This window comes from Schistocerca piceifrons, chromosome 2 (genome assembly GCF_021461385.2).
Source record: "Schistocerca piceifrons isolate TAMUIC-IGC-003096 chromosome 2, iqSchPice1.1, whole genome shotgun sequence".
Taxonomy (NCBI): Eukaryota; Metazoa; Arthropoda; class Insecta; order Orthoptera; family Acrididae; genus Schistocerca; species Schistocerca piceifrons.
Window position 1 is genome coordinate 545378316 of NC_060139.1, and position 144179 is coordinate 545522494.

Consider the following 144179-nt stretch of genomic DNA (forward strand, 5'->3'; position numbering starts at 1 on the left):
GTACCCGAACTATTACTGTTGGTGTTGGTTTCCTGTCGATTCTGATGAGAGCAACCCCATCACTGTAATGTTCACAGTAACTCACTCTCTGCCCTACCTTCCCGTTCGTAACGAATCCTACTCCCGATGTACCATTTTCTGCTGCTGTTGGTATTATCCTATACGCTTCTGACCAGAACTCTTTGTCTTCTTTCCATTTCGCTTCAGTGATCCCCACTACATCCAGACTGAGCCATACCATCCCCATTTTCAGATTTTTAGCTTCCCTAACACGTTGAAACTTCTGACATTTGCGGTGTAACGACGTATTAGGTTTTTCGTTTGATATATGTATGACCATGTGCAGACTTCGTCACCTACGTCAGTTACAACCCACTTCAAAAATGATTCATATTCTTTTTAAATTGTCATAGAATGGTTCTTGAACGAAACTGTAAAACATCAGTTGAGTCGTGTGCAGAGAATTACATCACTTGGGCCAATTGGTTTTCGTAACTTTTTCGAATTTAAATTTCGTTTGTTTCTCCTCAGAAAATTATATCGACACACGTTATCTTGATCTAATCGATATCAGAATCACACATTAAATAAACTTTTTAGATTCAAAGTTTCGGCCAACGCTGTCTGAATCAATAATCTTGTCAAATATATTATTAATCCGTTCACATAACTCTTCATAAATAAATCTTCAAGACACGTGTTTCAACTTTAGTAGCATACACTATTTTATTAGCTTCCTACACATACAGATGTGAACTTGAGCGTTGACAGACGGTGACTAACTTTTCAATAAGGTTAAGATCATTATGACGTCATTGTTGTACAAAAAGAGTATAAAAATTCATTTTTAATTTTTTAGAAACACGACGCAACAACTCGGTTCCAGGATCTTCTGTTGCTCCTTGGCTGTCGACCCGCGACGTATAGCGGCCAGCAATTTCCTCTCTGGTCGCGGCAACGAAGATGCTGTCCCCGTTCGTTGCGCCGATCTCTCCGTACATGAAACACATAAAAAAAATACAAAACTTTTAGATAATTCACATTTATTACAAATAATAAGAAAACACATAAACAAAAACTAAATTAAACTTATAGTCACCTGCAAACTGGGCTGACTTGGTGGATGGGTGACGTTTAATTTCGTCCCACTACATACCCCACCCACAAGCTCAGTTTGTCAGGTTTTAACCGGAATTAAAAGTGTTCAATATACAATATTTAACTGTTAATACATTTTCCTCACATTTTACGTAACCTCAAGTCCTTGCTATTAGATAGATTTAATCCTTTTAACACGATACCGTTGTGACTATTTGTCATTTACTCTTAATTGTGCTCTTATGGTAATTCGTAACCGAATATAGGGAGATTGCTCCTCTTCAGTTAATAGTTGCTAATAAATACTAATTTAGTACGTTCTTTAACGTTGTACATTAGGACAGAGCGTTCAAATTGTGATAGATTAATTTCAGTTTCATTTATTTACTAGAGTTATTCTTTTCAAGAATGTATATTACTAATAAGTTTCTCACAATAACTAACAGTACTATTTGCTTTACGTCATTCTCTTCCCTAAGGCCTTATTTATGCCTGAGGTCAAGAAGAAATCAAGCAAAACTTTCTTTAGAATCTCGGCACGGCTTTCTTTACCTTCGGACACCTTGTTGGGTAATGGCCATTTATTTAGGAGAAACAAGCGAGAGAGCCCCGTTTGGTGTGTTCTATATTAACACTATTGCAAACCTCTATTAAAGGCACTCTGCTATGTTCTCGTGAGCCATATAGCTCTGGACGCCCATGGTCCCTAAAACTATTAACCATCCCCTTTGGTTCCTACTATCCGAGTAAATTTGAAATATGCAAAATTCCTTTTGACCTAAGAGCAAAATTTCCTCCATATAAATCCCCCTTTTGGTTATCTTTCTCTTTTTGAAGTACCAGTAGATTATTGTAGAACACATGTTTAAGCTTTCTGTCATTTATTTAAAATAACACGTAACTATCACGAAAAACTTCACATGAATAAACTATGAACGCTCTTCCGTGTGTAACATATACTAAATATTAACTTATTTAGGAATGAAGAGTTTCATTTGATCAACACTATATAATCCTTTAATTACACCTGATGAAGGTTCCATAAGAAGTAATGCTTTGGGATGTACAATCTTATGTACAACATATGGACCTTCAAAGATAAAGAAGAATTTTCTACATTCCTTATCGATCTTAGAACTTTTAGGATGAGATCGTACTAACACAAGATCTCCTACCTGAAATGAGGGTTCTACAGCCTGTTGATTATAACTTTTAATTCTCCGTTCGGCATTTTTTACAATCTGTTCGCAAACTTTTTCGTCTGGAATGCAGTGTTGGATCTCATTTACTGGTGGCCAAGGTAAAGCAGCTAGTAAAGGCTCACCTATAATTCGTTTGCCTAAAATTTCTATAGGTGATAATCCCGTCGTTAGGTGAGGCAATTCATTTAATATCTTTTCGAATTCAGGCATTAGTTTGGCCCACCGAGTATGTTTATGTGCACAATAAGTTCTACATAATCGTCCTAGTTCTTTCATGACTCTTTCTACTAAATTACTTTGAGGGTGATATTTCGAAATTAAGATATGTTTGATTCCATATTGTCTTATCATATCTTGAAATCTTTGACTAATAAAGGCACTACCGTTGTCAGACATAAGTCGTTTAGGAATGCCCCAGTTAACAAAGTAATTTCGGGTGAGGCAGCGTATAACGCTTGCTGTATTCGCTCGTTTCAAAGTATACAGTTTCACATGTTTGGACCAACATTCCATTACAACAAACACATATGTTAATCCTCCTGAACTCCGAGGCAGAGGGCCGAAAAAATCTAATGACAGTAGATCCCACAAACCTCGAGGAATTACAGCATATAATTTATAACGCTTGGATTTGTTATTAACTTTAACCTTTTGACAGGTTTCACAAGCCCTAATAATACTTCTCACAATACGGGACATATTTTTGAAATAATAATACTTCATTAGATGTTTAATACATTTATGAATTCCGAAATGCCCGTAACCTTCATGAATATAAGTAATTAACTCGTCCACAACAGTTTCCGGAATGCAGATTTTCCATCTCTGGTGTTCCCTCTGTGCTTTCCAATACAACAAGTCGTTAAAATATAACCACACACCCCGGGTGTTAACTGTTTCGTCCCCATTATTAAGGTTTTGTATAAGGTCCCTATATTGATCGTCATTTCTTTGATTGCATCTAACAGCAGTTACTATCCGTTTAACCTTACGTTCGTTCTCCTTAGTCAAAAGGAAGTAAACATGATAATTTGTTCCTGGTTCTTCTGCAATATTAATATTCTCCATTCCTACGGGAAGCCTTGACAAAGCATCTGAAACTACATTCTGAGATCCTTTTATATACCTAATTTCGTACTGAAATTCTTGCAAGTATAATACCCAACGTAATAGCCTACGGTGAAGTAACCGGCAATTGTTCAAAAAGATTAAAGCCTGATGATCAGTATATACAATTGTTTTTCTTCCCATTAATAATCCTCTAAATCGTTGAAAACCCCATACCACTGCGAGAGCTTCCTTCTCGGATACAAAATAATTTCTTTCATGTTTATTTAAAGTTCGACTAGCGAATCCAATAGGCCGATATAATCCCTCTTCATTGGTCAGATCACCTTGGAATATTACACAAGACACACCATAATCAGAGGCATCCGTACACATACCAAAGTCCTGATCGAAATCTGGGTGGTATAACATTTTGGCTTTGGTTAACGCTCCTTTTATCTTATTAAAAACTTCCTCTTCCTTTTGTCCCCAGAGCCATACTGACTTCTCTTTCAATAAATCTAGTAATGTAGGATTAACAATATCCTGCCCTGGAAGAAATCTTCTCAGAAATCCTACCATTCCTAGGAATGATTTCAATTGTTTCCGATTTCTAGGACTCGGGCATCGAGCAATAGCTTCAATACGTGCCGGGTCTGGCCTAATACCTTTACTGTCCACTATATGCCCCAAAAATCTCACTTCCTCCTTTCCGAAGTAAGACTTAGATAATTTTAAAGTAATTCCTCTGTCAATTAAACGGTTAAACAATTCCCGTAATATCGTTACGTGTTCTTCCCACGTTTTAGTAGCTACTAAAATATCATCTACATATAAAATAATCTTTTGTAACAATTGCTGACCCAAAGCAGAATCTAATGCCCTAATGAAAGTTGACACTGATATATTAAGTCCAAAAGGTAAAACTTGGAACTGATATGATCTGCCTTCAAAAAGAAAAGCTGTATATTGCCGTGAATCCGGGTGTAATGTTACTTGATGATAGCCAGAGGTTAGATCCATTGTACTCATATAACGAGAACCAGCGATCTTAAGAAGTACGTCCTCCATAGGAATAGGTCTGTCTCTTTCCATCTCTATAATTTTATTTAATTCACGGGCATCCAGAACCAGTCGTACCCCACCAGTAGCTTTCTTAACTACCCACAACGGACTGTTAAAAGCGCTACATGATCGTTCGATAATGTTTTGTTCCAGCATCTTACTTATTTCTCTACTAGCCGCTTCTTTGAATTGTACTGGAATAGGATAAGGTTTCTTAAAGAATGGTTTCTTATCTTTAATCTTAAGTTTACAAACGTAATCTTTAATTCTCCCCGGTTCATCTGAGAAGACGGCTCTAAATTCTAACATCAAAGATTCCAACTCTTCCTTTTCTTGCTCGGATAGACAATTCGTAGATAAACATTTTTCTTTCACTTCGGTTTCGATACTATTACTAGCCTGACATTGGTATACTGCATACCCAAGATCACTAAAATCTGTTAATAGATTCATGGTCGGTGCGTACTTAATCTGTAAGGATTCGTAGCAATTTTCAGGTACTTGACTGTTAGAAAACCTCACTTTAAAAGTACATGCCTCCTTATGGATGGTTAAGGAAGAGTCTTTAAAATCTAATATAGCTTTATATTTACACAGCCAATCTATACCTAAAATTATGGCCACATTTAAGTTGGCTACGACGAGTACAGAGTGAGCAATTAATTGTTCAGCAATTTCAAAAGTTACATAAACTTCTTCAGTAATATTTTGACTTCTTTTACCAGTAACTCCTATAATTTTCACCCCAGTTACAGGTAAAGTCGGGAAATTCCAATATTTTCTTTTAAGCTGAAATAATTCTTTGGATAAAATACTTACTTCGCTACCCGAATCAACTATAATATTTACTTCGGTGTCTTTAATATAACCTTTAATAACGGGTTTATATGTTACATTCTCCCTTATCTGATTGTCTTCCTGAAGTAAATCTTGTTGCCAGTCATCGTCCTTTTGGCAGCTTAATGATAAATTGCAATTGGGTCTTGGGTAATCTTGACCAATAGTTCCCTTTAGTTGACCCGTACTAAAGGACTTTACTAGTTTTCCGAACGTTCTATGATGACGTCACCTACCACTTGACCTTCATTAATTACTTGAGGATGATTTATCTCCTGATCGTTATTGTGTAATTTCCGCACTTTAGAGTTATTACCACGATTTTGTTGGCTCTCTTTATCTTTAGATTGACGTTTTATATAACAGAACCGACTATGATTGTTGTTATTAGCTTTTCGTGGTTCTGAATCATTATTATTATTTCGAGGATTGTCATTTCTACCAAATCTAAACTTCTCGTCTTCCCTTTCTCTATTAAGTATATCTAACTGCTCTAAATATCCTAACAATTCGCACGGCTGTGACCATTCTCTTTCTATCATTCTTTCCTTTACGTAATACGGTAACCTACTAATTAGGACTCGTATTAAATGACTTTCAATAATTGGTTCTTCAATTAATTTAGCACGGTTTAAATGCCATTCAAAATAATTCCTATAACCTCCCCACCGTTTAGAATATGGAGGAGGGTCTAACAACTCTAAAGTTAAGTGTTGTTGTTTTCCTCTTGACCAATAATTTTGTTTAAACTGCTTAACAAAATCATCCCAATCCCTGAATTCATTTCTATGCAGTACTGCCCATTCCGCAGCTTCTGCTTCTAAATGTCCTATTACAAATTGAATGCGTTTTTCATTACTCCATTTAGGAGATAATGATGTTTCAAAAGCTTTTATAAAGATTATAGGGTGCAGTTCGCCTCCTGGTTTGAATACAGGAAATCGACTTGCTACATTTGAATTTGTTGTTATGTCATCCAGACATTCTGCGAGAGAAATAGTCGGATTCTGTTTAGCTGGCAGAGACGGAGTTGCATCGGATTGGCTTGCCGTGACTGCCTTATTCATATTGTTGCCATCCGTGCTAGCAAATTCGATGCGACTGTTGTCTCTGATTATGTTATTACCTCTGCTACCTGAAATGTTCTCGTTATTATCTAATTCCGATAACCGTTTCGTAATTTCCTGTATCCGCATTTCTGTATTGGATACGCGATTAGCTAATATCGATTCTTCACTGTGTTCACGATGTGAACGCTCTGTACCTTCGTCAATATTATTATCTTTGGCAGTCTCAAGATTACTGCATATCTCAGTAATTAAAAATTTCATGTTTTCGATTTCGGTATGGTCCTTTTCTACTTGATGAGTTAATGTTTCTAATTCTACATTATCTATTGAAGAAATCTCTACAGGTTTGGTAGAGACCTCTTTAATAGATTTCAATAATTCTCTGCGAACAGTTTCTGTTTGCATAGAAAATTCATCTCGTAACATATCGTTATTTTTCTGTATTTCATTTACAACTAAGATATTGACACTATCTAGTCTCTCGGTTAAGTCAGTGATATCGTTTCGCATGCGAGCTTTTTCCTCGCGCGATTCCTGGATATGTTCTTCTAACCTTTTACAATTATCGGCAATCTTATTACTAAGTCCTACTAATTTTTCTTGCATTTCAACTTTAGAAGACTCTATTTTATCACTTAATTCTCGACTGGTTTCATTAAGATATTCCTGCAACCTGTCTGTTGATTTTGTTAGCTCCCCTTTAAGTCTAGCAGTAGATTCCTCGTTAGACTGTTTTAATTCCTGTTTTAGTTCCTGTTTCAATCTAGCAGTAGATTCCTCATTAGACTGTTTTAATCTAGCCATAGATTCTTCGTTAGACTGTTTTAATCTAGCAGTAGAATCTTCGTTAGAATGCTTTAATTCCTGTTTTAGTTCCTCTTTTAATCTAACAGTAGATTCCTCGTTAGACTGTTTTAATCTAGCCATAGATTCTTCGTTAGACTGTTTTAATTCCTCTTTTAATCTAGCAGTAGATTCCTCGTTAGACTGTTTTAATTCCTGTTTTAGTTCCTCTTTTAATCTAGCAGTAGATTCCTCGTTAGACTGTTTTAATTTAGCGATCGCCCTAAAAAGGGCTCTCATGCTCCTATCGGACATAGATTGCTCTTCGTCTGACATTTCACTTCCCGACATTATTGTAAAATATTAACTATTTACACACGCAGATTTGCAATCAACAATCCTATAAAAGCACACTCCCTATGTACAACACTCCACTTCCAACTTGAAACAAACTCACCGGACACTAATATTGTAATTTGTAGTTCTCGATGATCAGGGTGCTGCTATGGGCTGCAGATGTAACAGCCGTCGATGCAGCCGCTGAGATGCTGCGACCCCGCTTCCGCAACCGGCCGGACGCTGAGTCGAACACCGGAAACATCGCTGGCTGCAACCACGCCCGGCACCGCCGTAGACAGGCGAAGCCCTCAGCAACACCTCTAATACCAGCCGGAGGAACGCCCCGCAGCTGACGTACTGGGCCTATTAGTTTAGGGAGAAAAAAGGTTGTCGGGGTTTGCAGCGTTCAGCTGCTGCCCAACAGATGCGCCTTCTCGTGGAACAACTGCGTGACCGTACTGCTTGGCTGCGGCTCCGTCAGATGCCCACACCCACGAAGTCGCCGCTGGCTGGTGAAGGCTCCACGAAAACTCGCGTTGACTTCGGAAGGACTCTTGATGTTTCGTTTCGTACCTGTGTGCCTTAGTTGCACACAAGTCCTGTCTCTAAGGTCGCCACGGTGCGGTGTAACGACGTATTAGGTTTTTCGTTTGATATATGTATGACCATGTGCAGACTTCGTCACCTACGTCAGTTACAACCCACTTCAAAAATGATTCATATTCTTTTTAAATTGTCATAGAATGGTTCTTGAACGAAACTGTAAAACATCAGTTGAGTCGTGTGCAGAGAATTACATCACTTGGGCCAATTGGTTTTCGTAACTTTTTCGAATTTAAATTTCGTTTGTTTCTCCTCAGAAAATTATATCGACACACGTTATCTTGATCTAATCGATATCAGAATCACACATTAAATAAACTTTTTAGATTCAAAGTTTCGGCCAACGCTGTCTGAATCAATAATCTTGTCAAATATATTATTAATCCGTTCACATAACTCTTCATAAATAAATCTTCAAGACACGTGTTTCAACTTTAGTAGCATACACTATTTTATTAGCTTCCTACACATACAGATGTGAACTTGAGCGTTGACAGACGGTGACTAACTTTTCAATAAGGTTAAGATCATTATGACGTCATTGTTGTACAAAAAGAGTATAAAAATTCATTTTTAATTTTTTAGAAACACGACGCAACAACTCGGTTCCAGGATCTTCTGTTGCTCCTTGGCTGTCGACCCGCGACGTATAGCGGCCAGCAATTTCCTCTCTGGTCGCGGCAACGAAGATGCTGTCCCCGTTCGTTGCGCCGATCTCTCCGTACATGAAACACATAAAAAAAATACAAAACTTTTAGATAATTCACATTTATTACAAATAATAAGAAAACACATAAACAAAAACTAAATTAAACTTATAGTCACCTGCAAACTGGGCTGACTTGGTGGATGGGTGACGTTTAATTTCGTCCCACTACACATTCCACGCCCCAACTCTTAGAACGTTACTCATGGTTACCTCCCCACTGGCAGTTTTCTCCCGGTGATCTGAATGAGGGACTAGTTCGGAATATTCTGCGAATGGAGAGATCATCAAGATACTTTTTCAATTAAAGGCCATGTATCCTATGAATACACATTATATGTCTTTGGCGCGGTGGTTTTCATTGCCTTCTGCATCCTCAAGCCGTTGAACATTGCTGATTCTTCCTCCTGTTAGTGGCATATTCCCATCTCAAGTGGAAGAGTGTCCTCTGAACCTCTGTCCGTTACATCATAAGTATGCAGGCACCTATTAGTGGACATTAATATGGTAAGTGTCCATCCTTCACCTTTATGTTGCCTTGAACAGTACTTAGGACCCTTTCAATGAAGTGTCTGAATGCCAGTGGAGAAAACTGCTACCCATTCTTCTTCAAGACCAAAAACCACAGAAGATAGTGATGTTGGACGCTGTGGTCTGGATCGAAGCCGACGATCTAATTCATCTGAAAGGGGTTTCGTTGGGTATAGGACGGGGCGTTAAGCAGGTCTCTCCATTTCAGGAAAGTTACGGTCAACAAACCACTGCCTCACAAATGTTACTTAATGACAGTGTGCATTGTTTTGCTGTACGCAGTTCACAGTGCTGTAAAATGTGTTCTTATCTTTCCACTGTTAGCGTTTTCTTAAGCACAATTAGGGGACCACAGTCTAATTACCAAAATACCCCCATATCATAACATCAGCACCATCACCTTTTGTGTACTTCACTGTTAGCAGTGCTTATGATGGCAGATAAAGATCTCCAATCATTTGCCAAAGCCAAACCCTTCCTTCGGATTGCCACAGGGTACAGTGGGATTCATCCCTCCAAATAACTCGTTTCCAGTCATCCACTGTCCAACAGCGTCGCTCTTTACAGCACCTCAATCGTCGGTCAGCCCTGACTACAGGAAAGAATTTGCTCGATCATGGCACTCCATTCTTTTTAACTCCATACATACAGTCACTGTGCTAGCTGGGCTGCTGGTAGCACTGTGCAACTCACAAGTGACTCCTTTGGCTGATTTCATTGCAATTTCTACAACCAACCATCGTAATGCCCGACCGTCACCACCCGTCAGCTTATGAGGTCTGCCAGGTCTTGATTTAGCTGTAGTTATTCTCTCTTCTCTATAACATCCCAAACAGTGGACAGGGACAGCTTTAGAGGGTTTGAAATGTCCCTGATGGTTTTATTACGGAGGTAACACACAATGACTAGTCCATATTAGAAGTCACTAATGTCTTCTGACCGCTCCATCCTTCTGTCACAGCTTCTCTATTTACAACAGAACACTCCTTGCCTCCTCTTATACTGGTGGGTCTTCCTGTCGTGCCGCGTGGTTGTCAGTTCTGCGTTAAATAGTGGTGTCGGGATGCTTTTTGGCTCTGAGCACTATGGGACTTAACTACTGAGGTCATCAGTCCCCTAGAACTTAGAACTACTTAAACCTAACTAACCTAAGGACATCACACACATCCATGCCCGAGGCAGGATTCGAACCTGCGACCGTAGCGGTCACGCGGTTCCAAACTGACGCGCTTAGAACCGCACGGCCAGGGATGCTTTTTATCAGACATTGTGCACGATACTTTTCATCCTGGGATTACAGAATTTATGTGCTGCCTGGCTTGCCTTGCAGTAGGTTGGCTGACTATCCGAGTCTGCGGAGTTCTGTTGGTAAGTAGAGTACACTCAACCGTTGTAAGCCTACTTAAACCTAACTAACCTAAGGACATCACACACGTCCATGCCCGAGGCAGGATTCGAACCTGCGACCGTAGCGGTCACGCGGTTCCAAACTGACGCGCTTAGAACCGCACGGCCAGGGATGCTTTTTATCAGACATTGTGCACGATACTTTTCATCCTGGGATTACAGAATTTATGTGCTGCCTGGCTTGCCTTGCAGTAGGTTGGCTGACTATCCGAGTCTGCGGAGTTCTGTTGGTAAGTGGAGTACACTCAACCGTTGTAAGCCTAATTGAGGAGCTACTTGATTGAGAAGTAGCGGCTCCGGTAACGAAAATTGACGGCGACCAGGAGAGAGGTGTACTGACCACGTGCCTCTCCATATCCGCATCCAGTGACGCCTATGGGGTGTGGATGACACGGTGGCTCCATCAGTACCGTTGGGCCTTCGAGGCCTGTTCGGAGTTTGAGTTTTGAGCTCTCATCTACTGTACTACATTCATGCTCACAAATTAAGGATAAAGTTAATACAATGTGAAACAACGTTCTGGTGGGCGGTTTGCAGGTTTAAATCACCTCGTGGTATGACCATGCAGTGTGTTTGACCTGCGGTCGTCGGCAGCATTCCACATACGCAGAGGTGTGTTGGTGCGTGTCAGAGTACGGTGCAGCGAGTAAGTGTGCAGACCGTTTCAGAGGTGCTAATGGTGACTGTGTGTTTAAAATGGCTCAAAGAACACATATTGATGACGTTTATGAGGGATAGAATACTAGGGCGACTGGAGGCTGGTCAAGGAGAGCAGGTCGTAGCACGGGCTCTTCGTGTGCCACAGAGTGTGATCTCAACATTATGGCAACGATTCTAGCAGATAAGAAACTTGTCCAGGCGCTACAGTACGGGACGTCCACAGTGTACAACAACACAAGGAGACCGATATCTCACCATCAGTGGCCGCAGACGGCCACGGAGTACTGCAGGTAGCGTTGCTCGGTACCTTACACAGGCACTTGACCAGTTGTCTCCAGACACACAATCTACAGACGACTGAACAGACATGGTTTATTCGCCCGGAGACCTGCAAGGTGCATTCTACTGACCCCTGGTCACAGGAGAGCCCGTAAAGCCTGGTGTCAAGAACACAATACATGGTCACTGGAACAGTAGTCCCAGGTTATGTTCACGGACGAGTTTAGGTATAGACTGAACACCCCTGAATGTCTTTAACAGAGGAAATGTAACAGGTCAGCTGTATCGGGACGTCATTTTTACCAGTATGGCCGCCTTTTCAGGGGTGCAGTGGGTTTACCTTGCTCCTGATGGATGATAACGCACGGCCCCACCGAGCTGCCATCGTGGAGGAGCACCTTGAAACAGAAAATTTAGGCGAATGGAGTGACCTGCCTGTTCTCCAAACCTAAACCCCATCGAGCACGTTTGGGATGCTCTCGGTGGACGTATCGCTGCACGTCTTCAAACGCCTACGACACTTCAGGAGCTCCGTCAGGCACTGGTGCAAGAATGAGAGGCTATACCCCAGCAGCTGCTCGACCACCTGATCCAGAGTATACCAACCCGTTGTGCGGCCTGTGTACGTGTGCATGGTGATCATATCCCATATTGATGTCGGGGTACATGCGCAGGAAACAGCCGGCGTTTTGTAGCACATGTGTTTTGGGACGGTTTTCTCAACTTATAACCAATACCGTGGACTTACAGATCTGTGTCATGTGTGTTCCCTATGTTCCTATGCTATTAGCGCCAGTTTTGTGTAGAGTCACGTTGTGTGGCACCACATTCTGCAATTATCCTTAATTTATGAGCATGAGTGTAGTTTACTAAACGTAGACATTGCGTTGGTGGTAACCTCACATAAAGAAATATCCGATAGCCAACTCGAGCTATTACGTTGAGAAAAAGTTTCTTGAACAGTCTCGGGCACAGTAATTCTTGAGTGTCCTTTGTACTGTTTCTTTTTTTTTGGCTCATAGTTTTTAGGCATTGAACCAAAGTACAAAATAACATAATGTTTCGATATAATTTCTGTGAAATCATCGTTACTGCAATTCCTTCTTCTTGAAAGAGTTGAGGTCCAACAACTATCCCCAAGAATGAGACGCCGCGCAGAGCTGTGATTTTACGACTGTGAAAAAGTTGCTAGTGCTGCTGTCGTGGTTTTTCCGCTGGCCGAAGCAGACAAATTTCTGTATTAACCTTACTACTAATTGGGGAATGTGTTTCGTCCCTTATCAACACAACACCAGCAAAAGAAAGAATGTCAAATATTCTTTCACAATACAGTTTTCGCAGAAAGAAGTCGTCTACGAGCAACATTTGGACAAGCACACTTTTGTAAAATTGTAAGCATACGTTTTCCACTTATCTTGTAGCGAGTGTGTATCGTAGCAAATACGCTGTAGTATTATATAAATGTCTCCCCATCCCATCTTTTTTCAGAAGCTTATCTGATAATTTTGATTTGAGTAAATTGTTAATAGTAACGATACCTAAAGGCATCACCTAAATTTAATCCAAAGAATCCCCCCCTTCCCTCCCCCCCCCCCCGACAAGGTGACGTGATGCAACAACATATTAGAAAACAAATTTCAGCAGGAGTACAAGATTTGGCTTGAAGTCGGCGCACACAGAACGTTTTACAGATAATGCGGTGAGCCGCTGGAGGGCGACGAGGCCGTTACAAACGCAAGTGGCAAGAAATGGGTAGAATATTAGGCGCACGGAAAACAGCTTATTCCTCGAATGTGCTAGAGCGTTCTTGGGGCTTGTACATGATCCGTCGAGCGACAAATCCACGGAGCGAGTCTGTCGTAGTGGAATCCCCAGAGGTTATATCCTTTGACCTAAATTTTGCTGTTAGTTGGACGGGTGACTCATGTAATTATGGGCGTATAATGAGGGGAGATGGCAGTCGAGACTTATGGTGTACGTGGCTATGAAGCCGGCACGTCCATGTTAAATGTCCCAAAACATTAGCAGTCTACTGTTTACGAGTGTTTTTGGTTCTTAATTTCTGTCATCTGGGCTACACGCAACAGTAGTTTTAAACAGAAAATGTTACAGTGCTTTTGTGAATAACACAGCGTCAGAACGGTATTCTCAGACTTTTTCTGGTCTTAAATACATTTTTGGTAAAGTAATATGACGCAAAGGAGAAGGAAGATAAAGGTTTAACGTCCCGTCAATATCGTAGCTGTTACAGACGGAGCACGAGCTCTGAATGTTTCAAGGATAGGGGAGGAAATCGGCCGCACACTTTCAAAGGAATCATACCGGTATTTAGCCTGTAGCTGTTTGAGAAGTCACAAAAAGCCGGACGCGGATTTGAACCGTCATGCTCCCCAATGCGAGTCCCAAGTGTGAACCACTGCGCCACGTCGCTCTGTAATACGACGCATTTCGCCTCGTTCATGTAACTTTACTTTTGTTATACGTTCGGATAACCAAGAAGAGAAGTAAATGATGTGAAAAGGCTGCTTTGGTAATCCAGCGTTTCCTTTAACACGGACTGACAAAACAGGTGTTCGGTCTATGTCCTCTTCCCGAAAATGCCAAGAACATATTTCTCCAATCTTTCCCTCTCACAGTGTGCAGCGAAAGAGTTTTTCGAGTTGAAGTAATAAGGAATCTAAAGTCAAATAACAGAAATAAAACTGCTACAGTAAAAATAAATAGCGCAACCAAAATTCATGTAGACTATATAAAATAAAATATCACTTGAGCGAGTCCACTTAGGAATGAAGTGTGATTCCTTTACACCTTAGATTATAACCAGAATTATGAGTACACCAGTAAATGTCGCAAGCTGGTATTTTTGGTCAAAATGTTCCACCAAAGGCTGACATTTGTGGCAGCTAACATGTGGACGTCTTCTTCAAGTTTGTGATGTCATAAGAAGTCCCCTTATTATACCTGTAAGCTTGTAAAAGTTACAATCATATCTGAGGACAGTTCGTCTTTAAAAAAGAAATCATTACGCTCAAGACGGACAGTAAAAAATTCTTTTAATCAACTTGGCTAGTGAGGAGTCGGGGTCTAATGCAATAATAATTTGATTCATGTCTTCCCTGCCTTCGTTGTATCACTTCATGATGAAGACAAGGCATTTCTTTCGACAGATTTATTACTCTGTGTTCGCTTACTTTCCCAATAAAGCATTTTACTTTTCCATTTGTGAGCAATAGGGAGTTTTGAATGCGACAGGACGAAGAATTAGTCAAAACAAACGGAGAGCTACCGAAAACTCACAAGAAGAGAATCACTTAGTGTCTATTAGTAATCTGTCGACAGGGCACAGGACGATAAGAAACAAGGCGAGACCTAGAAGGGGGTTGTTAGCTAATGGAAAACGAGATAAAAATAATATCGTCAATAACGTACAAGCTATTTCGATATTTTAAATAATACCTGGATTACGGTGCGCGGCCACCCTTCCCCCCGTCCCCCAGTCGGGAGTTCGAGTCCTTCCTCGGGCATGGATGTGTGTGTTGTCCTTAGCGTAAGTTAGTTTAAGTTAGATTAAGTAGTGTGTAAGCCTAGGTACCGATGACCTCACCAATTTGGTCCCAGAGGAACTTACCACAAATTTCCAAAATTTGGTTACGGTGTCTTTTGCAACTTCTGTGTTTTGTACAGTTTATTTTGGGTAACGAAAAGCTACAGATCTCCTCATATGAAATGCACGATGTGTTACAAAAGTTCATATGCATATGAACTGGCTGATGCGCAGCAGCAGACAACACTTACGTATTTCCATACTGACCCAGTGACTTCGTCAGTCTCGACTGCAGTGGACTCGAGATCATCAAGACTGGACCGTGGTTCAATGGAAAAGTTTCTCTTGGTCGGAGAAATCACGCTTCTTGTTACGCCAGATCGACAGTCTTGTCCAGATAAGCCGTCATCCAGGAAAACGGCTCCTCGAAACATGAACCGGCCCACGGACGTAGGCCGGTGGGTTTAGTATTATGCAGGGCGGCTCATTCAGCTGGGTTCCATGTCACATGCGGTAGTAATCGAAGGCACCATTGCAGCTGTGGACTACGTGAAGATCATCGCGGACCACGAGCATCCCTTTATGCTTGATGCCTTCCTCGACGGCAACAGCATCTTCCAGCAGGAGAACTGTTCATGTCACGTGACCGAAAACTTGTTGCAGTTGTTCAAGAAGTGTGATAGTGAGCTCACGTTGATTTATTGTTCAGCAAATTAGCTTTATCTGAATCCAAAGGGACACATATGGAACGCTGTGGGACGCTGCAAACTGCAGTCCCGTCATTTGCGGTAATTTCATGACCTGTGCTTGGTCATCTGTTGCCACATACCTATGGAGATATAGCAAGGACCGGTTGAATCCTTGCCAATCCTCCTCCTGAAATAATGCATGCAAAGCGTGACTATCAGGAGATCATAACATTTTAGCTCTTCAGTTTATGTCTATACGTAAAGAAGCCGCAAATAAAAAGAGTGGAACATCCTATTATACACTCATACAGTAGAGACAGATATTTCCCCGTGCCGAGAGTTCTAGGTCTCATTGCTTTTGAAGGATTACAGTTATGAGCTAAGAAAAATTATTATTAGAGGAACAAGTTGTCAAAGAGGGATCAGATAATTACTACAGGGTGATACTGTGAATTTTGTTATATGAAGGGAGTTCCTCTGATATTCGTAATATAGTATTTATTATTGAATAACACAAGTTTAGATGAAGATCTCATATTCGGCTGATAGATGCGTTTCTTAATAATTTCACAAAGATAGTAATAGTTAGAAAGGTTATATGTTGAGTGCGATGGAATTTGAAGAAAGTGTAAAACATATTACGCGAAATAAATAAAAATGATCCTTGCGAGAAATAATTTTAAGTTCGGATTTAAGATATGTTTGAAATACACAAAGCCAACGAGCCAGTATTACGAACAGAAATACCGTACAAGTGGTCATATTTGACGCTATCAATGATGGTGTCTGCGTGACTCATGCTTGCAAAACTGCTTTCTGCGTTGCTAAATTATTATAATTGAAAATAAGAAATTATAATTTGTGAGAAGTAACTAATGTCAACAATGTTGCAGCAGATAATAAGTAACGTTGAATTTTTTCTTTTTGATTTATTTGAAGCTATGAACAGAAAGAATTGAAAAAACTTGCTATTTTTCTTATGACAGTGTTTTTCCCGTTTCTTTCCATTGGTGATAGCAGCGAACACGTTCTGTGCTAACATGCCATGAAAGGAAAGAGTAAAGGAATCTAAACACAAACGAAAGTACTTCATATCAGTATAGATTCTGAGCATCCCTTCATTTGCATGTTGGACGGTCGGTTTAAAGAGTCCTTCGCATAAATAAGAAAACATAACTGTGATCTCATATACATCACAGTATGTTTCGGATGACACACCCCACAAGATTCACAATTAAAATCAAATTTTCGTTGTTTTTTACAGATTTTTTATGGATTTTGTATTTTTCTGCTTGCCCCCAAAGTTGGAGACACTATTCACTTTTGTAAATAATCAAAGGTATATGCGTTGGGTGGCTGGAGGTCGGTGGTCACGTAACTTCTCGATTCTGTAATGGCTGCGCGTCCGTCGGCCAGTTCTTTTATTGTGGAGCGCTCCGCCAAACGACTTTAAATCACCGCTGAGTGGTAGCTAGCAAGCTTATATTGACACAGGTTAAGGCATTACTTTTTACCTTTCGGACGTGACTTGCGTTGCTGAAATTCAATTACGGGCAACGAACGACACTTATAGGGAACATGTGCTATCGTCTCGCGCTTTACAGACAAAGATTGCCTAGAATCAACAACAGAAATCTGTACTTAACGCCACAAATTGTATGACAACGTGTGTACACAAATTCAGCTGGCGTACAGGTTTCCACTATTATTTTGTTCAATCAGTTCTACCTTCCGAAACATGTAGTCATATAATAAGTATCTAACTTAAACCGCTAATTTAATTTCATTATACTGCCTTCCCTGCAGTTGTCAAATACAACTGTAAATCAAGTGCCATCCTTTTTACTTTGTTTGATGCAAGTCCCAGAGTTTCCTTTTACGTATCAAGCCTACAAATCAATGTCGGCTGGCGTGAGAAGCGTACTGATGTACAGCTCAAAACAGAGGTATTTAGTCGCTGCCCCCTTCACTTCCTGTTTCCACTTACCTCAGCATTTCTGCATGTTATTTTCATACATTTAAGAATGACGTTTTAATTACATCATAGTGTCTGTGTAGAGAGTTGTCAAATTTCTCCTTGCAGGCTCTTAGGATTTCGAGATGGCGCTCTGTGGATGGTATTATGGGTAGTAATCCATGTCCGGAGAGACACTTATAGCGTTTGTGTCCAAATAGCTAGTGGAACGGGATGAGGAGGAAACATGAGAAAAGAGACATTAGCTTCGTAATGTAATACGTAAATATTACACACATTGTGTATGTGTGCAGAAGAGTGATTATTAATCACAACTGACATCAATCATAGTCTGGACTGTTTACAGCGCTCACAACAAAAATTTCAGAGAAACACGATCCAACATCCTCAACCATTAGGATCAATCACAATGATAGAATGAGAAATGTAACCTTTTCATAGAAAACTATATTTTAACAATTGTATTGGACTCTTGAAAAAGCTACAAATTCTTAAGTAGATATCTGATATTTTGTAATTAGTGAATGATGTAAACAATTATAGTATCTCATATCCCACAGGAACAGAGGACGAAGCCACCAGGGTCTAATAATGAACTTTAGCTCCTACTATCAAAAGGCTCCAGTCAATGTCATAATTTTTTTGTAAATCTCTTAACAACAAAGACATGATCTGAAAGAGGAAAGTAGACTGGGTAGATTTCTTGCTCTTTTGACGTGTATCTTCCTTCACTATACGTTCCGGAAGTAAGCTAGTTGCACGGTAGGATCTTTAGATAAAGGTCACTTCATGTGCGGCTGTGTAAAGAGAACGAATAATCTAATATTCTACGTGGCAAAGTGATATTATATCAGAGGTGCAAACTTTTTAGCGGAACCAGAAAATGTAAGGTGGATAGGCTGAATTTAAGTATCGTAGTGATTAGAAAAGTGAACTGGAGAAAGCAAGGAAAAAATTGACGATATATCGTCCCACCGAAAACAGTGTCGCTAGAGATATCTACGATGGGAAGAGGAACCATATTGACGTTCGCCTTAACTGATTTAGGGAAACCGCAAAAAACTTGAATCGGGATGTTCGACTAAGGACTTGAGCCGAAATTTAACTGAGCAGATAACCATCACCTCACGTGATTCATGAAGGTTTCTACGCGAAAGACTCGTTGATATTACCAGTCCATTAGCTGGACCAGATGTAGATGACACATGATTTGGGGTGGGATTCATTCACCGCATTACAACAAACGACGTTTGATGGTAAACTTTGATGAAGTTGTTTAAAACAGGTATTTCAGCCCTTAAAATACAAGTAGAGAATAATAGTTACATAGAACTAAGAGTTTCATGCTTTTGAATTTATTACATAATAAATACGTCAATTATATATTTTTCTGTATATTACTACCTGCTAACAGAATTTTTGTGGTACTGAAATCGAGTGAGACATGAGCTCGCAGTGCCAAAAAAGCAAACTACACTGACTAGTCACATTAATGTGACAACCTGTCAGTAGCCTAAATAACCACATTTTGCACCGCAGACCGTTACGAGACATGCAGGAAGAGAACCAATGAGTTTCTGGAAGATAACGACATGCCGACTGCAGTTCCGTCGCCAGCTGCACCAAGTTTCTCGATAGAGGATTCATGGTACAAACAGCCCGAACAAGGTGGCCTCGCAGATTCTCGACTGGGTTTGAATCTGGGCAGTTTTGTGGCAAGAGGAGTGCAGTAAACTCATCCTAGTGCCTTTAGATCCGCCCACGCACAATGTAAACTGTGTGAAACGTTTCATCGTCGTGCTGGTAGATGCCATCGTGCTGAGGGAAAACAAACTGCATGGACGGGGTGACATGGTCCCCAAGGATAGATGGATACTTGGGCCCTTCCGACATTTGTTGCAGGATGTTTGCTTTCAAACATTTCAGGCCGTACACGCCAACGGCCATCTGCCTGGTAGAGCATAAAAAGCGATTCCGCTTAAAAGGCTACCTGTCGCCACTCATTAGGCATCCAGTTTCAGTACTGGCGCGCATATTCCAGTCTTCATCACCGATGAAAAGACAGTTAACGTGACTGCTTGAACCAGGCGTCTGTTACAGAGGCCTATATGCAGCAACGTTAGCTGGAACGTTCTTTGAGGAGGCATGGTCGGTAGCCCCTTGGGTTCATCTAGGAGGTCAGTCCCTCTACAACTGCACGTCTATTCGCCTGTACACATCTTCGCAAGCCGTCATTCACCCCAATCACCTACGGACTGCTGTGCACCACAGTTTGGTCGGCGCCATTTTTCCGTGCACGATATATTTTAACCACGGCGGCACGCGAACTGTATACTAACTTCGCTGTTCCGGGGATGCTTGGTCCGAAAGGCAATGGTCATACCCCTTCTTGACTTCAGATAAATAGCTCCGGTTCCTTATTACCTAAACGACTGCACTGTGTTCCGCGTCTCTTCAACACACTTTATATACCTTCGTCGTTGAGTATACCATCGCAGGCGCTCCTGTCTGTCATGCAGCGTCAAGGGTAACCGCAGCCATGGTCTCCGAGCTGATAGTCCATGCTGCTGAAAACGTCGTCGAACTGTTCGTGCAGATGGTTGTTGTCGTGCAAACGTCCCTGTCTGTTGACTCAGGAATCGAGACGTGGCTGCACGATCCGTTACAGCCATGCGGATAAGATGCCTGTCATCTCGAGTGCTAGTGATACGAGGCCGTTGGGATCCAGCACGGCGTTCCGTATTACCCTCCTGAACCAACCGATTCCATATTCTGCTAACAGTCATTGGATCTCGACCAACGCGAGCAGCAATGTCACGATACGACAAACCACAATCGCGATAGGCTACAATCCGACCTTTATCAAAGTCGGAAACGTGATGGTACGCATTGCTCCTCCTTACACGAGGCATCACAACAACGTTTGACCAGGCAACGCCGGTCAACTGCTGTTTGTGTATGAGAAATCGGTTGGAAATTTTCCTCATGTCAGCACGTTGTAGGTGTCGCCACCGGCGCCAACCTTGTGTGAATGCTCTGAAAAGCTACTCATTTGAATATCACAGCGTCGTCTTCCAGTCGGTTAAATTTCGCGTCTCTAGCACGTCATCTTCGTGCTGTAGCAATTTTAATGGCCAGTAGTGTAGATGCTGAGTACACCTTTGGCGCGGATAACGGGGGCGACGCGTCGTTGCAATGAGGCCTTGATGGGTCGCTGGAGGGAGTTGGCACCACATCTGCGCACTCAGGTCACCTAATTCTCGTAAATTCCTGGGAGGGGGCGCTATGTTCATTCACATCCCAGATGTGTTCGATCGGGTTCAGATCTGGCAAGTTGGGGAGCCAGCACAATTGGAACTCATAACTGTGTTCCTCGAATCACGCCATCACATTCCTGTCCTCGTGACACGGCGCATTATCTTGCTAAAAATACCATTGTGTCAGGAAACATGATCGTCATGAAGGGGTGTAAGTAGTCTGCAACCAGTGTATGATACGCCTTGGCCGTCATGATGACTTGCCCGAGGTCCACTGAACCCGTGGATGCCCACGCGAATGTTCCCCAGAGCATAATGGAGCCGCCGCCAGCTTGTCTCCGTCCCTCAGTACAGGTGCCACAGACTTGTCCCCCTAACACTACGGATTCGCGCCCTCCCATCAGCATGATAAAAAAGGTATCGGGATTCATCAGACCAGGCAACACTCTGCCACTGTGCCAACGTCCAGTGCCGATTGTCAAGTGCCCATTTCAGTTGTAGTTGCCGATGTCGTGGTGTAACATTGGCACATGCATGGGTCGTCGACTGCGGAGGGCCATCGTTAGGAGTGTTCTGTGCACTTTGTGTTCAGACAAACTTGTACTCCGCCTAGTTTGACGTCAGTTCCGTCACAGTTTGTCGCCTGTTCATTATTAGCAGTCTGCCCAGCCTACTCCCCCAATACCACGGCGTCTGGACGCGGTTTCACCTTGGTTTTGCCACATGTTGAAGACACTCGTCGAAAACTCGACAAATCGTGCAGTTTCCGAAATGCTAATGCCGAGCTTCCAGACCATCACAATCTGCCCTCGAAAAAACTCATTTAGATCGCGCGGCTTTCCCATTATACACGCTCACTGATACTACTGTATATGCAACGTGCATGTGTATGAATAAGTCATCCATCGCCAGGTGACGGGTTACTGTCGATAGTACGTCTGTGGTCATAATGTTCTGGCTGATCAGTATACGTAATTACAGTACATTAAAAGCCATAGTTGTGAACCTTACTTTTTTCCATCTAAAATAATTACCAAAATAAATGACGATTCTGAGCTTTGCACATGTCCAGAATTTGAAACTATTTCGAATATAATCAAGAAAACATAATGCATGTATGCTAATATTGCACATTCGCCAGGTCAACCATGAGATGAATAAATCAAATTTCCGATGCAGTGTTTGCAGCGATCAACTGCAACGAAATTTCTTGTGTGATGTACGCAGGCACATCTCTGCTAGTATACACAGTCTATACAGTCGACATTCCTCAGACCTCGACGATGGAATGAAGGAAGAGGCTTAAAAATAAATAGTGCTGCATGTTGGTGTCACGTCCCAACTCGCGACAGAATTAATGACTGTCTAAACAGGCTGGAACCTGGGCTAAGTAAGAGAAGCATAAGATCTATCTCCCCCCCCCCCCCACCCACACCACCACCACTAAAAGCCAGTTTATGTCAGTCCGACACGGACACCTCGTAAATTTGAACGCGCAGAAACCACCCAAACGAAATATCTGTCTCTGGAGACAAGAAATCACACCATAAGCACGTGTAAAATGTCTCGGAATTCACTTAGATCAATTATTGAACAAGGAGAAAAAATACAAGAAGAAGATAAGACAAGCAAAGGATACTATAAAAGTAGCATGACTAGCGAAATATAGAATGCGCGAAGCAAACACAACCATTTCATTGTTTACATACAAAATATTCGTTCGTCCGGTACTTGAATGTGGAATGTAGGCATGGGTAATGAGACCAATCAAATTAAGATCATGTCTACGGACAAGAGGATAACCATTACAACAATCTGTATGCGTAATTCCAGACTGTGGAAGATTCTGACAAAACAGCCTTCGGCAACAATGTGTGCCGAATATCATTTGTGAGTCTCCTTTTCTATATATTACTTTGTTCGTTGATGATAGACAAGAATTCACACACAAACCATATGCTAATACGAATAAATCACTATTGTCTGATTCTCTAAGCGCTAGATTCTAGAGACGAAGTGATAGTACTGTGGACACACTCAAAATAAAACATTTTTTCAGGTACAATGTTTTAGTGAAGATTTACGCTTAAGACTTTTGGAGATAATGCTGTTGTGACTCTCATTATTTTTAATATTGTGCTTTTGCTTGGTTTGGACATATTATGTAATACTGATAGATACTCCCATCCAGATGTTCATACAGGAATGACGGTTGATAAACACGTGCCTGCAGAAAACGTCAGTCGGGACGATATCTTATGTCCCGTTGTGATGACATTGTACAGACTGACTGATATATTAATACTTGATACCGCCATGGAGTCTTACCTTTTACATGTTAGCTAACGTAAACACACCGATTCTTTCGTTCTACGCTAGATCATTTCGTACGCTAGGTCTGCAGCTTTTCGTATCACCTTCCTGTCGGTAGACATGATCTTGGTTCAACAGAGTGTCATAATACGTGCTGCATGTCATATTCAAGTATCAGGCAAACAAATACTTTGTTAAAATCAATGACGTTAGTGGGTTCGCATCACGCATTCCATATTCACTAGTCGTACTAGGTTTAACGTATTCTGTGCTTGTCTTATTTTTTCTGTTGTAATGTTTTGCCAATAATGGTCCGTATAAGTGAATTCTAAGGTATTTTACGCGTGTTTGTAGTGTAATTTCTTGTATCCAGAGACGAATATTTAATTTATATGGTTTTTATGCGTTCAAATTAATGAGCTGTCCTTGTCGGATAACATTAACTGGATTTTTGTGAGGTTAGGTCTTATGCTTCACTTACATGGCAAGATTCCAGCCTGTTTAAATAGTCGTTGACCTGCTCATTAATACTGTCGCATGTTGGAGCGTAAAACCATTCTACAGTATCTTTTACAGGGATTGGACAAAAATATGGAAACGTTGCGAGAAATGCACGCACGAACATAAATGCAAGTGCTAGGGAAGCCTTCAGGCTGCGCTGTTATATTTCTACATCTACATCTACATCTGCACGGATACTCTGCAAATCACATTGAAGTGCCTGCCTGAGGGTTCATCGAACCACCTTCACAATTCTCTATTATTCCAATCTCGTATAGCGCGCGGGGAGAACGAACATCTATATCTTTCCGTACAAGCTCTGATTTCCCTTATTTTATCGTGGTGATCGTTTCTCCCTATGTAGGTCGGTGTCAACAAAATATTTTCGCATTCAGAGGAGAAAGTTGGTGATTGGGTTTTCGTTAGAAGATTCCGTCCCAACGAAAAACGCCTTTCTTTTAATGATGTCCAGCCCAAATCCTGTATCATTTTAATGACACTCCCACTCATATTTGGCGATAATACAAAACGTGCTGCCCTTCTCTGAACTGTTTCCATGTACCCCGTCAGTCCTATTTAGTAAGGATCCCTCACCGCGCAGCAGTATTCTAAAATAGGACAGACAAGCGTAGTGTAGGCAGTCTCCTTAGTAGATCTGTTACAGTTTCTAAGTGTCCTGCCAATAAAACGCAGTCTTTGGTTAGCCTTCTCCACAACATTTTCTTTGTGTTTACGGCAACCTTCGCCAGAATCGGAGGATTGAAGGGTGAAAACATTCAAAACTTTCACCACCTACGCACGGATTTCAGTCCTCCATCGTAGTCTGATAAATAATATTTCGACGTCAGTTCGCCGAGCTGGCTATTCTAGCTGCCTTCCCTCTGTTTCCAACCTCTAACTGGCATCTACTCTCAACCTTGTGGTTGTTACCCAGTGAATGGCGTAGGATTTGGTTTGCGTATGATAGCTCTGTAGGCATTTCTGTGGTAAAGAAATAAAAGATTTTATAACGTTTCCCAAAAATTATAGCTGTTTCTCAGATTTTCCATTGTTGTTGTGGTCTTCAGTCCGGAGGCTGGTTTGATGCAGCTCTCCATGCTACCCTATCCTGTGCAAGCTTCTTCATCTCCCAGTACTTACTGCAACCTACATCCTTCTGAATCTGCTTAGTGCAATCATTTCTTGGTCTCCCTCTACGATTTTTACCCTCCATGCTGCCCTCCAATGCTAAATTTGTGATCCCTTGATGCCTCAGAACATGTCCTACTAACCGGTCCCTTCTTTTTGTCAAGTTGTGCCACAAACTCCTCTTCTCCCCAATTCTATTCAATACTTAATCATTAGTTATATGATCTACCCATCTAATCTTCAACATTCTTCTGTAGCACCACATTTCGAAAGCTTCTATTCTCTTCTTGTCCAAAGTTTGATTTTCCATTAGTGCATCAAAATGGCTCCGAGCACTTTGGGACTTAAGATCTGAGGTCATCAGTCCCCTAGAACTTAGAACTACTTAAACCTAACTAACATAAAGACACCCCACACACCTATGCCCGAGGCAGGATTCGAACCTGTGATTGTAGCAGTCTCGCGGTTCCAGACTGAAGCGCCTAGAACCGCTCGGCCACAGCGGCCGGCTCCATTAGTGCATGAAAACCATTATAAGAGTTCATGATGCAGAGGGGGACAGCTAATTGCACGCCCAATACTCTACGTCGTTGCGACACCGAAGCACCGGAGACAGGATGCCTTCCTTAAAAGATGTATACAAATAAACAACAAAAGAATAATAGCGTACCGGACATGTACGACCCATATCTAGACAAACAAACCATGATGCCTCCAGAGGCTATGCGTGATTTGGTGTAATTCTCTGTAGCTGCGGTAAAAAGCTTCACATAAATCCTGCAGTCACGGCAGTGTACCCCGTCCCTGTAATTAACGATGGAAGTACACATTAAGCAGATTAGATACGCAATTCCGAACCACCTACTTCTGGAGCTAAATGAAAACCGAAGTCGTATTTTGAAAATATTATTAGGCAGTTGCCATTCGAGTGAAAAAGAAGAATACCCACCACATTTCCACCGCGCTGTTTATCTTTTTCTCTTTGCTTCTGGGAGGACAGCTACAATCAGTCCTTTTGGAAGCCTTTGAATGACGCTCCATCGTCAGTCAACGACTGACCTTAATGCCGTGCATAATGTACAGGGAGCGACAGGTGAATATTTGGCCGTCAGAGCGCTTTGGGAAGAGTTCATGTTTTACAGTACGGTCCTCGGTTTATGACCCACAAAAAACCGGGGAAGCCTTTGTTCTGCCGAGTTTTATCTGGCTTTACTAATCGTCCGCGGGACAGTTAAGGTGCGGCGCATCCGCTGATGATCCGTGACGAGATTTATGTAGTCCCGCAAGATTGGCTAACCGTAAACTGGCGGGTTCTGTCGTCGATACGGTATTACGCGCTTTTAGAGGTGCGGCAGGGATGGGCACCGTGTCATTTAATTTCAAGGACTGCCGTATATGAGTTACGCTGGAGTAACAGCGGCAGAACAGCGGTCGCTGAGGTGGAAAGGAAGGAAATTACGGGGTAAGCAGAACAGTAAGGATGACTTGTCGAGTCTGGTAGCTGCTGCAAGAGACAGCCTAAAAGGAGCTCCATCTGAGCTCTTCAGAGTTCAGTGACATATTTTGTAGCGAAATGCATATAAAGGAAATATTTAAGAACAAATGTGAGAAAGAACACCAAGGCAACACTATATAGTCCGATTAGAACTTTTGACACTGTACCACACAAGCGGCTTGTAGTGAAAGTGCGTGCTTATGGAATATCGTCCTAGTTATGTGACTTGATTCGTTGTTTTCTGTCAGAGAGAATGGTTCTGAGCACTATGGGACTTAACTGCTGAGGTCATCAGTCCCCTAGAACGTAGCGCTACTTAAACCTAACTAACCTAAGGGCAACACACACATCCATGTCCGAGGCAGGATTCGAACCTGCGACCGTGGCGGTCGCGCGGCTCCAGACTGTAGCGCCTAGAAACACTCGGCCACTCCAGCTGGCCCTGTCAGAGAGGTCAAAGTTCGTAGTAATTGGCAGAAAGTCATCGAGTAAAACAGAAGTAATTTCTGGCGTTCCCCAAGGTAGTGTTATAGGCCCTTTACTGTTCCTTATCTATGTAAACGATTTGGGAAACAATCAGAGCACCCGTATTAGGTTGTTTGCAGATGATGTTGTCATTTATCGACCAATAAAGTCATCAGAAAATCAAAACAAATTGCGATAATTGGCAATTTATTCTAAATAACGAAAAGGGTGGGGTCATCCGCACGAGTCCTAAAAGGAATCCGTTAAACTTCAGCTTATAGGATAAATCAGTCAAATCTAAAGCTGTAAATTCAACTAAATACCTAAGAATCACAATTACGAACAACTTAAATTGAAATGAACACATATAAAATGTTGTGGGGGAGGCTAACAAAAGACTGCGTTTTGTTGGCAGTTCACTTAGAAAATGTGACAGTTATACTAAAGAGAGTGCCTACATTACTGCTGCGCGGTATAGGATCCTTACCATATAGGATTGACGGAGTACATCGAAAAAGTTCAAAGAAGGGCAGAAAATTTTGTACCATCGCGAAATAGGGGAGAGAGTGCCACTGAAGTGATACAGGATTTGGGCTGGACATCATAAAAACAAAGGCGATTTTCGTTGTGGCGGAATCTTCTCACTAAATTTCAGTCACCAACTTTCTCCTCCGAATGCGAAAATGTTTTGTAGACGCCGACTTCCATAGGGAGAAACGATCACCATAACTAAATAAAGGAAATCAGAGCTCGCACAGTGTTCGTTTTTTCCGAGCGCTGTACGAGATTGGAATAGTAGAGAATTGTGAAGGTGGTTCGATGAGCCCTCTGCCAGGCACTTAAAAGTGATTTGCAGAGTATCCATGTAGATGTAGATGAACTAAAAGTAACAAGTTCAAAGAAGCAAAATCAGAATGGGTGCGACAGACCTGCTAAATAAATAAATAAACAATAGGAATGACTGGAGCTGAGTATGGGAAGATGAGACACTAAAATAGAAAAGTTACTAATCGAAGAGTTGGAGATCATAAAGTTCTACTGGCAGTATTCTACAAAATAATTAATGGTTTTTGAATTCAAAACAATGAACAGGGTTCACTTAATCTCCTTGCGAGTTATTGCAATCAGTTTAATGTTTAGAAACTGTAAGTTATTTGCTCAGGTGTCTAACAGCTATGTAGAAGGCGACTTTCTACTAGATAAAAGGAAAAATGATGTAGTGATTAGAATTATGTAAAGGAAGACAGAATGAAAATTGAAATGTCAGTGAACATTGATCAGATTGTTAAGGATAGCTAATGTCACCAGAGAAGCAACTGTGACACTGCACCCAATAACAGAAGATTGACAGAAGAAAACTTAAAATATCTTAATATCATTTGCAGACCTCAATAAGGCTTTTTGCAGTTTATGCTGAAATAAGATATTTGAATCCTGTAAATCATGAGATAAGGTGTGAGCACTAACTTGTAAACTATACTATTTATACGGAAGGCATAATCATCAACATTAAGTAAGAGCTATAAAGTAATATTAGAAAAAATACAAAATACGATTATATCGAGAAATAATAAAGCAGAAAATATGTGTGAGACATGATACCGCCAAAAAAGGTGAATGTAAATTCCAGAGTAGCTGGGAAAGGCGATTAGGATTAGCTACACTCGTCATGACAACTCCTCCAACAAGCTCTATGTAATTCATCTAGAGAGATTGAAAAATCTGCGTCATGTACCGAAGAGTTTCCTGCTGCAGATGTTCGTGATTTAGATGAAGCCATAGTGATCGACTATTATAATTTATGAAAACATCGTCACCTGTTGTTTCAACATAAGTAGTACTTCTCTGTAGACCAACACAGCTTAAAGCAGAAAGACACAGGAAATCTCCCCCTCTAACTAAAGCTATACTCAGTCCGTGTTTCGTCGCAAGATGTTGCCTTCATGAATGCTTGTCACATGATACTGGGTATCAGCTTCTCACCAAATCAAAACACATTTGTTTTCTCCTCTGACAAATAGCTAACGGTCTCGTACACACGCACCTTCACGAAGGTTTCTGTGAGTAGAACTCAAGAATTTCACTGTTCCACTTGTTACAGCTGTAGTACACCGTGGTCAGGAGAGTGCTGTTGGCAATATCAGCAGGTGAGTGAGTTTTAACTGGGCAGAATATCTGCCCTCTACAAAGCGGCTTTGTCATATGGTGACTCTTCGTCTCGTACAAGGTATGTATATTTGAAGGTAGGGTATAAAAGAGGTCAAAAAATGGTTCAAATGGCTCTGAGCACTATGGGACTCAAGATTTGAGGTCATCAGTCCCCTAGAACTTAGAACTACTTAAACCTAACTAACCTAAGGACATCACACACATCCATGACCGAGGCAGGATTCGAATCTGCGACCGTAGCAGTCACGCGGTTCCAGACTGTAGCGCCTAGAACCGCACGGTCACCGCGGCCGGCAAAAGAGGTTATTCGCAACGGCGAAGTGGCACTGAACCACGCGAGTGACTACACAACCGTACGACCGGCCTGCACCTTGTCGGATCGTACAGCTTGCGCACAATGTTGGTTCATAGCTGAGCACTGCAAGAGGTGTGGACTTAGCTGAGAAGGGGTTCGGCGGTGTCAACTGCGGGCAGGCACGGCTTAGGTTATCGTTTGTTGGAGAACTGTTTGTCGTGGTCTTATTTTAAGGCTGTTGATATTTTGTGGATTCGAATGAAAATCGCACACAGGGCTATTCCCCAGGATACAGAGTGTCACTCTTTGATTCCATACGACGACATTTACAAGCAGCCCCCGTTGGCTTAACCAAGTTCTTTCAGTCAGATATTTCTCATACGGTTCTTCCTTAGTGAGTCTGGAAGAGAGTTCTAAACAACGTCCTTGGGAACATCCAGTGCAGTACACGCTGGGAGAACATATGGATGTACTAGCCAGTCGCCTGCGAATCATGCCCACGAGTTAAAATGCTGCAGACGTCTTGCTTGAATTGTACCTTGAGGACTGTTATCAATGTTGATTATGAAAATTTGCTATTTCGTCTCTTGAAAATGTTGCCCCGTCTATAAAAAAGACTGAAGATGACAACAATGAGTTTGCAGATAGTGCAGCAAACTAACAGCAAACTAACTAGCGGTTGGTGATGAGCATGCGAAGGACCCTGCAAACATCCAAGGAGACAGAAATATGTTAACTCATCGTGAAGCGCCCTTCAAGCTGCAGCATCACTTTATTACATGGCGCTTCGATGCGTTGCGTGCCAAAACCAGGACATTCTTCGACATCTTGCGGAAAACGTTTTTCTCATCAGGTGTATGGGTGAATCGTCGCGCATTTCGATTCATTGTCTGTGGCACTATGGTCCCTGTCACAGCAACGCCATGATAAAGAACAGGAAATTTTACGTGATTCGGTTGTCTTCGGTCGGTAAACACCCTTTGATTCTTCCTTGTAGCCTTGCGTTTGTTACTATTCACATGGCCGTAAATAAAAGTAGTATCTTACCGATCAGGAGATGATTATCATGTCAAATTTAAACACAGCACACTTTAGCTAACTAACTACTAAAACGCACGTGAAATCCTCAAGACAGTCAAACGTCAAAAAAATACTACTGTAAACAGGCCTCCATAGCAACACATTCCCATAGAGGCCGTAATGATTGCCTTCTCCCGATAAAATTACTTGATAGTCTAATTTAGTTAGTCTTAATTACTGTTTACAACATTCAGTAATTGGATTTTACCTCGAAACTCGTTGAACGTAAAGTTCCATTAATAACACAAAAACGAAAGTTTGAAAGCTGCAGCAGTCTTCACTATAAAACACTGCAGTAATATCCAGTTTTGTCCATTCTTCTCGATACTAGAGTAAAATATTCTGCCTTCTGTCTTCCAGATGAAAAAATGTACGCTATAAAATTTTAGCCTACATTCCTAAATGTTCGAAGTTGTGCCGTCGAAGAACCCAAATTCTTCTATTAAAAGAAGGGATTTATGTACCGTCACGTCACTTCAGAATACCACAGTGATGAAGTGAGTGTGACGCAGTTTTGATAATCTTGATGTACGTCTCTTATTCTGTTCCGTTACATGACATGGTTTAATTTTTGTTGACTGAGCAGATCTTCTTCCCCTGTTTTTTATATGTTTACGTATTTTTACTCGATTTATAGGACGGGTTGTAGAAAATTGGCCAGTGCGTCGCAGAATTTTTGCTTTAGCAGGGCTTTAACATCACGACTTTTTCGGCATTCATTTCCTAGAATGGACAAGGTTGTCACAGGCCTGTGAGGCCAGACTACCTTCAGATGCCTCGTAAATACCGAGGGTGGGTCACAGCACGGCGTTTGTAGCTTTGAAGCAGGAAATTCCACGTGGCCGATACGATTCAGCGTGGGCAGCAGGAAGAAGCGGACAACAACTGGTTTCCCGGCTAGCCCTGCAACCTGCTTTGAGGACAGAGGATGACATGAGTGTTTGGACGATTGCTTTACTGTAGGAGTTAAGGGGAAACATGGTGAAAGGGATCACTGGTGCGAGGGGGCTTGAGAATGTAAGTTACACATGCCACACTCACGCTAATACGACTGTGCAACAAGTGCGGCGCGTTGTCATATGATAGTACATCGTCCGGGTTTACAACAGACACAATTCTACTGTTGTACGGACAACAGGTGCATTACACACAGAGTGCGACTGAACGGCGCAGCAAATGGAAACGTACTCAATAGTTGAGGTACGCGGGACAGTATGTTTCTTGTGGGCAAAACATCTAAGTTAGGTACAAATTTACCGTGAAATTTGGGTGGCATATGGATCAAACGCAATGTTGCGGCTCGTGATAGTGAATAGTTCCAATAATTTGACCAAGGCCGTACAGATGTGTAAGTTGCTAGTCGGGAAAAGAAATAGACTTTCCAACGATGAGGACTTCCGCACAGCGGTTCTCGAATGGTTCCTTGACCAGGCAACGGATTTCTATCTTCGAGGTACTGAACGATTGGTAGTACGTTTCGATCATTGGTCACAGAGACTTAGTGTCTATGCTTGAACATTATTGTCTTGTATCTCAGTTACTTTGATGTGTAGGGCAGCTGTCAATAAAAGTTACTTGGCGTGCCGAAATAATTCGTAATTTGGGTTTTAAAATCCCCTCGTACATAGCTTGTTCCTGCTCGTACCCTGCAAAAGACAGGTATAAACCAATGAAAGAAAGTGGTAGTAGACTTCTGTTGTAAAATAACAAAGTACTATTGTTAAAGACTTTTCCAATATATGTCTGTGTGAAGTAATTTAGAAAAATTTTGAATATTCTTGACGCATCACGTGCTTATGTTGATTGGGACTCTGCAGTGCTTTTTTAGGAATGATCCAGTTGTTGATGGTGTGCCGTTGTCTTCCTTCTAACTTTGACCTGACTTACCTAACCTGCTACAGCGAACCATTGAATCCGAACCAAAGTAACGTAACTGAAACACAGTGGTAATGAAGTTAAATACGTAAATTAATATTAATTTACATCTTCCAGCACAAGTATTTCACATTATTATCCTTAGGGATAGTGATATCATCACTAAAAATCTGTTTAAATTGATGATAGTACATCTGTACAAAGATGGAGCGCAATTTTCTTCTTAGAAATACTGATTTGTTGCTATGAATGTGGCCGGTATTTCATTTTTTTCAGAGTATCATATACATGTAAAGTCTGCGAACGGATTTTTCGTTTGCGAGAGGAAAACACAAAATTACTTTTCTTTTTCATATTGCACACACAAATGTTGAAAATGGTTTTCTGAAAAGAGCTTTGCGTTGTTATATTTGAAGATGAACAGTTCGTAAAGACATTAAGTAGGCTGCGTATTGGCTATTTAGCATTCCGACATGCTCAAAGCAGCAATGGTAGACCACCTTTGTCAAACCCACGTCAGCTGCACAGTGCTATATTGTCCAAGATAAATAAACGTAAATGTCGTGTGACTAGTGCCTCCCGTCGGGTAGACCGTTCGCCAGGTGCAAGTCATTCGATTTCATGCCACTTCGGCGACTTGCACGTCGATGGGGATGAAACGATGATGATTAGGAGAACACAACACCGAGTCCCTGAGCGGAGAAAAATCTCCGACTCAGCCGGGAATCGAACCCGCGTTCTGAGGATTGACATTCTGTCGCACTGACCATTCAGCTAGCGGGTTTTCCAGTTAACAAATGTATGAAGGGCAAGGTCGATTTTTTTGTAGACGTATCCTCAGGTTAGGCATTCTTAAGCTCTTGGTTTTCGTGGTTAACTTTAAAACCATTCTATTGAGGCAGATTAGTTTTCAGCTAAATTATTTGAGATTTTACCTTGTTCGAATTTTGATTAAACCAGCGTTCTAAGCTACCTAGAGTATATGTGAGACTTCGATGAATGAATAACAGAATAAGTAAGAAAGACTGTAAAAATATCATAAATACAACGAAATTTTGATTAGCACTTCTGACACATAAAGGAGGCCTCAAACAAGAACAAAAAAATAGGGAATAAAATATTCCCAATCTCTTTCCATAGAACGTTACAATTGGGCGATAAACTCAATACAGAACAATAAATGAATACCATTCCAATAGAATATTTCTCGATTACTAAGGACCTCCATTAGATACTTACTATTACTTCAGACAACAGGGCTACAAATTTCCTACGCTAAGATAAAAAGCAACCAAAAATATATGGAAACTTATAGCTATATTCAATACTGGATACATACTTGCCTTGATTTAAAAAAAAACACACACACACACAACAGTGACACATGCAGACAGCGTGCAGTGAAATACAGTACTGCGACATCATTCTGCCCTCTCGGTCACGCTGCCCGGTATTGTGACTATAAGGAACACGTCGTACTCTAAACAGATATGTTATCCACTTCACTGTACACGGTACCAGCTGTACCCTACTCTGAATCTGACCATTTGCCAAGTGCCTGAAAATCTCTACAAGCCACTAAAGCACACTCCTAGTGCTCCCTATTTGCAGTAATAAGAAAACCACTATTCTTCGTATCTGGCTGGAGTTGCAGTCGTCTCTGGCCACTGGTAAAAGACGCTGACCGCCCTCCAGGTAGGCGATTACAACTCCATCACGCCCCACATTGACCATCGACTCAAGAGACTGCTCGGCTCCATGGCACAGCAGATACCAGCTGACTCCATCTTGGGTGCTGGCCGCCAATCAACTCCCCCCTCAGCTTCACTCTGTGACTCCAGCTTAGGTCGAGCGGCACTGTCATCGAAGCCCACACACACAAAGCGAGTTCTCTGGTGGAGTGCAGTGGAGTGCAGCACGGAACGTCTGCCAAAACCTCGACCCTGCTGGCCTTCATGGCACATTCTATCTCTCCTCCTCCCCCTCCCCACCCCCCAAGAAAAACGTTTCGCCCCTTTACCCAAGACCTGGGGCAGGAGGTTCACTGAAATATAACCATACGGTAACTTAACTGAATGTTGCAATTAACTTTACAATAGCCACACATATTACATTTAATTCTGACCACAGTATTGCGCTATACTTGATTTACTTGGCGCACCTGGGTGAAACTGAAACTGAAACACTGGTCACAGCTAATGGAAGGAAGTCAATTCAGGCTAGCTAGGAAAAGTTACATCAGGAGCTCCTCGCTGATATGGCAAGTGCTGTGCCCGATGCATTGAGGTGGATAACCACAAGCTACGGTGAAACAGAGGAACCAGGGGTCTAATAGAATTAATGAAGCAAAATGATAGAGCCGCTGCAGCGTGTGTGACTTAATTGCCTCACCCCTGAACCACGGCTTTGTTGTGGCTTATGTGATTTGAACCCCCTGATTTAGCAAAGCAGAGACGAGTCAGTCCCTTATAGATACTACTCATTTCTAGAAAGAGGCATTGCAAGTCTGTTGGCTACCAGCTCCGAGGGGGGTCCTAAGATGGTCTACTATTACATGGTTCAACAAGTCACCGCTTGTGGACTCTGCTGCTGTTCGCTGAGGCCCTCATGTTTTCGATGAGTCTGATGCTGCTGACTTAGCGTCCTTCAACTGGTGAGCCACCTGCTGGCTTAGCCCCGCCGTTCCATGGAGGAATACAGTTTGAGGTGATGCAGCTGCTCAGCTACCATTGCCCGTGCGGGTAAATTCTTTGCTGCCCGCCGGCGCTCTCGTGGCTGGACACTGCCGCTGTGAGCTGTCTCGCCCACGTTAGATCCATGACGTGATTCTGTGCGCCACGGTGGGCTCTGGCACAAGCAGACATGCTGCCTCTAGTACGCATTGTGGGCTGCCACCCGCTGCTGGAGTCAGCCGCCGCGTCGGGCCGCTGGCTCGTCTTTTCACCAGCCGTGTGATGCTGAGAGCTACTGGGCTGCCTGGTGATGATCACACAACATTACCAGACATAAATAGCTTACGCTTTGGGGGCGTTGGCTTCCTCAAGCATTATCACGACTGGTGTAATTTCTTGAACAATAATGAATGTTTTAATGATGATGTTGTCATGATACATCAGACGGCTACCTGTTATCCCTCGCCGCTCTATCACTACCCTACCTAAGGAACCCTGCCAACACAGTTCCACCACAAACCACAGAGCCTTGCCACCCTATCCTCTATAATAGGGCAGTTTAAGCTGGAAATATGCACCCTAAATTCCCTTAATGTTGCCAGATCTTTGATTAAGACTGTGACTGACGTTACAAAATGGATAATTGCATAGTGCGACTTAAAGAGTGGCGATAGTTTTACCATCAACTTCCCCTTTGTTCTACTCATCTTGCCAAAAATGGATTGGAACCTTCCCCCCCCCCCCCCGCCCCCTCCCATTGTATCCCTGAGAACTCTGCTCATGAGCAGCCAATAACTTTTTCCAGTCTCTACACCACCTTTCCCTGATCTCCTTACTGGGTAACAGTTCGTCGATCGACCATATAATAGCCAATCGGGGATTACTTCAAAAGGCAAACATCAATCCCACTGGTGTCTTCTTCTGTCTCTCATGTTTTGTCACATTAAATGCAGATATTAACCATTCCAATTTGTCTGATCTAAATGATGATATGCAATCAGTGCTACCCTCAGATTATGGTTAATTCTTTCTGCGCACAATAGATTTGGGTAGTACGTTGTGCAGGTCAAATGTTTAATTCGCAGTCCAAAACGAAACTATTTGAAGATTCTGAGTATAAACGCAGTGGCATTATCGGATACTAAAACATGGGAGCGACCGAAGGCACCAAAAGCTCTCTTCAGTCAATACATCGCACCTCTTGTGGTCGCCAACCTCGTACGAGACAACCAGTCGAACCTTGAAAATACATCCACGCAGAGAAGAGACTACTTATTTCGTGCCCACAACCTTGGAAATGGACCAACAAAATCGATATGTAACTTCCCCATCTGTCTTGCTATCGGCTTAGATGTCAAAGTACCTTGTTGTTTAGTTACGGAACGGGTCTTACAGAACCGCACCATCGTCCTGATGTCCGCATTCATTCCTTCCTTTATGAATGCCTATCGGATTTTAGGGAGTGTTTTATTAACTCCCAAATGTCTATCCAATGGCGACCAGTGATAATATGCAAATAACATAGCTACTACTTCAGTGGGAAACCAAGTCCTACGCCGATTGCTACGCCGGATTTAAAGTGTACCATTTTTAGCATATACAGCCTGACAACTTAACCTCGTTCTATTGTCTGCTTAATCTCCATTAGGGATTCATTCCCCTCCTGGCGTTTGGCGATTCTTTAAACAGTGCCAGGAAGTCACCCAGTATAGATCTTACTTTTTGCAGTTCATTATCTGCTTATTTTCTTCCAAATCCCTTGACACATGCAACTCAGACTGTGCGCCGTGACATTATCGATCATTCTGACGTGTTTAACGTCTGACTGAAAAGGCGAAATTCGCGTAGCACACTAACAATCCTGCCTTTGCGCCTAGGTTGTGCCAGAGCCCAAATAAGAGCCTGATTTTCTGTCTACAACTGAAAGGTTTCGTCATCTAGGTAGAACCAAATTCCTCCAACGCAAACAAAACTGACAAAGCCTCAACTTCGGAAGCCGAACGTTTGTTTTCTAAGGGGGACAGTACTTTTGAGACATTTGAATATTCCTGAAATATCACAGCACCGGCTACCTCTTCAGTCTGCACAAAAATTCCTATGAAATCAGTTGTGGCTAAAGAAAAGCTCCTCATAGAACATCCTGCAATCTTTCAAATGGTGCTAGTTGGGACTCGCCCTACTCAAAGTTTACGACAATTTTTACGTAATTCACTCAGTAGCCTAGCGGAATTCGCAACAAATTTCGTGGAAAATTAGCAGTCCTCATGATCCTATCTCCTCGGCATTCCTCGGCGAGGGAATTCCCTAATAGCTTTGGTACGTTAAGTATCAACTCTTATTTCTCCTCGCGAGACGGTTATGTCCCAAAAATGATATATCAGGAAACATGGTCTTTATCTTATCAGGTTTAGCTGTCAACTTCACCCAATTTTTACCGAAAGCAACTAAATCTTTCTGGTAGTGATACGTAAACTTGAATGCAGTATCATAAAAGAAATAAGAAAGCTGTTGGGATAACACAGCCACACCTGCTCAGAGACAAAATGGTTCAAAAATGGTTCAAATGGCTCTGAGTACTATGGGACTCAACATCTGTGGTCATCAATCCCCTAGAACTTAGAACTACTTAAACCTAACTAACCTAAGGACATCACACACATCCATGCCCGAGGCAGGATTCGAATCTGCAACCGCAGCAGTCGCGCGGTTCCGGACTGAGCGCCTAGAACCGCGAGACCACCGCGGCCGGCGACAAAATGGTGCCCAGTTAAATCCAAACGGGTTTCAATGCGTGATAAAAACTATAAACTGCTTCGATCGGGCATCTAATGGAATTTGAAAATATGTCTGCTTAAAAATCTAATGTAGGAAACACAAAGTCGCCCGTAAACCATTCAAAACATGTCTGCAAGTCTGGTAATGGTATAGACCAGAAGACCATCTTTTTAAGTTCCCTAAAGTCTACTAACGGTCTGGATTTGCCTTATGGTTTTGATACAAGAAACATGGGTGCAAAATACGATGACATGGAAGGACGAATAACCCCTTGCTGTAAAGTCTTTTCGACTAGCTCTTTTAAATCTTTCATGTATAGTGATGGTCGTATCGGCCAACTCGGTGCGATATTTGGTAAGCCCTTATGTATCAGCCAGATCGTCATCCAATTTTCTACATAACTGTTTACTTGTTACCTCTGATCTATCAACAATGTCACCTTTCCCTTCCCCTTGTTGCAAGACAGCTGCAGGGGACTCAAAATGTATGCAAAATGAGAATGTCTTGTTCCTATAAAATTGGAAGGTGAAGTGACCTGTCCCCAATTCGGACTCAGTGCTGTCCTCTTAATTACACCGGATCCCAAAATAAAGTTGGTGGGTAGCCCCTCCGCTATTCTCAGTTTTACTTTTAATGTGAGTCCCTAAATTCTCAGCTTAGAAATTACCCATCCAAAGAGCTTCAAATGGCTGTAACGTACAGAGTCTAGTGCTAGCTCAACCCTGGCCAACCCCTCACGGCCTGCTGGGTACAAAATGACATTTCGCTCACAAACGTCACTGCGCTACCGGTATCAGGCAGACAACAAACAGTGTAATAATTAATTTCGTCACAAAGGAATAAGGTCACATGTCGCAAACCAGGCCCAGATACCACCAGGGGCAGCCAATGAGCTTACGTCTCCCGTTGCACCCTTAGGAACTTGTCAACTGTTTGTATTCAGTTTCTTCTCCTGCTATGGTTAGTCCCTCCTGAAATGTCCTACGGCACCACAGAGAAAACAGTCATTAAGTTTCGAACCTCGATTCCACTGTATGATTTCTCTCCGTTTATCATATCTATAATATCTACTAGACATATTTCCCAAAGTGTTCCTTTACTCCCTGTTCACATCTGTAATGCCAATTTCTGCATTATACAACTATTGGTGAATGGCCACCACCATTCCACTTCAATTATGGCATTAGTTATTCCACTTACCAAATACCTCTAGCGTGCAAATACATCAGCTGCAATACTTCCACACTCTTTAACCCAAACACTATCTACCATGAATTGATTACTCAATATTCCTGCTAAAAGATGGAATAGCCCAATGAATTGCGTTTTGCATATCCTGCCCTCTCATTCCGACATCTCTACTTTCTCTGTTGGGTTAACATCCTCTCACAGCACCAAAATTAAATCCACCCTGCTTCCCTACATGAATGATGTTGCCAATAAATCACTAATTATAGCTTCTATGCATGCTGTCCTATCCTATATCTCACTCTTTGCCTGCCTTCTCCTTCTTCCACTCACAACAAAAATCACCAATCTGTTGACATAATGCTTAGCCCTAGATTTCAACTTACAGAGTTGTCCACAGGAAGGTGTGTCACTTTTGAAAAACTGGAGAACTAATTCGATCTCCATGAGGACCAATCTAATGTTGTCTATTTCATTACTCACAACCGTCTGCTCTCCCATATTTAACTGCAACGGCTCACCCATAACGTGTCAAAGTTGCTGGGGCAACTCAGCCGTATTACTTGCAGGGGCCTGCTCATGAATGGATACGTTATACTCTAATTTGTCCTTAGACATCTGTGCCGCGCCTGGTACCTCTCTAGCGGTCATACCTACCACAGAACATGGGAAAATAAGACATAGTTTCTCAATGTTCTGAAACTAAGGCTAGATGTACCACAGCGGCACAACTCAAAACCGCGGTGTTACCAATTTTAGTGTAGGGTTTTCGGTGGAGTAGAATTTAAGAGGAGGATGGGGGGTTGTGCAGATGTGGGCTGCTTTTACAAAAACATTTGTTAATGACATAAATACTTCCACACAAACAAATGACGTGTTCAGAATGTAAAATGAGGATAATAAATCAGTGCTATATTGCCCAGGACTAGTCTTCGTATAACTTGGGCGTTATGCAATAGCAGAATAAATAAGAAACACTTGGAGAACTGTAAAAAGAGCCCAATTGTGAGTCAGACCCTGTGATTCATAATGGGGGTACCAAGGGAGAACAACAAAATAGAGAATAGAATGTTACAAAATGAATTATCAACTCAGTATTGCAGACAACAGGATTACCAAGCTACCTATCTACATCTACCTCCATACTCCGCAAGCCACCTGACGGTGTGTGGCGGAGGGTACCTTGAGTACCTCTATAGGTTTTCCCTTCTATTCCAGTCTCGTATTGTTCGTGGAAAGAAGGATTGTCGGTATGCCTCTGTGCGGGCTCTAATCTCTCTGATTTTATCCTCATGGTCTCTTCGCGAGATATACGTAGGAGGGAGCGATATACTGCTTGACTCTTCGGTGAAGGTATGTTCACGAAACTTTGACAAAAGCCCGTACCGAGCTACTGAGCGTCTCTCCTGCAGAGTCTTCCACTGGAGTTTATCTATCATCTCCGTAACGCTTTCGCGATTACTAAATGATCCTGTAACGAAGCGCGCTGCTCTCCGTTGGATCTTCTCTATATCTTCTATCAACCCTATCTGGTACGGATCCCACACTGCTGAGCAGTATTCAAGCAGTGGGCGAACAGGCGTACTGTAACCTACTTCCTTTGTTTTCGGATTGCATTTCCTTAGGATTCTTCCAATGAATCTCAGTCTGGCATCTGCTTTACCGACGATCAACATTATATGATCATTCCATTTTAAATCACTCCTAATGCGTACTCCCAGATAATTTACGGTATTAACTGCTTCCAGTTGCTGACCTGCTATTTTGTAGCTAAATGATAAAGGATCTATCTTTCTGTGTATTCGCAGCACATTACACTTGTCTACATTGAGATTCAATTGCCATTCCCTGCACCATGCGTCAATTCGCTGCAGATCCTCCTGCAGTTCAGTACAATTTTCCATTGTTACAATCTCTCGATACACCACAGCATCATCCGCAAAAAGCCTCAGTGAACTTCCGATGTCATCCACAAGGTCATTTATGTATATTGTGAATAGCAACGGTCGTATGACACTCCCCTGCGGCACACCTGAAATCACTCTTACTTCGGAAGACTTCTCTCCATTGAGAATGACATGCTGCGTCCTGTTATCTAGGAACTCCTCAATCCAATCACACAATTGGTCTGATAGTCCATATGCTCTTACTTTGTTCATTAAACGACTGTGGGGAACTGTATCGAACGCCTTGCGGAAGTCAAGAAACACGGCATCTACCTGTGAACCCGTATCTATGGCCCTCTGAGTCTCGTGGACGAATAGCGCGAGCTGGGTTTCACATGACCGTCTTTTTCGAAACCCATGCTGATTCCTACAGAGTAGATTTCTAGTCTCCAGAAAAGTCATTATACTCGAACACAATACGTGTTCCAAAATTCTACAACTGATCGACGTTAGAGATATAGGTCTATAGTTCTGCACATCTGCTCGACGTCCCTTCTTGAAAACGGGGATGACCTGTGCCCTTTTCCAATCCTTTGGAACGCTACGCTCATCTAGAGACCTACGGTACACCGCTGCAAGAAAGGGGGCAAGTTCCTTCGCGTACTCTGTGTAAAATTGAACTGGTATCCCATCAGGTCCAGAGGCCTTTCCTCTTTTGAGCGATTTTAATTGTTTCTCTATCCCTCTGTCGTCTATTTCGATATCTACCATTTTGTCATCTGTGCGACAATCTAGAGAAGGAACTACAGTGCAATCTTCCTCTGTGAAACAACTTTGGAAAAAGACATTTAGTATTTCGGCCTTTAGTCTGTTATCCTCTGTTTCAGTACCATTTTGGTCACAGAGTGTCTGGACGTTTTGTTTTGATCCACCTACCGCTTTGACATAAGACCAAAATTTCTTAGGATTTTCTGCCAAGTCAGTACATAGAACTTTACTTTCGAATTCATTGAACGCCTCTCGCATAGCCCTCCTCACACTACATTTCGCTTCGCGTAATTTTTGTTTGTCTGCAAGGCTTTGGCTATGTTTATGTTTGCTGTGAAGTTCCCTTTGCTTCCGCAGCAGTTTTCTAACTCGGTTGTTGAACCACGGTGGCTCTTTTCCATCTCTTACGATCTTGCTTGGCACATACTCATCTAACGCATTATGTACGACGGTTTTGAACTTTGTCCACTGATCCTCAACACTATCTGTACTTGAGACAAAACTTTTGTGTTGAGCCAACAGGTACTCTGAAATCTGCTTTTTGTCACTTTTTCTAAACAGAAAAATCTTCTTACCCTTTTTAATACTCCTATTTACGGCTGAAATCATCGATGCCGTAACCGCTTTATGATCGCTGATTCCCTGTTCTGCGTTAACTTTTTCAAATAGTTCGGGTCTGTTTGTCACCAGAAGGTCTAATATGTTATCGCCACGAGTCGGTTCTCTGTTTAACTGCTCAAGGTAGTTTTCAGATAAAGCACTTAAAAAAATTTCACTGGATTCTTTGTCCCTGCCACCCGTTATGAACGTTTGAGTCTCCCAGTCTATATCCGGCAAATTAAAATCTCCACCCAGAACTATAGCATGGTGGGGAAATCTACTCGAAATATTTTCCAAATTATCCTTCAGGTGCTCAGCCACAACAGCTGCTGAGCCAGGGGGCCTATAGAGACATCCAATTACCATGTCTGAGCCTGCTTTAACCGTGACCTTCACCCAAATCATTTCACATTTCGGATCTCCGTCAATTTCCTTCGATACTATTGCACTTCTTATCGCTATAAACACGCCTCCCCCTTCACTGTCCAGCCTGTCTCTGCGGTATACATTCCAATCTGAGTTTAGGATTTCATTACTATTTACATTTGGTTTCAGCCAACTTTCTGTCCCTAGTACTATATGGGCGTTGTGACCGTTTATTAATGAGAGCAGTTCTGGGACCTTTCTGTAGACGCTCCTGCAGTTTACTATTAGCACATTAATATTGTTATTCCCTGTTGCATTTTGCCTACTCCTACCTTGCTGCGTCTCAGGAGGCGTCTTGTCGGGCCTAGGGAGGGGATTCTCTAACCTAAAAAACCCCCATGTGCACTCCACACGTACTCCGCTACCCTTGTAGCCGCTTCCGGCGTGTAGTGCACACCTGACCTATTCAGGGGGACCCTACATTTCTCCACCCGATAGCGGAGGTCGAGAAATTTGCACCCCAGATCTCCGCAGAATCGTCTGAGCCTCTGGTTTAAGCCTTCCACTCGGCTCCAAACCAGAGGACCGCGATCGGTTCTGGGAACGATACTACAAATAGTTAGCTCTGATTTCACCCCGCGAGCGAGGCTTTCCGCCTTCACCAATTCCGCCAATCGCCTGTACGAACTGAGGATGACCTCTGAACCCAGACGGCAGGAGTCATTGGTGCCGACATGAGCAACAATTTGCAGTCGGGTGCACCCAGTGCTCTCTATCGCCGCCGGCAGAGCCTCCTCCACATCTCGGATAAGACCCCCCGGCAAGCAGACAGAGTGAACACTGGCCTTCTTCCCCGACCTTCCCGCTATTTCCCTAAGGGGCTCCATCACCCACCTAACGTTGGAGCTCCCAATAACTAATAAACCCCTCCCCCCGTGTGCCTGCTCGGACCTTGCTGAAGGAGCAGCCACATGTCCACTCACAGGCAGAGCGGGCGATGCCACACGGCCAGCCTCCTCATTGACCCTCCGCCTCGTGCGCCGCGAACGCCGCTGAACCCGCCACTCCCCTTGGGGAGAGGGTGGCCCAACCGCGCCCAGTACACGCGAAGATGTCTCGACAGCAGGGACAGTGGGTGAAGCATGTAACACCTGGGGTGTACCTTGCGACGCACCAGACTCCCCACTGCCGCTACACTCCGAGGCAGCAGCCTGAAGACGGCTGACCGCGGCCATCAACACGCTCAGCTGTTCGCGAACAGTGGCCAGCTCCTCCTGCGTCCGTACACAGCAGTCACACATCCTATCCATGCTAAGGAATCAATTTACTGAAGAGAGTTAATCAACCTTTAACTAGACTGCTAATTCACTAAAGGCGACTGTTTATTAACTAAACTGTGGTTGCTAGGCACTTCTTGTAGAAAACAATGAAAATAGCACTACCTGTCTCTGGACTGTATTGAAAACAAACACTAGCACTACTGGCACTATGGCTGACTAAAGGGACTCTCTCTGACTGTATTCTAAACAAACACGAAATCTATGGAACACTATTAATAGCACCCGACAATTAAAGCTTCCTAAAAGCAAATACACACGGAAGAAGAAGTGACAAATAAGAAAAATACAGTTAATACTTAAATTAAGGTAGCTCGCTGCACAGCAGACGTGACAGACGGCAGTTACGACGACACTGACTCTACTCTACCTATGCTACAACAAACAGCAACAAAAAATTTATAATAACTTATAGCTATGTACAATAATGGATATGCCATCAGTGAGATATAGAAAACAATATACAGAGCTTTCTATTTTGTACAACAGTAACACACGCCTCATGCATGCAGTGAAACACTACACAAGAACACTATTATGCCCTCATGGCTATGCTGTGCAATACTACAGATGTAACGAACACATCACACTCGAAACATGCATGTTATCCACTTCTATGAACACTGTACTGACTGTACCCTATGTTCTGAAGTAAGCTGGCGCCAGCACACCATGCGGCATAGAGGTCACAAGAAGGCCGATCGAGGCCAATGACAGACTCCCTGGAAACGTGCCGCCAACGCCCTCTCGGCCGCCAGTTTTTAGGACCGCCGCCGCAGACCGGAGGGCCAGTTAGTTCAGTCTGTTCGAATTAGTTCGAGCCTGTTGCACCTAGTGAGTTCCAGCGTGTCACCGAGATGGAGCCGCAGTCACAGTCTCTAGCTTAAAATCAGGCTGCACATAGCGAACATAATAGTGTTCATAGCAGACTTTGCACTTCAACAGAAATAAGGCTAAAGGGGACAATACAGGAGAGCTAGTACCACAGCACATGGAAGCTTAAGTTAAGTTTTTTAACTTTGTGTTCTGCCTTACCGCAGGTCTTGCTGGAGAGGTCCACCCCATGAGCATCTAGGGAAGTGATGCCAGTGGTGGTTTCCCATTGCCTTCCACTGGTGATGATGAAATGATAATCACACAACACCCAGTCCCTGACCGGAGAAAATCTCCGAGCCAGCCAGGAATCGAACCTGGGCCCCTTGGCATGACAGACCGCCATGCTGACCACTCATCTATCGGGGCGGACTAAGTAGCTCACTGTTTATGAATAAAGAATCTAGTTAATAATTGCGTGCAGTTTGTGCTGTAGAAAGAGGATACCGGCCACCTGCCAACATCCTCTCCTTGCTTCCCATGGTACAGCTCTGCACAGACAACGAGACGACATAAAAGCGGCTAGCGAGAATTCAACATTCTACTCTGAATATTACCACTTGTCGACTACCTGAGAAGCACACAAGCTACTGGTGCACACTCCTAGTGGTCTCTGTTTATAATAATAAAAAACCGTTCTTCTTCGTATCTGGCTGCTGGAAAAAGACACTGACTACCCTCCAAGTAGGCGATTACCACAACAGTCGGTCACGATCCACATTGACTGTTGACTCCATAGATTGTCCAGTTTCACGGCAGGCTAGATTGCAGCTGATTCCCTCTCGGCTGTTGGCCTCCAACCAATTCCCCCTCTGCTTTGCTCCATGCCACCAGCTTGGCCCAAGAGGCACTGGTGTCGAAGCGCGCGTACACGGCGGGCAAAGCGCGCCACGGAAAATTCGCCAAAGCTTCGGCGGAAAGTTAAAAAGTGCAGATTCGCACGGAAAAATCTGCCCCCTCCACCCCCACCCAAAAGAATCACCAAAACACACGAAACTCTAGCTTCCTCCCCCGCCATCTGGCAGAAAGAAGTTCACCGAAATACAAAAATACTACATATCCTTATGATCATAGGCCGGTGTAAGCCGTGAAATTTGCACCCTGTACAAAACGGAAAAATTTCATATCACTGTCTCTGATTCTGTACCTTTCTAATTACCGAGCGAGGTGGCGCAGTGGTTAGCACACTGGACTCTCATTCGGGAGGACGACGGTTCAATCCCGCGTCCGGCCATCCTCATTTAGGTTTTTCGTGATTTCCCTAAATCGCTTCAGGCAAATGCCGGGATGGTTCCTTTGACAGGGCACGGCCGACTTTCTTCCCCATCTTTCCCTAATCCAATGAGACCGATGACCTCGCTGTTTGGTCTCTTCCCCCAAATCAGTCCAGTCCAGACCTTTCTAATTTCCTTGTTAGCAGAACGTTATTCATGCAACTTCCCTCACAAAGTCACCTTTCTGTAACCTTTTGGAGCTTTTCCAAAAAGAAAATAAATTTTTCCGCAAATTCATTAATGACAAATATTCCGTTCCTTCCTTTCTGGGAGTCAGACTGATATTCTATGATATTATTAAAATTTCATGTTTAATTTCTTCACGCCCATTTCAAAAGAGTTTGAGAAAGATGGCTGTTCGAGATATTTTTTTGAGTTCTTCTTGATTGTTTGCTTTATATTTAAACACTTCAGAGCCCCTAGGAAGCGTTCTTCTTCAAATGACAAAGTAGTTACTTTTGACATGAATTACGATATTATCGCTGAAATTCTAATGTTAGCACACCTACAGGGACGAAAAGCTGTCTCAAACTTCTACAGGAACCATAATGTTCGAAGTAAATGAAACGAAGGCAGTGGTTGAGTAGGGAGTGAGACAGGGACCCAGCCAATCCCCCATGTATTGAATCTGTTCGTAGAGTAAGCCGAAAACATGGTTAAGGAGGAATTTCGAGAAGGAATTGCAGTTAGGTCAGAGGCGGAAAAGGACGTGGAAGATCAATTGAGCTGAATGGACAGCGTATTAAAACATTCAAAGCTAAACAAGATCATGGGTCAAAGGTCAATTTCTACCCAAACTCGCCGTTGCATTCCTGCTGTAGAGGGATGTCAAGACTTGACTATAATTTGAGTTGATGTATGTCGCAGAAGTTATGAAGAGATGAAGACGTTGCACAGGATACGCTAGCGAGGCGAACTGCGTCAAACTAATCTTCTAACTGAAAAAAACCACAACAACAGTAACACCGGAAACTGCTTTTATTAGTCACTTGGATGTTCCCTAACACACAACTGAACTTATATTTTAAAAGTAATTCTACATATTTTGATACAGTTTCCTTCAACTAGAATTACACATTTTTCTTTATTAAATTTGTAAATTCATTTAAATATCACGGTTTTTTGAAAGTTTTATCGCGAGTTAATTACCTAGTTTGATCTTCCAAATTTATTGATTACCATTACTACACAAGTTCATATTTTAAAACCGATCATAGTGCCTATGACTACTTTTCTTACTCAGAATGAATGTTTTATGTGTGCTACCTAGGGAGCTTTCGGAACGCTACTATGTTAAATATTATATTATAGTTTACAAAACTCATAGATGCAAGTTATGTATCTGCACCGTGGTTGTCGCGTAATATGGTGACGTAATATGGAAGAACAATTAGAAAAAGTGGAAACCGAAGAGGAACTCTGCAATAATTTCAACATACAATCAACATTAACTGTCTCTCGTCTTGTCTCTCCTCTCGAAGTGACTGAATGGTGGTTGTGTGCATCAGGAACACTCAAAAATTTAGCTCCGCATGCAGTACCCTTACATTGAGTTGAGTTTCTTCTGAAACCTAGAAAGCAGTGCGTAGTTTTCTTTGCTCTAATTCTTCCATCACACGTAAATTTCTCTCCAAATTAGTGTCAGCAGCATCATAAATTCTAATTAGGTTTGAAGCTGGACTTGTTGAAGTGATGCTGACATTTATCCCGGCGATGTCCCGCATACCTCCCACGACTGTGACGCCATTGAAACTTTCCACAAAAGAAATGCTTCTCGAGGAAAGTAACGTGGGCGAAGCTCTGTATGGAAAGCCTGCACCGTCCTGCGACAAGGCTCGCGTGTTGCGAGAGCAGGTTGGAAATGTCTCTACTTGGTAGTGAAAGGCTTTATTGTTTACGACAAAAATGGACTAATTTTTTTTGGTCAGTGCACTTTGACCAATGAATTTCTAGGAATGGATCCCAGTTTTGAAACAATTTCTCCTTTCCATTTGAAAAAGACTCGTGTATCGCTGTCGTATAAGAATAAATGCGTACCAAGCATTGTAAATAAAGTGTTCCTGGAATAATTATTCTGAATACCTTGATCTTCTCAATGACAAGGCATCTTCCACTGACTGACTGAAAGCTCTTCTTTTTCTCTGAAAATTTAGGGCGCTTCTAATGTATTTTTTCATTTGGTCTACATCTACTTACATTTACACACATGCCCCTCAAGGTACTGTGCAGTGGATGCTGGCTATTAGTTCCTAAAATTTTAACTATTCCCTGTTTTTTGCCTTTGGCTTTTGTATGCCCCTGTACGTGTCCTAATTTCTCTCATCTTACTATCATACTTTCTACACCGGTAGTACTATGGAGCCAAAAAAGTGTTGCCAACCAGTCTCGAATACCGGTTACTTAAATTTACTCGGAAGGCCAAACGACGTGCCTTTTCTTCGAAAGATTGTCACTTAACTTCGCGGAGAATAATGTCTGTTAGCATTTCGTATGTTCTATACCTTCCTTTACTGTCCTACAGAAGCGTATCTATATTTCATCGCGTTGCTACTCAGTAAAGATTCCAATTACTGTCACAATGCTCTAGAATAGGTTGCACTACTTACTCATCAGCGACTTCCTTCACAGATTGGTCACAGTCTCCCACTATCCTCCAAAATTGTCGGATCTTAGTGTTACCCAGAGACATTTGAATATTTAACAGTGTGAAAGCTGCTAGAACTTTATAATTAATCGGTGTTCCATTCTCACTCATTAACGTCAAATGAGGCGGGACAGTGATACAGTAAAAGACTGGTGTTCGTCAAAATAACGGTTCGTATCACCGACAGGATATCAAAATATACATTTCCCGTGGGTTCTCAAATGATTTACCGCAAATATTGGTATGGTTCCTTTAAAAAGACACTGCTGTTTTCATTGCCCATCCCACTCCAATCTGAGTGTGTGCTGTGCTTCTAATTACCTTGACATCGTCGGGATGTTAAGCTCTCGTCTTTCTTTCCTTGTTATAAATAAGTACAGGTGCTATAGCGTAACAGAAACTGCTAATGTTGTTTTCGGCAGATGAAATCAACTTCGCCTTTTGTTAGTGTCAGCTTTGTTAGTCTTATCTTCCACCCACTACTTTGATTCTTGTTCCATTTTTACTTGAGTAATGGACTCACGGCTAGGTCATTGTAAAAAAAATCGTCGCAGAAGGCCAGCTGAATTCATTTCAAAATGCACCGAATGTGGCTAAGAGCTTTGTAACACCCGTACGGTACAAATCTTCCTCACAGATAACCTTTCGTGTAAAGGGTACCGCCTCCTTTAGCTATGTTTAAGGCGTCAGATTTTTCACACAGCTTTTATCACGGATTGTGCAATAGCATAGTGCGTGTAATTTCTCCGTGTTTTCATCTGAGGCCGCCGTTTCGAGAAATTCTTCACGTGGGTTACCTTCAGGGGAAGTAGTCTTATTTTTGCATCCAGAATGAATGATCTGCCTTTCCCACCTTCAACAGCTTCCGATGAACTCCCGACAAACCGTCTGAAAGAAAGAATTTTACTGCGGCACGGTATTTAAATTCACTCACAATCAGTAGAACGAAACACACACAAAGAGTTGAAAACTGTTGCTGTTGTAGTCGTCTTCATTCCGAAGACTGGTTTGATGCAGCTCTCCATGCTACTTAATCTTGTGCAAATCTCTTCATCCCCGAATAACTATTGCAACTGACATCCTTCTGAATAGGTTTACTGTATTCCTCTCTTGGTCTCCTCCTACGATTTCTATCCCCCACTTCTCTACAACACTAAATTCCTGATCCCTTGATGTCTCAGAATGTGTCCTACCAACCGATCGCTTCTTGTAGTTGTGTCACAAATTTCTTTTCTCCTCAGTTCTATTCAGTACCCAATAATTAGTTACGTAATTTACCCATCTTATCTTCAGCATTCTTCTGTATAACTACATTTCAGAATATCCCATCTCTTCTTGTCTAAGTTGTTTATTGTCCATGTTTCGCTTCCAGACATGGCTACACTCCGTACAAATATTTTCAGAAAATCCTTCCTGACACTTAAATCTGTATTCGATGTTAAGAAATTTCCCATCTTTAGCAACGATTTTCTTGCCATTGCCAGTTTACATTTTGTATCCTCTCTACTTCGGTCCTCATCTGTTATTTTGTTGCCCAAACAGCAAAACTCATCTACTACTTTCAGTGTCTCGTTTACTGATCTATTTCCCTTAGTATAATCTGATTTAATTTGACTACATTCCGTTATCCCGGTTTGGTTTTGTTTATGTTCATTCTATGTTCTCTTTTCATTCCATTCAATTACTCTTCCAAGTCCTTTAGTGTCATTGGCAAACCCCAAAGCTTTTATGTTTCTCCCTGAACTTTAATTCCTACTCTAAATTTTTCTTTGGTTTTCCTTACTGCTTGCCCATTGTACAGATTAAATAACATCAGGAATAGGCTACAACGCTGCCTTATGCCCTTTTCAATCACTGCTTCCTTTTCATGCCCCTCGACCTTTATAACTGCTGTCTGGCTTCTGTACAAGTCGTAAATAGCCTTTCGCTCCCTGTATTTTGCCCCTGCTACCTTTAGAATGTCAAAGATAGAAGTCCAGTCAACATTGCTAAAAGCTTTCTCTAAAGCTTTCTCTAGGTCATAAATGCTATAAACGTAGGTTTTCCCTTGTTTAACATAGTTTCTAAGATAAATCGTAGGGTCAGTATGACCTCGCGCGTTCTTAAATTTCTACGTAATTCAAACTGATCTTCCCCGAGGTCGGCTTCCACTAGTTGTTCCATTCTTCTTCTGTAAAGAATTTGTGTTAGTATTTTGCAACCATGACTTATTAAACCGATAATTCGGTAATTGTCACACCTGTTAGCACCTGCTTTCTTTGGAACTGGAATTATTATGTTCTCTTGAAATGTAAGACTATTTCCCCTGTCTCAAGTGGTTCAGGTGGCTCTGAGCACTATGGGACTTAACTTCTGAGGTCATCAGTCCCCTAGATCTTAGAACTACTTAAACCTAACTAACCTAAGGACATCACACACATCCATGCCCGAGGCAGGATTCGAACCTGCGACCGTAGCGGTCGCTTGGTTCCAGACTGTAGCGCCTAGAACCGCTCGGTCACCCCGGCCGGCTCCCCTGTCTCATACATCTTGCACACCAAATGGAAGAGTTTTATGGTGGGTAGCTCTCCCAAGGCTATGAGTAGTTCTGACGGAATTTCGTCTGCTCCAGGGGCCTTGTTTTGGTTCAAAAATGGTTCAAATGGCTCTGAGCACTATGGGACTCAACTGCTGAGGTCATTAGTCCCCTAGAACTTAGAACTAGTTAAACCTAACTAACCTAGGGACATTACAAACATCCATGCCCGAGGCAGGATTCGAACCTGCGACCGTAGCGGTCTTGCGGTTCCAGACTACAGCGCCTTTAACCGCATGGCCACTTCGGCCGGCGGCCTTGTTTTGATTTAGGTTTATCAGTGCTCTGTCGAATTCTTCTCGCAGCACAATATCTCTTATCTCGTCGTCACTTACGATCTCTTCCATTTCTATGATACTTCATCTCCCTTGTATAGACCCTCTATGTGCCCTTTCCACTCTTCAGCTTTCTCCTCTTCACTTAGGACTGGTATCCCACCTGAGCTCTTGATATTGATAATGTTTCTATTTTCTCCAAAAGCCTCCTTAATTCTCGTGTAGGCACTATTAATCTTTCCCCTAGTGGTACACAGATCAGTCAGAACGTTATGACCACTGACCTACTATCGATATAAGCCCGTCCGGGTGACAGCAGCGTCACCTGGCGGAAAATGACTGCCAGTCACATGCACCGTGTATGTAGTATCCGTGAGTGTACTGTCCGTGTGTGGAATGGGGAACGCGCACGATCTATCTGAATTTGTGTGTGAAATCTTAAAGGACTTAACTGCTAAGGTCATCAGTCCCTAAGCTTACACACTACTTAACCTAAATTATCCTAAGGACAAACACACACACCCATGTCCGAGGGAGGACTCGATCCTCTGCCGGGACCACCTGCACAGTCCTTGACTGCAGCATATCTGAGTTTGACTGAGAGCAGGTAGTGATGGCCCGGAGGCTCAACACGAGAATTTCTGAAAGTGCACGACTTGTCGGGTGTTGGAGTGCTGTGGTGAGTGTTTTCAACAAGTGGCGAAACCAAAGTGAAACCACGTCACGACGACGTAGGGTTGGGCGGATATCCCCCTCCCCCCCCCCTCCACCCACTGTTAATGATGTCAGACGTCGTAGGCTGGACAGACTGGTAAAACAGGACTGGCGGCGAAGTGTGGTGGAACTAACACCAGGCTTTTATATCTGACTTTAATGCTGGGCAGAGTACAAGTGTGTCTGAACACGCCGGCTAGGTGGCCGAGCGGTTCTAGGCGCTTCAGACCGGAACTGCGCGACTGCTACAGTCGCAGGTTCGAATCCTGCCTCGGGCATGGATGTGTGTGATGTCATTAGGTTAGTTAGGTTTAAGTGGTTCTAAGTTTAGGGGACTGATGACCACAGGTGTTAAGTCCCATAGCCATTTTTGGCTGAACACGCACGTACCAAACACTCCTAACGATGGCCCTCCGCAGCTGACGACCCGTGCATGTGCCAATGTTAACACCATGACATCAGCAGCTACGACTGAAATGTGCACGTTATCTTCGGCACTGATCATTGGCGCGGTGGCAGAGCGTTGCATGGTCTATTGAACCCTGACACCTTCTTCATCACGGCGGTGGGAGGGTTTGAATCTGTCATCTTTCAGGGGAACAACTCCTTGACACCTATACTGCGCGGCGGAAACAAGCTGTAGGTGGCTCTTTATTCTCTGGGGAACATTCACATGGGCATCCATGGATCCAGCGGAGTTCGTGCAAGGCACCATGACGGCCAAGGATTATCGAAGAGTGGTTGCAGACCACGTACAGCCCTTCATGAATGCAATGTTTACTGACGGTAGTGGTATTTTTCAACAAGACAATGTGTCATGTCACAAGGCCAGGAGTAATTCGAGGAACACAGTGGCGAGTTTCAATTGATGCGATGTCCCCCCCCCCCCCCCCCCCCCAACGTGCCATATTTGAACCCAAGCTGCGCGGGATTAGCCGAGCGGTCTAGGCGCTGCAGTCATTGACTGAGCAGCTGATCCCGGCGGAGGGTCGAGTCCTCCCTCGGGCATGGGTGTTTGTGTTTGTCCTTAGGATAATTTAGATTACGTAGTGTGTAAGCTTAGGAACTGATGACCTTAGCAGTTACGTCCCATAAGATTTCACACACATTTGAACATTTGAACCTAATAGAGCACATCTGGGATGTGAATGAACGTGACGTCAGAGCTCATCGCCGCCCTCCCGGGAATTTACGGAAATTAGGTGACTTGTATGTGGAGATCTGGTACCAACTCCCTCACACGGCCTACCAAGGCCTCATTGGTTCCATGTCACGACGCGTCGGCGCTGTTATCCTCCGCGCCAAAGGTGGACATACTTGCTATTAGGTAGGTGGTCATAATGTTCTGGCTGATAGTTGTATATGCTTCTACATCCTCAAAAACTATATAAAAATATAAACAGCTTTTACACAGACCAAGTTGACTGTTATATTGTTGTGCAATATGCAACAAAATCTGATTGAGATTAACTCCATTCTGATGCCAAGCTGAGATCTTTTTAGTTGATCATAATACTTCTCATGTCATTTTCCATAGGAGGGTCTTGATCTCTACCGACACAGTTACAGGGTGTTTCAAAAATGACCGGTATATTTGAAACGGCAATAAAAACTAAACGAGCAGCGATAGAAATACACCGTTTGTTGCAATATGCTTGGGACAACAGTACATTTTCTGGCGGACAAACTTTCGAAATTACAGTAGTTACAATTTTCAACAACAGATGGCGCTGCAAGTGATGTGAAAGATATAGAAGACAACGCAGTCTGTGGGTGCGCCATTCTGTACGTCGTCTTTCTGCTGTAAGCGTGTGCTGTTCACAACGTGCAAGTGTGCTGTAGACAACATGGTTTATTCCTTAGAACAGAGGATTTTTCTGGTGTTGGAATTCCACCGCCTAGAACACAGTGTTGTTGCAACAAGACGAAGTTTTCAACGGAGGTTTAATGTAACCAAAGAACCGAAAAGCGATACAATAAAGGATCTGTTTGAAAAATTTCAACGGACTGGGAACGTGATGGATGAACGTGCTGGAAAGGTAGGGCGACCGCGTACGGCAACCACAGAGGGCAATGCGCAGCTAGTGCAGCAGGTGATCCAACAGTGGCCTCGGGTTTCCGTTCGCCGTATTGCAGCTGCGGTCCAAATGACGCCAACGTCCACGTATCGTCTCATGCGCCAGAGTTTACACCTCTATACATACAAAATTCAAACGCGGCAGCCCCTCAGCGCCGCTACCATTGCTGCACGAGAGACATTCGCTAACGATATAGTGCACAGGATTGATGACGGCGATATGCATGTGGGCAGCATTTGGTTTACTGACGAAGCTTATTTTTACCTGAACGGCTTCGTCAATAAACAGAACTGGCGCATATGGGGAATCGAAAAGCCCCATGTTGCAGTCCCATCGTCCCTGCATCCTCAAAAAGTACTGGTCTGGGCCGCCATTTCTTCCAAAGGAATCATTGGCCCATTTTTCAGATCCGAAACGATTACTGCATCACGCTATCTGGACATTCTTCGTGAATTTGTGGCGGTACAAATTGCCTTAGACGACACTGCGAACACCTCGTGGTTTATGCAAGATGGTGCCCGGCCACATCGCACGGCCGACGTCTTTAATTTCCTGAATGAATATTTCGATGATCGTGTGATTGCTTTTGGCTATCCGAAACATACAGGAGGCGGCGTGGATTGGCCTCCCTATTCGCCAGACATGAACCCCTGTGACTTCTTTCTGTGGGGACACTTGAAAGACCAGGTGTACCGCCAGAATCCAGAAACAATTGAACAGCTGAAGCAGTACATCTCATCTGCATGTGAAGCCATTCCGCCAGACACGTTGTCAAAGGTTTCGGGTAATTTCATTCAGAGACTACGCCATATTGTTGCTACGCATGGTGGATATGTGGAAAATATCGTACTATAGAGTTTCCCAGACCGCAGCGCCATCTGTTGTTGAAAATTGTAACTACTGTAATTTCGAAAGTTTATCTGCCTGAAAATGTACTGTTGTCCCAAGCATATTGCAACAAACGGTGTATTTCTATCGCTGCTCGTTTAGTTTTTATTACCGTTTCAAATATACCGGTCATTTTTGAAACACCCTGTAAGAGTTATGTATGTCACAAAATTCCACTGCAAAGGCGGAATCCTAAATCGAGGCTTTCACCTCGAAGTATAGAACTATGCCTTACTGTAAATACTTGACAGAACACTTCAACGCAGGACTGACAGACAAAACTTTATCTCGACCTGTAGCTTTTGCCACCATTGTGCAAAATGAGATTTTACCGTGCTTCTGTAAATATCCTCCTCGGACAATGTCACGATTGTTTACACAGTTAGCGCGTTCTAAGAGCTGTAAAGTTTAAGGGTCGACGCTGGGTTAACATAGATCTTTCTCTCGAAAGTCATCTGTATACTAGAGATACGAGGATAGATATCGTAAGTTTTGTTTGATTCGGGGGAGTAAAACAAATTTCATTTAGAAAATCACATTGTAGGCGTCAAATTTAATTGAAAGTTTCAGTTATTGTGCTATTTTAGCAGTAGCAGCTATCACTGAAAATTTTGTATATTTTCTGATTTACTTCTTTTTGTTACTGTTGTCGTGTGACATTCACATTTTTTCTAGTTTCATATGTGGTGCACGTATTCAGTCAGAATTCATTCTGGAAGCACTACTCTAGGCTGTGGCTTTCATTCAGGTGTGCTAAGCCCGCAAGTTATGGAAGAGAATTTGAGTGAAGTCAGAAAGACCAGAGAGAGACTGTGGCGGAAGTACAACTAGTGCGATGAATCGTCAGTTGTGCTTGGATAATTGGCAGGGCATTTGCCCACAAAAAGCATCGGCCCCAGGTGCGAGTCACGCTCGGGCATATAGTTTTAATCTTCCAGGCAGTTTTATATTATTTTTTTCCGTCGTTCTAAGCATTTCTCAAATACTTACACATTTTTAATTTTCCATTCCGTCTAGTTACATGTCCTCTACCCATTTACTTAGGGAACGGCAGTATAGCCATATTTGATTTATTATGACTGATCGACCTGTTCCGTTACATTTTAAACTGCTGATCTGATAACTGTTGAATTGTGTAACATAATAATACGTTACTAGTGGGGAGATCCTTTACCTTACAACTCATTCGCTATGGTAGTTCATTTGTTTCTTGCGATTGGTTTACTTGCTTCGGCTCTTTTTCAACCTCCCATGAAAACGAGCCTACGTCTCAGAAAGAGGTGTTTTTTCCCCTATACTGTTATGTTATCCCTCTCGGCCCCTAGAAGCTGGAGATGGGCTCTCAACGGTACATTATTCTGCTCTTCAACCAAGAATAGCTACAAACACGTCTGTTGATACCACTTCTCTTCTCTGTACGTTTAAGTCGCCTCCTCGCGTCTGTCTGTGTGTGAAGGATAATCTCAGGAACAGCTGTAAGGATTTTGATTCGGTTTTCACTAAAAGATACACTGATTGATGAGGAAGGTTTCTGTATAAAGTTTATCGATATTGCACACAAATTGTCTGAAATATGATGAATTAACCCTCACAATGCGAAGGAGGGAGAGGGAGGGGAGATACTTTGTGCTCACCTGTTTGAAAATATTGTTATATAGTCGGTTACTTTGAATTTTAAAATTTTGAAAAAAATAATTAGTGTCTTTAATGAATAAATTCTTCCAGATCCCACTAATATGACACTTCCACAACGAATGTCATACTCAATATTTACAAGTTCAGGGCCTTACCTACAGATTAGTACCTCTTTAAAAAGTATGTTGTGAGTGAAAGTCAACTAAAACTAACGAATTTTGCATTTTTAATTTTTTTAGAGTGTTGATAAGATGCCCCCCCCCCCCTTTCGTAGTACACATTATTGAAAGTGCGTTGATGTTGCTTAGAGTGTGCTAAAAGTTATTTTCATATTCAGGACATTACTAACACTTCTGGAAAAGTATGTTGTTAATATAAGTCAACAACAATTAATGAATTTTGTATTTTTTTCAAAATTTTTTAGCTTGGGCACAAAGGGTGGGGTGCACCCCCGCCTCCCCTATCCCCTCCCTCCCCCGCTTTGGTAATGTGCGTCGTGGAAAATGCATTGGCATTGCCGGGTTTACAGTTGAGTTGTGAAAACGAAGACATTGCCACCTAGCGAACAGCCGCCATAAATCGAGAGGGCAGCAGCGCCTTCAGACAGCAGTAAGCAGGACCAAATTCGCTTGTGGTGGGCTTGCGTAGTAGGTCTAGTGGATAAAATATCGTCAAACTGTGTTAACGAAGAAAATTCCCTTTTTCCAATAATATTAAAACGAGAACCAGTTTTAAGAAGGAATTATCTCATTTTTAGGTTTTGTTACGCAGTGGCCCTTCGGGATTTTGTCCGAAAAGTCTGCATAAAGTACGTAATCAATAGGCGGCGCCCTGCTGAAGAATCTTGATGGTTGTCTCGTCCAACAGAAGGAAGTCAGGGCTCAGCGTACCGTCGATGACAAGGTCATTAGAAACGGAGCAGGAACACGGACAGGACAAGGAGGGGAGGAAATGGGCCGTGAGTGCTTCGCAAGAATCCCTATGGTCGATTTAGGGCAAACGGCAATATGAACCTCGCTTCTCTAGACTGCTGTTTGTCAGTGTCAGTGCGTGGTGAGGAAAAAACAAACGGAGAAACATTGGGAAGTGCACACAATACGGCTAGTCTACGGCAACGTTGGCTCGTGGTTTATTCGTGGCGTTTCTGGGTAAGAGAGAGCAACCAAGCGCCTGCTGGTGCACGAATTGTGGAGGCAGGCGGCTGACTGGTTGCCGCGCGTCCGTCTTTGTCCGCACAGATCCGGCCGCGCCTTGCTGCCGCACGCCCCGCACCCACAGGGAAACGCGGCCGCTGTTGTGTTAATGCACCAGGCCCCACAACGGCGTAAACTGTCGGTCCAGTATTTCTGTCTCACGGTCGCACATACGACAGGTGTCCTGTGCTGTTTCGTGTGCTACTTTGGATGTTACCTGGCGTCATACGGTGTTTACTTTTACTCCAACATTCCTTTATCGTTTCACCATGTCTCTTTGCTCTTTCTTCGGACCACTTCCCATCTATTCCCTCCTTTGTTCTGCTTTGAAACCCTTCCAAATTTAAGTCTGAAAATTTCTCTCTGTTCCTTCTTCTGCTTCTATGTTGTTTATTACTAAGTTTCATTGATCTATTGCCATTCATCTGAAAAAAAAAAGACATCGTTTCGTTATTGCGTCTGCTAAGCTCCCACTACCATACTAATATTATCAATGCTGCAGTATAGAACTGTATGATAGGTCCTTCTATCTCTCTTTTTTTTCTTTTTTTTCAAGACCCATAAGACGGTGACGTAGCGAATGGAAAATCTCTTTTACTTCGGTGAAAAAATAAAAATGTCGTGTGACTAGGGCCTCCCGTCGGGTAGACGGTTCGCCGGGTGCAAGACTTTCGATTTGATGCCACTTCGGTGACTTGCACGTCGATGGGTATGAAATGATGATGATTAGGACAACAGTCCATGAGCGTAGAAATTCTCCGACCCAGTCGGGAATCGAACTCGGGCCCTTACGATTGACGTTCTGTAGCGCCGCCCACTTTTTTTTATCTCATTTTGTTCGTTGTTGTTCGTTCTGTTTGTTCGGGGCGGACGTCCCATGACACTTGTTCAACTTCATCATTAACCCATTAACTCAGTTTTTTATTACTGGGGGAGCTAACCCTTTGACCGAACACGCTGAGCTACCGTGCGGCGTCACACAGCTACCGGGGGCGGACACATCGGTCAGCACAAAACATGATAAAATTATTATATTTGTTGCATAATGTAGGCATTGTACAATGTATAGTTACTTCAGTGGCACGATGCACACAAGCACGTTGTTGCTAAAGCCCCTCTGCACGCACTGTTCGGCAGGGGAAGGGTGGCGGGGGGCGGGGGGGTGCACTTCACGAGGTATTCTGTTGTTATTGCGCTTACAACGGCGTACTTACTCACGATCAAATAACAAGTCTACTGATATGTGAGTAGAGCCATAGGTACAGCTGCTTTTGAAGTATTTTATTTCTGCTTCTTAATTTCCAGTGTTCTGTGCTTCTAATTGGACCTAAAATATTCCTCATGATTCTTCTCTTCACTTGTTTCAGTTTGTATAATTTATAATTCAAAGTTAGACTTTCACTTGCAAACGCAAACAGGTGTCAGAAAGAGAACCCCTTACTAACGAAAGTACTTGCTTTCATGGCTTGCTTCCATGCCAGGGGCATAGATCCGGGAGTGAGGAGGGGGCGTCCAAACCTACCGAGAGCAACGTTTTAATTAATTTTTATTTTTCTTAGCGGTTTTTAAGTCTCTGAAGTTAGATTGTGGCAATTATCAGTGGTAATAAATATGAGATTACATTTTACGTGGTTCATGGTGTGGGTTCCTGTTGTCATGTCCTAGTTCATGAACCACGGGCAACGTATGAGTGGCCAAGTAAGTGGTCCTGACAGTCGGGATACCAGTTACTTTGGAATAAGGCTGGGCATCTCGGACATATTCTGAGTCGTGGTCACCTTTGTGCTCAGACGGCAAAGACTACCAAATCCACCGGTTAGTCCCTCAATCGTTAGGGGTAAAACTCAATGGGACCCGGGGCAAGTAAGGCTAGCAACCTGCTTCCCTGGTTCTTTAAATATGATGTTGGCAACAATCAGAGCAAAATGCCTCGGACCTTTGGAGGTCTCCTAAGATACGACTCGGCAAACGAATGGTAACGAGATGGGGAGCTATTAACATCGATGGGGGCTACTCTGGGAAGAAGGTAGAGCTGGCATAGGCTGCAAGTAAGATGGGGTTGGACGTTTTAGCTGTTAGTGACATTCGGGTAAGGGGTGAGAAAGAAGAGGAAGTGCGAGAATACAAGGTCCACCTGTCAGGAGTCAACGCAGGAATAGCACAATGGGTTGTAGAGCTTTACATCAGGAAAGAAATGGAACCCAGCGTAGTTGCAATAAGGTATGTAAACGAACGACTGATGTGGCTAGCGAGAAAATTAGGATTGTGTCAGTATATTCGCATTGTGAAGGGACAGATCAGGATAAGATGGATAGTTTTTATGACGCACTCAGTGATGTAATTGTTAGAGTAAAGGACAAGGACAGTGTTCTGCTCGAGGGTGATTTTAATGCCAGGGTTGGAAATCGAACAGAAGGGTATGAAAAGGTTATGGGTAAATTTGGAGAGGATATGGAGGCCAACGGGAACGGGAAACAACTCCTGGATTTCTGTGCCAGTACGGGCTTAGTAATCACAAACTCCTTTTTTAAACGAAAGAACATTCACGGGTATACTTGGGAAGGCAGGAGAACCAGATCTGTCATTGACTACATAATAATCAGCGTTGTGGGTAAAATCTTCTCAGATATTGTTGAAAGGAAAGTGCGAGTATTAGTTGAAGACAAATTGGATGAAAATCAGTGTGAGTTTAGTCCTCTTAGAGGTTGTCAGGACCTGATCTTTAGCTTACGGCAAAGAATGGAGAAGTGTTGCGACTGGAACAGGGAATTCTATCTATGCTTTATAGATCTAGAAAAGGCATATGACCGGGTCCCTAGAAGTAAGTTATTGTCTGATCTACGAGATTATGGAATAGGAGGCAAACGTTTGCAAGCAATTAAAGGCCTTTATATAGATAGTCAGGCAGCAGTTAGAGTTGACGGTAAACTGAGTTCATGATTCAGAGTAGTTTCAGGGGTAAGACAAGGCTGCAACCTGTCTCCACTGTTGTTCATATTATTTATGGATCATATGTTGAAAACAATAGACTGGCTGGGCGAGATTAAGATATGTGAACACAAAATAAGCAGTCTCGCATATGCGGATGACTTATTTGTGATGGCAGATTCGATTGAAAGTTTGCAAAGTAAAATTGCAGAGCTAGATCAGAAATGTAAGGACTATGGTATGAAGATTAGCATCTCCAAAACGAAAGTAATGTCAGTGGGAAAGAGAGATAAACGGATTGAGTGCAAAATAGGAGGAACAAAGTTAGAACAGGTGGACGGTTTCAAGTACTTAGGATGCATATTCTCACAGGATGGCAACATTGTGGAAGAACTGGAAGCGAGGTGTAGCAAAGCTAATGCAGTGTGCGCTCAACTACGATCTAGTCTCTTCTGCAAGAAGGAAGTCAGTACCAAGACTAAGTTACCTGTGCACCGTTCAATCTTTCGACTAACTTTGTTGTATGGGAGCGAAATTGGGTGGATTCAGGTTACCTTATCAATAAGGTTGAGGTTACGGATATGAAAGTAGCTAGGATGATTGCAGATACTAGTAGATGGGAACAATGGCAGGAGGGTGTCCACAATGAGGAAATCAAAGAAAAACTGGGAATGAAATCTATAGATGTAGCAGTCAGGGCGAACAGGCTTAGATGGTGGGGTCATGTTACATGCATGGGAGAAGCAAGATTACCCAAGAGACTCATGGGTTCAGCAGTAGAGGGTAGGAGGAGTCGGGGTAGACCAAGGAGAAGGTACCTGGATTCGGTTAAGAATGATTTTGAAGTAATAGGCTTAACATCAGAAGAGGCACCAATGTTAGCACTGAATAGGGGATCATGGAGGAATTTTATAAGGGGGACTATGCTCCAGACTGAACGCTGAAAGGCATAATCAGTCTTAAATGATGATGATGATGATGATGATTTTACATGCTGAACACTTGCAATCACTGTTGGATTGCAAAGTTTGGCAGCGGCGAGAAGTGGTATGATGTCTATAAGTTCCGATGCTAAGTTGCGCCTCGGTTCCCTGTTTCTTATCAGTGCATATCGGTACACTTCGTGTCGACTGGCGTATGTTGACAACTGCTGCCAACTCTAGTGATCTAACAGCTGTAGCGCTATAGTAGCGATGCGAAATCGTGTTGTATGTGTCAACTGAAAAATAAATGGCTTAACGAATAAGTCTGAACCTGAACACGAATGATGATCTTTCATATAGCATTGTCACCTCCGTGTGTAATTATAGCACAGCTGCTGATCATCTGCATAAAGTGGCAACGTTGCATAGCAGACAGATAACATCCCGTCTCATGTCGCGCTTCATTGTGCGGGAAAAATTTGCCTTCATGCTTTCTCCGCACCTCACATTTCTGGAGTCGAAGCTTACGTCAGCACCGACAACTTAACCTGACTTCTGTCGATATCTATGGAGCGAAACTGTGGCGTCTGAGATTTCTGAAACTTGAAATGAAAAAAAAAAAGACTGAAATAAGATCACTTTTAATGCTTTACACTTAAGAGCGTTTCAGAACTTAAGTTGTGGTTATGTATCGACAATCCATAGACGTCAGCAAGGGAGAGGCGATAAGGTACCCTTGCCACCCGCCCATCCCCCCCCCCCCCTCCCTCTCCCCCTGATTCTGGAATACAGAGTTTTTATTCTTATACTGAGTGAATAACCATCAGTTCTCTGTGGGAAAAAATTTTCATTTATATAAAAAAATCGAAGTTCTAAAGTCTTGCACTCTCCACCCTCCTGGAAAAATTTCTGTGAACTCAAACGAGTATACCTAATACATAAGTTGGACGTATTTCCAATTGCGTTACAACATCCGGTGGCTGTGTTCTAGGGTCACTGATCAGTCAGCGTGCGTGTGTTTGTTTACTTGGGAGTTAAAAGACGGATAAAGTCTGCGGACCTATTAAAAATTTCGTCACACTGATAGCAAGAAGGCAGTTGCAGTGTTTAGTGTGACCGGAATCATCTTGTTTGTCAAGTCCACAAGAAGTGGTATTTCAAGGTTTTTAAAAATTATATTTAGGAAGAGCACTGATAGCAAGAAGGCAGTTGCAGTGTTTAGTGTGACCGGAATCATCTTGTTTGTCAAGTCCACAAGAAGTGGTATTTCAAGGTTTTTAAAAATTATATTTAGGAAGAGTAACTGCTTTAATTTAATCAAATTAATCTTACAGGACAATAAATCTGACTTAAGTTTAGGGGATTAACGCTTAAATAAACTAGAAATAAATTGTTTCTATTGGCCTTTCAAATGCATTAAAAACGAGGGTAATGCTCCAGAAGACAGACCGTTGGTTAAAAGACACTGTAAGAGCGAAAATGTGACTTTATATGTAAAGTAATATATAGAATAATGTTCATAAATGAACTGAAAATTACTAACATCAATGATACTAACTTAATTACAGTGATGTAATTACCATATCCACAGGGCCTGCTGTATGGGGGAAGGAGGAGGCCACAAAGAAGCCGTCCTATAGTTTTGTGTACCTAAATAAATAATTTAGCCTTCTATTCATGTTTTATTTCGGTAACAACTCCAAATGACTGATTCTTTTCGTAGTAATCTATGCTTACAAATTATGCATTAAAACATGCAGTTTTGAGAGTATTTTCGAATACTGACCAATTGCTGTGATGGAAATGACGCAAGGAAGTAACAAGGTTAAGTGAAAGCGCGTCACATGTCCACGTTCACATCTGGTACTTATTGTCACTATGATTACTAAATTAAATTAATGCTACAGCACAAGGCTGAGTATTTCACTGAGTAAAGGCTATTGCAGTGCGATTTAGTGTCATATCGTGTAGACTGGTAAGTACGGTGACAAGGGTCGCGAAAACTTCCAAATTCTTTCGACGAATTCTGTGCAGTACCAGGTATTATTGTTTCAAGAAAAATTAGGTAAGCTGTACAGTAGGATTACGTTACAGGAATGCAGTGGCTCCTAGAGTACAAAGTAAGAAATTTCAAGGTTACTTGAACAAACATTTACGTATGACGCGTGTCAATTGCTTGGACAGACGCTGCGTGAGAGTAAAAGAAAAGGAAATGGTGTCTTAGACGTCCACTATGCTCAGGTAGATAAGCGATCTTTCCCATTTCAAACAAAAAAAAAAAGCGAGTTACGTGTCAGCAGTGAGATGGCACTCACAATTTTCACTTAAACCGAAAAAGTGTCAAAGTTAAAGTTTAAGTCATGGAAACATAACTTGACGCACTCCAATCATAGTCTTCAGTTTACCAGACAGGGCTATCAGTCTATGAAAAAAAAAAAAAACTGCTGACTGCCATACCTCCAAAGTTATCTAGTTGTAATGAATAAAAAATGTGATGATGTAGTTTTTTTTTAATCTTCTGGAGTGTCACCAATGTAATTTCTCACTTTTCATATTACACATTAGAAAAAAACATATCCTAGAAAGTCATCTTACTTAGACTAGTTTCATTCATTTACTTCAAGCCACGGTATTTATGGTTATTTTAGCCATGCAAAGCCACAACGTTTCAACACTGAACATTTTACATGTTTATTGTCTCTTTCTAGGAACTATCATGGAAGCAACAGGCCAAAAACGATCTTCGCAAGCATAAATTAAGTCTTGTTTTTTACAAAGTAAAATTACAAAACTGGACTCACCCAGTGACGACCTTAAAGGAAGTTGTGAAACGTCAGAAATACGGGAAGCTAGCTATAGTTTCACTTCTTGTTCTCAGTCTGATGTGGTCAGAAGAAAGGTACGATTGTGTTAACGTTTCTCCATTTCCAATTTCATCAGTGAAAAAATTACATTTTTTCGTTTATTGACTGACGTAACTTAAGCGATGCTGACCGATTTGAAACATGAAGCAATACATGGGTAACTCTGCTGAGAAAAGCAGCATTTGAGGTGGACTGTCGCATACCATGCAAGTGTCGCAATTTTTCTACTATAATGATTTCGTTTTCAGTCGTTTGTATCATATGTTCAGTAAATCCAAATTGTATTCCAATTATAAACGTTGAAACAGTTTATGACAGTTCACCTGTTAATAGTTTGGGATACCGATCTGAATGACCATCTTGTACTTGAAAAGAACTGAATCCATCCCCCCCCCCCCTCCCTCAAAAGAAAAGAATATCTACTACCCTTTTGCATGCAGAAACTATACAGCCTCATTACTGGGGTTATATAGCCTCGTTACTGGGCCTAATGGGTTTAGGCAACACTACGACATAAATGATAGCAACACACATTAGCAACAATTTACAGTAATTTATTAACAGGAACATAAGATTATCTAAACTTTAGTGTGAAGCTGGTCCGTGGCAATTTAAAGTTCTCTTACAATGAACTGTCTTTAAGTCTCGTCTAATCCTGAAACCAGTGAACGATAACTACGATCACTAGTAAAATGTCCAGTGGGTATTCTTGGCGGTGAGGATGGACATGGTACTAATGTTGTCTTGAGGTGCTGTTGATATTGAACCTAATACGCACTTGAGTGAGTCCGTGTGTTGGCTTACAAGGTATCCTAGTTTGGCGAATGAATGTTCACTAGGGATATATTTGCAGTGGCATGTGGTGGAAACGTAATATAGATCTCACCATATGCGATCGTCCCTGGATTCTAGTCTTAACTCATTGGAGCCTAACTTGGCAGCTCAGCGCTCTTCTTCGTATGGCTGCATTTGGTATACTCCGGAGAACACAGCAGGAATGCATAATTTTTGCATGATACCCGACTTTTTGTAAATATTTATGATTATTCAATATGCTCAGTCCATTTAGTTTACGGAAGATTTTTCTAACCTATTTTCCTGAATCATCACTCCTAGATACTTGAGCTTTTTGACATTTCCGATTTGGCCAATGTCTGTTTGCAAACGTTTTGAGGCATTTTTTGCATCAGTGATATATTTTACTTACTCTTTAGAGATTCTTATACCTGCGTTGCTGGATATCTGTTCCATGAGATTGACTTCTGCGTCTGCTAAATTTACAGACAGTACGGTGAAATAGTCTGCAAATGCCAAGCTGTTTACTTCAACACACAGTTCCTTTCTAGCCAGTTTTATTGGTATATCTAACATTCTTCAAATTTTTCATACCATTTTGTTGCTATTTATTTTTGATGCACAGAAGAATGGGACTGGAGAATAGGCATCACCTTGTCTTACACGCGTATTTATTGTAACTGGCTTAGAAGTTACCTCTATGGATTTTGCTTTTGTAACTGTGTCTGTAAGTCTTACGCGGATTACGTTTGCCAATCTAGTTTTAGCTTCAAATTCTCCGATTACTTTGTCTAGAAATTTCCTGTCTATTTAGTGAAATACCTTCTCGAAATTCTCAGATGTTTCAACCGTGCATTTAGAGTTCAGTAGCCTATAACTGAGTATTTATACATTCGTTTTATGTAGCAAGATTAATCTCTGAGGCTTTATTTACGGGGTCTGACGACCTAAGATGTTAAGTCCCATGGTGCTCAGAGCTATTTGAACCATTTGAACCAAGCCTTATTTACATGTAGCCAAGCAGCTTCTAGACATACTCCTCGTAATTACAGTGCCTGTCTTTCACATTTTAGAAGACCAATTCGGTACTAATTGTTTTACTGACTCTCAAAAAGTCATCTTATGCCTTCGAACCAGTCTTGGAAACATTTTTCCCACTCAGATGATGATACCACAGAAACGTGACTGATTACTAAACGTTTAACGAAATGATTCGATGTAGCCCTATTGTCCATGAGTTAGGCTTTTCCGAAAATCTTGAGAGACCATCCAAGAAAATCTAAGAGAAAATTTCATTTCTTTGTAACACTGTTTCTTTAAAGGCTCACTGTAAACGAACTAGGTTACTCTGACAACTTCTAAGTTGCCATAACAGTAGTGGACGACAAAACGTAAAATGATGGCAGTTCCTGATAACTTGGAAGGCAACCCTCGTAGCATTACATTGAACGTAGAAGCATTAGTAGTATTTCGATAATGGTAACGATTCAAGTAACAGTCGTAAAAATAATAAGAATAGTAACATTATAATAAAAGTAATGACAGTTGTATTAGTGGCTGTGCTGGTAACATAGTAAAGTGCATCTACAGTGAATCACCATAGGATCTGAGTTAGCTGATAACGTTATCAGAGAATGAGCGAGTAAGAAAAGTCAGTGGAAGACGAGCTGAAAAAAAAACGAGTGGAGACAAAGAAAGGGGGAAGACAAGAAATGAAGAGTTATGAGGTGAGGTAAAAGTAATACAAGAGAAACGTGAAGGGTGGGACAGGGAAGTTTCCAATCTGTTACCCTGGAAAAGGCTATTTCGATGTATCGAGAAGGAAGATATGCCCCTAGCAACGGGAAATGCTTTAGTCCTGTCTTTAATTCATTATGGAGTGCTAGATACACCATGGATAATGGAATGTAGTCTAATTAATAACCAGTCGGGTGATGCTGAGGGAATTAGATTAGGAAATGAGGCACTTAAAGTAGTAAAGGAGTTTTGCTATTTGGGGAGCAAAATAACTGATGATGGTCGAAGTAGAGAGGATATGAAATGTAGGCTGGCAATGGCAAGGAAAGCGTTTCTGAAGAAGAGAAATTTGTTAACATCCTGTATTGATTTAAGTGTCAGGAAGTCATTTCTGAAAGTATTCGTATGGAGTGTAGCCATGTATGGAAGTGAAACATGGACGATAAATAGTTTGGACAAGAAGAGAATAGAAGCTTTCGAAATGTGGTGCTACAGAAGAATGCTGAAGATTAGATGGGTAGATCACATAACTAACGAGGAAGTATTGAATAGGATTGGGGAGAAGAGAAGTTTGTGGCACAACTTGACCAGAAGAAGGGATCGGTTGGTAGGACATGTTCTGAGGCATCAAGGGATCACCAATTTAGTATTGGAGGGCAGCGTGGAGGGTAAAAATCGTAGAGGGAGACCAAGAGATGAATACACTAAGCAGATTCAGAAGGATGTAGGTTGCAGTAGGTACTGGGAGATGAAGAAGCTTGCACAGGATAGAGTAGCATGGAGAGCTGCATCAAACCAGTCTCAGGACTGAAGACCACAACAACAACAACAGATACACCATTGTCATTTTGTATATGTCCTATCATTCTTCATTCCATGAACTGAATACGATTGTTGCCTCGGTACATGGGGACCGTCTTTGCTATTAAATAAAAGGCTTTAACTCGTCCACCAAGCGCGTGTCCCGTCTTCCTTCATCTTTGGTCAGCTACATAGTTTTTTCTTTTTAAATACTACTGCTGTCCAGATGAAAGAAGACTAACGCCAAAAACATCAATGTAGGTAACATTTTATAACATGTTATTAAGTAACTTGTACATACAACACGAAACAAAACACATATTGCAGGCAGTAATGATTCGTGTTAGGCAGACAATGAAAAACCTACAATTTAATGGGAAAGTTCCCAAATACAAAAAATAAACGTAATTATTAGGTAATGTTATTCCGAGTTACGTAACTGAAATGGACCATGTGCCTTACGTTAGTCTGTGTAAGTACGTAGGCTTCCGCGGCCAGGGTCAGTAGACATAAACGTTTTCTGGGAATGTTGGCGCCTCATGTTGTGAAATAACTGTCACTAGATAAAACCAGCGTATCGGCCACGGTTGTACTAGCGTTTTTCTTGGATTACTGTTTTAGTCTTATGTGTAAGTACAGTGAAGAGACGTGAAATATTCCATCTTTATTATAGTAATGAAGAGATGATAAAAGTTAAAATGTAGCAATTATAGGCCTGGATTTTAAAATAACAATAACGTTGCAAATTGTTATTAAATGGCAAAGGTGCACGAAGTGATGTGTCTTACATGCAAGCACTGTGGAAAAGGGAATACGCTGGTTAGCGAGACACAGAGGCGGCATTTAAGTTGCCGCTGAAGATTGTGCCAAACAGATTCAACTTCTACAGAAAATGTTTTAACAGAAAACAGTCATATCATCTACACTGTAATGTTTTACATGCTGTTAAGAATAATAGAAATGTGACCCTACTAAAAATACTTGAAATCAGTAAACATACTCCTCCCCTCCCCCATCTGGAAATTAGTGGAAAAGTACTCCGTCTGCGCTGGAGAGGAAGGATCTCATGGCAGGAAATTCAATTACATAGCAAAGGATATACTGTTTATAAAATTCAATTTGCAGGGATTGGATCTCTCTTTTATTTGTTGGGAAAAGCTCATAATTCTCTGATGTTTTGGAAGATGCAGGTCTTATAAAATACATCTAAAAGAAGTAATTAAATCGATCGTTTTTTTCCGATCGTGCAAGAAGTACTGGAACGAAATCGACGTCGACATAACTCAGCGCACAACGCGTCCTCCCACTGACTGCAGGGAGGCCGTGCCGGGACCCACACTGGCCGGGACACTGTGCGCTCATGTGCCTACCACCTACCAGATTCCCATGCCCGTAGAACCGGCTCGTGCGGTGCACAGATCGGAAGTCACGCCAATCTCTGAACAAAGCGTCAGGTGATGGCAACACTTCGGGTGGTTGTGCCAACAGGTAAGAGGTGGTAGGAAGCACTAGCTTTCTGCTCCCACAAGCATCAGATGTGATATTCTGCTCTAATTACATTGCTACAGATTAGCGGTGGGAATAACACATCGTGAGAAAAACCCCAGCCCAACGCATATGCCACAAATAGACTCTATAAAATTTACACTCTAATAGCTCCTAGCGAATGCACGGTGCCAGAAAAAATGAACTCTCTTACAGCGCTCCGCTAGGACCGACACAAGTCTGCTTCTCATGGTGTCCAGAAGCATTGCTCCCTGATTTATGGACACCTAGCTAATGATCTCAGAGTCCCCAAGCAACGATGGTGGGAACTATTGACTGGTGATCAAACCACAAAGAGTAGTGACATGGTACAACCTCATGTGTATAGATAGACGAAAGTAAATTAAGTAGTTAAATTTGAAGAACACTTGCCATGTATCAGGGGTCATGTATGCAGAGACGTTAGAGAACACAAGCACACTCTTCCATGTGCTGTCCGCAATCCATGTGGTCACGAAGGTGGGCAAGCGCGTACTAAGCAGTAGTTTACTGTTCATCCATCCAGGGAGCATCTCGAGATTCACCGCCTGGACAGTCCAGAGACCCCAGAGCAGAAGCTGGCGTTCTTCTGAAATGTTTTACCTGGGAAAACACCTCTACTCTCTCTCAAGTGGTTACATCCTGTTCATGTATGCGTGAACCAACCTGTCGAAATAAACCCTACTCTCTCTACCCTAGCCTCATTCTGATATTACCTGTCTGTGGTACTGTTATTGCACAAGTGCATGCTACCAGTTTTATTTGGAAAAATGAAGTGCGGCAATTGTAGCAGCGACAATGCCAGTGGTGGCGAACACCCAAGGCAGTAGCAATTACCTGGTAAGCTAATATTCAAATCGGACTACAACTTCTTTTCACTAAGAATTTCCTAGTAGCGATATTCAATATATTTCATCTCATTGATTCAGCACATTATGGATGAAATGAAAGCATCAGCAGCAGCAGCGGCTGCAGCAACAGTGTCATAAGTAGTGTATACATTCTTTTTGTGTTCGTTTTCGTATACATAATATGCTGCTGTTATTTAGTGCTCATTCAATGAGTTTTTGTTTTTGTACCTGATTTCGAAAATCAAAATGGACAACTGTAACTTTTTCACACGGAATTTCATGGTATTGAATACACGTCGTCATATTTTTTCAGTATATGGCCAACATATAATTGATGATCTGGGTGCTGAAAGCCAGCAACAGCAGCAGCATTTGAACTTTAAGTAGTATATACACTCCTGGAAATGGAAAAAAGAACACATTGACACCGGTGTGTCAGACCCACCATACTTGCTCCGGACACTGCGAGAGGGCTGTACAAGCAATGATCACACGCACGGCACAGCGGACACACCAGGAACCGCGGTGTTGGCCGTCGAATGGCGCTAGCTGCGCAGCATTTGTGCACCGCCGCCGTCAGTGTCAGCCAGTTTGCCGTGGCATACGGAGCTCCATCGCAGTCTTTAACACTGGTAGCATGCCGCGACAGCGTGGACGTGAACCGTATGTGCAGTTGACGGACTTTGAGCGAGGGCGTATAGTGGGCATGCGGGAGGCCGGGTGGACGTACCGCCGAATTGCTCAACACGTGGGGCGTGAGGTCTCCACAGTACATCGATGTTTTCGCCAGTGGTCGGCGGAAGGTGCACGTGCCCGTCGACCTGGGACCGGACCGCAGCGACGCACGGACGCACGCCAAGACCGTAGGCTCCTACGCAGTGCCGTAGGGGACCGCACCGCCACTTCCCAGCAAATTAGGGACACTGTTGCTCCTGGGGTATCGGCGAGGACCATTCGCAACCGTCTCCATGAAGCTGGGCTACGGTCCCGCACACCGTTAGGCCGTCTTCCGCTCACGCCCCAACATCGTGCAGCCCGCCTCCAGTGGTGTCGCGACAGGCGTGAATGGAGGGACGAATGGAGACGTGTCGTCTTCAGCGATGAGAGTCGCTTCTGCCTTGGTGCCAATGATGGTCGTATGCGTGTTTGGCGCCGTGCAGGTGAGCGACACAATCAGGACTGCATACGACCGAGGCACACAGGGCCAACACCCGGCATCATGGTGTGGGGAGCGATCTCCTACACTGGCCGTACACCACTGGTGATCGTCGAGGGGACACTGAATAGTGCACGGTACATCCAAACCGTCATCGAACCCATCGTTCTACCATTCCTAGACCGGCAAGGGAACTTGCTGTTCCAACAGGACAATGCACGTCCGCATGTATCCCGTGCCACCCAACGTGCTCTAGAAGGTGTAAGTCAACTACCCTGGCCAGCAAGATCTCCGGATCTGTCCCCCATTGAGCATGTTTGGGACTGGATGAAGCGTCGTCTCACGCGGTCTGCACGTCCAGCACGAACGCTGGTCCAACTGAGGCGCCAGGTGGAAATGGCATGGCAAGCCGTTCCACAGGACTACATCCAGCATCTCTACGATCGTCTCCATGGGAGAATAGCAGCCTGCATTACTGCGAAAGGTGGATATACACTGTACTAGTGCCGACATTGTGCATGCTCTGTTGCCTGTGTCTATGTGCCTGTGGTTCTGTCAGTGTGATCATGTGATGTATCTGACCCCAGGAATGTGTCAATAAAGTTTCCCCTTCCTGGGACAATGAATTCACGGTGTTCTTATTTCAATTTCCAGGAGTGTATATTCCTTCTTCGTAGTACTATGTATACGTAATATGCTGCTGTCTGACAAAAATTTCATCATATATGTAATATGGTGCATATTCTTTGTTGTTATTGTAGAGGATTTCCTGGTAGAAGAAGATAAACACGGAAGGGTGTGTGTCGAGGATAAGCAGGAACTATCACAGATCTCCTGCAAGTGCATATTCTAAAACAATATTTTTTTTGTGTTTTGCCACAGTGGTTGGAGGAGCTGGAGAGAGACCTTTGTCGGTGTAAGTTGGTGTTGGATGATTTGAAGGAGATGCCAAGGAGAAAGAGTGAACTACGTACTTCATATACTCACTCTGCTTACGAATAATCAGTGTTCTTTCTTTCCTTACAACAGCAGCAACTGGAGATATCTGGAACATTGTACTTAATTGAGTTTCTTATTCTGTCTCTACAGCACCATCATCCATACAATAAGCATCGGCGTCGATTCCGGGGGCGGCGATGCCTGCTTCGCCAAAGTGGTGCCCACTGAGGCATGCTTCTCCAGCACGGCTGCTGCCAGTCACCATCTGGGAAGCACCAACGCTGCTGCCCCTACACCAGCTCTGCTCTGGCCTACATGGGCAACCATCCCACAGGCAAGCGGATCAGGGCTGCAGCCGCAGCCACAGCCAGGCAGCTTGCATGGACTGATATTGCAGCATCTCCTCCCCCTCCTTCTCGTCCTTGCCTCCAAGCAGCTTCGTCATCTAGTTGTGTTGGTATAGGATGTAGTAATCCTGTGGATGGTGTCAGTTCCCTCTCCCATCCTATTAGTGAAGAACATCAGGTCAGTGACACCACACCGCAGAATACTCGGTGATTGTGGTCGCCTTTGAGGAGCGAATCTCATTGGCAAGGATCGAAAATCCGGCAGGAGGGTACCGTGACCCTGTTGGGTTTCTAAGAGCATGCCTTACTGCTGTGGAAACAGGGCTTCGCAAGGTTGTTAATGATCCGCACCATAAATACAGCGTGGTGTTGTGCATTGAACTCTCGCAACCCTGCAAAGTCGTCTCTGGCATTGAAGAGACAAGTCTTCATTATCTTGGGGGGGGGGGGGGGATGGCGTGATAATGCGGAGCACATGAATCACCTAGAGATTCTGTGAATACACCTAGAGAGCTATACTGGCTCAGCTTTCCGAGATGGAAGTCAGGGGGTCAGCGAAAGACCTCAGCTGTATACTACATCCGGACATTCAGACATATGTCTGTGATCCAGTAAATGGAAAGTCCAACTATATCAAGCTTCCTGAGGATATATTGCGGGATCAGTTCCGGCTTGCGAAAGAAATTACGATCGTAAGGATCATCCACAGCACACATCTCGATACAGCATAGGTACTGACGTTCGTTAAGTGTTATAACTTTGATGGTATCGAGTTCTTCGTCAAGATCCAGGGCATGCCTAAATTTGAGGTTCAGAATAACTTAATTTGGTACATGTTTATGGTCTGCAGAAATGCAGGTCAGATGGGAAAAACAAGTGTATAGCTGTCGGCCCTCCTTTTTTCAAAATTTGCTGGTGACCATAAGATGCATGTAAACATTCTCATCTTCTCCGACGATAAAAATAAGGAGACAGGCAATTATCATCATATTTGGATCAAAGAAGTGTCCCGATTCCTTTCCTCCCAATTGTCAACAGATTGTCATGTAAAGCATTTTTGCTTAATGTGTCTCAGTTATTTTTTCTCAGACGAGTTATTAGCAAAGTATCTAGCAGATTGTGTTTCGAAGGAACCGTTACATGTTGTTATGCCTACTGAGGAAAACAAATTCATAAAGTTTAAAAATACTCACCATCAGGAGCGATGCCTGTTTGTGATGTACACCAACTCTGAATTCCTCCTTGCTCCTGTCACTCTCTGTGAAGATGATCCTACAGTCTCGCATACTAGCTTTACAAAAAAACACGTTCCATATGGTGTAGCGTACCAAATTGTATCGTTCTACGATTCAAATCTTAACCGCTACGAATCTTTATATCAGATATAGTTCTGCAGTTTGCCTTCTCTCTGAACTTGAAAAACTTTCGCAAGAGACTGATAAACTTTACAGCGACAACGTTCTCATGACCAAGTCGAAGGAAAATGAAGATTTGTTCAAAAACGCGGTTGACTGTCATATTTGTGGGCTGGCGTTAGACAGAAAGGTGGAAACTCCTCGTACGGACCACTATCATCTTATGGGGAAGATCCGTGGCGCAGCTCACAATACGTGCAATTTGAAGTACTAGTTACCAAGGCACATATTCGTTTTCTTCCATGATTTAAGTGCGTATGACGTCCAATTTCTTGTTGAGCTCTTTGGCTGATTTCGAAATGGAGAAAGATCAGGTCAATGTCCTGCCTGAGAGCGTTGAGTTCTCCAAACGAATGAAGCAAAGAATTACACTCCGCTTCCTGACACACTACGTTTTATGCAGGCAGCACTCCAAAAGTGAGGAAAAGTATCAACTTGTGACTAGGAAGGGGGTTTTCCCATACGATTATCTGGATAGTATCGAAAAATTCAACAAAACCACGCTATCTGACATAACTACATTTTCCAGCAGCCTTACATGTGCTGGCATAACGGATTCAAAGTATGAGCATGCCATGAATACCTGGAGGTAAATTAAACATCTCCACTTTATGAAAGTACGCGTGGCTTTACATGGACACTAATGTGCGCTTCCTTGCTGACGTTTTCGAGAAATTCAAGACTCAGTGCATGACCACATATTCTCTGGATCCCGTATTTTATTACACTGCACCTGTGTTCCCTTTGAGATCCAGTACTTAAGAAAACGAAATGAAGCTTTGAATTATTGACCAATGCTGACATGCTTCTTTTCTTTGAGCGAGGGGTTCATGGGGGGGGGGGGGGGGGACGGACTTTGCGAATGTATCCATAGGCACACCAAGGCAAATAACCCACGGATGGGTGACAAGTTCAACACATCCCTTGATTTGAGTTAAATCATTTACCTGGATGTGAATAACTTATACAGGTATGCCATGCTACAATCACTGCTGATTGGTGAGTTTCGATGCAAGGGATTAGGTGGAAAAATCAAGGGTGGTATGGCGACTGATTATGATATGGGGTATGTGGTGGAGGCGGAACACACATACCCTATTAGTCTGCATGATGAGCACGCCGATTTGCCGCTGTGTCCAGAGCAACTAGTTCTTCTAGGAGGCTCCGCCCCCAAAACTGATGACAACTCTGGGGAATAAGCAGAGATATATTATTCATAATCATTATCTCCATCAATGGGTCAGCTTGGGGATGGAGCTTGTTGGAATCCCCTAGGCTATCTCCTTCTTGCAGTCCCTGTGGCTGAAGGAATATACAGGGTGTCCGAAAAGTCTTTCCCTGATTACATAAATTGATAACTCAGGCTAGAAGTAAGATACAAATATGAAACTGGTGTCTAATTGTTTACAAACTATCAAAGTTTTTTTCACTCATCAGTAAACTTCCACATGAGCACCCTTGATAGCACGTAACACATCTAGGCGATATTCAATTTCCGTCCACACATTAGCTAACACCACTGGAGGGATCGATTCAACGATTGTGGTTATCCGTTGCTGCAGGGTTTCAAGATCTGGTACACGTGTTCGGTAGACCTCGTCCTTGACATAACCCCATAAAAAGAAGTCTAATGGGGTTATGTCAGGAGAGCGTGGAGATCAAACCGATGGCCCATCACGACCAATCCATCGCCCAGGAATGGTCATATCGAGATAGGCATGGATGTCCAAACCCCAATGAGGCGGTGCACCGTCTTGCTGAAACAAGACATCGGGATGATACTGAAGCAGCTGAGGAACAGCATACAGTTGCAACATGTCCAGATACACTGCAGAAGTGATGGTAGCCTCAACGAAGAAGAATGGCCCGATAATTCGATCGTGCAATAGCGCGCACCAAATATTCACCTTTGGTCTGCCTCTGGTGCACTCCATGACCTCACCAGGGGGTTGTGAACCCCAAATGAGCACATTATGGCGATTCACTACTCCACTGACAAAAAAAGGTCGCTTCCTCGGCAAAGGCAATTCGTCTGAGATAACCATCATAATCCTCAATACGTGATAGAATTTCGACCGCAAAGTCATATCGACGTGTACTGTCATTGGGCAACAAGGCCTGAACGATTTGCACATTGTGTGCACGAAACAATGAACGTTTGTGTAAAATGTCACGGAGAGAGCTTTTTGGCATCTGTAATTCACGTGAGGCCCTCCGCACCGATTTCTTCGGACTTCGCAGAAACGACTGACTTACAGCTTCCACCCTGTCTGTTGAGGTTCTTGGTCAACCAGACCTAGGATGGTCAGCAACCGATACTGTGTTCTTGAACTTCTCATACCAGGCTTTAATGCTCTTGACATCAGGTGGATTCCTTCCAAATGTTGTCTGGAAGTGTCTCTGCACTGTGGTTGGTGACCGTGTCTCATGGTACCACAGGACAAACTGGGCCTTCTCCTGATTGTTTAACATGGCTTCTTGGGCACTGCACCTCATCCACCACTTACGTACTGCGAACCTAAAACAGAAAAAAAACTTTGATAGTTGTAAACAATTCGACGCAAGTTTCATATTTGTATCTTACTTCTAGCCTGAGTTATCAATTTATGTAATCAGGGAAAGTCTTTTCGGACACCCTGCAATGATCTGAATACGAGACAGAGAGTTTTCGTGATGTGTGACCGTGAGAAACATTTTTATAAATTAATGAATAATTCAGTTTCCTGGAAGACACTAGAGAATTTGAGGGAATGACGTGAATTTATGATTAGAGCCAAATGGGATGGGCGTTATAGTGTAAGAAAATGCATCGCCAGGCCGAATTTTAACGCTTTCATTACGAGTTTGCGGAAACTCATTTTACAGATCCTAAATTGCTTTATGTGAATACAGATAGCTTCATCTATTTAGTGAAAGCAGTAATTCATATGGAGTAATGAGGTACCACAATAATGAATTCGGCATGCCATCATATGTGGCCAATAATTCTTGTGGTATTGTTCCACAGAACAAGGTTATCAGCCTTATGAAAGAAAAGGCAAATGGGTTGCCTGTTGTGGAGTTTGTAGGTCTGCAATCAAAAATGTATGCACATCGCACAATGGAAGGTGCCACTCAGAGATGGGCTAAGAGTGGGAATTGTATGGCATCGTGAGCCCTCTCTAATGAAGACTATTTGCAGTGCCTGTACAGCAGTGTTCACAGTGCCGCACAACAGTCACTGCATACGGTGCAGCAAACTACTGTTCGATTGAGAGGACACCAGTTGTACACTATGCTGCAGTCTAAAATCGCCCATCGCCTCATAAGAATAAAAGGGTCTTTTGTGTTGGTGGGACTGTACCTCGCCTGTACTTAAACTTTTCACCAGTAGCGAGAGAAGGGTTGGGGGGCTCTGTTGAGAGGGAGAGAATGTGTGTGTGTGTGTGTGTGTGTGTGTGTGTGTGTGTGTGTACAGAATAGTATGGCCCTTTTGTCATAGTGTAAATAATTGTATGCGTGTCACAAAAAATATTTATTTATGCTATGTGATCAAAAGTATCCGGATACGTGGCTGAAAACGACTTACAAGTTCGTGGCGGCCTCCATCGGTAATGCTGGAATTCAATATGGTATTGGCCTCCCTTAGCCTTGATGACAGCTTCCACTCTCGCAGCCATATGTTCAGTCAGGTGCTGGAAGGTTTCTTGGGGAATGGCAGACCATTCTTCACGGAGTGCTGCACTGAGGAGAGGTATCGATGTCGGTCGGTGAGGCCTGCCACGAAGTCGGCGTTCCAAAACATCTCAAAGGTGTTCTATAGGATTCACGTCAGGACTCTGTGCAGGTCAGTCCATTACAGGGATGTTATTGTCGTGCAACCACTCCGTCACAGGCCGTGCATTATGAACAGATGCTCGATCGAGTTGGAAGATGCAATCGCCATCCCCGAATTGCTCTTCAACAGTGGGAAGCAAGAAATTGCTTAAAACATCGATGTAGGCCGGTGTGTGATAGTGCCAAGCAAAACAACAAGAAGTGTAAGCCCCTTCCGCGAAAAACACGATCACCTCATGAAACCACCGCCTCCAAATTTTACAGTTGGCATTACACACGCTGGCAGGTAATGATCATCGGACATTTGCCTTATGCACAGCCTGCCATCGGATCGCCATATTGTGTACCGTGATTCGTCACTCCACACAACTTTTTCCCACTGTTCAATCGTCCAATATTTATGCTCCTTACACCAATTGAGGCGTCGTTTGACATTTACCGGCATGATGTGAGGCTTACGAGCACCCGCTCGACCATGAAATCCAGGTTTTCTCACCTTCCACCTAACTGTCATAGTTCTTGCAGTGGATCCTGATGCAGTTTGGAATTACTGTGTGATGGTCTGGATAGATGTCTGCCTATTACACATTACGACATTCTTCAACTTCTCACTATGTCTGACATGGAGTACCTGGCAGCAGGTAGCAGCACAGTGCACCTAATAAGAAAAAAGTACGTTTTTGGAGGTGTCCGGATACTTTTGATCACATAGTGTTGTTTAAGATAGAACATAACAATGGATCTAGAATAGTTGTATGGGATTACGCCTATCATGCAGCACGGATTGGCTTATGGGAGCAGAAGACATGTGACCATGTCCACATCCAAAGACATATAGTAAACATGTTTAAAATTTTATCTCCTGTGCTTCATCAAAACCACACACATAGTATCTGGGCCAAATTGTTTATCATCAAAGTGGGGGCAGGTTGAAATGAGTAAAACAATACACACATATTAAGAGATAAAAATTCACTTATTTTTCATCCAACTTAAAAGTAATTTTACATTTTCATAAGCAGGCACAACAACACAATTTTCACACATCTTCTTGAGTCGGCGGCGAGCAGGAAACCCATAGAATTCCAGGTCAAGAATAGCACCAAACTTGAAGAGTCGAGGCATCCATGCAGTCTTCTCCTTGCCCTCAACGTAGATGATGTGTTTGGGAAATCGAAGCGACGTCACCAAATCGTTAAAGGGTATGCAAGGATGATCCCAGTGAATTCCATGGTAGAAATGTGTTAATCACTTTGCACTTCTCCATGTTTTAGAACAATTGACGTACTTGAAAGACCTCGATGATGCAATGTTTGCTGAGAGTTTCGCTATTATTCCGGCATCTTCTCTGTACGCTACGAATGCAACGTCTTTAAATATGAACTGTCTATGCTCATCATCATAGAAACTCTGAGCGTCTCCAATGATGTTTACACCTTGTGATACCATTGTGGAATGGTCTGGGTATGGTGCAGCACCTGTTCGTTTATACAGCTCATTGCACAACACCGGTGAGCAGGCAGTAGTTAATCACACATGTCATGTAGAACTAGAGCATACGCTGCAGCATGCTCTGGGAAATTTGCAGAAGATTCAGATTCAATTCGTCCATCTGTAGTTCCAGATTTAATTATCTCGTTCTGTTCTGAGCAGTCTATTACGATGATTGGCGCCTGATCCTTGAATTTCCATGAACTGAGTGGACATTCTCTTCCTTTCATAGTATGTAGCAGGGAGTCTCTCATACATGTCATATGCTAGACTGTATACATTTTCATACCTGCGTATGTAAATTATCGTATGGGTAGAATTTAGAGTTCAGGTAGACTCTGGCATTAGGTAACTTGCAATTATCAAATTTGGTGGAATCATTTGCTATGTTCCCTCTTCTATTGATCTGAAACGCAAGTATGATGAGCCTGGGCATCTCCAGTTTGGCGGAGGTTTTAGCAGTCCGGGTTTCTCTGCTTGCAATCGGTAGCACTGGGTAGTCGAAAGCCTCTCATGAACGGAAAGATAACGGTAGAAATACACCGGCATTCAGAACCCTTAAAAGCTTCAAACGCTGCTTTTCCCATACTGTGCTGTGTGGTATTTTCCGTGTTATTTTATTGATGGTGATCCTGATCTCCATTTTAGCTCCTTGAATGTATGAGTTGTTATCCATTGCACTCTGTACGAGAATAAGATCCGTTTAGCATTCAGAACACTTCGCCGCAAGTCCTCAGGGTATCCCATAACCAATTTTATAGGTATACACACAGTAAATCTCTTGTACCCTTCCGCTCCTCTATCCTCTGGCTCGTCAATGAACCATCCAACATTTTCTAAATCGTTCAGATTCGAGGGAGAAGCAGAGACATAATTTTGAGAGTTGATGCTATGCCTACATTGCTTGTATGGTCAATCTTGACCACGTTAAGTTCGTATCGTATCGCATTAAACAGGAACGGCAAAGCATTATGTCTAGGGCTCGATGCCATTGTAGCAGTACCGTCCCTTTTCGTAAGTGATCCATCAAGATATTTGAGACTCTTGCATGGGAGGGTTAAAGCGTCTTGGTGTTGGATGACAATCCTAATTTCATCGTTCTTCTTAAATGTGGTTGATGCACAGGGTTTGTACAATAAGTATTCCTGGCATATAATATACTCATCATATTCCAACAGGCTAGTTATAACGAACGACGTCATTTCGTGACTTCAGACTCAGAAATTTATACTTTGCACATGTTATCACCTTGCTGGTCTTTTGTGAAGTGCCACGCTGCATGTTGTGCACTTTGGTTTTATACTTACACCCATCCTGTCTTCATTGACAATACGGGGCTACTGTGATCTCTGACTGGTTCACCCTCGCCGTCGACGCTTTCAGTCTGGCAAGTTACAGGTCGTCGATTCTGTCTCCAACAGGCCCCGGCTGGTTGAAGGCCGCCGCCGCTTCTGGGTCTCTGCATGATCAAAGTCACTGCTGTATGTAGCGATCAATGATTCCCTCACCGCGAAAATCGACAAGTTGATTATCCTGGTCCACAATACGTAGCTCCAGATAGTCTAATGCCTGAACTGCTACCAGGAGGTAAACAGGGTTGGTAGGGGCCACTGATGCGAAGAATTGGTAACTTGCATGAATCAATCTCTTGTTGAGATAAGAGTTTGTTGCAATGTTACACTCGACACGGATTGTAGTGATAGGGTGTATATCTACAGACTGGTCGGATCTGTAGAATTTATTAGGATACTTCTTCAAAACCCGTCCTTTTGTGAGACCCAGTAGCCGTCCTATTGGTCCTTTCTGGTCAAAGTCAATCGTTGCACTCGTTGCCTTTATTTCATATTTAAGTGTATTGATGTTTGCACCTATTGCAATCCCTTTTCCAGACCGTTTTAAAACTTCATTTAATCGTCAGTGCCATATGCACAATTTTTCTTCCACCATTAATTTCCAGAGGAAGTTTATTGTTAGCCGGTGTGATATTTGGAGTGTTGTAAGTTTCCAGTCCAATCAGTGCAATGCTCCACTCCCCTTTGCTTAAATCAGTCACTAGAAAGTGACGATCATTGTTCTTAAGTCAGAGTATACGACACTGCATCTGAACCTCGACTGGTGGGTGGCTGCTTACGTATCTCCTTACACACATGCTTCTTTGTGAAAGTTAGGAGGAACATGATGCAAAGATGCCCCCGTAAGTAGGTATTAAAGTCTCGGTAGCGATGACGTCTTCTGTCGGTGAAGTGCCGTTGTAACTCTTCTGGCTGCTACAAGTCTCCAGATTAGTCGAAACAGTAGACGTTATCTGTACCAACATACGTCACCCAATTTTTCACCACTGACACCAAATGTTTTATCTATACTAACGTCGCTGTGACGGTTAATAAAACAGGCAGTAGCATCATCGTCGTCTTTCTGTAATTTCGCTGAGAGTGCTCACGATCACAATACCCTAACCTCAGCAACCGTAACCTCTCTCAAACAGCCTTCCGTTCAACAATGACCTTATGCTTAGTTGACGTCTTTCTGTGCATTTAATGGGCTTCTTCACAGGCTGCATCTTATATACATTTCGCTTAACCTTTGCAGTTATGCACTTCCTTTTCAATTCCATCAACTTTTACAGCTAAGTCGACTACTTTCTTTCTCAGAATGATGCGGGAGTACGTCTCTAGTTCCTTAACCCTAACATCTAATTTGTTGATCAGTCTCAGAAGGATCTGGGGATACGTCTCTAGTTCTTTACCTTTAAATTCGAGAGACTGAAATAATCCATCTATGTGCAAACACCGTCTCTGTCCATGCACACATATCCTCTCGGGCTGCGTGGCTGACATACGTACGAACTTGTTCATGGCGTGATGAATACTAACATACTCATAACTGTTTTCATTGTTATATATGTGTGTATATATGTGTATATAGAAACTCCTGGAAATTCCGTATATACCTACCACCGTTCAGTTTTCTTGATTTATCAATAACAAGAAACACATACTGCATGTGATTCCAGCAATCTGCACATATCTTTACAAAATGATTGAATGACATTTTGGTTCCTACAAGCGCGTAGTGAATGTGTTTTATATTCAGATTGGCTTCTCTCAATGATTCCCTCACCGCGAAAATTGACAAGTTGATTATCCTGGTCCACAATACGTAGCTCCAGATAGTCTAATGCCTGAACTGCTACCAGGAGGTGATTGAATGACATTTTGGTTCCTACAAGCGCGTAGTAAATGTGTTTTATATTCAGATTGGCTTCTCTGAAAGCTATAATGTGATCTACATTATCCCTCACAAACTGTTTCAGGATTCTGGAATGTGCCTGATTCGAATAAAATATGTCTTATGACGGCCAAAACACAAATATTGGAGGATTTGATCTTGGTTCCTCAAATAAAAACATTGTGTTTGGCTTTACTTATTCTGGAAGGGGGGGGGGGAAATTGACTGTTTTTACTGAATGTCATGTATGTTACAGTATCAACACCCTGTAGTATCTTTTGCAGTAGCTGGTACATGAACTTAAACGGCGTTTTGCACAAACAAACTCCATCTGAGTGTGTTAGTAATGACATGAGAACATTTGTCTTGCCACAGATGGATGGACCTAGAATTATCGCTCTTATGTTATCGGTTAGGAGTGTCCCATACTTCTTCTTCCTCTTCTTCTTCCGGTCTTCTTCCACATCATCAGAGGACCAGTCACTTACAACGAATTTCTGATACCTATTACATCAGATTTTGGTGTGCAATGGGCTTTTTTTTTTAAGGAAAATGACTGCTTGTAGTAATAATAAGATATTTAGTCACTATAGTGCAATCACCTTACTATCTGAGGTGCAATGGCTACAATTTACGTGTTATAATGACAGGGTAGTTAAATAAGAGAAACAACAGAGATTTGCGGTTTGTATATATATATATATATATATATGTATATATATATAAAATTTCGGCAGTGATACACAGGCTGCATTTCATCAACAAAAAAAAGAAACTGATTCATGTTTTACAGTATTTCCTGAATAACTGTTTCTTGTGCGCAGTAAATTCCACTTGTATTTCTCTCCTCAAACTGATGGGTGTTCTTTTAACTTATTGTTTTGACACTATATTGACACACTGTTCTAAATCGTCTGCATGTACACTATACATACGTATATGGCTCACGATGTCTTTATACAGTTTGAACACGTAATAGCCCATGGTTAAGTCTTTCCAGCAGAAGGGATAGCACCATCCGTAGACCGAACAAGTTTGTAACGGTGGAGTGTTGCAGTTAAACGGATCGATCTCCATATCTGACCATGAGTGCCACGCTGTCGTACAATGATATTTAGGAACCATCAGGCCAGCACAGTAAGTGTCCGGAGATGGGATTGGTAAGAGGTCATCTGTTGGTTGGTATAGTGCTGTGAATGACACAGTTCTTCCCATTCCAACTACATAAACTACACTTTAACACTTCTTGATGCATTTTCAATCTGTAACAGAACACGCCAATCACTGTCCGCTGATGCTTCTATACCAATATTTAAGCGTTTTCGACGGCTAGCTGTTAAACTATAAGTCGAAGTGAAAAGCAGTAGAGCACTGGAAGAAACTGGCAGCTTCTCATCTACCAAATCAGCACCCTGTCCTTGTAATAATACCGATTTTTTCTGGGATGTTGCATATGCTGGAGACTAGCACTGGCCTCCACCATGTGGTGTAGGGCCGCCCATACAGTTCTTTGGAGAGCCAGTGACTTGCTGGGTATCTTCATTACACAAATCGATGTGCGGGATGGACAGTAGCAGCTCGTTGTCCTGCTCCAGCATGCTACAGGATGCCACAGTGGTGCTACTGCTGCTAGTCCTGACAAGACAGAGTTCGCTGCAGGTCCCAATGAGCCGAATGGTAGCTGCTGCTGGTTCGGACACACTGGACGTCACTGCCGGACCGGACACACCTCTGAACAAAGAAGAAGAAACAATAAGCATCTACAGACAATGGCATGTAATTGCACAGAGGAAGGGAACTTGACAAAGAAGAGGACGAGCCTCTACATGCTGTAAAATTTGATTGGTTGGTTTGTGGATGTGGAAGGGACCAGACTACAAGGGCCATCGGTCCCGGTAATAGTAGCAACGACATGTAATGAGTACTTGCTTGAATGCTTCTTCTGAGTGGAGAGGGAGATGAGGATCTTCACTGCTGTTGACACTTCATGGTACTACTTCTTACAGAGACTGACTGCAACTGAGATCAGTGACCTACCACGTCCGCCTTATATCCCCTATATCATAATCACTTAAACAGAATTTATATTGTCAGTAAATTTATTGACTTCAGCAGTATTTCTGGATCGATTCCCAGTCGGGCATTTGCCTTGGAAAGAGTTCTTGCATGCGCCAGTAACTCACAAGGGGAACCTTTCAGGTTTACCAGGTAAACGCTGCTTTGTTTGCGGTTTGGTCCGATCGCCGAAAATGATGAGCTTTTCCCACCAAATAAAAGAGAGATCCAATTCCTGCAAACTGAATATTATAAATAAACAGTATATCCTTTGCTATGTAATTGAATTTCCTGTCATGAGATCCTTCCTCTCCAGCACAGACTGAGTCCTTTTCCCGCCAATTTGCGGATGGGGGTGGTAATGGGAGGGGGGGCGGGGCTGGGAGGTTCACCATAGGGGGAGGGATTAATTAATTTATTGATTTAATTAATTAGTCATTCAAATTGATAGAATGGGAAGGGTTATTGGAATAACTCAGACCCTGAAAGTGTGTTTGTATCGGTGAGAGGGAGGGGGAGGGCTGGAGGCTTCCAGAGGAGTGGAGGAGATGGAAGGGTGAGAGTAGGTGCCTTTCTCAGAACAAGAGATTATCCCCAAGTAGTCTTAAACCACTTAGCAAAACAATAGGTTAAGGTGGTAAATCAATAAGCTGTCACAATCTAATTAATTTTGTTATCAATTTGGTATAAAAAGTGGGGCAGAACATAGGTTGTCCCATTACTGATAGGTGGCCATCAGTGACAGATCTAACGACTGAGTACAATGCTAGTTCTGGCACTAGTGCTTCCGAGTACACCGTTGATTGGGGCTCAACGATAGACGAGCCTTCTGTGTTCCAATGCTGATACAACCACACCATCAATTACCCATTAAATTTCGGGTATGCAGCCGCGCAAATAAAATTTCTTCCACTGATATTTCGGCCGCGTATCATCCGGCCATCCTCAGAGTAAGTCGCAAGACCACGCTTCTTGCGTCTTGGTCGATGATAACGTCTGGATACACCGTCTTCCAGACAAATGGCTGCTCAAAATATGCACTGCACGTGGGCACAGGCCAGTGGAGGCAGTATTATCCTTTGGGGGACATCACCTGGGCTTCCATGGGACATATGGTGGCAACAGACAGCTCTGGACTACGTGAACACTATTTTCAGTCATTTTCACCAATTCATACTTTGTTTTCCCCGAAGACTATGGCATTTTCCAATAGGATAACTGTCTGTCTCACAAGGCCAGAATCGTCCTACAGTGATTTAGAAGTACGAAAGTGAAATTACGGAGATGTATTGGCCACCAAACTCAACTCAACTGAACCTTTTGTTATAAATCTGGGATGCTACTGAGGACCAGCTTTAAGCCCACAAACCACAGACCCTTAATTTACTGAAACTGCGTAACCTTTGCTAAGAGACTGTGACGCGCTGGGTTGTTTCAGGCCTTTCTCGTAAAATATAATTTGCATATGAGACTATCTTACTTCATTTACTTCCCGATTTAGTTTTTATTTGTAAATTTTTCACCAGTATTGCGCCCTTATTACAAGAGTTTTAGGGGTAACTTGTAGCAACGCTAGTTACCCACCTTCCTGTACCTAACCTAACTTTTCATACTTACAGTAGTTTTTCCCCTTAAATGCATCTGATATTGACCAGGGGAACTCGTTTTCGCTTTAGGAGAGCTGGTGTTAACTCTGAAGGCAGCTCCTATGCTAGCAGACCGCACGTACTATCAGGCGAGCATTTCAGGGATTATCCTCCTGGCTCAGCTTGCACAGAGAACGACCGGCGGAATAAAATACTGGTATCTATAGTAGAACAGGAAACCACTGACGGAAGGGGAGAGCACTCTGCTTGTTGGGAATCTTTGGGCACAGTTCTCAGCTGTCCACTTGGCATATCCTGCTGTGTGTTGTCTCCAGACATGTTTCCACAAATGGCCACTCGTGCGTCTGCGAATTTCCGAACTTTGCACTATGCAAAGCCCAACAAAATATCCAGAATTTCTGACAAACAATTGGCCAGAAGAGATTTTGCAGGGTGCCTTTCCGACGTCTGAAGGAAGGCTACCAAAAACTGTGGGAGGTATTCGGATACGTATTCGGAATCGTATGGGTATTCTGATTCGAACTTCTTCTTTGTGAGGCTTCTGTGAACTCTGCTCTTGTAAGTGTATTTATTGACTTCGGCCCTTTGCCAAGTCGTCGAAGTTTTCTTTGAACTTACGCGCATCCACGGCGAGTAATCAGGACGATAAGTAGATCCGCGTCTTGCAATCTCATCGCATCAGCTCATCCCAGGAACAGTTGACAGCGGCTACAGTCCGATGAACACCGACTTGTCGGCAACCAACTCAGTGGCAGTCACGGTAATATCGTATTTTCAATGCACGCTCCCGACTTCGAGAATCGTGATATATTCCCAGTTTCAGTTTTTTAAACTTTCTCTTTGTCTTTCATGCACAGATATGCGAGTTTTTCTGCAATCTAATTCTTGCTTCAAATGGGATATTTCTCTTAACCACTGATGTTAGTTTCACTATTGAGTGACTCACTGGAGTTCACCCACTCGTGATTTTTACTTCTGATTCTAACCTTTATTCATTGATCTATTATATGCTGTACTCGAAGTCATAACTTTTTGTGTACTTTTAATGTTTTGCAGTCACGGTTAAAACATAAGTCGTGTCCTTTATGTGTCTGGGCACTATCTCAGCCGTAATTGTCCCGCATTGTTCTAGTGGCGATCCCAATAACCATTCATTTTCTTATTGTTGTTCTATTTTAACTATGTAAATTCATTCTCAAATTGTTTTATAAACTCGACTTCTATATGTCTGTAATGTTTACCCAATGATTGAAAAAATATTATTTTACTAGATCAAACTCTATCATTCAACAGCGATGAAAGTAAATAATTCAACTGAAATTTCCGGGTCCTCCAACCGTAAGCAGTGGGCGAGACCCCTGACATGATCAGGAATTTAATAAATAACGTTTTCCGATTGCGCAGCAGTTGATTTTTCAAGTTGCCTATGGGGGTAATCTATCATTTTATATGATCTGGTGTGATATATTCACTGTCATTCTGATCTGCATACCCATGGAGCACCCGAGGAGTAAGAGATCGTGTTCACAGCAAACTTGGCTTCTAGCATTAATGGCGCCCCTGTCATTCCTTTTCCGTCAGGACAGAGGGTGCAAACTTGCTTCCTTTTGATCCTAGTCAGATATAATTTTTCTCACAATCAGATAAATAAATGTATAAATGGAATACTCAACTGAGTTACGAACAAGAACGGGCAACTGTTAATCAATATGTTTAAATGTTTTGAGAATGTATTTTATGTTAGCTAATAAGTCAGCGCTTTTCATAATTGCATAATTGTTTTTCCTAGCAGCTTGTGGGTGCTGTACGCATCTTACCTCTCGTATTCTTTCTGCCTTGTCGTCAGTAAATTGCATGAGTGTTTTTGCGCATTGCACGTCATAGGAATAGGCAGGTGCATCGGAGCTTTTAGAGAATGAGGACTAGAAGCTAGCCGAGACAATTAGGCAATCTGGAAACCATGACAGCGTCGGTTCATGAGGAAGCTGGCGATATGACAATAAATGGGGAGCAATTTCAAGGGGAAGATAGTAGGAATGTGGAAGATACCCTACTGGGTACAAATCAGGATCAGGCAGCCACAATCAGTGATGAAAGCGACGAGACGGGCGTAGCATACATACACTATGTGGTGAAAAGTATCCGGACACCTCCAAAAACACAAGTTTTTTATATTAGGTGCACTGTGCTGCCACCTACTGCCAGATACTCCATGTCAGCGACCTCAGTAGTCATTAGACATCGTGAGAGAGCAGAATGGGGGGCTGCATGAAACTCACGGACTTCGAACGTGTCAGGTGATTGGGTGTCACTTGTGTCATACGTCTGTAAGCGAGATTTCCAAACTCCTAAACCTCCCTAGGTCCCCTGTTCCCGATGTGATAGTGAAGTGGAAACGTGAAGGGACACGTACAGCACAAAAGCGTACAGGCCGACCTCGTCTGTTGCCTGAAAGAGACCACCGACAGTTGAAGAGGGTCGTAATGTGTAATAGGCAGACATCTATCCAGGCCATCACACAGGAATTCCAAACTGCATCAATATCCGCTGCAAGTACTATGACACTTACGCGGGAGGATTTCATGGCCAAGCGGCTGCTCATAAGCCACACATCACGCCGGTAAATGCCAAACGATGCCTCGATTCGTGTAAGGAACGTAAACATTGGACGATTGAACAGTGGAATAACGTTATGTGGAGAGACGAATCACGGTACAAAACATGGCGATCCGATGGCAGGGTGTGAGTATGGTGAATTCCCGGTGAACGTCATCTGCCAGCGTGTGCAGTGCCCACTGTAAAATTCGGAGGCAGTGGTGTTGTGGTGTGGTCGTGTTTTTCATGGAGGAGGCTTGCACTCCTTGTTGTTTTGCGTGGCAAAATCACAGCACAAGCCAACATTGATGTTTTAAGCACATTATTGCTTCCCACAGTTGAAGAGCAATTTGGGGATGGCGATTGCACCTTTCAACACAATCGAGGTCCACCTCTGGTAGTTGAGTGGTCAGCGCGACGGAATGTCATACCTCACGGCCCAGGTTCGATTCCCGGCTGGGTCGGAGATTTTATCCGCTCAGGGACTGGGTGTTGTGTTGTCCTTATCATCATCATTCCATTCTAATCGACACGCAAGTCGCCGAAGTGGCGTCAACTCGAAAGACTTGCACCAGGCGAACGGTCTACCCGGCTGGAGGTCCTAGCCACACGGCATTTCCAACACGATCGAGCACCTGTTCATAATGCACGGCCTGTGACGGAGTGGCTACACGACAATAACATCCCTGTAATGGACTGGCCTGCAAAGAGTCCTGACGTGAATCCTATAGAACACCTTTGGGGTGTTTTGGAACGCCGACTTCGTGGCAGTTCTCACCGACCAACATCTATACCTCTCCTCAGTGCAGATCTCCGTGAAGAATGGGCTGCTATTCCCCAAGAAACCTTCCAGCACCTGATTGAACGTATGCCTGCGAGAGTGGAAGCATTCGTAATGGCAAAGGATGGGCAAACACTATATTGGATTCCAGCATTATCGATGGAGGGCTCTACGAACTTGTAAGTCATTTTCAGCCAGGTGTCCGGACACTTTTGATCACACAGTGTAACACACAATTGTCTCAACCAGCGATGATAATTTCATCAGCGGCAGGAGCAGCATGCGGAGGCAAGGACATAATAAGTATGCTGCGGAAAATCATGGCCGGCGGCGAGGAGGATAAGAGTTTACAGAAGGAACGAGAGAGGAAACACAAAATATCACAGAAGGAACTTCTTAAGAGGAAAGACGTGAAGTTACAGGCGTTTACTGAGGCGAGACAGAAACATGTAGATCAAAATAGTAGAGGCACAATGGATCACTGGAAAACCATAGAGGATTTCCAGACAAACAGGCAGAAATTAATAAATAAGTCTCATCTGCATTAGAGACCCACGAACAAACAATTACGAAAGTGTCGGAACAAATGAAGGAACTCCATCAAGTAGAACATTGATGAAATATTATTTTGTACGTCCAGTCTTGTGACTGGAGGTCATGGGAACCACGGGCGTTCACTATTGTAAGAAAATGAAACACACGCAACCGTCCTTATGACCTTCTTTATTGTGTAGCTACTAGTTTCGGCGCTTCAGTGCGCCATCTTCAGGCCTTAGCTGATGCTCAAGGTGTTATCACGACCCACATATACGCTGCTTCAGTGGCCAACGTAACTGGTTTGCGCAGACTGTCTGTAACTGGGACGTCAGCACCCCAACCATCAACTGCCAACTGTTGGCAGTTAATGGTTGGAGTGCCATTGCTTGTGCCGCCTTCCTCTGTCCAGTTAACCATCGTGCCACTGACCGCTTACAAAAACATAGTGAACACCCTATAAATCATTGTATCAATGAACTTTACAAAAAAGAAAGTTGAACAAACCGATCTTTATAATTACTGAATCACAAGGAAAAGTCAAATAAAGAAAATTAAACTTTACAATCTCTGTGGCATATTCTTTACTTTTACAGGAAAATTGAGTTTAGCTGGAAAATCAGTGTTACAACGAAACATAATGTTTGGCGCCACCATTGGGTGCTATCATTAATGGAACTTAAATGAATTCTTTACTGAACACTGTGAGTTAACATGCTTGAAAGTATTTAGAAATATAAAACTATGAGCAAAAAGTCTTCACAACTTAAACGAAACATACAGAGAGAAGTGAAAGGAACACTAAGGACATCTGGAAAGGAAATCACTCTCATCGACTCATCCGTATGTCCCTCCACATGTTTAGTAATGTGGTGTAGGATTTGTGTAATTAGTTGCATGCAGTAATAGTATCCCATTGTTCATGCCCTTAAGTCTAAGTTGATTGTGCCGTTCCTGAAGCAAACACACATAAGAATGCCTATCACTTGTCTTAAAGTAAAAAAGCTATTTACAACATTGCTCTTTGAGTCACAAAACATGCACAAAAAACTTTAAATATTGTTCCCTTGATGTATCTGAAACTCGTCGTCTTATGGATTTCCCCTCAGCTATTGCGCTAAACTGGCTGGCCAACCTCGATTATTTACTATTCCCTTATCCTACTATGTCGTTGTGAGCAACATCGAACTCCAATAGTGTATATTCATATTCTCGTCTGCATGTGCTACAAAAACTAAAACAAGCGCGAAAGAGCATCTGCATAATATCTACGAAAGTAGCAACACTGACACTTATAACCGCCTCTAAAACCGATTAGCACAAAACACCAATAGGACCAAATATCTACATCACTGAAGAGATTAAATAAGTTCTGGAAAAAAGGAAACTTATGTATTTTTAATACCCATCTCTGTTATGTAGTTGCTCCTTGCCTTCTTGTTTTGTGAATAATACGTCCTCGGTTGCCACGAAGACTGACGTCACGGATTTGCTGGGTTCTTTCATACTATCGCCGAGGATTGTCTCCGGTAATGTGGGGCTGCATATCGTCCTGTGGCGAACTACTAAAACCTTCTTAAAGATTACTGGCGGTCCCAACACACGGCGGCGTGAATGGCACATAAACATCATCCTCACTAATGCCTCAATGGTCCAGACGTACTCTGACGCGGACAGACATCAACCCTACCACCTCGTGGTGGTCGGCATCACCTTCGACGAGGACAAAAAAAATCTTCCTTACACGTCATCTACGATCGTGATCAAACTACGACTTTCTTCCCCTACTATAATACTAAACGCTCCAGCTGACTTCATCCACTCCTGCTAATCCAGCTTGACGAAAACCACGTGTTTTTTTTATCTTATTGTGCAGGGCGAAACTCATGCCATGCTGCAATATTTGTACTGTGGGTATGCCATGCTGCAATGTTTGTACTGTGGGTATACGTCATGTGCATACTGACCCCAAGAATACTTCCTCTCTCATTTTCCAATATACGAAAAAGCACGGACAGCGCCGTCTCAAATGCCTCCTATCTCTTCAATTAAAAATTTCAGCATATTTATTCGCTATATAGTAACAGAAATTAGGCACAACACCTAGCCATAAGGTACACTATTAGTTGGTATGACATTGCCAAGCATTCGATTTTATCAAAATCGTTAAGTAAGGAAACTGCAAGACCACCAAGAGAAGAACAACACAAATTATTTCTCATCATGATGCACAAAATACACACTGAAAAACGAAAAGAAAAGCACAACATAAAACAAATTGTACACGAAGCTCACGAAATATTCCCCTACAAAACTTGCTTATTTCCTAGGTGGACACAATGCACCTGTTTCCTATACACTAAAATTACGAGCTACGTGCTGTAAAGTAAGTACTCCACTTCCTCGCGGTCGTCTCCGCTATTGTTTATCACGGGTTCGTTTATCTGCTTCGCACCCGTGATAGGTTCCAGTCACTGCTGCTTTGTGGTTGATTGAACCACGGGTTGGGTGCTCTCACTTCCACAGTCTGGGCACCTTGCTTCTCGTGATTGTGGTACTGTGAGCTTTCATTCCCTCGTCTATAATCATTATTGTTGCCACGAGTGTTCCGTCAATTTCCCCTGTTGCGGTGATTGCCGTGATACGGCTGTCTCGCCCGTGAGCGGAACCTGTCGTCCCTACGCTCGCTGTAGAAACAGTCTGGTCTTGCAACGTGTTGTTCGTTGCCCGTGAGTTGCGCTGCTAATCATATGCCCGCTGTTAATGCGTTCAAATGCTTGTAATAGAGTCTTGAATGTTCGCTCGTTGTATCCACAATGTCCCGTTAGTACCACCTGATAACAGTGTGACAGCTCGCCGTAGCAGATCAGTATTAAACCAGTTAGTGCAAAAGGCGAGTCAAGAAATTGGTTCTCCTTACACATTTTCTCGAAAACTTTGACGGAGTTGCGTACACCCGAGTTTGCAAATGTTTTTTCCCAAAGTGATTTCGTCCTTAGCTCGTGCCTCAGCCTCTTGCGACCAATACGTCGCGAAGAACTACTTTCTAAACTCTCGGTAAGAGCGGAAATTTTGTCGCAGCTTCGCCTTCGAGAAGAAGCGAACAGGTCATGGTGGTGGGACTGAATAGTCAAACTGTTTGTCTCAAGCCCTGGAATGGACGTTTGAATTATTTTCCCTGAACACCTGAAATTTGCAAACTTTCAGGTACGAGTTAAATCGAAGGGTTCCTCTTCCGTGGCCTCGTGGCTTTGTTGAAAGCCGCACGTGGCTCATAACTCGCAGCACTCCGTGTCCGTGATAGCATGGTACTGTTGTCTGTGAGTGATCGATTCTGGTCTGCGAGTGATCGAGTTTGCTCACTGCCTATCGCCACGTCAAGTACAGACGAGATGCTGCCCTCAGTTGTACCGGCGCCTCTTGGCACGCCCAACGCTTGTGATACTTTTAGTCGCAGATGTCCGAGCTCCTCGGAAATTGTTTCCTTCTGTTTCTTGCGGACCTTGTTGATGTTTTCTTGATTTTCGTTAAACTCCAACAGTTCTACGAACCGGGAGAGCCCCGTCTCATTGACAGCCGGCGGTTAGCGCCCTGCTGGAGACACGCCGGTCCTCCACTCGCCAAGCCAGACGCCTCGCCTCCCATCGTGATACCCGGTTCATAAAAAGTGTATTTAAAGGATTTCAGAACGTTTTATATTTAATGTTTAACTGTTATTTCAAAAATTTATAGTTATTATTATGCAACAATTAATTGCATTAACTATGAAAATACTAGGCATGTCCCTGGCCGGAGTTATTGATTATGACGCTAAATATCGCGCTAGATGGAAGCTGATATTTAAACAGGCGAACCGTTATTGAAAGTGGGACAGAGATTGAGAAGTAAAGCATATTATATTGAAGCATATTTTATTGAGGATAAAACATTAATACTACAGAATATTTTATTTACATAAAAGTGTGGTTGACATGTACCCCTATCTTCCTCACTCTCTTTTCCTGTGGCGCACCCAACAATGTTAGGTGCGGGGAGGAAGCCTCGACGGACCTAAATCCACTATTGACTGACAATGTAAATGCAGTGTGGCTATGGCCTCCCATCAGCCGGCCGTGGTGGCCGAGCGGTTCTAGGCGCTGCAGTCTGGAATTGCGCGACCGCTATGGTCGCAGGTTCGAATCCTGCCTCGGGCTTGGATGTGTGTGATGCCCTTAGGTTACTTAGGTTTAAGTAGTTCTAAGTTCTAGGGGAATGGTGACCTCAGAAGTTAAGTCCCATAGTGCTCAGAGCCATTTGAACCATTTGAACCTCCCGTCGGGTAGACCGTTCGCCTGGTGCAAGTCTTTCGAGTTGCCGCCACTTCGGCGACTTGCTTGTCGTTGGCAATGAACAGATGATGATAAGGAGAACACAACACCCAGTCCCTGGGCGGGGAAAATCCTCGACCCAGCTGGGAATCGAACCTGGGCCTTTAGGTATGACATTCCGTCGCGCTGACCACTCAGCTACCAGGGGCGGACATTGACTGACAATAATAACAGATGGCGATCACGATGCGGGGAAAAATCTAGGGGAACTGTTTACCAGACAATGGATGTTAATTGGCTATTGTTGATACTAATGATGATCTACATCTACATCCATACTCCGCAAGCCACCTGACGGTGTGTGGCGGAGGGTACCCTGAGTACCTATATCGGTTCTCCCTTCTCTTCCAGTCTCGTATTGTTCGTGGAAAGAAAGACTGTCGGTATGCTTCTGTGTGGGCTCTAATCTCTCTGATTTTATCCTCATGGTCTCTTCGCAGGATATACATAGGAGGGAGCAATATACTGCTTGACTCCTCGGTGAAGGCATGTTCTCGAAACTTTAACAAAAGCCCGTACCGAGCTACTGAGCGTCTCTCCTGCAGAGTCTTCCACTGGAGTTTATCTATCATCTCCGTAACGCTTTCGCGATTACTAAATGATGCTGTAACGAAGCGCGCTGCTCTCGGTTGGATCTTCTCTATCTCTTCTATCAACCCTGTCTGGTACGGACCCCACACTGCTGAGCAATATTCAAGCAGTGGGCGAACAAGCGTACTGCAACCTACTTCCTTTGTTTTCGGATTGCATTTCCTTAGGATTCTTCCAATGAATCTCAGTCTGGCATCTGCTTTACCGACGATCAACTTTATCTGAACATTCCATTTTAAATCACTCCTAATGCGTACTCCCAGATAATTTATGGAATTAACTGCTTCCAGTTGCTGACCTGCTATTTTGTAGCTAAATGAGAAGGGATCTATCTTTCTATGTATTCGCAGCACATTACACTTGTCTACATTGAGATTCAATTGCCATTCCCTGCACCATGCGTCAATTCGCTGCAGATCCTCCTGCATTTCAGTACAATTTTCCATTGTTACAACCTCTCGATACACCACAGCATCATCTGCAAAAAGCCTCAGTGAACTTCTGATGTCATCCACAAGGTCATTTATGTATATTGTGAATAGCAACGGTCCTATGACACTCCCCTGCGGCACACCTGAAATCACTCTTACTTCGGAAGACTTCTCTCCATTGAGAATGACATGCTGCGTTCTGTTATCTAGGAACTCTTCAATCCAATCACACAATTGGTCTGATAGTCCATATGCTCTTACTTTGTTCATTAAACGACTGTGGGGAACTGTATCGAACGTCTTGCGGAAGTCAAGAAACACGGCATCTACCTGTGAACCCGTGTCTATGGCCCTCTGAGTCTCGTGGACGAATAGCGCGAGCTGGGTTTCACACGACCGTCTTCTTTGAAACCCATGCTGATTCCTACAGACTAGATTTCTAGTCTCCAGAAAAGTCATTATACTCGAACATAATACGTGTTCCAAAATTCTGCAACTGATCGACGTTAGAGATATAGGTCTATAGTTCTGCACATCTGTTCGACGTCCCTTCTTGAAAACGGGAATGACCTGTGCCCTTTTCCAATCCTTTGGAATGCTATGCTCTTCTAGAGACCTACGGTACACCGCTGAAGGAAGGGGGGCAAGTTCCTTCGCGTACTCTGTGTAAAACCGAACTGGTATCCCATCAGGTCCAGCGGCCTTTCCTCTTTTGAGCGATTTTAATTGTTTCTCTATCCCTCTGTCGTCTATTTCGATATCTACCATTTTGTCATCTGTGCGACAATCTAGAGAAGGAACTACAATGCAGTCTTCCTCTGTGAAACAGCTTTGGAAAAAGACATTTAGTATTTCGGCCTTTGGTCTGTCAGCCTCTGTTTCAGTACCATTTTGGTCACAGAGAGTGTGGACATTTTGTTTTGATCCACCTACCGCTTTGACGTAAGACCGAAATTTCTTAGGATTTTCTGCCAAGTCAGTACATAGAACTTTACTTTCGAATTAATTGAACGCCTCTCGCATAGCCCTCCTCACACTACATTTCGCTTCACGTAATTTTTGCTTGTCTACAAGGCTTTGGCTATGTTTATGTTTGCTGTGAAGTTCCCTTTGCTTCCGCAGCAGTTTTCTAACTCGGATGTTGTACCACGGTGGCTCTTTTCCATCTCTTACGATCTTGCTTGGCACATACTCATCTAACGCATATTGTACGATGGTTTTGAACTTTGTCCACTGATCCTCAACACTATCTGTACTTGAGACAAAACTTTTGTGTTGACGTCTCTTGGCTGGTTATACACCGTTTCGAAGTCGGCTGAAGAGAAATATAGTGCCTTCGAAATAACGTACACTTGACATGAACAAAAAAGTCTAACAACTCGTTTGTTTTGCTGAAGATGGACAAACACTTTCAATAGTGACAGCCTACGGCAGGGAGAGAGGGCAGATAGGAGCAGAAGAAAAACTTTTCTGAAGTTGTGAGAACCTAAATTTCGGTATGAAATGAGGTGATTTGCTTGGTTAACGGAAAGTAGCTTTTATCTGGTCGACGTTACCTGCCTATCAGACAGTGTTGTAGTAATGGTGGGCTGGCGAGTCTCCATTACGCAGGCGGTCCAGTGCAGGCCGCCTTGCTTCTGCTTCTGCCGTGGCGTCCCGGCAAAGCGAGCTCCTTTTCAGTACTCGAGTTTCACTGCAGCGCTTCACGTGCTCAACGGCGCGTGAGAGCGCTCGCTTCTCACAACTCGCTAACACACTCACGTCTTTATTTACACACACCCTCAATACTGTTTCTTAACGCCAAGACTGGTTCCAATTAAACATAACTTTCAATGCTCCCTTTTTGGACCCCCTACTTCTACTGTGGTAAATACATGCTGGTAGCAGCAATAGGTTGTTGGAAGTAGAGTACGCAACAAAGAAGTTTAGTAGCAATTTAGCGGAGTGTTTTCGTGTTTTGACGACAAAGTCCATCCAGGAAGTCAATACGGTTATTTGAAGATGTGGAATGAAAACAGGTGTTAAAAGGACTGTTATGTAGTCGGCAAATATTGCTGCTCAGCAAGTGCGTTAAGAAACACATTAGAGATTGCCTGAGCAATCGATATTAGCCATTCATTACACGGACTAAACTGTGTAGTATCCATCAATAAAATTAAAGAATATTATGTAATACACACTAGAGCCTAGATGTATATGTTCTGTGAAAGGTTACGGGAAATTAGAATAGCTCAATGACGGTTCAGTAATCATGTTGGAAAGTTGCTAGAAATGCGATGAGAGTTTGTAATAGAATAAATGACGTCAAAGCATTCTTGCCAAATAAAGATGAACTGAAGAGTTCACTAATAAAAAAAAAAAAAAAAAAACTGACTGATGAAGGCTTTTCTGAAACTATATCTCTGAAGTACAGTATTCCGAAAAGGTAGAATGTGTGTCATAGGAAAATTAGAGGATAAAGTAATGGCAGATTTCTAAAAATGTTCAAGTGTGTGTGAATTCGTAAGGGACCAAACTACTGAGGTCATCGGTCCCTAGACTCACACACTAAATAAACTAATCTAAACCAACTTATGTTAGGAACAGCACACACACACACACACACACACACACACACACACACACACACACACACACGCGCACACATGCCCGAGAGAGGACTCGAACGTCCAGTGGGAGGGGCAGCCCTATCCGTGACATGGCCCCTCAAACCGCACGGCGGCAGATTTCTAAAAGTTGTATAGTAGAAAGATACTGAAAATTGAACTGAAAGGCTGCCACAATAGAAGGACCTAAAATGAGTAATCCAGGAAACAAATCAGTGGAAAATTCTTGTCACAAACAGGTCGTTGGATATTTTCCAGGCTATCCAGGAATGCTTAAAATAACAAATAGAAAGGGCGGTGGAGTGGAAAAATTGTAAATGGAGGACAATGACTGAAGTAAATGAAACACATAGCAGAAGATGCTAGGAATAATAGGTGGAAACAGATTAAAGGATTAACAGTAACATATGATGGCACAAAGGACGGCATTAAAAGGTAAAATAAAGGCCAGAAGTATCTAGGCACTGTTAATGCTATTATAATTAGAACAAATCATAATAATTACAGTTCCATGTTCAAAGAAAGGTGACGCAGTCTGTCACCTGTTCTAGTTCAACCTACCCGTTTTTAAATCCCATCAAACAATGAACGTGGCTCTTATTATTATTTTTGTGCCTTTTGACCATCACGATAAATACTGCTACAGCGTTTTCTACTTTTATCGTGCAAGCAGTTCAAGTTATCTCTTTAAACACGTTCTCATAGTAGAAAGACATACTAAACTGAGGAATGATGAGCGACAGATGTGCGAATCGAACTGGAGATGTTTACTCCATCGCCGGCCGGTGTGGCCGTGCGGTTCTAGGCGCGTCGGTCTGGAACCGCGTGACCGCTACGGTCGCAGGTTCGAATCCTGTCTCGGGCATGGATGTGTGTGATGTCCTTAGGTTAGTTAGGTTTAAGTAGTTCTAAGTTCTAGGGGACTGATGACCTCAGAAGTTAAGTCCCATAGTGCTCAGAGCCATTTGAACCATTTTGTTTACTCCATCAGTGAAAGCTGTTAAATTGTATTAACTCTTATCGAAAATGATATCATATTGACACGCATTTGTAGTAAGTACAGCAACCAAAATTGTTTCTGCCATGGTTGTTTAAATTCCAATAGTTTTACGAATATACTACTGCAACGTCTCTGTCGTTCAAGTATCGCTCTCTTGTTTGTGTGCTGTTCCAGCAGTCTGTACACGAAAGACCATGATTTGAAGAAGCTGAGGCATTCTTTACCGGGCGAGGAGAATGGGTAGTGTTACGGTGCTCGCTTATTTCGAAGTCCGTATAGATCTTAGTGCTGAGTTTTGACTCAGACGGCGCTTTGGCTTTAGGCAGTTGTTTCCGTGTGTGATCGCTGGCCGGAGCTTAGCTGGAGGCGTGTGTGGAGGAAAGAGATGGCGGCCTTGGCGTGAAGACATTTCGGCTCGGCTGGGGTTGTTTGCGTCTGGACGCCGAGTGGGGCCCGATGGGAAGACCGGACCGTGATTTTACGGTTCATAGTGTGGACAGCGGCGTGGTGTGCCGTTTAACTTGATTCGCAATGGGAGCAAAATCTCGTCTGGTGTAGTTTGTCGAGCCTGAGTTTGAAATACGTTCTATGTGCGGCGGAATGTCATTTCGCCCTCTTGTCTCTCCGTTGCTGGGATTGCTATCCTCGTTTACCGTCCCATGGATGTATATCGATGGGGTACGCTGCTCTCCGTACTCTACTAGACGCTGGTGATGGAAGTGCGTCATTCAGCGGCACGTTAGTCTGGGTGCTTTATGTTTGATCTTCAAGTACATAGTCTTCGAGTGGCACTCCTTAAAGTTTGCCTTGCGCAGTTAGATTGGAGTTTTTGTCTCGTGGTGCTATCGCTTTCCGTTAACGAAGGTTAAGCTTGATTCGGTACTCCGTGCGATGCTTGGCACCTCAGCAGGCGGGTCGGAGCCTCCTTCGCGACTAAACGGAAGCCTTTGGACTGAGATGTCGTGTGTTTTGCATATTGTTCATAAATTGTTGTTTTGGTATTAAGTTGGCTGAGGTTTCTTATGGATTTCCCGGCATTTGGTTTTCTGTCCGGCCCGGGCTAGGTCTCGTTATTTTAAAAGTCGGTCCTTGTTTTGGCTTAGTAAGATTTTGATTTACTGCCTGGTGGTTCTGGTAGTACGCCGGGTCTCTGTGGTTGTGTTGCAATTTCTATGGGGCTGTGTGCTCGGAGCCGTGGAGTACCATTTGTGTGAACTGCTTCACTGGGGAGTACTGATCGGGCCATTCTTGGTCCTCTGCTGCATGAAATCATTCTATATTATTTTAAAGTAACATTATCAATGATTTAATTCTTGTTGCGTTAATTGCAACTTGGGTACTGAGAAATTTAGTAGTGTAATTACAGAAGATTTAATAGTGGCACATGCCCCTTTACCTGTTTCGTAATCTGTTAATTAACGAAAGACCTTAAGCTCATAGTCATTTGATGTGATTTTCTTAAATTATTGTATTTTTGTCATGTTATTGTTTTATTTGCTGATCACTGGTGTACTCTTCCAAGTATTAAAATGTTTCAGGTAGCTATTACTTGGGTGGAACGCGCGGAACCACAACAGAGAGAATAGTTGCGTGCCTTACATGGCCGTTGTTTGTTTTGTTGCACCTGAGTTAAGTATTGTGTTGCCTCCTCCCTTGCGGCCCCGTCGTGTTCTTCTCATAAACATTTCATTTAAGGCATTTTAGTTAATTTTATGCTAGTATTATTTTCATTTATTACATTGGTAAAATTGTGCGGCCTTCATTATGCACACTGTTTGTCATAGCGGAGTGGATGTGCCATTGTAATTTCTTAAACTCCAATGTGTGTGCACTTCGTTATACATATTGTTTGTTATAATAGATTTGAGTATGACAATTATAATGTCTCATATATCATGATGTGCGTGTGTAATGGTGCAATAAATGGATGATTGTTATTTCTGTTTAAGGCGCCCTTCATGCCTCCTTTCTTGTCCCTATTGGTACGCTATCCTTGTACTTGTGTTGGTAATCCACATCAGGTAGAGCCGGACATTCTATAAGTAATATGAGAATTAGAAACGAGCAATATGTTATGTCTATATAAAAAGGAGCAACCGGTAGTGTTCTTTATGGAACCACAGCGGCATTCGTACCAAGCGATTTAGGATAATCACACACTAACTGCATTCGCGGATGTACACTGACGGAAAAAGAATCGCAACACCAAAAAATAATTGAAGTAGAGTAGTGAAATTTCGGAAATACTCTTGTATAGGTGACATATCTAAGTGATTAACATTGAAAGACACGGTAATGTAAGCGCGAGATAATCCATAGCAATTATGAAATACTGGTACATTAATAAACGGTGTAACCGCCGCAATCATCAATGCTAGCAGGAAGACATGCACGCATTGTGTGGTACAGGTGCCGGGTGTCAATTTGTGGGGTGGAGTTCCGTGGTTGATGCACTTGGTCGGTCAATACAGGTACTGTTAAAGCCGTTTGTGCATGACGCTAGAGTTGTTGTCCGATAATGTCCCATTTGAGATCGATTGTGGGTAAGTGATATCCTGTTGGAAAACACACCCAGGAATGCTGTTCGCGAATGGCAGCACAACAGGTCGAATCGCCAGCTGACGTACAAATTTGCAGTCAGGGTGAGTAGGATAACCACGAAAATGTTGCTGCTGTCATACGAAATCGCACCCCAGACCATAGCTCCAGTGTGTCTAGCACGCAGGCAGGTTGGTTGCAGACTCTCAACCAGCGTCTTTCTAACCAGCACACAGCCATCACTGCCCACCAAGGCAGAACCAGCTTCCATCAGGCTAGGGCCTCTCGTCGGAAAGAACGTTCGCCTGGTGCAAGTCTCTCGAGTTGACGCCATTTCGGCGACGTGCGTGTCGAATCTCAAAGGTAACTGACGCTGACGACCGATACAGCGTGTATTTAAAGCAAACCTGATTTGCATCCTCATAGTGGCACTACAGCACCACGCTATTGCGACCAGCGCAAAATTTGGATAGACATCAGCTTTCAGATGTAGAAGCACGACTACCAACTTTCCTTTATTTTGCACAAGTCATTCTTGGTGTTGGGATTTTTTCCGTCAGTGCATGTGTAGCGTGTTTGACTCAGCTTCTCACAAATTTAAATCTAGTACAGGTTTACTCTTAAATGATTCATTCGTTTTCAGAGTTCTGCATTTTCCGAAGTATTACGTCTACAAATATGGTTGATGCATAAACAGATGCGCAAAATCATCGAGTTCGCATTGATCCCCCAGTCAGCGTTACAAGTACAAAGTGCGTTGCCTTGACAAGAAGGTGACAAAGTAAGAACAGAGCTTTAGTGTGTTGTAATACACGAAATGTTTATCTGTTACAACGGTGCAGCGTGGATGAGAAGGAATTATGGAAGAGAACGACCATGTGAACAGAGTATTGTGCCTTGGATCGATAGTTTAGGGGCTCTTGTTCTCTCTGTAAAGAGAAAAATACCTGTCGACCAATTGTGCCAAATGTAACCGTAGAAAGGGTGAGGAAAAGTCCCGTACGCAGTCCAAAAAATATCAACGGTCCACGCAAGCTACGGTCCGCGAATACCGCAGCAGACTGTCTGCAGTTTTCGCGACGACAGTTACGTTTCAAACCGTACAGCCTGCGGCTCGTGCAATAATTAAAACAAGAAGATCTCGATCGGAACTTTCAATTTGCATCACAATGCAGGAAGCACTTGAGGGTGAATATTTTGAGTCCACACTAATATTCAGTAACGAAGCAACGTACCATTTATCTGGAAAAGTGACCATTTATCGTCACAATGTGAGAATGCGGAGCACTGAAAGCCCTCATGAAGTCGTCGTACTTTAACGAGATTCGCCGAAGGGAACGTTTTCTGTGCAGTGTTACTGACGAAACTGTATGGACCGTTTTTCTTCTGAGAGAAGACTTTGACAGGTACCTTCACCGTGAAATGTTGCAGTAGTGGTTGTTTCCACTGTTAACTGCTGATTTCGAGAATTTCATCTTTCAACAAGACGTGGCGCTTCCTCACTATTGGATCATCGATTTTAGTCGCTATCTAAACGGTGAACTTTCGCATCACTGGATGGGTCGTAGAGATGAAAATGATATGGCTCTATTCCCTTGGAATTCCCCCCCCCCCACCCCCTCACCCCCCGCCAGGTCGCCTGGAACTGCATTGTGACTTTTTCTTTTGAGGGTACATTAAGGACCGTGTTTACGTACCCCCACTGCGAAGGACACGGGCACAGCTAAGAAAATTCAACAGTGCTGCTGTGATGACCACTGAAAGGATGTTTCTACACAAATTATGAACGAACTTCACTACCACACCACCGGAGGGGAACCCTAGAACATTTTTAGAGTGCAAAATACAAACGTGGAGAGTTAATCGTTCTATTCGTCCATCAGGCATATTTGTACGTAGAAAATATAGAGCTTTTAAAACAAATGAATCATTTATAGTAACCCTGTATATAACATTACATCTTCTCAGGTGATGCTACTAAACACCTAGGGTTAGACAATGCAATGATGCTCATCTACAGGACAAAATGGAACGAACCAAAACGAAACGACTAAGAAAATCGGTATACTCACTGGTTGTACCAGGTTAAAGAGAACTTACGAAACTGAAGAAAAGGGGCTAAGGAAGCAATCAAAATTACATACAGTTTCTTACGACACTAGTGGTACACAAAACAGTGTTACTGCCATGTGATTGAGTCACTTATACGAGTACATGGGAGATAGCTAAACAGAGCGTAATGTCGGTTGGTTCTGTTAGAGTGAGAGAAATAGTTGGTGGCATACTCAACTGTATCGAACGATATCGAGGCACCGTTTAGCGTACGAGAGTGTCAGTGACGTTAGGGGTGAATGAAACTGAGACAGTGGTCCCCAGGCGTTGAATGCGCGTCTTTTTGTTATTCACAGATTGTGCCTACCAGGTATTAAGCATTCACGACTTTCAACCAAGTTACGAAGTGGGCCGAGGTTTGGTATACGCTGTTAGCCACTCAAAGGTACAAAACTGCCACCACATTGCAGTATCGGTCGACCATTTCTACTGACATCAGGCTGATGAAATAATAATTTGATATGATCAATTTTTGTGCCAAGAAGGTACCATATGCTGGGCGACATGCTACGTGCGTTGTGATCTCCGGTCACACTGGATGGTGAGCTTGATGACGCGCCCACTGGGCTACGGATCCAGGGGTAAGCCATAGCTTAACTTGTTACGTGACTGCAGACACATCTTAATTTGGACAATGGAACCCTTTTATGACCCTCCCGGCATCGGTGAAACAGATTCCCTCAAAGCTAGCAATGCTTGTGTACGGCTTGGAAATGGTTCAAATGGCTCTATGCACTATGGGACTTAACATCTGAGGTCATCAGTCCCCTAGAACTTAGAACTACTTAAACCTAACTAACCTAAGGACATCACACACATCCATACCCGAAGCAGGATTCGAACCTGCGACCGTAGCGGTCGCGCGGTTCTAGACTGATGAGCCTAGAACCGCTTGTCCACACTGGCCGGCTGTACGGCTCGGAATATCTTTAAGCAGTTCTTCTGATCTCTACGTTTTCCCACACGGAACTATAACTACACGTGCCCTGCAGACGTGACATCTTTGGATCTTATACGAATATGAACTTACTTATGCTGGTGCAGCAGACGAAGATTTCACACTGCAAGTTTACTACGCGCGAGCACATTGGGCTCTAACCCTGGACGATTAAATGCAACAGGTAAGGATGGCCATCTCGATCGCCTGAAGTTGGGAATATTCTCGATACGCGATTTTTTACTCATAGTCTTCTACAGAAAATTTTCACTTTGAGAGGAGCTTTGCATGGATAACGAAGTCCGCTTTCTACGTAGCTCATGTAACATGCCACGACATTTGTGGTGTATCGGCGTATCAAAGATCATCGAAAAAGCACTGCACTGACAAAACAGCACATTTATTTCGTACATTTCAGAACTCGTTCATATTTTATTAGGTAGGAGGTATCATGAACTCTGCATATTGGTTAAATTAAAACACGTCAGGTCTCTATTGTTAGAGTAGTCGTTGTCTTACTGATTTTTGCTTGATTTATGTCAATTATAGTTTCTGGTTTTTCTTTTGCTTGCGATTCAGTAACAAAACACGTTTCCCACATCTAATAGAATGGTCTTTCCGTCTAGCCAGTTTCTAAAGCGCCATTTTAAACAAAGTCATGAACAACGTCATTCTGGCTGTTAGGCAGTGATTTCTTATTATCACAATCAAACAGGTATGCTGAGACCGAAAGATTACTTTCAGCGGTGAAGAATGCCTATATGCTGACAGCGTCGTGTTGCTGAATTTTTATAAAGTTCAGAATCATTAGTGATCAAATCGTTCTTCAGTGCCCAGTCTTGTTCCTAAATCGTTGGTGGTCACAGTGACAAAAGGTAGTCTGTCATATGGAAGATGTAGGAGCTGTCAAGCATTTGAATTTTTACCAGTTTTTGGAAAGATATACTCCTGCACCAGTCTACTTGCTTGTTCTAAATTTACTGATACATTATTAAGTGCAGTTACATACATGGGTTGGACAAAAATATGAAAACACTGCTAGAAATGCATGCTTCAGTATAAATGCAGAAACTGGAGAAGCCTGCAGGTGGCGCTGTTACTTGTGACCACGGTCGGCACCTGCGCAATGCCCTCATAGGTTGCTGTCAGTCGTCGTCAGAACAATATTCTCTGCACTTGTAGGCGCATTACGTTGGAGTCAAGAAAATTCGAAAGTGGGAAAATTGTTGGTGCTCATATGGTGAGTGCTACCGTAACCGAGGTAACCGAGGTAGCAGAAGTGTTGAGTGTCTCAAACGGCATCGAAGCGAAGATTTATACCGCATACACGGAAAGCGGAAAAGCATCACTCACTAAGTCACAACACGAACGAAAGTGAGTGTTGAGTGATCGTAAAAGATGGTCATTGAAAAGGATTGTGATGAAAAATAAGAGAACGACAGATGCAAAAGCCAATGCAGAACTCAATGTCCCACTCGCGAACTTTGTCAGCTCCAAAAGAACATGAAGGGAGCTCCATGAGCTTGGAATTGCGTAGTGATTTGGAATTCTAAAACCACATATGAGTGATGCAAATACCCATAAATGGAAAACGTGTGCCGGACGAATAAAATCTGGGACATTTTATTCGTCTGAATATACTGTGTTTGTAATACTTGTTTTGTATAGGAATCAGCGTGTGTTAACTTCGTACCACGCTACGACTTGAACTAATGTCTGGTCTGAATTGTCACAACAAACTGTAATACATTTCCGGCGCTGAGATGGCTGTATGGGCACGTTCCGAAGCCACTAAATCGAATATACAGGAAGAGTCACGTAACACTCCTGTTATTTCATGAACGGTTACGTATATCGAAAAGCGGTTCTCAGGAAATGTTAGGGAGTCGAGGGATACGTTTGTTTTTGTTTGGCTAATGTTTTTAGCGCTGGTATCAACTGAGATACTGAAGTACGCAGGGTTCTTCTGACGGAACGGTATGCTTTTTATAACTACATTATATAGCTCTTGAGAAGACAATTACAGTGATACAGAGTTTGTAATGGTTGACGTTGAAACCTGTCGCTAAAAATTTCCAGAAATGTCGTAGATTGTAAGAGCACGGTTGTCGAAAACGGAATTTGTGGTGCAAACACTGCCAAGCAGGTGTCTCGGACCAGGCTGCGTAGTTCTAGACCGTGAGGTAGGCCAGCGCTACGAGAACAAAGTTTTACTTGCCCTTGAACCAACTTACGACCTACGTGCAGGTTTACCTACGAATGTTGTATATGGAAATACGTCATACACTAGAATCTAGCGTATCACAAAGGGGTTAAGGAAAACTATTTCACATTTGTGTATCCTCCCAGATTTAAGTGAGCTGAAACAGAGAAATTCTTCAAAAATAAAGAGCTCCAATACGCTGCAAAAAGCAACTACGGTATTAAATTTGTAAATGTTAGGAGGAAGACTCGACCTATCTTTTCCTGTATGTGGTTGTGTGCTTCTTAGAGGTAAAACACATGCTGTCGAACAACTGTCCTCACCTACATTGCTCTGTATTATATCATTTGGGATGCATTCGTTGAACTAAACATTTTATTAAAAATGCTTCGCTGACACCTGTACACCACAAAATAAATTTTCTTCTTGAAGAAACTTCGTTTCATGATGAACTTAAGCGCTTAATGACTGTGTTACCAGCTATGTGCATTACACGCTGTCAACTTATTTGACGTTTTAGTGCAATTTCGTACACACGTAAATGAAACAAATAGTTTATTAGCGACGATTTGGTAGCCACCCTAGTCACATGATATAAACTTTGTGTTCTAAAAAAGTAACTTTATCCTTTATTTAAGCATGTGTTCAAACTGTTGACCATGGACTAAAAGGCGCATTTTCAATCGCCGTTCGAAATAACGATGTACAGTTCTAACTACAATGGATGATATGGTAGAGCATGCAGTGGCGATTCAACGGCACATATCGTCTGGCATTATTAGGGCTTCGTCATAGACTGAATCTTTGAGTGTTTCCCAAGGATAAAAATCAAGAGGAGTCAAACCACAGGCCATTTCGTCCGATCCAACGTCCCGGAAAGTTCTCATTCAGTATTTGCGTTGCAACACGGGACGAGTGAACTGGACAACCGTCGTATAGCATCCACATACACCGTCGAATATTCAGTGGTACTTCTTCTAGAAGGAGCAGCAGTACAGGGTGTTTATGAATGAATGTCATGGTTTTAACGCTTTATAATATTTACTACATTAAACTTACATTTATAAATGATATGTCAAATGAAAGAGCAACTCAAACAGTTGTGTTTGGCATCAGTGCGCATGCGCAGCGCGCAATGTTTCCGCCGCAATCCGCTAGACTTGTACCCAAGCGCTGGACAGGCCGCAAGGGTCCCAATGACAGGGCTTGCTTTGCCTGGCCTCCACGTTCACCCGACCGAGCGCCATGCCATTTTTTTCTTTGGGGCTTCATCAAGGATCGTGTGTACGAGCCTCCGCTACCAGCAGACTTCCCTGAATTAAGAAACCGGATTGAAGCAGCTGTTGCTACGAAGACTGAAGACACACTTATCAACGTTTGGGAAGAACTCGGCTATAGACTTGATGTGTGCCGTGTGACAAATGGTGCTCACACTGAACGTTTATAAGGTTCTTGGTAAAACTGTTAGAGTTTCTCTTTCTTTTGATATATCATTTATAACTGTAAGTTTAATATAATAAATATTATAAAGCGTTAATACCTCGATATTCATTTATATTCCCTGTATGTTCGTCAGAAAGTGAGAGTACGAATGTCCATCTAGAAGGCCTGAGATGAAATAAGGCCCCGCAACGTAATTTCGTAAGATATCGCACCATACGTTTACGCTCCACGGCCGTTGATGTTGCACCTGACGAAGCCAGTGAAAATTTTACGCTCTGCAGTAGTGCAAGTTATACAAATTTACGTTAGCGTGGTTAGTAAACGTTGCTTCATCGGTGAAGAACACACGTTAGAAAAACTTTGGGTCGTCTCTCGGATGCAAACCGACAAAATTCTGAACGACGTTCGAAATCACGATAGTCGAGTGCGTGATGTAGTGACAGATGATAGGGATGGATGTTCTGTCGATGCAGGATGCGAATAACACTCGTCTGGCTGACTCCACATTCCTTGGCAATATGTCTCGTACTAATGTGCAGATTCATTAGCGTCGTAGCCAGAACAGCTTCTTCGTGTTCTGTCAGTTGGAGTCTTCTGCCTTCTCTTCGTTTTGACGACCGAGCAGCCTGTCCACGCCAGCGTCTTAATCATTTGTGCTGTTACCTGGCGTGCTGGACATTGGCGATCCGGATAGATAGCTCTGTGCCGCTGTACTGTTTTTACGGAGTTTCTTTTACATTCACTATATAAAAGTAGTATATCCAACTTCTCCTGATTGGTGTACATGTCTGCACGCAAGAATGTTGAAGCAGAAATGAGCGGCCTGCATTGCAGACAGGTAAATAGGCAAATGGTGTTGACATTATGAGAGCGTAGCATGAGAGCTCTGCTTGGCGATGTTTGCACCGCTAATGCCGCCTCCGGCCATCGTGCTCTCAGATCTACCACAGGTTTCAACGTCAACATTAACAAACGCTGTCTCACCGTAACTGGCTTCTCGGGAGCTGTGGGATGCAGTTATAAAAATTTGCAGCTCCATTAAAAAAAAAAAAAAAGTATTTACTTCCAACATCTCCTCCATTGATACCAGCACTAAAAACATTATCCAAACCGAAATATGAGCGCCCCTCGGCGTTCTAACATTTGCCGAAAACCGCGTTACGGTTTGTGTAACCATTCACAGAATAAAAGGGATGTTACCTGTTGCCGGCGGGGTGGCCGTGCGGTTCTAGGCGCTTCAGTCCGGAACCGCGCGACTGCTACGGTAGCAAGTTCAAATCCTGCCTCGGGCATGGATGTGTGTGATGTCCTCAGGTTAGTTAGGTTTAAGTAGTTCTAAGGACTGATGACCTCAGATATTAAGTCCCATAGTGCTCAGAGCCATTTTGTTACGTCTTACTTGACTCACCCTGTATACGGAGTGGTCAGAAATAGTCTGAAAAGCTTGTAAGGGCGCTGCAGGGTAGATTTTGCCGATAAACAAGAAATGGATTCGTTACGTTGCGTCGTTTCCGAGTTAATTAGCGCTGAAGTGAGCCAATCAAGACGTTGCGTGTGCAAATTCCAGCGACTTGCCAGATACAATTACTATCATTTGTTCTCATAGCGTAGATTATTTAACGCACGAGACTGCTCAGCCTTTGGCTCGGGTTCGATCCTTACTGCCGTCCCGTGTCCAATTTTTGTCTCGCTCCCTTGTTCGGTTTTGGGAAACCAAACGAAGAATACGTTTGGCGGCACCGTCACTGGCCGGCCGCTTGAATCTGCGAGCGCAGCGGACTGATTAGCTAACTCAGTTAACTCGTAACAATTATTTCTCGGGACTGCCTACCCTGCAGCACACTTAGAAGCTTCTCAAACTGTTTCCGACAATCCTATACAGGTTGATTCACGAAGATATGAAAATATTTTAACGTGTTATTTTATATTGTTTAATTACGGAGTTACGGCTAATAAAATATTTTGGCTGAAATTTAGCAACTTCGCTAATATGAAGCCATTGCAAAACTCTACGAGGTTAAAGTAAAGCACGATTTCCATTTATTTTGTTGTTGTTGATCTGGTGAATTTAATAAAACCTGTCCAAGATGTGTATTTGCAGTAGTGTTTCAGAACATCCAGAGAAGCATCCCTATTTCATAAATAATCTACAAACTACAACAGTTACTATGTGGTTTCACTTAAATACACTGTTGTTATTATGTTCTTTCACTGAGTAATACAGAAAACTAACTCGTTTCAAGGCTAGGAAACGACTGAAACAACTCACGAAGGGTTGCCAACAACGACATAAGCGTTTCTACATTCTTAATGGAAAGAAAACAGATTTACTTGTATAATAATTTTTGCTTCTTTCGATGTTCTGGAAAACTACTGCAGATACACGTCTGGGACATGTTATATTAGAGTCACCAGACCAATAACAAGAAAATAAATGGAAATCGTGCTTTGCTTTAACCTCGTACAATTTTGCGATGGCTACATTTTAGCGAAGTTGCTACATTTCAGGGAAAATATTTTACTAGTCGTAACTCCGTAACTAAACATTTGCGGCCCTATGTTTATATGATTTTTTTCTTTAATTTTATTTCTTAAATAACATATTAAAACATTTGCATATCTTCGCGAATCACCCAGTATATATCAAAGGAAGAATGGAAGAAAGTCATTTATTCGGTTGAGTTTTGCTTCACACTGTTTCCAACTTCTGGCCGAGTTTACCTCTGGCATACATCGTCGCCTGACGGTTACTCTGGCTACTCTGCAACGTTGCATTACTGCCAAAGCTTATGTGACCGTTTTGGCTGATCAGGTCCACACAGAGCAGAGGCAAAGATTTTGGGCTATGGGGGGATTGAGATTAGAGGCATTTGGCATCACATGCCATTAAAAAATCGCTAGAGTAAGCGAAGGTCTTCGCTTAATCTATTGTAATACCAACTACAATGAATAGCGAGAAAATGTTCGAGACTGTTAAGTCTATGTGCGACGTTGCAGTTTTTTTTTTTTTAAAAAAAACCTCTCGGGAGAGATGCAGCCCCATAGCCGCCCTCCCCCTCCCTGGATTCACCTCAGGGTCCATCCGATGCTACAGTATTTGTTCCCCAGCGGTGATGATGTGTTCCAAGACGACAGGGGCCCCTGTTCAGGCAGCTCGCATCATGCAGGACTGGTTTCGTGAGTACAAGGATGAACTATTGCGTCCTCCTGACAGCCAGAGTCACCAGATCCCAATGTTATTGAGCCCTTGTGGTCTACTTTGGAGAGAAGGGTGTATGATCTCTATACTTCGCCATCATCGCTACTTGACATTGTCTCTCTTTCCCAGAAAAAAAAGATCTAAAATTCCTTTGAAAATCATACAAGGCCTGTATTTATCCATTCCGTGATGACTGTAAGCAGTTTCGAATGAGAACGATTTTCCTTCACCGTATGAGGCATCGTAATGTGTTATGTTTGTGGTGATTCCATGTCTTTCTTCAGGCCCCGTGTATTCCTTTCCATGTATAATGTCATCGAAGTATAATATTTTCTCCAGTTTATGACAAGAGATGTCCTTCCTCGACCACTTGACGACTTAATGAAGCAGTTAAGGCTGGATTTGATTTAGAGAAGAGCGATGTTCAAAATCGGGTTTGTCATTTTGATTTAGGGTTTTGAGTGATCCCTAACTCACCGAAGTGATTTTTTTTTCTTTTATTGTATTTCGATTTCCCCCGAAGCGGGGCGGGCTGGCAGCAGCTTATTACGCTGCTCTGCAGCCTACAGACTTTTAAAACGTAAGAAGAAGTTAAGAAACAATAAAAGCAGGCGATAAAACGGGGACTTAAATTGTAAAACGGCGGAAAATTGTGGAAAGTCCGAAGTGAATGAAGGGAGTGTTCTTTTGAGAAGGGCACAGCCGAAATCTTTTCTAAGCCTTAATGAAACTGAGCATGTGCTTTATATGTAATGACCTCGTCATCATTTCTTTAGGACTTCGATGTTTCTTTTTGTTTTTTAAATACAGGGTGAACATTAATAAAACCGACACACTGCAAAGGCGAATTCCTGACTGGAAATGGAGGAAAAGAAGTCCTGTGAACATGTGTTCGGAATTGCATCGTTGCCACGGTAGATGGCGCTGATGAATGAAAGCCCCTCTGACAACGTGCCGTGTGTTTCTTGTGTGTTGCAGGCTGTCTGATTGTCGCAGCGAACTGTAAGCACCAGAATGGAACGGTATTCAATTTGGAACAAGCCAAGCTGGCGTTTGTGTACGGCCAAGCAAATGGAAACGGTCGAGAGACAGTACGGCTATACCAAAACAAGTACCTTCGCAGACACCAACCACATCACACAACATTTGAAGCCCTTTTTTGGCTTTTGTATAATCCTGGGTCCTTACAGACAGACCAACGTGGAGGGCGACGGCGGATTGAGCGTACACCAGATTTGGAGGACCGGGTTCTGCCTCTCGTCCGCTTCTATCCGCTTGGCCGTACACATACACCATTTCGTCTTCTTTCCAACACAAATACCGGATCACTCTGCTGATTACAGTAAGCTGCATCAATCATACAGCCTGCAGCACACAAGGAACACAAGGCACGTGGTCAGAGGAACTGTCATTCGTCAGCGCCATCTCCCGTGGCAACGATGCATTTCCGGGCACACCTCCGTAGGAACTTTTCTACTCCAATTCCAGTCAAGAATACGTCCCTCGTTTTTGTCGGTTTTATTAATGTTCAGCCTATATATTAGAGTTCACAGTACTCGTAGTATTTCAATAGACGCTCAATGGAAAAGCTTATAGTGGTATAACCCTGGTACATTTTATCATCAATGTTTCTCTTCCGTGTAGTAACATCGATAACATGTAAGTTTTTATCATTTGTATTCGTATTTAGAGTTCAAGATTATCTTTGGAACACCAGTGTTAAGGGCTCATTTATATCGTATAATATTACATTGTTTCAGAAAAGATTGGGCCGACTGAAATTATAAGATACAATTTCATTGTCGTCTACATACACTATCTGATCAAAAGTATCCGGAATATATACATGGAATTGACCGATAGATGTCAGGAGAGGCGGAGCAGACAGAATAACAGGAGTGGGAGGCGAGTGCTGTGCTGTCAGTAGAGAAGAAATAGCAACAGGATGGGTCGGTCAGAATGTTCAGTGACTTCGAACGTGGAGTATTCATTGGATGTTACCTGAGAAACAAATTCATCAAGGATATTTCAACACTTCTAAAGCTGTCCATGTCGAGTAGTCGGTCAAATTGTGAAATGGATACACGAAGGAACAACAACTGCTAAATCAAGACCAGGCAGGTCCCAAGTAGTTACGGACAAGAAACGTGGAACATTGCGAAGAGTAACTGGGTCCATTGACAGAGCAGCTACCGATAAGCCTTACACTTCTGAAGTCGAAGATAAGCGACGCTTGAGGTGGTAGAGTTGTAAAACATAGACTTTCGGAGAGCATGTAGTGAAGACTCTACAGCTGTCCATCGCGGTTCTAAGCGCGCAGTCCGGAACCGCGCGACTGCTACGGTCGCAGGTTCGAATCCTGCCTCGGGCATGGATGTGTGTGATGTCCTTAGGTTAGTTAGGTGTAAGTAGTTCTAAGTTCTAGGGGACTGATGACCGCAGCTGTTAAGTCCCATAGTGCTCAGAGCCATTTGAACCATTTTGAACAGCTGTCCAGCGAAAGAATTAGAGGAAAGTAAAAGTTGAAACCGCGTGTCTCTCTTCTTCCGAACCGCCATTCCGGAAATTTAGACAACTGGCATTTGAGGCCGGTTGCAGATTCGTTCTCTCAGCCTCTACTACCGCCAATATACACTGCACGTAAGGACCACGAAGATGAGGTGCGAGGTATTAGGGCTAGTAAGGAAACTTCTAGACAGACTCGCTCTGTTTGCGAGTGGAACAGGAGAGGAAATGAATAATTCTGGGATGGGGTACCCTAAACCATGCGCCGTACAGTGGCCTGTGGAGTATGTTTGTACTGTAGACGTAGACGTAAACTGGTTGTGCAATAACGAGTTCAGTGGAGGAGCCCTGGTGCTGTACGTCCTTTACGTAAAAAGACGTTGAATTTAATCTGCGTGTTTATCCATAAAAAGTACTTTACCCAAGAAACTGAAGTTACTGATTACTTTCATAAGCAGAGGGCTATCGAATGGAGGGGGCGGAGCAGTTTTCATGATTACCAGTCATTTAGTTCTTAAAATAAGCGCGCTGGGCGTAAGTTTACAGGAGTTTCATTGGCCGTTAGTTCAAATTCGAGTCGTGGCAACGGTTGCACGGAGAGACGCCGACCCGTCCAGCGAACAGAGTGTTGGTGCCGCCCCCAGGGACGCCAACCTCTGCGTGGGTGGGCCGAACTGACGTTCGGCAGTTAAGCTGGCTGCAGGGAACCTTTTTTCTCGCGGAAGAAACACACAATGTGCGAGGACCCGAGATTAGAAAACTGCTGAGAGACTCTCTCTCGGCCTCACTTTGTTGCAGTGCGTGGTGGGCTTCACTTCGTGGACGCACGCAGTGCGGTAGTTGCGACCATATTTTTTCTTTCGAACACCTTGGCAGCAACAGTGTACTGTAACGTTCTAGTTTAGCAAAGTCGTTCGTGTCAGAAGATTCGTAGTTCTTCCGCCCGTGATTAAGCTGCAAATATGCGAATTCACCACGAGAATTACATTCGCAGTATCTATAAAGCTATAGCAGCCACTGTCTGGATGCTCGCAACGTGTGTCTATCCATGACATTAGGTTTTTTTTTTTTTTTTGCAAAAGATTTGTGGTAAGGTCTTATGGGACCAAACTGCTGAGCTCATCGTTCCCTAATCTTACACACTAGTTAATCTAACTTAAACTAACTTACGTTAAGGACACACCCATGCCCGAGGGAGGACTCGAACCTCCGACGGGGGGAGCCGCACAGACCGTGAGAAGGCACTTCAAACGCGCGGCTCCCCCGCGCGGCTTTTGTGCTATTCGAATCCTGGAGATTCATTTGTATTTTGCTGCATCAATACTCTCTCTAGGGACTGGACTAGTAAGTATTCTCTTGTATTTTACGTGTTTTCGTATAGTTTTGGTTTGACCAGCAGCAAGTCTGCTGCTCGCCTGTGTATGCCAAATACAAGGGGAAGCCCGAAGAAAACCGAACACCCGTCACAACGGACCCGTGGACCGGTTCCATTGAAATGTGATCACCACACGCGTTTAGACATTTATGCCACTCGGAGACGAGACGATCAATTCCTCTTCCGTAGAACGCGGTCGGCCACTGACGAGCCGGCCGCAGTGGCCGAGCGGTTCTAGGCGTCACAGTCTGGAACCGCGTGACCGCTACGGTCACAGGTTCGAATCCTGCCTCGCACATGGATGTGTGTGATGTCCTTAGGTTAGTTAGGTTTAAGTAGTTCTAAGTTCTAGGGGACTGATGACCTCAGAAGTTAAGTGCCATAGTGCTCAGAGCCATTTCAACCGTTTTCTTGGGCCGCTGACGAATCCACAACCGTACTCACTCTTGCACTTCCTCGTCCGACTTAAGACACGTACACGCATGCCTTTCTTCACGTCGCCAAGGATGTGAAAATCACACGGTGGAAGATCGGAGCTATACGGAGGATGTTGCGGTGTTTCTCAACCATAATGCTCCGATTGGCAGTGTGGGGGTGGGCGTTAACGTGCAACAGGATGATTCCCTCCGACAGAATTCCTGGGCGTTTTCACTTTATGATGCGTCGTAGTTTCTGCGCATTGATTGTTGTGCCACATTCGAGGAACTGGACGAGCAGAGGTCCCCTGCAGACAAAGAAGAAGGTCGTAATGACCTTAGCGGAACTTGTGTGGACAGCCTTCGAGTGTTTCGGCGGGGCAGGAGCCTTATGTTTTCACTGTTGGCTTTGCCGTTTATCCTAGGACCGTCGGACGGAAAAATTCTGTTACACGATAACGCCCAACACTGCCAGTCGGACGAAGGTTACGCTTCACCGACTTAGTTGGGAATCACTGCAACATATCCGTACAATCCGGATCTTTCACATCTTCAGCAACCTGAAAAAAAGACGTACGTGGACGTCAGTTTCAGCAGGATGAGGAAATGCAAGCGTGGGAAAGGTTGTGGATCCATCAGCGGCCGACCGCGTTCTACGGAACAGGAATTGATCGTGTCGTCTCCCAGGGGCATAAATGTCTTAACAAGTGTGATGATTGCTTTCGAATTGAACCATTCATGGTCCCGTTGTGGCGGGTGTTTGTTTTTCATTTAACTGCTCCTCATACGTGAAGCGGCAAGTTCCGCTTGCATTTTTGTATAATGAGAATCAGTCGCATTTTTTTGTGTTTTCAAGAGTATATATAGTTTCACTTGGCCGTCTGACTGTTACTGTAGTCTTCCCCTGTCCCCTTCATTAATCAGTTAATTTTAGCAGCAGTCGAGACACGTGTCTGACGAAATGATGGCTGATGCAACAGTGGACCGAGGACTGGGGGAACATGTTCCTTTAACAATCCCTTCGAAGCCAACAGATCCATAAGTAATGTTTCGGAATTCGACGGCAAAACTTCGAAAATGGTTTCCTCGTATAGCAAGGGGAAAAAATGGTTATGTTACCATGGATCAGAAACGCATCATTGCAGATCTATTCGACCTTCAGTTCCGACAAACTTTACTGTACTCCTTGAATGCCAGCTGCCACACTCCGTTTACATATCAAAGGAAATGTTGAAAGTGATCTCCTCTGTCATCGCTTCGTTCAATTCCGAATACGATCAAAAATATCTGGTGTGGTCCGTACCGGATGAAAACCTGTCACAATAGCGCTTGGAGAGTGGGTTCATCCACAACGGCTACTGAATACACGAGAGACCTTATGTGTCCACATAGGTGAAAGTTCAGGCGGTTTAAGTAAGGCGAGTGGGTCGGCTACACAATCGGTTTTGTTCAGTAAGTCTCCCGGGAAGAACATGGGGTCAGAATAAGCAATCGCCAACAGTGGCAGCCCAGATGTTAATGAAGTACCTCTGTTGGTAAGAAATTGGATAGTTGCATTGAGATTTGTATAGCTCCGCACTTACTGGTTATGCATATTCTGGGTTCCGTCGGTTGTGAATGACGTTTCATCTGTGAATAAAACAACATATTGCTGCATGAACCACTGGCAGAAGGTTACACCAGGAGGATAATCCGCAAGAGGCAATGCTTATACAAACTGGAGATGGTAGGCACATTTTTTCACGTAAACGTTTCCAGATCGTCACATGCTGCATATTCCTCTGCAAGCCTAACCACCTTGTACTGATTCCAAGACTTTCCTCCACAGCGTTTAGTAACCTTCCTCACCCTCTGGTGTTCTACGTCTTGTCCAAGCCCCGCTGTCAGGTGGACATGTTAAACCACTGTATTTACAGAGGCGGCGATGAATTCCTTCAAAAGTCTTTCTGTCTGGTAATCTCCGCAAAGGGTAGCGTTCCTGGTACAAGTGGCGTAACTCCAAAGCTTTTCCATCCGCCAAACCGGGCATGTAATGTATCGTCGCGCGCTCTTGGTTGGTGTACATTTCCAGACTGAAAACCACTCTATACATCCCTCTGCTAATGGCTACGAATACATTTAACGTTCCTAGTTCTTACGTTTCGCTTCAGGGCACACTGCATTCTACAGTTACTAGCCACGGATATGCCAACAGCTACGGATTTAACAGCCAATCACTGTACTCAATCTGCACGTGCTGAAGGATTTCACAAAGTTTTGCAATTTGATTACTTGGGTAACGCTTGTAACGGTACATTTTCCTCCTGCAAATAGCACCTTTCAATGTGCACTGCGTAACGGTTAACTTGCTCGAATAACTTGGTAACAATGCATTTCCGTACCCATACTGAAATAGGTTTTTTCTTATTGTCGTATGAGACTTCCATTTCTAAAGTTTTAGTTTGGCGTCGAGTTTTGGAACGTCACGTATAATGAGCGAAGCCACTGTGGAGTGGACGGTCGGAAACGAATGACTTGGAGTAGTGAATCACGCTACACGCAGGGATATCTAATGGAAGTGCTTGGGGTAGGCGAATGCCTGAAAAATCTGACGGGCTGTAATGTGTAGTGAGAATAGTGAAGTATGGAGGAGATTACAATATGGGAGAGTTTCTCTGTGATTAGTTTCAAATGGCTCTGAGCACTATGGGACTTAACTGCTGAGGTCATCAGTCCCCAAGAACTTAGAACTACTTAAACCTAACTAACCTAAGGACATCACACACATCCATGCCCGAGGCAGGATTCTAACCTGCGACCATAGCAGTCGCGCGGTTCCAGACTGTAGTGCCTAGAACCGCTCGGCCACTCCGGCCGGCTGTGATTAGGGTGTGCACCCCTTTATGCGCGTTAGAAAGCACTAAATGCTGAAGGATATGAGCACATCTTACAGCATCGTGTACTGTATACGGTAGAGGAACAGTTCAGAGCCAATGAGTGTATCGGCATGAGAATGCAATCCGTCATTCAGCAGCATCCTTGAGACAATGGTACGCAGACAATAACATTCATGAAATGGAATGGTCTGCCCTGAATCCCGAACTGAACCCAGTATAAGTCCTACGGTATGAGCTAGAGCGTCGACTTTGCTCCACACTCCAGTGTCCGACATCGCTACTTCCTCTGTGGTCGCCTCTTGTGGACGAACACTCTGCAGATAATCAAACACTTCCCCAGCTGAATTCAAGGTATCATAAAAGCGCAGGATGGACACACCTCATATTAATGTCCACTAAAAGGTGTCTGGATACTTTTGATCAGATATTGTACTTAAACGAATTTGTTATTTCTCTTTCTTTCACCAGTTTTAGAATTCGCGATACACGCTCTTGAAGAATAATTGTCTCTCTACATATCGTTCTGCCCATTTCTAAATCTTATTTTATTTGTCCATTAAATAGGGTAACTTAAATTGCGGTGTGTTCCCTCAACTGGAGAACGTCACTAAACAGTTGTAAGGCAAAAGAATAAGGGTTGGCGTAGACAGAATGTGAGGACAGCGCTAGTGAACGTGCGTGATCTTTTTTATGGAGCACAAAACCGCTCCCCATGATTTAGGATCGGTGCGGGGTCAAGTTCCGAGAAGGCTGCAAGGCAAGGCGAGTAGTGGGCGTGTGAGAGCAGCTCCCTCCCCCAGCCTCCTGCATCAGCCCGGACCGTGCCCCCCCCCCCCCCCTCCAGAACGACCTCTAATTGCCGGCATTAGCTGCGTTTGTGCGTCTGTCTCCCGGCTACCGGCGCTCTTCCGTGGGATATCAGCTTCCACAACGGCGTCCCGTCCTGTTTCATAATGCGTAAAGTAGCTATTAATTTTCACTTATTTTTGTAAATTAGGAGGTTCAGATAACAGTAATATTTCACCGCTCCAGGCAGAGAAAGTTGACTGTACGCGCGCTCTTTAAGTGGAAGACAGCTTCTCATACATCCGTCTTTCTTACAAGCGACGAAGAAGCGTGTGTATACTTCCACACTTTCAAACGTGTCTTCTACTCTGCTTGCCATTCTTTTTAGCCTACAAGAAAATGACACAACGTTACTCTTAATGCACACAGTATTCGAAGAGACCTATCCAGTTTACCAAGACTGTGTCGTCTACACGAGTAAGGACGTAAGCTTTTGGCAGATTTTAACTTAAGCATCGAAATTATAGGTTTACGTTTGTGCCAGCTGTAAGTCGCCTCCTTAGTACACTCACTCTCGCATTGGTTCATTACCCAATGCGTTTAGAGCCGCCAAGGCGACAACACAGCATCAAAAGTCGTTTTGCAGTCTCTGTCTCAAGAGGTACAATGCAGTTATTAGACTGGTGCTTAAGTTCGTAGCGTTTACCTATAAGTTTAATGAACACAAAAGATATACATAACAGAGACTTTGCTTATCAATAACATATTCTCCTTCACAATTTACAAGTCTGAAAACGCTAGGGTAACTTTTAGATTCCGTGACTCGGAAGTCACGTGGTTTTGAGGCGAAGAATTCGTCTAGCTACGTTCCGAGCGCATTTTCATTCGGAACAGGTTGTTCGACAGAGAGCAACGAAGGTGAAAATCTGAGGGCGCAAGATCAGGTGAATAAGGTGGGTGCGAAATGAATTCCCAACCTAAATCCTGTATAGTGCTTTCTGTCAATCTAACGGAACACGGGCGGGCGTTATCGTTGACTAGCATCACTTCACGCTGTCTTCTTGGACGTTGTTCAAGGGCTGCGTCTTCAAGACGTCTCAGTTGTTGACAATATATGTCAGCAGTGAAGATTACACCTCGGGGAAGCAATCCGTAGTACACCACACCGTCGCTGTTCCAGCATATGTACAACTTATCTTTTGTGGACGCGCGCAGGTCTTTAAACAGGGAGTTGAGCTATGTTTAGGCTGAACCATTCCTTTCTTTTCCTTACGTTAGCATAAAGACACCATTTCTCGTCACTAGTAACGATACAAGATAGGAATGGTCGGTGTTGTTCACGAATCAATTGATGACGAGCAAGCAAAGATGCACATTTGGCCACCCGCTGATTTCTGTGACTTTTGGGTAGAGCATGCGGTAACCATACACCCGATTTTTGAACCTTCCCCATTACATACAAATGTCGCACGATGATTGAATGATCACTGTTCATCCCATTTGCCAGTTCTCTAGTACACTGACGTGGATCAGTGTGAATTAATGCATTTAAATGACCTTCATGAAGCCCCGAACGCTGAACGTTGAGAGTCACTAACTCAAAACGATCCTCCTCAAAACGAGAAAACCATTTTCTTGTCGTGTTCTGTCCAGTGGTATTATCCTCATAAACGTCGCAAATGTTTCTGGCTGCCTCTGCTGCTGTCACCCTCCTACTGAACTCAAACAGAAGAATATGGCGGAAATGATCAGATTTCTCCAATTGGCACTCCATTTTCTAGCGTTTACAGCTCCACTCACTGTCTCTAAATGACAAAATAACAGTATGCAAACTCAAATAACAACAGTAAACAACAAATAAAAAATGACAATCGATAAATAAACCGATAGCAACCGGACTATCAACATGCAAAACAAAAACACTTCGAGCTTATGCACCTACCTAATATAAACTATGTGACCCAAAGTTTCCGGACACCTGGCTGAAAATGAATTACAAGTTCGTGGCGCCCTCCATCGGTTATGCTGGAATTCAGTATGGTGTTGACCCACCCTTAGTCTAGATGACATATTCCACTCTCGCAGGCATACATTCAATCAGGTGCTGGAAGGTTTCTTGGGGAATGGCAGCCGGCCGAAGTGGCCGTGCGGTTAAAGGCGCTGCAGTCTGGAACCGCAAGACCGCTACGGTCGCAGGTTCGAATCCTGCCTCGGGCATGGATATTTGTGATGTCCTTAGGTTAGTTAGGTTTAACTAGTTCTAAGTTCTAGGGGACTAATGACCTCAGCAGTTGAGTCCCATAGTGCTCAGAGCCATTTGAACCATTTGGGGAATGGCAGCCCATTCTTCACGGAGTTGCACTGAGAGAGATATCGACGTCGGTCGACGAGGCCTGGCACGAATTCGGCGCTCCAAAACATCGCAGAGGTGTTCTATAGGTTTCAGGTCAGTACTCTGTGCAGGCCAGCCCATTACAGGGATGTTATTGTCGTGTAACCACTCTGCATCAGGCTGTGCATTATAAAAAGGTGGTCGATCGTGTTGAAAGATTCAATCACCATCCCTGAATTACTCTTCAACAGTGGGAAGCAAGACGGTGCTTAAAACATCAATTTAGTCCTGTTCTGTGGTAGTTCCACGCAAACAACAAGGGGTGCAAGCCCCTCCATGAAAAACACGTCCACACCATAACACCACTACACACTCTGGCAGATGACGTTCGCTGGGCATTCGTCATACTCCCACCCTGCTATCGGATGGCCACATCGTGTACCGTGATTCGTCACTCCACACAATGTTTTTCTACTGTTCAATCGTCCAATGTTTACACTCCTTACACCAAGCGAGGCGTCGTTTGGCATTTACCGGTATGATGTGTGGCTTATGAGCAGCCGCTCGACCAAGAAATCCAAGTTTTCTCACCTCCCGCCTAACTGTCATAGTACTTGCAGTGGATCCCGATGCAGTGTGAAATTCGTGTGTGGTGGTCTGGATAGATGTCTGCCTGTTACATATTACGACCCTCTTCAACTGTCGGTGGTCTCTGTCAGGCAACAGACGAGGTTGGCCTGCACGCTTTTGTGCTGTACCTGTCCCTTCACGTTTCCACTTCACTATCACATCGGAAACAGTGGACCTAGGGATGTTTAGGAGTGTGGAAATGTCGCGTATGAGACAAGTGACACCCAATCACCTGACCACGTTCGAAGTCGGTGAGTTCCGTGGAGCGCCCCATTCTGCTCTCTCAGGATGTCTAATGACTACTGAGGTGGCTGATTTGGAGTACCAGGCAGTAGGTGGTAGCACAATGCACCTACTATGAAAAACGTATGTTTTTGGGGGTGTCCGGATAATTTTGATCACATAGTGTAACTGCGCGGCGTGATTTCTGTCGAGAGCACGGCACAGTAACTCTTACAGCTGGTAGCATACGAGTATGACACTAACAGTTTCAAGATACTGGCTCTTTTCGTAAGTGAAACTCCACTGGTCGCCTCCGACTACTCTTTCAAGTCGTAGAGAGGACGCAACTGAATTTTGCATTTAGTCCTGTGAAGTTTACTCATCGTGTCGGCCGAGATTCAGTCATTTCAGTCGGGTCTATCTGGCACATTTTGCGGCAACGCTTGTGTTAAGAAACAAACGGGATTCAGTCGCTACACTTCTTGACAGTGATATACAGCAACGTGTAGAGTAAAGTCATTACAATCAGAGTGTGATGTTCGCCAGAGTTGTATATGCATACAAGTAATATAAATTCCCCTACAAAATCGGGGGGCTGTTCCGAAAATAAAAAATTCGTTGTGCTACGCTTAACTTAAATTTACCGTGAGTTTCTATCGGCATTCACGTGGAAGACATAGTCTCGTGAAATAAGTCGGTGGCTATCGCCACTTTCCGCTTTCATTGAACTTACTTAGATTTTTCAGCTGCTTTAAATTACTCGTATGTGTCTAATTTATTCTCATTTACTTCAGGATTTAGAATACTTTTGTTGTATCTTAAGTCACCTATACTTTAGTCCGCTTTGGATTATTGATCACTCAGTTACTGTGCTAAATATCAGCATTGTTTTATTCGTAACTTTAACCTTTCTGATGTTAAATCATTTTCTTTGCCCCTTTTGATGTAAGTAATTTGAACAATGGTTTCTTGTATGGGGCCTGGTGGCGGCGCGCTACTTTTCCTTTCCGGAGTGGGCACCACCTGCTTGAATGCCTTCTTTCAGCGTCCCACGTTTATAAGACTGCTGGGTTATGAGTACTCAAGACTGGAAGGTGGCAACCACGTGCTTGCAGCAGGACTGACACAGCTGTGTCACTGCATACCTCGTCGTGTCCAACGGAGGCCAATCGCTGAAGGTGACAGCTGTCTTCTTCAGCGGCTCTGGCCGGACGACCCAGCCGGGCAATTTTAAGGATGATACTGCATTCAGCGTGACTCGCTGAAAGGAATGTTTGCGTTTCTATTCCTTGTTCACCCTGATCAGGTCGTGCTTCTTATCCGCCTCTCGGTTTCGTCCTCGTTAACGCTGCCGATTGTCGCAGATCACGTCATTTTATTTAATGTAACAGCCCTTTGATGCTGTTGGCATTCCCTTCATCACTGCTGTTGGATTACGGCTATGCGGCAAAGCCAATGAGAAATATATTTTTTCTGTTGCAGCTGTGGCTTGAAGATAAGGTGTGTTCCCGTTTTTTGATTCTTCTGGGACATTGAGATTTCTTGTGCCAGGAGTTGGTCACCAGTACCGATTTTATTTTGACATAGTGTCTGTGTTTTTAAAGCGAGAAAATTTGGCATTCTATGTTCCACATGTCTCTGATTATTACACTGGGAAGTTACATAAATATGACCACCTGTCAAAAGCCTGAATAACTACCTTGTGCAGAGCGAGACTTGCAGGAAGAGAACGAATGAGATTCTGCAAGGTACCGGTAGGAATGTGGTGCCATGCCTACTCAAGCGCCGTGGTCAGTTGCGCTAGGTTTCTCGGTTGAGGATCCATGGTGCGGACAGCATGGTCGGGGTGATCACACAGGTTCTCGGCTGGGTTTAAATTCGGGGAATTTGGTGTCCAGGGGAATACGATAAATTCAATCTGGTGCTTCTCCTACCAGGAACGTACATTGCAAACTGTGAGGCACGTTGTACTGTCCTGCTGGTAGATGCCATCGTGCTGAGGAAAAACACAACTTGTAGGTGTGGACATGGTTCCCAAGAATAAGTGCATACTTGTGTTGCTCCATTGTGGCTTCCAGATTAACGAGATCACGGAGGGAACGCCGTGAAAACATTCCCCAAAGCGTAACGCTCCCTCCAGGCTGGAGTGTAAAAGGCCATCTGTCGCTACTCAGTGGACGTCCAATTGCAATAATGGAGTGCAAATTTCAGCCTTCGTCGCCAATGAACAGCTGTCAATATCAGTGTATCATCTGGGAGCCTGCTGCAGAGACCTATACACAGCAGTGTTCGCTTTGCAGTCGTTGAGGAAACGCTGTTGGTAGCTTCTTGGTTGGTATGAATGGTCAGCTGTTCGACAGTTGCACGACTGATCACCCATACACACCTCCGTACCCATCGTTCACCACCGTCACCTAGCCTGCAAGGTATAGTTTAATCAAGGCGGCACGCGAATGTTTACAAACTCCGGCATTTTGGACATTCTTCCACCCTTGACCGAAAGCTCATGATCACGCCCTTTTGGACGTCAATTAAATCGCTCTGTTTCCGCATTACGACAACGAAAGCTCTGTTTCCCGCGTCGCACCCCCCCCCCCCCCCCCCCCACTACCGACACACTTATACCCTCTACTTCTAGAGCTGCCGCCTGCCGTCTGTGAGTGGCTATCGCTCGTTGACGTCATTCGTACGCTTAGTCTGCTTAGCCTAGATTGTCAGCTGTTTCATTTCCGGGAGCACCACAGCGATGTTTTACCCGGCGCGTCGTGACGTCTTAATAATTAGTTGCAATTATTAACATCTGGTTTGACCAGCCAGCTCCGTGAAAGTCATGACACCTTCTTCTTCGGCTGCAAGGACCCGCTGATCATTGACTTACTGGACCAAAGCGCCACAATTAAGGCACAGCGATATGTGGATACTTTCCAAAAATTGAAGCTTACCATCAAGTCCAAACGCCCAGGAGTGTTGACGAAAGGCATCATTCTCTTAAAGGATAATGCCTACTCATATGCTGAAAAAGGCTGTTTCGATTTCGCTGTAAAAGTTTCGCTGAGAAGTCTTTACAGATCCTCCGTACAGTCCACACCTCTCCCTATGCGATTTCCATATTTTTGGAGCCAGGAAGAACGACATTCATGGCCGTCGATTTGCTTCGGACAAAGAGTTGCACGCCCGGGTATAACCACAATTCCGTAGGGAACCGCAAACGTTTTTCAGGAAAGCACTGACATCCTTGTAGTACAGTGGGATAAATGTATTAACAGAGATAGCGATTGATATAATAAACAGTTTACTTACTTTTTTTTCTGTCTGTCTCGTTTTTATTTGACTGCCCCTTATATAACAGAAAAACGAAAAATGAGAGCCCCATGACACAGACCAGCTGTGGATCTAACAGGTTTAATAGGCAGATTTGTTACTGGTACGTTCGGTCAACACGCTACGTGAACTCAAATGGGTATCCCTGGAAGGAAGACGAAGTTCTTTTTGTGTGTCGCTTCTGAGAAAGTTTGGAGAAACGACATTTGCGGCCGACTGCAGAACGATTCTACTGCAGCCAACATACATTCCGCGTAAGGACCACGAAGTCAACATGAGAGAAAGTAGGACTCTTATGGAGGCATATACACAGTCGTTTTCAACCCCCTCTATTTCCGTGTGAATAGGAAAGGAAATGACTATTAGTGGTACAAGGTTCTCTCGCCATGCACCATACGATGGCTTGCGATGTATGCATGTAGATGTACACTCCTGGAAATTGAAATAAGAACACCGTGAATTCATTGTCCCAGGAAGGGGAAACTTTATTGACACATTCCTGGGGTCAGATACATCACATGATCACACTGACAGAACCACAGGCACATAGACACAGGCAACAGAGCATGCACAATGTCGGCATTAGTACAGTGTATATCCACCTTTCGCAGCAATGCAGGCTGCTATTCTCCCATGGAGACGATCGTAGAGATGGTGGATGTAGTCTTGTGGAACGGCTTGCCATGCCATTTCCACCTGGCGCCTCAGTTGGACCAGCGTTCGTGTTGGACCTGCAGACCGCTTGAGACGACGCTTCATCCAGTCCCAAACATGCTCAATGGGGGACAGATCCGGAGATCTTGCTGGCCAGGGTAGTTGACTTACACCTTCTAGAGCACGTTGGGTGGCACGGGATACATGCGGACGTGCATTGTCCTGTTGGAACAGCAAGTTCCCTTGCCGGTCTAGGAATGGTAGAACGATGGGTTCGATGACGGTTTGGATGTACCGTGCACTATTCAGTGTCCCCTCGACGATCACCAGTGGTGTACGGCCAGTGTAGGAGATCGCTCCCCACACCATGATGCCGGGTGTTGGCCCTGTGTGCCTCGGTCGTATGCAGTCCTGATTGTGGCGCTCACCTGCACGGCGCCAAACACGCATACGACCATCATTGGCACCAAGGCAGAAGCGACTCTCATCGCTGAAGACGACACGTCTCCATTCGTCCCTCCATTCACGCCTGTCGCGACACCACTGGAGGCGGGCTGCACGATGTTGGGGCTTGAGCGGAAGACGGCCTAACGGTGTGCGGGACCGTAGCCCAGCGTCATGGAGACGGTTGCGAATGGTCCTCGCCGATACCCCAGGAGCAACAGTGTCCCTAATTTGCTGGGAAGTGGCGGTGCGGTCCCCTACGGCACTGCGTAGGATCCTACGGTCTTGGCGTGCATCCGTGCGTCGCTGCGGTCCGGTCCCAGGGCGACGGGTAAGTGCACCTTCCGCCGACCACTGGCGACAACATCGATGTACTGTGGAGACCTCACGCCCCACGTGTTGAGCAATTCGGCGGTACGTCCACCCGGCCTCCCGCATGCCCACTATACGCCCTCGCTCAAAGTCCGTCAACTGCACATACGGTTCACGTCCACGCTGTCGCGGCATGCTACCAGTGTTAAAGACTGCGGTGGAGCTCCGTATGCCACGGCAAACTGGCTGACACTGACGGCGGCGGTGCACAAATGCTGCGCAGCTAGCGCCATTCGACGGCCAACACCGCGGTTCCTGGTGTGTCCGCTGTGCCGTGCGTGTGATCATTGCTTGTACAGCCCTCTCGCAGTGTCCGGAGCAAGTATGGTGGGTCTGACACACCGGTGTCAATGTGTTCTTTTTTCCATTTCCAGGAGTGTAGATATGTAAGGAGCAGACAACGCGATAGCACCTAACAAGGGAACTGTCCAATCCGACATGTCGAAACCTACCCTGAATATATTTTATGCAGGAACAATGCACCGAAAAAACGAAATGCAAAAATTATTAACTGTTAAGACACATTCACTGCAAGTATATTTGCCAACTTTGTAGCTCTCCAGGTGGCTGGAGATGTGTACATTCCTACTGTAACTGTAGCATATAGTGCATACGCAACACGGCGGGCGCATTAAATGTATTCACAGTTGCGAATATGGACTAACACTAGCTGTATAATAGAGTGGCGACAAAGGGAACTTTTTGCCGGACCAGGATTCAAACCTATGTTTCTTGCTTTTCACGCGCGGTCACCATACCACCTGGTATTCAGAACACAACTCATGGCCAGACCCAGACGTCCATACACTATGTGATCAAAAGTATCCGGACACCGGGCTAAAAATGGCTTACAGGTTCGTGGCGCCCTCCATCGGTGATGCTTGCATTCACTATGGTGTTGGCCCACCCTTAGTCTTGATGACAGCTTCCACTCTCACAGGCATACGTTCAATCAGGTGCTGGAAGGTTTCTTGGGGGGATGGCAGCCCATTTCTCACGGAGTGCCGCACTGAGAAGAGATACAGATGTCGGTCGGTGAGGCCTGGCTCGAGGTCGGCGTTCCAAAACATCGCAAAGGTTTTCTATAGGTTTCAGGTCAGGACTCTGTGCAGGCTACTCCATTGCAGGGATGTTATTGTCGTGTAAGTACTCCGCCATAGGCCATGCACTATGAACAGGTGGTGGATCGTGTTGAAAGATGCAATCGCCATTCCCGAAGTGCTCTTCAACAGTGGGAAAAAAGAAGGTACTTAAAACATCAATGTAGGCGTGTTCTGTAATAGTGCCACGCAAAACAACAAGAGGTGCAAGCCCCCTCCATGAAAAACACGACCACACCACAACACCACCGCCTCCGAATCCTACCGTTGGCACTACACACTCTGGCAGATAACGTTCACTGGGCATTCGCCATACTCCCACCCTGCCATCGGATCGCCACGTTGTGTACCGTGATTCGTCACTCCACAAAATGTTTTTCTACTGTTCAATCGTCCAATGTTCACAGTCCATACACCAAGCGAGGCGTCGTTGGGCATTTATCGGTGTGATGTGCGGCTTATGGGCAGCCGCTCGACCATGAAATCCAAGTTTTCTCACCTCCCGCCTAACTGTCATAGTACTTGCAGTGGATCCTGATGCAGTGTGAAATTCGTGTGTGATGGTCTGGATAGATGTCTGCCTATTACACATTAGAACCCTCTTCAACTGTCGATGGTCTCTGTCAGTCAACAGACGAGGTAGGCCTGTACGCTTTTGTGCTGTACGTGTCCCTTCACGTTTTCACTTCACTATCACATTGGATACAGTGGACCTAGGATGTTTACGATTGCGGAAATCTCGCGTACAGATGTGTGACCCAAGTGATACCGAATCACCTGACCACGTTCGAAGTCGGTGAGTTCCGCAGAGCGCCCCATTCTGCTCTCTCACGATGTCTAATGATATAAGGTCGCTGATATGGAGTACCAGGCAGTAGGTGGCAGTACATTGCACCTAATATGAAAAACGTATGTTTTTTTGGGGGTGTCCGGATACTTTTGATCACATAGCGTATGTCGTCAACCATGTGACTAAAACCTGTACGCGTACATCCATTACGGATATTCACGTACAGGGGAAACATTTTACTTGAAAGTCGCTTGCCCATTGTCGGCAGATAAATGCGATATTTTCTACTCATTTAATGTTCATAATAATCAGCAGTTGTCTTTGCGGTGTCGCTAAATATAAACAATAGACATAAAACTGAACTAATTTTCCTTATGGTTTCTTGGCATATGTTGCTAACATCATCTGCCTTCGTGCTGGCTCCAGAGTTTCAAAAATGGCTCTGAGCACTATGGGACTCAACTGCTGAGGTCATTAGTCCCCTAGAACTTAGAACTAGTTAAACCTAACTAACCTAAGGACATCACAAACATCCATGCCCGAGGCAGGATTCGAACCTGCGACCGTAGCGGTCTTGCGGTTCCAGACTGCAGCGCCTTTAACCGCACGGCCACTTCGGCCGGCCTCCAGAGTTTCACAAGAGTGTGGAATCCAATTAATGTTTTCAACCTTGCAAAGGTGAAATCTGAAGATCGTGGTATGGAATCAAAATCACCTACTTCTCCTAAAAACCTACATATATGTGATGTATTGCCGCGCGGGATTAGCCGAGCGGTCTAGGGCGGTGCTGTCATAGACTGTGCGGCTAGTCCCGGCGGAGGTTCGAGTCCTCCCTCGGGCATGGGTGTGTGTGTTTGTCATTAGTATAATTTACGTTAAGTAGTGTGTAAGCTTAGGGACTGATGACCTTAGCAGTTAAGTCCTATAAGATTTCACACACATTTGAAATTGTTTTTTGTAATATATTGGTTGATTTCTTGAACATTCATTCCAATGATGTCGACTTTTTGTTAGAAATTGTGTAAACATTAGAAGACAGAGGCAATAACTGGTACTATTCCGTAACCTGTGGTTCGAACAATGACTGTCGTGTGATTAAAGTCCTGAATAAAAAAGAGTACCTTCCAAGCCCAAAGGAAACATCTTCAGTAATAGCTTTCAGTGGAAAAGAAAATGATGTAATTTTTTTGGATAAAGGAAGGAGAGAGAAAACGCTTAAACTTAAGCAGAGCACAAAGCGAATTTCGTTTCGCAAAATATGAACATGAATTGTATGAACGGAAGAAAGATTTACAAGACATAGGAAACATTGAAACATTCACCAGAATGAAACTCGCCGAAGTGTGAAAGGAACCTATTCGAAAAACTTAGAACTGCTTGAGAGAGGCAATGCGTCATTACCGAAGTCGTCTTGGCTTGCGGAATGGACATTTCTCTCATCAGAAGGACGACGAAATATGTATACAGTAATTCGGATTTCACCTGGAACTAGCAGCCTATCTATAAAAACAGTGTAAAACATTTTCAAAAAATTGTCAGACTGTGATTTACGACTTCTCTTTCTCATTTCAGGTTTACGTGCAGTACAGTATTGTTAAACTGCAGTCACTTTTGCATAGTCAGTTTCCATCACCACGTTTCACGAATAGGCCTGGTATGCGGCACAATATACAGAACAACGGCCACGATCATTTCTTACTCTATCCCAGTCCTAGTAATTACTGTGAAGTACCTGGATCCATTAATGATAAAAAGATGTGTCTGGTAGAAGGAAAATGTTTGGTTTTGTCATACTCTAGACATCTCGCATTTTTGTGACGACTGCAGGTAATAAACAAGAAACTGTTTCATTGTTAGTAAAATATACATTACTAAAAAATTATCATAATAAATGAGCTACAGGAATTGTTATGAAATATTTAATGTCAACAAATTGAAAGTCCCAGTTGGTGGAAGTTTTTTGTAATGTAACATCATACATTACCCTGGTTTTCGTTTTTCTGCAATCATTTGTGTAACATTTACAGCTCTGCTACAGTTTACTTTCGATATGAACTGCAAGTTATTAAAAAAATTTGTGATTTGTGACATTTTTGGTATGGTTTATGTGCTTAAAATTTACGTGTATACACTTTGGACATCACGCTAAGCTACACTACGTCCTCTTCGTCACGGTTGCGTCTTCTTATTCGCTGGCTGGCCAGTTTGGTAGAAAGGGCTCTTGTACGAGCAGTTGTTATAAGCGGTTCTCCGTACGACAAAAATAAATAACTTTCACGATTTTTTGAAAAATACTAGTAGTAGGGAGATGGTGGCATCAAATTGATATGCAAATTATTTAAATTAATCAATTAATTCTCCCCACGCGACCACGCTCACCCAAATCCCCGACAACGCCCACAACCACCCCCAGATGACGTCATGTGTTTTTCTGAGCCTGCATGTGGATCCCAGCCCCCTTACCATTCTCCACCCTCCCTCTCCCCCCTCCTCCACCTACCCTACTGGCGAGAATTTAGAATTTTGGCATGAATTTCGAATTTTGGCCGGAATTTCAAATTTTGATGGGAATTTATTTGTCCCACGGCTGTGCTGGCATCCCACCCAACACCCCACCCAGGAATTGGCAGCAAAATAAAATCTACGGTACCCTTTCTGGGACTCGAATCCTAGTCCTTCTGGACGGAAAGACCAAGTACACTCCCGTAACACAATTATACCACCAGAGGCGCTTGGAATTGATGGGAGATTAAAAATGGCGGCCCATTTCTAGAACTCTAACCCTGGTTCTACAGGATGGCAAACCCAAGTGCAGCTCCCAACATATGGAAACTGTCGAGATGCAGGAGAGAAAGGTTAGAGTAGTGTACGTTATTCATTTTGGTCAGGAAAGTGATTTAAAGATAGGTCCTAATTACATAACTAGTCATAAAGATCAGGCTTCATTACACAACTATAGTTGTAGCGCTACACAAGGATGCCATAAAATCGCAATACAGCTCAAAAACTGACGATACCGCATAAGTGGTGTTATCCTGCTGGGAAAAAATTTGCGATACTACTCGAAACTGGTGACGACGCACTCAAACTTTACCTTTCACCTACAAACTGGTGGGAAAACGGCAGAGGTGTAAGGTACTATCTTTATTCTTTTTGGCTGGAAATATGTTCAACTGACGAGATTCTGATGTTGGACAGAGAGGAGTTTAAAAAGTGTATTACCTGTAAGCATAAGGCTGAGGACAGTAACTATCGTTGTTTGACATCAGAGTTCGCTATAGACGTCTGCTCAAAAACCACCCTGCAGCAGAGGTAACTGAAGTCAATACACGCTACCACAACCGATGGAAAAATGCATCACAGTTCTAATTACACTTCAAAATAGTCGTGAGAAAAACCAGCACTCGTAATGAATGGTTCATAATGCAACACACGTACTAGGGAAAATTGTTGCCCAAAAGACTGCAAAGGGGGCGGTAGTTGAAATGGCGTTCTCCTCGAGAGGTGTCCACAAACTGCCGAAAATCGAGGCCCTCTTAGCTCCCTTTATCTCTCGCCTCCCTCCATCCATCCACATAGGGGAAGACATAGGCTTTTTCAAACTGCCAGCTGCTCCGCCGTGCTTTGCGACGTCGCTAACTGCATTGAGGCGGTTCTCCTTCATCAACACAATAACATGTATAGTCGCCTAAACAGCAGGAGATAGAAGATGGCCACCTCAAGTGCAACTTGTTCATCTAAAATATAGCGACAGAGCTCCCACACTTCACCCCCAGGGACAGAGCACAGGTGTGTCTGGTGACCACCTACAGCACAACCAAATTTCGGAGAATGCTCCAGATAGCTTTTTCAAATAGCTAGCTGCTGCACCGAGCGCTTTTTCTGGTGCCCACTGCCAGCTCTCTACGGCCACTATCCTCTGCGGTCGCTTGCAGTAAGCGGCCTGCCTAGAGGCGACCACCCTGTGCCAAAACAAAAAGAATATTTAGCAACACCCCTCCGCCCCTCATCGAACCGCGGCTGTGTCTGGCTACTACCGACAGTAGACTCGCCTCCCTGCACCTGACTTTCTCTGATGGAGAACAACTGTATTTGATGTGAACGCGTCTCTTACAATCAAGCCTCTATTTAAGAAGGAAAACACAATTGTGGCGAAAATAAATGTCTTCTTTCCACAAAAATAGGTGCACTCCATTTTCTTTTAGTTTTATCAGCCATGTGGTTCATGGTGTGGGTTCCTGTTGTCATGTCCTAGTTCATGAACCACGGGCAACGTATGAGTGGCCAAGTAAGTGGTCCTGACAGTCGGGATACCAGTTACTTTGGAATAAGGCTGAGCATCTCGGACATATTCTGAGTCGTGGTCACCTTTGTGCTCAGACGGCAAAGACTACCAATCCACCGGTTAGTCCCTCAACCATTAGGGGTAAAACTCAATGGGACCCGGGGCAAGTAAGGCTGGCAACCTGCTTCCCTGGTACTTTAAATATGATGCTGGCAACAATCAGAGCAAAATGCCTCGGACTTTTGAAGGAGACGCAGTCCCACCTCTAATTGACAAACCAGGGACTTCTAAGATACGACTCGGCAAACGAATGGTAACGAGATGGGGAGCTATTAATATCAATGGGGGCTACTCTGGAAATAAGGTAGAGCTGGCAGAGGCTGCAAGTAAGATGGGGTAGGACGTTTTAGCTGTTAGTGACATTCGGGTAAGGGGTGAGAAAGAAGAGGAAGTGGGAGAATACAAGGTCTACCTGTCAGGAGTCAAAGCAGGAATAGCACAATGGGGTGTAGGACTTTACATCAGGAGAAATGGAACCCAGCGTAATTGCAATAAGGTATGTAAACGAATGACTGATGAGGATAGATTTGACAGTGTCTAGCACGAAAATTAGGATTGTGTCAGTATATTCGCATTGTGAAGGGTCAGATCAAGATAAGATGGATAGCTTTTATGACGCACTCAGTGATATAGTTGTTAGAGTAAAGAACAAGGGCAGTGTTCTGCTCATGGGCGATTATAATGCCACGATTGGAAATCGAACAGAAGGGTATGAAAAGGTTATGGATAAATTTGGAGAGGATATGGAGGCCAACAGGAATGGGAAACAACTCTTGGATTTCTGCACAAACTCCTTTTTTAAACATAAGAACATTCACCGGTATACTTAGGAAGGTAGGGGAACCTGATCTATCATAACAGATCAGGAATTCAGGAAGGCTGTGAGGGACACACGTGTATTCAGGGGATTCTTTGATGACACTGATCACTATTTAGTCTACAGTGAAATTGGTATTGTGTGGCCGAAAGTGCAGGAGGTCAGGTCCATATGTAGGAGGATAAGAGTGGAGAAACTTCAGGATAGGGAAATCAGGCACAAGTACATAACAATGATCTCAGAAAGGTACCAGTTAGTTGAATGTAGTCAATTACAGTCATTGGAAAAGGAATGGACAAGGTACAGGGACACAGTACTAGAGGTGGCTAAAGAATGTCTTGGAACAAAAGTGTGTAAAGACAGGATGAAGCAAACAGCTTGGTGGAATGACACAGTAAAAGAAGCCTGTAAAAGGAAAAAGAAGGCTTATCAAAAATGGCTACATACTAGAACTCAGGTAGACAGGGAAAGTTATGTTGAAGAAAGAAACAAAGCCAAACGATAATCGCAGCATCCAAGAAGAAATCTTGGGAAGACTCTGGAAACAGGTTGGAGACTTTGGGTCAAGCTGCTGGAAAACCATTCTGGAGTGTAACTGGCAGTCTTCGAAAGGGAGGTAAGAAGGAAATGACAAGCATTTTGGACAGATCAGGAAAACTGCTGGTGAATCCTGTTGATGCCTTGGGAAGATGGAGGGAATATTTTGAAGAGTTGCTGAATGTAGGTGAAAATACCATCAGTAATGTTTCAGATTTCGATTTACAATGGGATAGGAATGATGATGGAAATAGGATCACATTTGAGGAAGTGCAGAAAACGGTCAGTATACTGCAGTGCAATAAAGCGGTAGGGGTGGATGAAATTAAGTCGGAACTCATCAAATACAGTGGAATTTCAGGTCTTAAATGGCTACACAGGATAATTGAAATGGCCTGGGAGTCGGGAGAGGTTCCATCAGACTGGACGAAAGCAGTAATCACACCGATCTTTAAACATGGAAACAGAAAAGATTGTAACAACTACAGAGGTATCTCTTTAATCAGCGTTGTGGGTAAATATCTTCTCAAGTATTGTTGAAAGGAAAGTGCGAGTATTAGTTGAGGACAAATTGGATGAAAATCAGTGTGGGTTGAGGCCTCTTAGAGGTTGTCAGGACAAGATCTTTAGCTTACGGCAAATAATGGAGAAGTGTTAAGAGTGGAACAGGGAATTGTATCTATGATTTATAGATCTAGAAAAGGCATATGACCGGGTTCCTAGAAGGAAGTTATTGTCTGTTCTACGAGATTATGGAATAGGAGGCAAACTTTTGTAAGCAATTAAAGGTCTTTATATAGATAGTCAGGCAGCAGTTAGAGTTGTCGGTGAATTGAGTTCATGGTTCAGAGTAGTTTCAGGGGTAAGACAAGGCTGCAACCTGTCTCCACTGTTGTTCATATTACTTATGGATCATATGTTGAAAACAATAGACTGACTGGGTGAGATTAAGATATGTGAACACAAAATAAGCTGTCTCGCATATGCGGATGACTTAGTTGTGATGGCAGAGTCGATTGAAAGGTTGCAAAGTAATATTTCAGAGCTAGATCAGAAATGTAAGGACTATTAGCATCTCCAAAACGAAAGTAATGTCAATGGGAAAGAGATATAAACGGATTGAGTGCCAAATAGGAGGAACAAAGTTAGAACAGGTGGACGGTTTCAAGTACTTAGGATGCATATTCTCACAGGATGGCAACATAGTGAAAGAACTGGAAGCGAGGTGTAGCAGAGCTAATGCAGTGAGCGCTCAGCTACGATCTACTTTCTTCTGCAAGAAGGAAGTCAGTACCAAGACTAAGTTATCTGTGCACCGTTCAATCTTTCGACCAACTTGTTGAATGGGAGGGAAAGCTGGGAGGATCCAAATTACCTTATGAATAAGGTTGAGGTTACGGATATGAAAGTAGCTAGGATGATTGCAGGTACTAGTAGGTGGGAACAATGGCAGGAGGGTGTCCACAATGAGGAAATCAAAGAAAAACAGGCTGGTAGAAATAAAACACAGAGGCGATGTTTCTTATTGACAAAAATGTGGAAGACATCGCGACATATGGAAATTAGAATAGTTTGCGATATTGTAGAGCGCTTTCAGCAGCGATGACCTGTACAGTTAATCTCATCTTCCCCATCGACAGGGTAGCGGATATTTCGGTGTTCCATTTAGAAAAAGCATTGTTCCTTCATTTTTCAGTCATATACATGACTACTGTTCTGGTGTTGATCATCGCTGGCAGGTGCTGTTCACAACACGAGTGAGGTAGTACAAATAAAAAGAGGTAATGTTATCTTATTGGTGAAAAAATAAATAAAAATAAAAGAGCATGTGGATAGCATTGCAGCATATGGAAATAGGACGAGTTTACAGCATTGAGGAATGCTGCCAAACAACTGTACGAAGGTGATGACCTCTACATTTAATCTTATGCTCCACAGTGACAAGTAGCACATATCCAGTGATCCACCAAAATTCCCTCCACCTTAACCAAATGTTGTCAGTCAATCGTTATGCGGTAATCAACAGCGTACCCCATGGACAGTTGGGATCGGAAAGACACCATTGTTATGGGACTATGTACTGTAACACACACCGTAGTTGATAGCGAGATCAATTTTAACAATTTCACTTGTTCTTCTGTAATTTCAATGCCAGTCAATGATATGGTAGAACCCTTCCCAATTTCTACATCATCGCTAAATCACCCCTCCACTGCTTTTCAAGTAACATATACTAGATTTGGAATGCAGCTAGATGACTGTGCAGTACATACAGTCGACCATGTACACCAAAGTATACAAGACAGCGTCCTATACCGATGCAAAGAGGTTATCTACTGGTCATCTTTTCCTGTGTGGATGGGCGCCACAGAGTATTGTCGCATTCGCAGGACAAAGTCGGAGATTGACAAATCCCTCCTACATTGTCCTTGATCAGCCCTTCCTGCAACACTAATTTGACCCACAGCATCCGCCCAAAAACACAAAATTTCCCCAGATGCTTGTGTGTCGAAGACTGTTGCACCTCTTATCGATGTATGGTAGACATGAAAGTGTTGCGTTGCTATAATAGACTGTTTATACATGATGAAGGTCCAGAGGTGTGGAGTCTGAAACATTTTACGTAAATCAACCAAGCAATCAATTCTGAAGCATTATTCCACTGTCTGAAGACAGTATCAGGAAGATTCTGCCATGAGAGAAATAATCATAGAGCATAAAAGCATACTCCAATGATATGATTACACGTTTCTGCACCTAAAATGCTATACTGTTAAATCCATATGGTTTCTGAAGTATTAGTCGTGCAGAATGCAACGCCGTTAATACTCTAATGGAGGATATATTTGTCCAACATCAGACATACAACCACGCCACAAGTATGTTACCCATTCACTACGGTGACAAATTTTACAATGATAAAACTACTTCCTTCTACACTATTCCTACCCTAGGAAGACATTGTCAGTGTGTATCTACAGCTCGAGCTGCTTATAAACCAACTACAACGATGTCTGGAGACTGTTCTGTCACTTACGAATTAATGGCTATTATACATTTTTTTAAGTTGGAAACGTACTTACCCTCAATCACATTTCCCATGTCAGTCGTGCATTTATTGGTAATGATAGTACTACTGCTTTTGACGGATGCGGTTATGTCTCACTAGGAAACAGAGCGAAGAAAAACCGACTCGTATATTTTCAATAGCTGATGCATTGAGGTACCACACACACACACACACACACACACACACACACACACACACACACACTGCTGCAAGAAAATGCACACGAAGAAGCAGCAACCTCTTACAAGCGAGTAAGCACCATGATCAATAGACGAAGGGGAAGCAACAGTCTTATTGCTGTTTCCAGAAGCATCACCACAGCTCTGGAAGAATTCCTCTAGCACAGAGGAGTCCTGGTCTCATGTTAGATAGTTTTGGTCACGTGTAGGATAATACAGCAATTTCATCCTAACACAAGATCTGTCGAGTACATCCACCTCACACTATTAAAGGTGACATATGTGACATCGCTCCACTCTCCTACAGAACACTCTAGGGAATGGTCTAAGTCTAATAAACGCAATGACTCTTCTACTTAATACTTAAGGAATAACATTGTCTGAGAGAACCGGCAGTAATTCGGAAAAATATACACACACCAAAAAAAGTTTTGCGTCACCCCGGTTCCCAGAACTCCTGAAGATGGACATTGACTGTGGGTACTGTATCACACAATCCCTTTTACTGTTCAGAGAGGTCACTAAATCCTCCCAAAGACGTAAACAACCATGCATGAGCAGCGCCTATTAGACGGAGGGGGTCCGACAGCCGATTAGTTCTAGTCATTCCACCAGGAAGGAGGTACACGGTTCGTGTTGTCTGTAGTTCAACCATGCCTAGACGGTCAATACCGCGGTTCGAACGCGTCTGCATTGTTACTTTGTGCTAGGAAGGCCTCTCAACACGCGAAGTGTCCAGGTGTCTCGGAGTGAGCCAAAGCGATGTTGTTCGGACATGGAGGAGATACAGAGTACAGGAACTGTCGATGACATGCCTCGCTCAGGCCGTCCAAGGGCTACTACTGCAGTGGATGACCGCTACCTACGGATTATGGCTCGGAGGAACCCTGAAAGCAACGCCACAATGTTGAATAATGCTTTTCATGCAGCCACAGGACGTCGTGTTACGACTCAAACTGTGCGCAATTGGCTGCATGATGAACAACTTCACTCCCAACATCCATCTTTGCAAGTACATCATCATGCAGCGTGGTACACATGGGCCCAACAACATGCCAAATGGTCCGCTCAGGATTGGCATGACGTTCTCTTCACCGATGAGTGTCGCATATGCCTTCAACCAACAATCGTTGGAGACGTGTTTGGAGGTGAAGCGTTCAGGCTGAACGCCTTAGACACACTGTGCAGTGAGTGCAGCAAGGTGGACGTTCCCTACTGTTTTGGGGTGGCATTATGTGGGGCTGGGGTACGTCGCTGGTGGTAATGGAAGGCACCACAACGGCTGTAAGATACGTGAATGCCATCCTCCGACCGATAGTGCAATCATATCGGCAGCATATTGGTGAGGCATTTCTCTTCACGGACGACAATTCGCGCCCCCGTCGTGAACATCTTTCAATGACTTCCTTCAGGATAACGACATCGCTCGACTAGAGTGGCCAGCATGTTCTCCAGACATGAACCCTACTGAACATGCCTAGGATGGACTGAAAAGGGCTCTTTATGGACGACGGGACCCACCAACCACTCTGAGGGATCTACGCTGAATCGCCGTTGAGGAGTGGGACAATCTGGACCAACAGTGCCTTGATGAACTTGTGGACAGTATGCCACGACGAATACAGGCATGATTCAGTGCAAGAGGAGCTGCTACTGGGTGTTAGAAGTACCGGTGTGTACAGCAATCTGGACTTCCACCTCTGAAGGTCTCGCTGTATGGTGGTACAACGTGATATGAGTGGTTTTGATGAGCAAGAAAAATGGCGAAAATTATGTTTATGTTGATCTATATTCCAATTTTCAGTACAGGTTCCGAAACTCTCGAAACCGAGGTGATGCAAAACGTTTTTTGATAAGTGTATATTCGACTGCATGTCTGAGAACGCAGTTATGGATCATGATGCATGTATCTTGCCTTGTTTAATATGACGCCTCCGTATAACACATATGTGCCTTTGTAGGAGTGTGTGTTACGAAAACCCACGTAGTTTACAGGGGGAGGGGGAAGATTAAAAGTGAATGAAGCCAGAGCATAATTTTTAAGTTTTCTCGATCTTGAGAGACTCGATACTCCCAACCATCCTGAGTGGTACTTTTTCTCTAATTTAATGTATTCTCAGTGAATTTAAGTAATTTTGCAAGTTTTTCGTGGTTTTACATATTTCGTCGTATTTCGTCCAATTTTATATATTTTCCATTTATTTTTTGTAATTCTACCAGGTTTGCGTCGATTTTTATGGATTTTATGTCTTTTTCACATTTTTAAAAATATTTTGCCGTTGGTACGTGGTCATATTGCAGGCTTGCCCATGTGTTGTGTTATTTTATACGAGGATATTTGCCTGTCCTATACACATGCCTTTTAAAAATCCCTAAAAATTCCCCTCTTCCTAATAATCTACATGCACACATTTTGCATAGAAAGGTCATGAAAAGTATAGTAACACCTGCCTCATACTTTAATGAGAGTCAGTGAGTGGTGCTGATTGGAAAGTCGGAAAAACAGTGTAAGACAGACATGTAGCTAGTCGTTTGTAATGTTCAATCTATACATCGAAGAAAAAATGAGGGTAATAAAAGAAACTGGGATTAAAATTCAATAGAAAGGGTTATCAATGATTTCGCTGATAACATTGGTATGCTCAGTGTAAGTAAAGAAGACTTAAAAGATATGTCGTAGGGAATGAACAGTCTAATGATTGCAGAGTATAGACTGAGAGTAAACCGATGGAAGACGAAACTAATGAGTAGTAGCAGAAATGGGAACAGCGTGAAACTTAACATCAGAATTAGAGATTACGAAGTAGGTGACATTAAGGAATTCTGTTACCTAGGCAGCCAATAGCCCATGACGGGCGGACCAAGGAAGAATAAAAAAGCAGACTAGCATGGACAAAAGGGGCATTAGAGGCTAAAAGAAGTCTAGTAGTATCAAACATAGGCCGTTATTTGAGGAAGAGATTTGTGAGAATTACGCTTGGAGCACAGCGTTGTGTGGTAGTGAAACATAGACTGTGTTTATATCGTGGCAGAATGTCGACGGGATCCGGCTGCATACCCGGAAATTATTAGAAGAAGAAATACGCCGGGAAAATTTCAGAAGTCACATAGACTGTGGTGTCCGCCTGCTGACCTGGGTGGTAACGTTCCCGCCTCCTATGCAAAACGGGCCCGCGTTCGGTTCCCGGCCTGGTTGGAGATTTTCCCCGCTCGGGTACTGGGAGTTGTGTTGTCATCATTTCATATTCATCTCCGACGCGCAAGTCACCCAATGTGGCGTCGACTGAAATTTCATTTCCATAGACTGTGGTGAAACCGGAACAGAAGAGAATCGAAGCATCTGAGGTGTAGTGCTTCAGAAGAATGGCAAAAATTAAGTTTACTGATAGGGCAAGGAATGAGGAGGTTTTACGCAGTATCGGCTATATGGAAAACACTGATAAGAAGAACAGATAGGATGACGGGACACCTCTTAAGACAACAGAGAATAAGTTCCACGGTACTAGAGGGAGCAGTAGAGAGCAAAAACTGCAGAGGAAGGCAGATATTGGAATATATCTAGCAAATAATTGAGAACGTGAGTTATAATTGCTACTCTGAAATGACAAGGTTGGCAGAGGAGAGGAATTCGTAGTGGGTCGCATCAAACCAGTCGGAGGACTGATAAAGAAAAGAAAAGTGATTGCGGATAAATGGTGCTTGTGTATATCACGTCTGTAATTATCCATTTTTTTCCTCTTTGGTTGTATACTACAGACGTAATTTCATTTGCCCCCTGTCTGTTCTTACCGTTAAAATTGTAGTTCATTGAAAATTAGTCGTTACCCATTGATGATGACCTGGATGAGTCAAATGATAGCATTACAAAAAATTGTGTTTCGAAAATTGCTCGTTCCGTGTCTGTTATTAAGTCTAATAACGCAAAATTGTCAGTCATCTTCCGGAATGGATTTTTTTTTCAGTTTTACTTTTAAATGACTACCAATATTATCGCAGTACGTTCGAAGGAAGAGAGGCTGCATCTGCAGCTACTTCGAGATCACCTGAATCACTATTTCAGATTTATCTGATAGTATGTAGCGTCCTCTTCGTTGTTAGCCAGAGAGAGGAAGTGCAAAGTCAGCTTTAGTTGCTGCAGAACAATAGGCGGCCACGCCTCGCACTGGGATAAAGCGTGCAGGAAGAAAAGGGTTGCTTATTATAGGCCCTGCCCTTGGTGACTCCACAGCGCCCAACAGCCGTGGAAGCCACACGCATAGCTAGCGCCTCGTGTCGCGTGTGGCCAACATAATAAACTCATCATTCTTGATCATTCCGCTACATCTGTTCCTTCTGCACATAACCCAACATTTTCAGTGCAATGTATGCAGTTATTCCAGACTGATATCATGTTATAAAAATAAGATTATTCATGGGAACACTTTAAGGAAAAACAGATCTGTAAAACACACATCGTAGCAACGGATAGAGCTAGCACAACATGGACAATTCCAGGAAATACATACATGTCCGAAGGAACATTGCATCGTAATTCGGATTGGCACAGGCACTGCAATATCGTATTTATCCGCCGACACCGGGCGAGTGGATGCAAGTAAAATATCTCCACCGGTCGCAGGTTCGAATCCTGCCTCGGGCATGGATGTGTGTGGTGCAGTTAAGTTTCATTTTCGCATGAAAATAGTTATTCCAGCTGGTCCCCTAAACCAAAAATGACGTATTTGTCAGAAAATGGCGAAACGGAGCAAATCCTCGCAGGTGTTTTGGGGTAAACCTCCGCAGCGCCAACAATGCGTCGATAATTCCTCAGTGATCAATCTCTCAAAACATTACAATCAATACACACTGTATGAGATTATCTCATCTGAAGATATAATCCCGTTGTCTAAAATAAAGATTTAGCGGAAAGTTTCTGGCAAAGCTTTGAAACCTGTGCTTCTGACGTCGACAGCTGATAAAAAACGAATGAAAGAAGAGTGCACGGGGGAAGATAAGCTTACTACTGAGAAGGAGTGACATACTAAAGAAACAAAACAGTGTTCTGTAAAACCAAAATGACGTAATGTACGAATGTATGCTCCCGCGGCTACATTAATTAATGAAATATTCTCGAGTTTGAAGCGCCAAGTGCCCACAGGCTTTCGTCAGACAACTCCTCTGCCATTGTCAAGTGGTTGACGTCATGTGAACGCCACTGCCATGCTTATATATGCGCGCCATCGCCAGTAACGTCACTGGTGCTCAGTCTCGTACATCATATGGTAGTGTTCCTGGACGTCCTTTACCGCCGTAAACCTAGTGGGTGTCTCGCTCACAGCGTTTACCGCTAGCCCACCCACACAGAACGGTTAGTTGGTTGGTTTGGGGGAGGGGTCCAAACTGCAAGGCCATAGTTCCCATCGTATGAGGAAAGGAAGAAGGCCGCGCTCTTTGAAGGGAA